Source organism: Dreissena polymorpha, chromosome 1 (assembly GCF_020536995.1).
Source record: "Dreissena polymorpha isolate Duluth1 chromosome 1, UMN_Dpol_1.0, whole genome shotgun sequence".
In the NCBI taxonomy this organism is placed as follows: Eukaryota; Metazoa; Mollusca; class Bivalvia; order Myida; family Dreissenidae; genus Dreissena; species Dreissena polymorpha.
In genome coordinates this window covers 32,637,472-32,781,650 of record NC_068355.1, presented here as the reverse complement: position 1 = coordinate 32,781,650, position 144,179 = coordinate 32,637,472, and the positions used below count along the sequence as shown (strand labels likewise).

Below are 144,179 nucleotides of genomic sequence, written 5' to 3'. Positions count from 1 at the left end.
TTGATTTTTATGTTTAGAGTGATCTCCCGGCAATAGTAATTTACGCTGCAATTGCGCTGGATTTATGTTTTTGAATACTGGTTCTTCTTTTCGTAACGTGAACTATTTATAATGGCGGTGTATGCAAAACCGAAAACTAATCCTAAATCAGAGACGCACTAGCAATCGACTTAAGAAGAAATATAGATCCACAAAGACATTAACAGCTTGTTAAATTCAGTAGCAACATAGCCAAATGCACATAGTAAAACAAACAATGCCGTTAGAATTAGCATTCATACAAAAAGTCCAAAGGGTTAACTGCAGTTGTCAATAACACACACGCAGTAAAGATATATATGAAGTAAATATCAACTTATCAATATGACACAAGTATATGAAGTGCTTGTACAGCGAATGTAATTAGGCGAAATGCAACTACCATGTTACAGAATGCACATGGCAGTTGTTAAAATAAGAATGTCATTTAACATCATGCATGCACTGGCGAAAATCCCCTTCCATAAGAGCAGCCTGATACTATGCCCTGTTTCCAAACGCCATATACAAATCTTTATCCTTAACTGATGCCCACATATCAGCTGCTTTATGATACAAATGGTGTAGGTCTGAATATTGATAACATTTATCAGTAGCTCTTGTTATTTGATTGAACCACAGATGTGCAAATTATTTACTATGCTTATAACTGCTAAATGCATGTCTTTGAATAATATAGCAATATGCAGGAGAATGCTGCACCTTTTATAGCAACTAAAATGCTGCTATAATTTGGACCAAACATAATGTTTAAGCCAGTTCAATAAGAAAAAGAGAAAATTCACTCTTATATCGAGATATCACATATATTGACATATGATGCTCACAAATTTGTATGCAGGTATATACAAGTACTTCTTGGCATGAAGGTGGGGGAGGAAACACTGCACAGCCATGAAGCATGTGGCTTGAATATTTTAGTCAACTTAAATTACTTTGCATAGCATTTTGTGGAGATTGATTCACACAGTGCTTTTTCACCGTTTTGGGAATGGGCACGGTTCCTTTGGATTGGGAAAATTAGCGGCATTTAGACTAAAGTTGGGAAAATAGTGTTGATGTTGTTTTGCTATAAAATGCTTCAACATTGAGGATACAAGTGTGTCCGTTATTATATTTACCTGCATGTTGATTAAATTGAAATCTAAAAAATATAAATTTTTTTTTGGAAACCTTTGATTATACGTTTTTCCATGTTGAATAAGTCAGATTACAGGACTCGATTTTAAAAACACTGACAAATTCACTCGGAATCTTTCCAAAACAACCACAGTTGTTGATTTGATAAACTTTGTTCATGGATCAGTGCAAATCCTTGATATACAGTATAATAAATAAGTGTAGGGTAATAATTAAAAGGTAGTAATATGTGCAATTCTCCTCATTGATATCTACACACCCATAACGTTTCATATTCAAATCTTATAGCCTATATGAGATATAGCCTTAACAAGAGCTGTGTTTGTGAAACACAATGCCCCTATTGCCCGGCTTTGAAGCCATATATTTGACATTTGACCTTAAAGGATGACGTTGACCTTTCACAACACAAAATGTGCAGCTCCGTGAGATACACGTGCATGCCTAATATCAAGTTGCCATCATCAAAATCGCAAAAGTTATGGCCAAGATTAAAGTTTTAGGACATACAATGACCGGCAGACATATACTATTATAGACAGACGCGTACATTGACAGACAGACAGACAGGTCAAAAACAATATGTCCCCGATCATTTGATCAGCGGCATAAACAGTTTCTTTGATTGGCATTTTTGTTTGAAGATCACCAAATTTTAGGGGATTATTTCTATATAAGTCTTTCAGTTAAAGATCCATGTTACAATAGCACATGTCAGAACAGAGGAGAGTGCACTGGTTCCGCAGCAAAGATAAGTATTTTTACGGATGGGTGGCTGGGACAATGCTGTGAGATAGGTATGCATTTGCAGAAACAAGTATTGCTTTTAATGGAATTAACCGCTTGATAGATTTTACTCAGATTGTTGTTAATTAATTTAAATGAGCCCCGCTATGTGAAAAGTGGGTTTAATGCATGTGCGTAAAGTGTCGTTCCAGATTAGCCTGTGCAGTCCCCAGAGGCTAATCAGGGACGAAACTTTCCGCCTTAACTAGATTTTTGCAAAGAAGATGCTCTCTGTAAACGAAACATATCATAACATGACAAGTTTCATCTCTGATTAGCCTGTGCAGACTGCAAAGGCTTATCAGGGTTACACTTTACGCACATGCATTAAAACCCTTTTTCGCAGAGAATGGCTCATTTAAGTAAATGTGAATAGTTTTATACTGAGTAAATTATTTATAAGTGAATTATTAAATAAAGCTATCGCAGATTAATGTGAAAATATGTATGACAAACAATATCAAGTTGCTATCTTCAATATTGCAAAAGTTATGACCAATATTATAGTTATGGGATGACAGAGTGACATAATGACAGAGTGACAGAATGACAGACAGACAGGTCATTAACAATATACCCCGATCATTCGATCCGGGGACATAACAACAACAAAGGGCAATAACTCTTAAAAAAGTGCAGGGTTATGGTTCTTGTGCATTGCACATCTTCCCATTAATTTCTACACAACCATGACGTTTCATGTTTAAATCTTGTAGCATATCTGAGATATAGTCCTGAAAAGTTATATCCCAAAACAACAAACACTTTTCACTATCAATAGACCATCTGTCTATAACCTTCCGTGTTAAGAAGAACACTCACTGTTCTCAAGCACTGGTTTAAGTGTGTGGTTATGATTTGGTATTAAAAACTTCCTTGTGCAGTATTTAGAGGTTGAATATTATATTACAAGAATGTAATTTGACCATACAAATTGTTCAATTAAAACTTCCAATAGCATTTGCATCGTCTGTGCTCTAAAATTCGAAATGGTGTTGTTAAGTCTGAGAAAACATCACACACTTAATAATGTAGTACAGTGACCCCGCGTTTATCCAGACACGTCTGTTCTGGTAGAAATTTTCTAATAAACAAATCTTCCGGATTATCGATCCAGTGCCGTTTCGAGAGTTAAATATTTACCTTATGACATAAACCTTATGTTTATGTACATTTACATACTTATTTCGCATCAAAAATGATATTTTCTTGTTACGCAGACATTAAATTTGTTGAAAACAATAATTGAAGTAGAGCTTTGTCACAGATGTGACGTATTCCCCCACGTGCCGCATTGACACAGACTATTTTGCATGTTGTCTTCACAAAACAAGAGAAACTAATTTATGGTGATTTTTAAGAATTATTATGCCATTATCATTTATAGCCATTTTGACCTTTGAACTCTTGAATTTTTTCACATGACACACAGTCCAATGACTGTGAACAAAATTAATGTACAGAGTCATTTTAAAATCTCACAATGAATGACATTATATAGTTATGGCACAGACAAGCTCATTTATGGCCATTTGTTACCTTTGAACTCAAAGTATGACCTACACCTTGGATATATCGACGTAATTCGTTCGCTTGACACACCGTCCAATGATGGTGAACAAAAGAGCCAAATGATTTTAAAAACTCACAATAAACGACATAGTTATGGACCCAACAAGCTCATTTATGGCTATTTTTTACCTTTGAACTCAAAGTGTGACCTTGACCTTGGAGATATCAACGTAATTCTTTTGCGCGACACACCATACAATAATGGTGATAAAATGTGCCAAATGATTTTAAATTCTCAAAATGAACAACATAGTTATAGCAAGGACAAGCTCATTTATTGCCATATTTGACCTTTGAACTTTAAGTGTGACCTTGACCTTGGAGATATCGACGTAATTCTATGGCGCAACACACCGTCCAATGATGGTGAACAAATGTGTCAAATGATTTTAAAATCTCACAATGAATGACATAAGAGTTATGGCCCGGACAAGCATTTTACCTTTGAACTCCAAGTGTGACCTTGACCTTTGAGATATCAACATACTTTTTTCACACGCCACAAGTACCAAGTCATTTTAAAATCTAACGATAAATAACATAGTTATGGTCCGGACAAACTTTCAGTTTAAAACACAATAAGTGACCCCGTGACCTAGTTTTTTATCTGGCATGACCCATATTCAAACTTGACCTTCACATCATCTAGATACAACTTCTGACCAAGTTTGGTGAAGATCAGATGAAATTTCAGGACAGACCGACAGACTGACCGACAGACGGACAGACCGACAAAGTGACTCCTATATAGCCCCCATTACCAATGGTAATTGGCGTATAATAAAATGTTTGTAAAACAATATATACTAAAACATGTAACTGAAATTGTACATGTACAAGGGTGTTGAAGGCAAATGACAATAAAATATAAAACTGCGAAATGATTAAAATAGCGACACGTAATGTTCGATGCGTTTTAAACGGATTGCTTAAATAATCCTAGCAAAACTTTTCACGCAAGATGACTGTCCGATTGTAATCAGCGTCTTAATTGGTCGCGTGTTCAGCTCATTAAAGACCTTTACGAACATCATTGTATCATTTAAGATGCATTGTGTAATGCCGACATCGATCTACGTTTTAAGTCTGAGTCGAATCATGTTTAGTCACGCCTTTTAGCTTTAGCGCCTAAACACAATAATATTTCACGCCTCTGTGGGCGCCCTTTTGTTTAAACAATGGGATAGCAATTAAGCCTAAAACGACAATACTTCAAGCCTCGGTGATTGCGTTTTTGTTTATACGGCGGGTGGGCCATTAAGCCCCAATGTTGGGAAGCATCCCTATTAACAAGACATAATAACAGCTAAATACACAGATCAGTGTCGTGAAGTCCCAAGATTCCGGACTTAACGGGGCAAAATACTGCATAATAAATCCGTTCCCCTTGACTTTCGTCCGCATCACGAGATTTCCGGACTATTGAGATCCGGATAAACGCGGGGTCACTGTATTTATATTGATGCAAATGTGGAAAGTGAAAGTAAAAGCACAACAATGATGATATTTAACAAAATAGATTCATTAAATTGATTCTACAATACTCTTAATTAAGTGTTCTCACAGTCCTTATCATAAAAGAAAAACAAGAATATAAGTAAAACTTATCAATGCTCCCCAATAATGCGCTAAGTTAATATATGGGTTTATTTTAGGAATGAGTTCCAGAAAAAGGCAATATATGTGCAAATCAATGAGCCAGAACAATTAGTTATATCTGCATTGAGAAAAATTGTAAAGGAAAAACCTGACAATATGCACAAGTCCACCCTAACAGGACACTGTGATCAGTTTCACCATATAGGGATCATGATCAAGTTTCTGAGATATTTGGAGTATAACTTTTTTAAAGAAAACATTATGCACAAATTATACATATCAGAATTATAAACAAGACCTGTCAGATGACAGCTCTACTATTAGAGTGCTTGACAGTATAACATAAGCCATCATGGAGAAATTGTTTATATCCAATCATTTATAATGGAAGATCTTTCAAAAATAAAAAAAGGAAAAAAAAAAATTGGGGGGGGGGGGTAGGGGGGGGTGAGAGGGGGGTATAATGTGGGGTGTGGTCATTTATTAGACGATCTTTCAAAATTTAAAAAAGTAAAAAAAAAAAGAAATTATTTTGGCGAGGGGGGTAGGGGGGTTGAGAAGGGGGTTTAATGTGGGTGGGGTGTGGTCATTTATAAATCTTTCAAAAATAAAAAAAGGAACAAAAATTGGGGTGGGGGGAAGGTGAGGGGAGGAAGGCAGGGATTCTGGGTTGGGGTGTGGGGTATTGTTTGGGTGGAATCCATTGTGGTATTCAGGTAAGTGTTGTTTTGTCAAAGTATTAATAAAATCTGATCATAAATAAAGAAGTTATGGCAATTAATTTAAGCAAAATGTTTAATTATCTAAGTATAAAAGGGGCCATAATTCTGTAAAAATGCTTGAAACAGTTGTCTGCTCTTGTTTATATGTTGGGGTCATGTTGGTAAACAAGTATGCAAAATGCAATATGTCAAGGGACATAGGAAATATTTTGGGTAGTACGCAAACTTTAACATTTTCACGCAAACGCCAATGCAAACGCTAACGCCGATGCTGGGGTGAGTAGGATAGCTCCACTATATATATTTCATATATAATAGTCGAGCTAAAAAACATTAACAATACAAACAAGGGACACGCACAGAAATCAGGTATTCCAATTTTAATGAATTTTTCAATCAATGTTATAATATATTAAATCATATAAATAATATTTTAATAATCTATCAGATTAATTGAGTGTCTGTATTATTGGCTGATGTTTTAAGCAATTATATTTGTTCATTTTATGCATTATAAATATATATGTATATTCAACATGTACAATTTTAAAAACTTTCGGACCAGCATAACTTTTCATTTGGGAAGCAGTACTGAGTAGCAAGCATAAAAGAGTCGGGAATCAGTACTGAGATGTAAGCTGGCAAGCAGTAATGAGTAGTAGCATGAACGAGACACATTGGAAAACCATGAGAATTTCGGGAATCAGTACAGAGTAGTAAGCATGAAAGAGCAGAGAATCAGTACTGAGTAGTAAGCATGAACGAACCACACTGGAAAACCATGAGAATATCGGGAATCAGTATCGAGTAGTTAGAATGAAAGAGCCACTATGGAAAACCATGAGAATATCGGAAATCAGTATTGAGTAGTAAGCTTGAAAGAGCCGGGAATCAGAACTGAGTAGTAAACATGGAAGAGCCGGGAAATAGTGCTGAGTAGTAAGCAGGGAATCAGTACTGAGTAGTAAGCAGGAAATCAGTACTGAGTAGTAAGCAGGAAATCAGTACTGAGTACTAAGCTTGAAAGAGCCGGGAATCAGTAATGAGTAGTAAGCATGAAAGAGCTGGGAATCAGTACTGAGTAGTAAGCATGAAAGACCCCGGAATCAGTACTGAATAATAAGCAGGAAAGAGCCGGGAATCAGTACTGAGTAATACGCATGAAAGAGCCGGGAATCAGTACTGAGTAATAAGCAGGAAAGAGCCCGGAATCAGTACTGAGTAGTAAGCAGGGAATCAATACTGATTAGTGAGCATTCAAATAACCACAATGGAAAGCCATGAGAATATCTGGATGCAGTACTGAGTAGTGAGCATGAAAGAACAGGGAATCAGTACTGAGTGTAAGCATGAAAGAGCCGGGAATCAGTACTGAGTAATAAGCAGGAAAGAGCCCGGAATCAGTGCTGAGTAGTTAGCAGAGAATCAGTACTGAGTAGTAAGCAGGGAATCAGTACTGATTAGTGATCATGAAATAAACACAATGGAAAGCCATGAGAATATCGGGAAGCAGTACTGAGTAGTGAGCATGAAAGAACAGGGAATCAGTACTGAGTAGTAAGCAGGAAAGAGCCACAATGGAAAACCATGACAATATATTGGTATGCCATGGTTGAAGACAAGACCATCAAGGGGTAAATTGGGTAAACATGTTACTTCTAGAATGCACTTTTTTTTTCATTTGACGCAGCAATCTAGTTTTTGGACCTAGTTTTGTAATAGACATATTTTTTATTTAGACCAATGTTCTGACAAAGTTTCGTGAATATTTGAAATAAATATCATCTATAGTGTTTTAACAGTGTAATTTTTGATAACGGGCAATGCATGTTTAACAATGGGAATAAATGTCATCACAAAATCACTACGTAAGCACATTGTGCTAATGTTAGCTAAGAAGAAAACAAGCTAGGTACATCTGTATTAGAATTGACAGAGCACTGTGAACAGGGTTTTTATTCAACAAGTTTGTAAATAGGCTGGGGTCCTTGGCGTTGCAAGGCTTTTGACTGAAACTGGTTTTTCGAATTTATTTTTTTCTGCTTACATTAACTATAAACTTGAGTATAAAAGTGTTTCAGCATAATAATACAATAATGTACACATTGTATATTCTGAAAACAAAGTTGTTGACCGAACTGGGGCTTTCATTCCATAAAAGCAAAATACTTTTTCTAGTGCATACTCACAATGGGGGTATTGTTCTATTCTGTGTATGCTTCCGACATCACTTAGTTTTGATTGAACACTTCTCACTATCAACAGACCAGCTGTCACTTTTCTTCCTTGTTATTGAAGAAGAACACTCATGTTTTTCGAGTAGCGGTTAAAGTGTGCTGACATGACTAAGTATTAAAATCTTCCTTTCGCAGTATGTAGATGGTGTGTATGTAGAGAGTGAATATTAAATTCTTACAATTGTAATGCTATCATAGCAAATTCAATTAAAAGCTTCTATATATTTGACAAGTTCAGTGTTTTAAACTTCAAATTGTTATTGATAAGTCAATGTTAACTTCATAATGTAGTATTCCTGTTTCAGGGAATAATCTAGAATTTACTATCTATGGGTCCCTGAACTCGCAGATTTCAGACCAATGAGTCCCAGGCCAAAATTAATGAGTCCACCTTGAAAAAGAATGGATCCCAAATTTTGAAAGATACCAAGAAGTGAAGAAAATATGTCTAAATCACACTAGCTCAATAATTATACTTGCATTACACTTTTAATTATCTCAAAAACTTGTTGAAACCTAAAAAAACAAATTCAGAGTTATCACTATCTTGTTTGCCTTCAAATAGGCTTTAACATTATCTGTTACATGAATGTAACCTGTTACAACATTTCAACTTGATTCAAATCGATGATAATATTATTGTTAACATCCGAATTGCAAGCTTGATAATATTATTGTTTACTTCCGAATTGCGAGCCGTTGACCTACCGTTATTAAAGTGTAGATTTGTTTATTTTGGATTTAGCTTCAACACCTTATTTCGGAGGCATTTTTTCTGTATTATTTATGACTAAGTTACACAAAGTTAAAACAGGTTTTTATCAGGGGACTCTAGAAAATATCATAACACATTCTATTTAAAAGATCGATTTTAATTGGTTTGTATTATACAGCAGCGGCTCAACTAGAGCCAATCAAAAGACTTGTAGGAGTCTTCAAGCCTCATTCGGTTAAACTCAGCCTTCATTGCTACACTCTTGACTCGTACATAAGATGGTTTGTACTTATCGTGATTTGCGTATGCGTTAACAGATACAGTTCAGCAATGCGTCCGAGTGGACGCACATATTTCAAAACAATGCGTCTATTTCGAAATTTGTGCGTCATAGACGTGGGACGCACATGTAGATTATTCCCTGCTGTTTTATGCTAAGTTACTATTGATGAATATATTAAAATATATTTATATTAAATGTAATTTCCATGTCAGTCAGCAATTTAGAATTTTATCAAATAATATATTTAGTTTAAAAGTACTACATGTTGTGTATAGATGATTGCTTCCGAATGTAGTTACCCTTTACCACTTTGATGCACATTTTGACTCATTTGAAGTCCCTTGGAAAGTTTAATTTAATACAATATCTTTCTTACTAGTTTTAAGTGTAAAGGCTTCATTTCCAACCATGAGCCACTGATGAGCAGCAAACAGCATAAAACCTAAGCATACGAGTTACTCGCAGGATGTTCTGGTTTTATGATGGTTGCAAAAGCCATTTCCACTTTGCTTCTTCTGCAGGGAAAGGGTTAGCCAAGAACATTACAAAAACATAACCAATCGGAATTATAATTACAGAACAAGTTCATTGTTGATTATTATACCAGAAAAATAAATGATATAGTATACTATCAATAACATAATGGTGTCAGCATATTTTAAATATATTACGTCAATACATGGTATATAAAACTGTATCCACAAGGGCTCTTTTATTTCAAAGGGCATGATATTAAGACACTTTATTTAGGTTTAAACAAGATATGTGTTTGTCAGAAACACAATGTCCCCATTTGCACCGCTTTGAATCTATATATTTGACCTTTGACCTTGAAGGATAACCTTGACCTTTCACCGATCAAAATGTGCAGCTCCATGAGATACACATGCATGCCAAATATCAACTTGCTATCTTCAATATTGCAAAAGTATTCATAAAATGAGCGATTTGGGCCCATATATTTGACATCTGACCTTGAAGGATGACCTTGACCTTTCACCACTCAAAATTTGCAGCTCCATGAGATACACATGCATGCCAAATATCAAGTTGCTATCTTGAATATTGAAAAAGTTATTGCAAATGTTAAAGTTGGAGCAAACAAACAAGCACAAAAACAAACCAACAGACAGGGCAAAAACAATATGTCCCCCATTATAGTGGTGGGGACATAAAAATATATTATCAAGATCTCTGATGTACCTTGCCATAGAGGTTACATTTACTCCTCTTTTGTTTTAAATGCAATCCTCTTTTACTATCTTGTTCCCACGACATAATAACTTGATGGAACGAGTTAGCTATGTCGTGGGAATGACTTACTGAGTCGAGAAAAAGCGAGAAATAAAGAGGGATGCAAAACTAAATACATGAGTGATGCAATGAAACAAGAAAAGTGCATTAAATAAAGGAGGATTGCATAAAACAATACACTGCACTCCTCTTTTATTTCGTTTTGCACTCCTCTGTTTTCTATCTCGATTTTTTCCCTATACTAAGTAAGCTGTTCCCATGACATAGCTAACTTGTCACATTCTCACAAAAATAAGTCGATCCCTTCCATCGGTTAGCTGACAAGCCAATAACCACATTAGCTAAAACTATTTTTAGAGGACCAAAATGCAAGATGCAAGGAATATACTAAAGCAAAGAATATTGTGTGAACCTCTTTTTGTGACCAGCTTATACAACTACATTCAAATTTAAACCGCTGAGTAGAGAATATGCATTTACAACATAAGACATAAATTTACAAAACCTTAGTGACAAGCTGTTCAGAATATAACATGTATAAGTAGTATTTGGTCTATCTAAGTGTTTAAAAGGAAGTGGACCATGGAGTGCGGAATGTAATCTAGACTCCAGGATCATAACTATCATTAAGGATGTTAGTCAACATAAAAAATAATAAACCAATTGGCTTTGCATGTTGAGGGCGCTGATATTGCATAGTATGTTGATATTTATAAAATCTACATAAACCATGTGACCCTTAACCCTTCAGACCAAGTTTCATTTGACTAAAACAAAATATAGCATTTATAGTGTCTATAAGTTTTTCTAAGAATTTAAATGGTAACCTAAGTTTTAATACACTTCACTTAGAATTGACCGTTGTTGTGATATTGTGATGATACAAATTCGGACAGGATTTCAGTGAATCATAAGGGTAGCTTCTACAGTTTCAACAATTTTTGCGTAACCTTTAACCTGTTGACTAGGTGTTTTATATCAATTGACCCAAAGTTTACCTCGACCTAAATATTGTTCAGATAAACTTTTTTATTTCTATAGTGAAATTATGTGCATGAATTCGCTTGGAATATCTTTTATTTGGCCTTATCTAATGACAGAGTTTGCTTTACTAGATCTATACTGTAACTGTGATCTACTTTTAGTCATTGTTTTCACCTAATTGGGAACGGGTCCTGTACACATGCCATTGGGAATTTTTCGCGTCATGAAATCATCAAATTGGGAAAAAAACGAGTCGCGAAATCTTCCAATTGGGAAAAATCAAGTTTTGAAGTGTACCAATTGAATAATGGTATTTTAATGAATTTGCCTACACCATCTTTAACTTGTCCCACTGTTTCCGGTGTTTCATGAGCACCATTGCTCGCTGCATAGACTTTGTCATCAACAGTCTCAAGTATCATAGGTCTTGTACAAATAGCTTCGTCATGTTCGTCGTCAATCTGCATTTGGCTACTGTCATCTTGGACATTTTTTGTTGCAGTTTGGGTGTGGAGTTGTCATGAAAACACATTTATTTATGCAAAATCAAAATACTTGTAGAAATTGTAAAATTATGTTTCTATGCATAGATATAGTACACTATTATCATATTTTCTTTGGCTGGGCACTTGTTTGTTCAAAAAATAAAATCATATATCATATGAGCAACATTATTCTGACAGGTTAACTGTATCGTCAATACTTTAGACAAACATTAAAATGTTGTCTCTGTTACAGTACAGCCAAAGCGGAACAAACGTATTTCGCGATCCACGGCGGCAAGGCGAAACGAGTCGAAGCCGCGTCAGTATGCGGCGGCAAGTCGCATTTCGCCGCGAAACTTCGCATCTGTCCGCCGAGGCAGGCCGTGATCCGCGACATGATGCCGAGTCGATGCGCATCATGAAATAAAAAATCTTTTTAAAATTATTAGTTATATGTAGTTAACAAATTTTGAAAGAACAATTATAATAATAATTAAAATCATAATAAATTTATTGTGCGCGGATTGTATTAGCATATACATGTAAGCATACTTAATGTGTCTGGCCAATTAAGTTTGTTTCCCGCCCGTAGTGTATGTATTTCACAGATAAACAAGGTCACGTAATACGCAAGTCAAGAGGCAACACACCGGCCTCCTCCTCTAGCAGTGCACCCGGTGTACAGTTTAGGGCTCTCAGAGCTATCCTTAGGGCCTTGTGTTGAATGGCATCAACCATTTTTAGGGCGTTTGGCGTTGCACATGCATAGATTTGGGCTCCATAATCTAGCTTTGGACGTATAAGGGACTTGTAGAGTGTTAAGAGGCTATTTTTATCTGATCCGAAACCTGTGCCTCTTAACATTCTCATTAAAAATTCAGTCTGGAGGAGGATCTATGGTACATTGTTCTTTAGTGGTTCAATACTGAGTCGAGAATGAACACTCCAACAACTAGTTAATAACAATCAGTGTTCTCCGTAACAAGGAAGATTTTAGGCGGGCTAGTCTATTAATAATGACAAATTTTAAACTGAAACTGAAAGACACACTCAATTAACAATGCTTTCATTGTAACTTCTTACTTGGAAAAGTATTTTTAGTATTACTAAGCATTGGTTCAAGAGGTTTGTATTTAGAAGATTCAATCCGCACTCTTATTATGCAATTTCAAACAAGCCCCACAATAAACTTTGCAAACAAATTGTAATTGACGGACATGTATATGTTAACATAAAATATATCAATGTGCTATGTTTTCTCCTAGATCATCTATGACAGTATAGTACTTGCATATAACTGCATATACAATTGTTATCATTTATGTCAATGGTTTTCATACCTAGATACAATAAATAATGTCCCTTTTGCCTTATAATAATGTCTTGAGCAAACGTTTTAGTTCAAATTGAAGTCATAAGTAAATTTTAATGAGTTAAAAATTTTACTGCAATTAACATTATAATTTCACCATTGGTAATAGGGCCTATATAGGAGTCACTTTGTCTGTCTGTCTTTCTGTCGGTCTGTCTGTCTGTCCAGAAATTTTGTCTGGACCATAACTATGTCATTTATTGTTAGATTTTAAAATGACTTGGTACATTTGCATAAAATCTACTTTTGTTTACATGGAAGGCAGATTGTTTGCGTGAAATCTACTAATGTTGACATTGAAGACAGATGCAAACAGCATAAACGTGCAAAGAATATGAACATGAGCGCAATTATATCTGCCATCAATCTTCTTGCTGCATACAAGTATGGTAAGAAATCTTGGCAAAAACATCTGGATAAGACAGCTTCAGTAAAACAAGAGGGTCAACATTCATCCTTGTTGACTGTGAGTACTTAGTGGATTTCTAGGAATAGCAGTTAATAAAAATTGCATCCATTTTCTGAATAAGTGGCTCTTGACTGACTTCATAGAAATACATGTTGAATGATATTAAGCACAAATCTTTCCCCATCACTGCCATGTCATGATAAAGATTCATAATTATGTATATTGGGCACTTATTATACATATTTCCATGTGAGCTGGTAGGGTGTTGGTAGTGAGATTATGTCTAAAGCTGGACTTTTAAAACACATGATGAGACAGCAAACTTTTCACAAGAAACAGCTTGTAAGATACGATGTATAGATCAGTATTGTACAGTCAGTACTTGGTCCCTAGCCTTAAAAAATACACAGATTTGGATACAATGTCAATTGTATAAGTTAATGTTAACAACTAGACATATAGCATGTGCATTGTGACCAGAGTGTTACTTTTTTATCAAAGATGTTGGTGTTGTAGAATTTTATTTTAAAGCAGAACCACAAACATTGATAGGATGCAATGTGTTCACATGAGATAGGTTATTTTGGTTAACAGTGCAAATAAAATAAAGTACCAACTTGTCATGATATAAGATTAGCAATGGTAAGCATCATTAAACTCAATTCCTGATTGTTTTAATCCAGGCAAAGGCCTTACTGGCCTTGGAGGTATACAAGAAAGAACACAAGAGCGCAAATGGTTCTGTGGCATTCATCTAAAACTTCATGTAACAAAAAAAAAATTAGCAGGTGGTTTTCGCAAGGTTTTATCAAAAACTTGTAAAGAAATTTACCCAGCACCTTAAAGCCATGATTTTGAGGAAAAAAAAATAAATATGAGTAACAAGAGTCAGTGCATTATCATCATTTTCTTCATCTTCATTATCATTATCACAATTGTCAAATAATAATCATAATATCTGTATAAATTTCATAATAATCGTCATCATCACCATCACCATCATGTCAATCATCACAATCATCATCACCATCATCATCAACATCATCATCACCATCATCACCATAATCATCACCACCACCATCATCACCATCATCATCATCATCATCATCATCATCATCATCATCATCATCATCATCATCATCATCATCATCATCACCATCACCATTATGACAATCATCACAATCATCATCACCATCACCATCATCATCACCATCATGACAATCATCACCATCATGAAAATCATCACAATCATCATCACCATCATCATCATCATCATCACCATCATCACCATCATCATCATCATCATCATCATCATCATCATCATCATCATCACCACCACCATCACAATCATCATCATCATCATCACCATTATGACAATCATCACAATCATCATCACAATCATCGTCATCATCACCATCATCATCACCACCACCACCATCACCATCACCATCAACATCATCATCATCATCATCAACATCATCGTCATTGTCATAGTCATCATCATCATCATCATCATCATCATCATCATCATCATCATCATCATCATCATCATCATCATCGTCATCATCGACTCCACCACCACCACCATCACCATCGTCGTTATCATCATCAGCAGCAGCAGAAGCATCATCATCATCATCCTCTTCCTCCTCCTCCTCATCATCATCTTCAACATCATCAACATCATTATCATCATCACCATCATCACCATCATCATCACCACCACCACCACCACCACCACCATCACCATCATCATAATCATTATCATTATCATCATTATCATCCTTCTCAACATTCTCATCATCATCATCTACATCATCATCTTCATCATTAGCTATGACATGCTTTTTTGTCATAAACAGAAAAATACATGTAATATATTATATAATGTATATAAATGATGGGAAGATTAAATATTGTCATTTACAATAGACATTTGTTGTACACCATATAACACTTGCCTGTGTTATATGTTCCCACGGAAATATACTGTTTTAATTTATTGAACATGCTGAGACCAATTCGTGTCAATTATTATCTGTCTTTTTTTTAACACAGACCAACTCCACACAACTCCACAAAACCTTTTTTTGTAATATTATTTATAATTATTATTTATTTTAAAAAATGTACACATGTTCTTAAATCGAGGGCTGAGCGGAAGACTGTTGTAACTTATATTAAATAAAGAAGGAGATACTGCAGTTTTCCGTTCAGCCCTCGAAATATCATTTATTGTGAAATCCAAATGTTTATATATATCATTACCCCAAAAGAATAAATAAATGTTTTACTGTAAAATCTTAGTATTGAGCATCGGTTTACAGGCTTTTAAGTCTTCTATTTTGATATGACAGAAGTGGTTGCATTTAATTATTAAAGATCTATATGCCTGATCTGAAAATTTTTTTTACTTGAAATAAGAATTTTATTAGCAATGAGCATTATTTTTTGTTTTATACTGCTGTATAGAATGAGAGCGTTTTGTTTCTCATAGATGGTGACTAATTCCCCAGAAGTGGTTGTCACACTCTCCTCATTATTGCTTGTTATTAAACGTTACAATAATCTGACTTGGTCAGTTGCATCACAGTTAGACCCCAAAGAAGTGCTTGTTAAGTTTGAGGTCAATGTCAAATTAAAAATGAAGTCCAGTATATAGGATATCCTAGCAATTGTCAAAATACAATGCCCTTGCATGAAACAAAGCTCTTCATAATCATAATTGATGCAAGATCAAATATATCATTGATGGTTACTCTCAAACAGACAGACAAAAAACAATGACTGGACAGCAATTTTAAATAAAACTTAAGGCAATACAAGGAGCTTGAATAATGACAATCATAACTAGAGCTTTGTCACAGGCGTGACGAATACCCCCACATGACGCATTGAAACAGAATATTTTGCATGTTGTCTTAACAAAAAAAGCGAACACCATGCTCAATGTTTAAAACGCACTAAGTGACCCCGTGACCTAGTTTTTGACCCAGCATTGCCCATGTTTGAACTTGATCTACACATCATCTACATACAACTTCTGGCTAAGTGTGGTGAAGATCAGATGATAACTACTTGAATTAGAGGGCAGACACCATGCTCAATGTTTAAAACGCACTAAGTGAACCTGTGACCCCAGTTTTTGACCCGGCATGACCCATATTCGAACTTGACCTAGACATCACCTAGATATAACATCTGACCAAGTTTGGTGAAGATCGGATGAAAACAACTTTAATCAGAGAGCGGACACTTAATACGGAGCAAACGACCCACTGACCGACAGACAAGCTCAACTTTGTTTGGTGGGGCATAATTAACCAAAAACTAGGCCAGAGTGAAAAATCTAAGTACAAAATGAGGTTAATTTCAAGGAGAAACTAAAGATGGGTAAATTTGGTGTAACCAAAATTTAGACTTTCTGAAGTTCCAAAGTTGGTCAATGTCAAAGTCAAGATAAAGCAGGTGATTTTAGTTTATTAAGAGTGTTCATAGAAACCATCCATGTCAGCGTTTAAGCATTGTAGAAAGCGAAAATGTCGTTAGATGGAATGCATAAATTTTAGTTAACCCTTTCCCACTTGAAGCAATGTAAAAATGGCTATGTGAAAACAGCATAAAACAGAACAGCCTGTGAGTAACTCGCAGGCTGTTCAGGTTTTATGCTGTTTGCTGCTAATCAGTATTTAAGAGTTTGAAATGAAGCCTTTTAAACTTGCATCTAGTAAGATAGGTCTTTATTTAAATTTAGCTTTCTGAGGGAATACAAATGCGTCAAAATACGTATCTAAGTGGTAAAGGGATAAACAACAACAACAACAACATTTATTCAGCAATAAAGCTTATACAAGCTCTTAGCCAATATAAGCTCTAAGCCTAAAAGAGATTGGACTCTGCAGCCTACAAGAGATTGGATTCTGCAGCCTACAAGAGATTGGCCTCTGCAGCCTACAAGAGATTGGACTCTGCATTAGTCTAAACCAAAAGTAGGTAAGCGTCAACAGCAATGTGCAGTAAGGTTGATATGGGTGTGTTGGTAGTGTTCAAGTACAAAATCCATGCAAGTAAGAAAGATATGTGTTCACCGTGTAGAGATGGAAGGATGGGTCAATCAATATGTACCTCCCAAATCAGTCAATGCAGGGGCATACACAATATTTTTGGTCTTCTCATAAATATATTAATTTTAGTACTAGACACATTTTGCTGTCACTTATTATTATTATTGTGATCAACGGAAATAACCACTGGTGAGGAGAGTCAAGCAGATCTGGTAAACGGAAAGGCATGCTTAAATGTTGACTGTGGAGAATAGATAGCTAAGTATTACAATCATGTACATCCTAGTTCATGCATACAACTACAACCAAATTAAACACCATAAAGAGTAAACCACTTTACAGTCATATATGATAATTGCTAAAAATGGTTCTTTTTATTCATAGCTTAGGGTTAATACAAACAGTGCGAATTATTATCAGAAAACACAAGTGGGACAGCCACATTCATGCTTACAAGAAAAGCCTAGCAAGGCAACATTAAGGTTATACAATTATCTACAACATAACATGTCTGCGCAATTTAATACAATTACCTTAAGGATGTTTATTATTGGTTGTTTATATTAATTTTGTATGAGAGGAAGTTTTGCCTAACTGCTCCCAGTTTTTTTTTCACCATTTTGGGAATTGGGCCGGGTCCCTTTGGATTGGGAAAATTCGCGGCGTTTTGACTAAAATTGGGAAATTAGTGTTGTCATTGTTTTGCTAACAAATGCTTCAAATTTGAGCATACAAGTGAGTCCAGTATTATATTTACTAAGGTTGATCTTATATATGGATGGGAGATAAACAAAATTTTAATATCTACAAAAAAAAAACAAAAAAAAATTTTGGGGGGGGGGGGGGAGAAACCTTCCGTTGGGAATTTTTAGCTCCCATTTGGGAAAAATATATACTTTTTTCCATTGGGAATGGGTCCAGTTACCGGACCTGATTTTTATTGAAAAACAACACTGGCTCCAGATGTATGTTTTTGTTGTTAAAAACCAATAAATACAGTCGAAATGTAATGAAGTAGTTTTTGGATAATTAACATGTATTAACTTACAAAAATGAGGTCTATGCCCTGATATATTGTAACCTTTTGGCTCTTGAGCAATATATCATAGGGAACATATAACGCTGCCATTTGAAAAACTCAGATATCAACAAGAACAGCAAATGAACGCAAAATCAATTGCATACATTACTGTAATCAAAGCGCTGAAAGCACTGTACGTGTTCGCTGTTGTAAAATGTCGTCCTTGATTAGCTTGTGCGCATTGCACAGGCTAATTAGTATGCACAGGCTAATCTTATTTGGCATGCATTAAGCCCCGTTTTCCCTGAAAGCAGCCAATATGTACAGATTTCAATGATAAACACCAGACTGGCCAATCTCGTTGTACAAGCTGTAAAACACTATGAGTCATATAAACCCCTCTGCAGTGTACCAATACACAGCTGTTCATCACATTCACATGTATGTTGAGGCAGGCACGAACGACAACTCTGCTAGGAGAATGGCAGGTGTTGTCTGCTAAAACAGGCAGTGGGGTTGTCTCCCATACCGTACCTAAGCCTTCTAGCCACATACTGATTTGCAAAATATGGTCTGTAACATAAGTGTAAGCTTAAACTAATTTCTTTGTCAAGGGATGGATCGCCATGATTTAGTTGTATTATGCAGCGAACACAATGACCTGATTGTTGTTTTATGCAGTGAACACGTTGGTCTCATTAACATGTATTTGTATTATGCGGCGAACATGTTTACATTATTTAGTTGTATTATGCAGCGAACACAAGACCTGATTGTTGTTTTATGCGGTGAACACGTTGATCTCATTTACATGTATTTGTATTGTGCGGCGAACATGTTTACATTATTTAGTTGTATTATGCAGCGAACACAAGACCTGATTGTTGTTTTATGCAGCGCCCACACATCAATTTACGTAGATCATTTCTAAGGGGTTAAACAATGTATGATCATCATCATGCTTCTTAGTGTATAACTAGGGCTGCAACAATATACCGGTATATCGGTATATCGGTATATATCGCAATACGCATTCCGCATATTGTATTGCGATATGATTTTCATCACACCGGTACGAAAATTTTACAAAAATTCATTCACATTTCGTCCAGAAAAGCCATCCGAAATAATGATAAAAAGGTAAACAAAACAAAGCAGTGTAAATTATTTTTTATGTAAAAAAAGCATTCTAAAAAGTGTATTATACGGAGTAGCGTTGTTACATGGGAGCATTCATTCGATGCTTTTGAACAGATTATCGTTGAATTAATTGCGCACAGCTGTAAATGTTTCGTTCGATTCTGATTTGAGCATTATTTGTAATCCGAATTTCGGAAATACGCTTCCAAATTTGAATGCTAACGCGACAATAAAAAATTATAGCGTCAAATAAAAAGTGCTTTATCCTTGTCTCAATAAAAAGCGCACGAAAATTATACAGACATGTAGAACGTCGCATGGAAAGTATGGGTGTATTTTGTGTTGCATAAAAACGGGAACATCACGTCAGCTGAATTACGCGTGTTCAGTGGGAAAAACACCCCGGTTGGACGTTATTTCATCACATCTTTAAATAGTAACAATTGCAAAAATGTATTTGATACTTAAGAAAATTTGCAAATGTTTGTGTTTCTTATTATTCTTGAGAACATTTATAGTAAATATTTACCAGAATTTGCTTTGAAATTGGAATTTATGGGATTATTGGGTAATTGGCAAGTTATAATTTTGGTACAAGTTAGCAATATATTGCGATATATTGCAATACGGGTTTTTGAACTGACAATATATTGCAATACGGTTTTTGGCGTATTGTTGCAGCACTATGTATAACAGTCCTGCAAATCCCTCTTAGAGTAATATTTACCTCTACCTCTAATCTTGATTAACATCACAGGCCTCAGGGTGTTATATTTTACTACACAATTGTACCACACAGGTTTTTTTATTAAAAAGAAGCAGTCTAGACCACAAAAGCCAATAAGATTATAAGAAACATACAAATATTGCTACATTTATGAATATAATCAGTCAATATGTTGGGGTCCAATGGTATAGCAAGAGGGTATATACAAAATCAAATAAAATTCGGCGACAAAATTTGCTTTAATTTCCTTTGTTAAAATTATAAAGTAGTTTACTTAAGTTCAAATACATGTAGTTCATCAGAATGTGATTCAAACAGAAGAAAGGGAGAACAAACATAAATGTATGTTTCTCTCCTACCAGTTGATAATTTACAAATTATAATAAGTTTAAACTAAGTGAGAAATTTGAGTTGTAACCTATGTTACTATTTTTTTTTATAACAGGCAATGGGTATATTAAATATTCTAGTCTGATCGGGATATATGTTATTCCAACATCATGGCATATTTACATTATTCAGGGATTGGTTGCAATATTTTACAATTGGTAGCATGAACCAATGATTTTTAAAACATAAGTTATTGATTACAAATGATTGCAGGACTCCTATTAAGGGTTTCAGAATGCATTTTCTGTTTGTTTAAATGAATTACTCCGCGTTTTTGTTAATGATTTTTATTTCGGCACAAGGGATTGCAAACTTTTAAATAATGCTATTGGATTCTTATCCAAAAACTGGTACTATGAGATTACTGGATAAAATGCTCACATTCTAAAAAACATTTATAGTTCTGATGTTTATTCTTGAAAATGTTTCTTCTTCACTAACAATAAATGCCACTTTTGCTCAGAAAGAACATATACTGATGCTTAAGTTGTTTTTTTTTGTTTTTAATTTCAATCAGCATAAAGCCTATTTTCAAGTGCATTGTGTATTCAGCAACAATGCAGAGTTCATTGACTTTTTATACTGAATAAAAACATGTTTAAGAAAAGTAAAACATTTCATTAAACACTCCATGTCTAAACAACAAAATAAAGGCAAAGTAATTGACATATCATGTACTTCCTAATAGTTACATGACAATCCTAGGATGGCACCCTAGCAACCCAGTGATTAGTTCCTATGTTCCAATCAATCTGTTATGTCATTATTTTTTAGGAAAACATTTTATGTTTGTAATATTTTTTTCATAAATTAATAATGTTTAAGACTAATAAATAACAAGATGTGTTTGTGAAACACAATGTCCCCCTATATGACGTTTGACCTTGAAGGATGACCTTGACCTTGTGAAGGATGACCTTGACCTTTCACCACTCAAAATATGCAGCTCCATGGAGATACACATGCATGCCAAATATCAAGTTGCTATCTTCAATATTGCAAAAGTATTCATAAAATAAGTGATTTTGGCCACATATATTTGACCTCTGACCTTGAAGGATGACCTTGACCTTTCACCACTCAAAATGTGCAGCTCCATGAGATGCACACGCATGCCAAATATCAAGTTGCTATCTTCAATATTGCATAAGTATTCATAAAATAAGCGATTTTGGCCACATATATTTGACCTCTGACCTTGAAGGATGACCTTGACCTTTCACCACTCAAAATGTGCAGCTCAATGAGATACACATGCATGCCAAATATCAAGTTGCTATCTTCAATATTGCAAAAGTGTTCATAAAATGACAGCTAAAACACGGTATTGGTGCTCATAGTAGTCTCACTCACCTAAAAAATTGAAATTGTAGATACAGCATTTCCTTGGTGTAATTTTTAAAGCTCAAGGTATCCCCTACTCAAATCAAGTTGAATTTTATTTGATCATGCATGCATTATTTTTTTATCTAACATTTTCATCCTATGGAATAATACAAGTTACAGACACTACACTAGTCATATAACATGCAAGAAAAACATAGCAGAACTTCAAAACTTCAGATATTTTTACTTTAACATCAACTACAGGTTATAAACTGTTGAAATAAAGCAAAAAACCAAAAGTGATTACTATCTTTAAAAAAAAATCAAAGCATTAATTAATCAGGTATCAGACCAAAAGAGAACCAAGCAAGAAACTTTTCTATAACTTTTATGATAGACCCACATGATAGCTAATTAGGCATTTGTCTGAAACCAGGAAGTATATTCAAACAAAATAAATCGAAACAATTGGTTTGAAAAAGCATAAGTTTTCATAAAAGGTAGAATTGCATGCTCATAAGTTTGGTTACAGACACTACCAAAATATATGATTCCAAAAAACAGTTGCAGAATGGCATAAAGCATTAAACAATGCACTATAAAAGCAAGTTTACATAAAAACAGTGACTTGAACATTATATCAAATGATTTTTGATCTGTTAGAATTTTAGTTAAAACACATTTTTTGTGTACATGATCTGAGTTGGTTACAGACACTACACATGTGGTAACAATAGCTGTCCAGGAGACGTGTAGCTTGACAGTTCTCAGTGCTGGGCACATACAAGTCAAAGAAGACTAATCTGACATTATGAGTTTGGCATCTCATATGAATTGGCACACCTGTATTAATTAATATAATCTAGAATTTCATTATGCAGCAATAAGCATTACCAAATAATGTGCGGAAAACTTTCCAAACATTTCAGTGTAAACAAGAAATATCTTTAAAAAAGATATACGGCGTTGATTGTGGTCGATGTTTATGAACGATCAAAAGTTATCTCTATGAGATAAAAAGTAGCGGATGCCTTTTTTCTGCGCAGTTCTTAGCTACATCACAAGCAAATCAATTACGGGGTGTTGCGCCAGATTTCGTGGTTTATTTTGCTTTATGTGATATTATTACTCAGATATCTATATTTACAGAATAGAAAAAACACAAGAAACATGAAAATAAACGAGTGCATATAGGTCAGCCGGCAATACTCAAATCTTATTTAATTGCATAATTATAGTATAGTGAATTATTGTGCTCATGCTTAATAAACTGGTCTAAATGGATAAATATTTCTAATTAATTTTATCAAAATTGGTCCTTATCATGCAAATGTTGAAAACATATTAAAAATCGATGATTGACATACCACAATAATATCGCCGAATATCTTTATTTAGTATCTTTCTGATCAAAACAGACTTCAAGTGCACAAAGTTTACGAGACGGCGTTTATATAAAGATTTCTGCAACTGACCGCAAACTGACCTTGATACCTTGCGGATTGGAATGCAATGCATTAAAGTTAGGTAACAATTCTGCTGCTGAAACGACGGCTTGTTTACGCCAACTGTACACGACCAAGGCAACAGCTGTGCCTAAAATATTTATATATCGACAAAGCGACTAAACGAACTATTTACTCCATCAGACAAAATTAGCATAGATTCCAATTTTTTCCTTCAATGAAAAGATCGCAACCCCTTCTGCGAACTCCGGTGATGAACTGTATATAAACTCTGACTTTCACACACTGGCCGCGAATTGACCCGAAACCTCGCGGGTTGAAATGCAATGCAAGTAAGTACTAAATATGAGAATATAGCCTTTAGTATAAACGCTTTTGCGCTGGTAATTCTCTGAAAATAAAAGGTGAACGCACAAACTGTATTTATGTCGAAAATTGATTGTAAAACTGTTCTATCTATTGAGCCTTTTCATAAGAGATAAAATTGTTTCATGCAGTAAAACAGTGTTACAAAGACGCGGATATGTTTCCAATGTTCTGGTGTTATACTCAAATCAGCCAATGGAATAAATGAAGTGTATTCATTCGTACCTAGCCGCGGTAAATTTTATTTGAATATTATTGGACACTTACAAAGGTCAAGTCAGGGTGAAAAGCTGGCTTAATACAGCTTACGCCGAAAAAAAAAATGTAATTTTGCAAGCAGCAAACCAGTGATGTATTTATAACCCTGTGTTACTCTAGCTATCAAGATAATCACAGAGAAGTTTAAAAGCCGGATCTCACTTGCTTGATTTTGCGGTGGTAAAATATTAACCAACATTAACTAGAAGCCTGGGTTTAACTGCCAGTGATTTGCTGCTAGTGCAGTGTTTATAAATAGAAACACGTGTTTAAGCAGACAGCAATTGGTATACTGATGAATCTGCATTTGGTATACTGATGAATCTTTATTTACATGTAAACTTGATTTGAGTCATTCGCTAGCTACTGGCTGAGAGAAGTTCATAAACTTTCAAGTGGGCGGTGCTTAGCATTTACAGGGAAATTTCAAGCAGACAACAAAAAACTTTTTCTGTAAGTCAATAACTATATGACTTTCAACCACCAAATTACACTTAAATATTGTTTGTATACTTAAGCATATGTATGTCAAATTGCATTGGAAAATATTAAATACAAACTTAAATATTATGAAAATAATCATTTTTGTTTTCTGCTGTTTACACACCAGTGTACAACTGAAAAGAAGACATTTTGTGAGTTTGTGGTCCTTTTATACTGCTCCTCTGGTGTTTAAGCTTTAAGTAATGTTTGCACTGAATTTGAATTTGCGAAGTCCACTTTCAATAATATCTCTGGATCTTGTGCGCTATAAACAAGATGACAGCTATTGATTCCTGTAAACAGTCATCTCTTCCAGGCCAAATTTGCTTAACTTACAAAATAAATGTATTTCAATCTGATTTCTATTCCAAAGCACACACTAAAATGTCCTTTGATTCCATTCTTTTGCTCTAGCCTAGCAGCTACGAAGGCATCATAGTTGTATTTTAGCTTCTCATATTTTCGTTTGTTCTCCCAATGCTTAACCTTCATGCAGCCAAACCTTGTCTTATTTTTTATTTTATGCTCTTCGGTGGTTTATAGAGAAATATCAGTGAATTAAAACTGATCATTTCACTGTTTCAAACAGTGAAAATTATCAGTGAAAATTATCAATAATTTTCACTGTTTCCTGTGAAATGACGTCATTGTTTTACGAAATGACGTCATTATCGCAGCGAAATTCTTTAGTTAAACTCTTTAAAAATGTATATAAACTGTAAAACAAAAAGCATAAAATAAAAAGAAAATTTGTTGGATTCGGTGGAATATCGATTTTAATTCACCCGTGATCATAGAAAAAATATATTTTCACTCGTGGCTGCAACACTCGCGAAAATATTATTTTATATGATCACTCGTGAATTAAAATCGATAATCCACCGAATCCAACAAATGTCCTCTATATCTTTTCTTTTTTGCTTTATTTATCTTTGCTTCCTGAAACAAGAACGGAAACAAAATTCATTTTCCTTTCTTCAAAGTTTCTGCTACTAATTAAAGTATAAGAATGTAAATTTATATACATGTAGTGTAAAGCATACAGTGCGCATGTCTTCATTGATCCATTCATACGCAAAGGAAATGATTAAATGCAGCCATTTGGATCAAAGTAAAAAACAGAAGTTACTTCAGACATGGTTAAAACTCATCACTTTAGCTTTAAAAATGATTTCATATGCTCTTTGATAGCATGAACAATAATAAGTTAAATGTGTAGGCATTGTAGAGTCTGTAACTATATGACCATCAAAACAAACTGTTTGATATTGTGTCTGATCTCAGTAAATTCTCAAATGGTTTTGTTTGGATTTACTGTTCTCATGATATTTAATGCAAAAAACTGTTTCCAATTGCATATTCTAGAAGATAATTGAAAAAATGCCAGTTTATAGAAAGCTTCACTATGAAGACAATTTATTTACATCATTATGATAAATATTTAAATTTCAGACAGAAAATGTCTAAATAATGCACCTTAGACATCAGCAATGTAATAAAAAATGCAATTTTGTTTCATTTTACTCACATATAACAAAAAAGGTTTAAGGCTTACAGAAGGAAGTTAGTGGTTACAGACACTATGAATTTTAGCGTAGCATAATCAAAATGGTAGATACATACCTGAGTCATTACAAGAGGTTTGCTCTTGTCTTCTCTCCATAATTAAAGGGTTGTATCATCGTAAAGAACACAGACATATTTAGATAAATCATTTTAGAAAAAGACAAGATGTGTTTGTGAAACACAATGTCCCCCTATATGATGTTTGACCTTGTAGGATGACCTTGACCTTGTGAAGGATGACCTTGACCTTGACCTTTCACCACTCAAAATGTGCAGCTGCATGAGATACACATGCATGCCAAATATCAAGTTGCTATCTTCAATATTGCAAAAGTATTCATAAAATAAGCGATTTGGGCCACATCTATTTGACCTCTGACCTTGAAGGATGACCTTGACCTTTCACCACTTAAAATGTGCAGCTCCATGAGATGCACATGCATGCCAAATATCAAGTTGCTATCTTCAATATTGCAAAAGTATTCATAAAATAAGCGATTTGGGCCACATATATTTGACCTCTGACCTTGAAGGATGACCTTGACCTTGACCTTTCACCACTCAAAATGTGCAGCTCCATGAGATACACATGCATGCCAAATATCAAGTTGCTATTTTCAATATTAAAAAAGTATTCATAAAATGAGTGATTTTGGCCACATATATTTGACCTCTGACCTTGAAGGATGACCTTGACCTTGACCTTTCACCACTCAAAATGTGCAGCTCCATGAGATACACATGCATGCCAAATATGAAGTTGCTATCTTCAAAATAGCAAAAGTTATTGCAAAATGTTAAAGTTGGCGCAAACAGACAGACCAACAGACAGACCAACAGACAAAACAACAGACAGGGCAAAAACAATATGTCCCCCACTACTATAGTGGGGGACATAAAAATCAGGTTAAATTGTTCCTAAATAAATTGTTCATAAAATAATTCCACAAGAATGCTTACAATATTTCATCCCAAGAGGTCTAGCTTTACCTTTTTTTGCACATTAATCTATTGCACAATGAATGATGTTACATTCCAACATAAAAGATGGAAGTTTCTCATGAGTAAAACAAAATATTTATGAGAAATAGAACAGGGATTTTTTCCTTCATTTTTTACACATTTTTGTAGTGTCTGTAACTTTTTTTATTGAGTTGCTGTTTTTTAATGGTACAATACAGCACCACCAATTTTGGCCAACTTGGACATCACATGGATACACATGAGCAAATGTATGATTTATACTTTTCCATAATGAAACAACAAAATTATTGCCATATAAACTTGTAAAGGTTACAGACACAACAAAATTTAGAAATGGAAAGTTTGACAAAGAACAAGCTCTCATTCGAATATCTTTGCTAGAAATATGATTTAAATGGTTTAACTACTTATTATAATATACAGTCAAGTTCTAGATGTCAATAAAAGTTATAATTAATATCATTTTGTACACAATGTTGGCATATAACATGAGATTAGTGTTTGAATTTCAGTGTTGAAACAAAACTTCTACTGACGGTATTTTGCTTATAAAATCCATAATATTTTACCGATTTCTTTAATTCAAGAAGCAACATTTGCAGGATAGAATTCTGAATAAAACCAGACCAATAAATGCACAATTTCAGTATGATATTTCGAGAATTCTCTATTTTATATTCAAGCTTTTTTCAAGTGAGACTGCATAACGCTCAAAAATGGCCATTTTTAGAGCTTGTTTCCATGCATATCTCAAGAATGGGTAACACAAATCTCTTGAAATTTTCAGGAAAGTAAGAGAGGTATATGCCAGGCTTACCAATCTTAAATATTGGTTCTTATCGTGTTTACTTTTTCTTTTTCATGCATATAACATGAAAATTCCCTTATGAGCACCAATACCGTGTTTTAGCCGTGAGCGATTTTGGCCACATATATTTGACCCGTGACCTTGAAGGATGACCTTGACCTTAAACTTTCACCACTCAAAATGTGCAACTTCATGAGATACACATGCATGCCAAATATGAAGTTCCTATCTTCAATATAACAAAAGTTATTGCAAAATGTTAAAGTTGGCGCATACAGACCAACAGACCAACAGACAGAGCAAAAACAATATGTCCCCCACTACTATAGTGGGGGACATAAAAACGTACTGATTTAAAGTGAATATTCTAAAAATTATTGGCATTTTATTTTACGTGTAGCAAATTTAACTAAATCTTAAACAAATGCCTTTTTTCCAAACTATATATAATATTAATATTTTGTTAACAAAAAAATAAATTATGTGATAGCATTTTTAAATACAAAGAAATAACTCAAGATTTATCAGATACATGAATGTGACATAATGTCCAAAATAAGTGGGTGGTCGAAGTTATAGGAATTTATGGAACTATCGAAAAAAGAATAACATGAAATATGTAGGGCCTGGGGGTTCAAATATTGTATGCACTAAATTTGTGGCGTCTTTTTAAGCAATTATATAAAGACTTCCTGACCAAAATCAAGGTAATATTACTTTTAAATCATTAACGTATTCGCATACACCAAGAAAGTTGTAGAATATTTGAAGGAAAACATACGCATTTATACGAAAACTTGTGATGTGAAATGTCCAATGGTTACGAAAATTACCGAAAAACAGCATGTCGCGGTTTACAAAAAACAAATGACTGCACCCAAATATTTTAATGTTACTGACTACAACGGGTTGATACATGTATGATTTTGCTTCTCATTTAATAAAGTGACAATATCAAGGCAGACACACTTGAAATATGAAGGATATTCTGTCCTTTGGCCTATGTCTATCAATACAGTGTATATAAATACTATCGGCAACTTCCGAAACCAATCGGAAAATGTTGACAGACACAAAATGTTTTCAAAATTATTTTTTCTGCAAATATTCTACCACATAATGACATTTCTTGTGTATACCAATAAATAAATGATTTTTAAGCAATAGCACGTTGATTTCAATCAGGAACACCGTCTATGACCGTGAAAACTAATATTCCAATCTTTTTGGTTTACAATTTTTGTCAGATAAGTGTTTCGACTTTCTAGAGTGGGTGATTTCAGACTGTTTAATCCAACTAGAAAAGAGCTCTTAAAGTTAGTTAGTCTCATGTAAAGTGACGTAATAAAGAACCACTTTTGGTAAACAACCCAAATGTGACCTCCCTTGTTGGATCATGCTACATTTGATAATGGAGTGACATATACGAGTAATGCCAGTCCAAGGGAGATAACTCAAAATTAAATTTTTTACCAAACTTGTCTGTTTTTCCAGAAATTATTACTTAATTTCACTTCATGGAATTGTAGAAGTTCTTAATGTCTTTATTAAACTGAAATTCATACTGAATATACTTTTAGACATGAACTAAAGTCATGATGTTTGAGGTAAATATATGGAATTTATGAAATACTCATTCAAAATAATTTGACCACATTAATACTGGTGATAAATAACAGGCTTGATAATGAATTGCTTAGAACAACTTGCTTTTATCTGGAATTAATAAATAATTGTCTTAAACTTCAATGTTCAACACAAATTTCCAACACACAGTATCAAATATGGATTTCTTCTCTATTGGGAAAAGACTGCAAAGACATGTACATATTTTCCTGTGGTTTAAAGGCTCCATAAAGGTGACAAATCCAATTATTATGCATATCAACTGGTCTGATTTTTACTGGATTTCAGTTACTCTTGCATAAAAACTGCTAATAAAACAGCTTAGGTACAACGTTGTCAAGAATTATGGAAGATAAACCCATTTCATAATTGGAAGAAATGTTTACATTTTTACAACTAACGTGATGTGTAGCCTCAGAGCGATGACATATGCTAAAAATAGCCGAAAGAAAATTCAATTTTAATTATATTTTAAACAATTTTTAACCAGCAATAAGTAATTTATTAGATCACTACAAACGTTTTAACCATTTAGAAGAGACCTACTTTGTGGGTGATACCCGAAAACGTTAAAAATCATTGTTATATTTTTGGTGACCTGAGTCACTTTCACTTTCTCTTTTCCGAGTAAATAGCGATGTAAATAAACGGATTGTTTGTAAACACAATTGACTTGGAGGACACTTTATTTTTAGCTCAAAACAAGTTGTATTGCTCATTTTTTATTGTAATGTCCAATAGCATATATATATTGTTTTTTGATAACCTTTATAAACAAGGGCTGTTTGTAAAACATGCATGCCCCCCATATGGGCTGTCCATTGTAGTGGCAGCCATTGTGTGAGTACGATTTTTGTCACTGTGACCTTGACCTTTGACCTAGTGACCTGAAAATCAATAGGGGTCATCTGCGAGTCACGATCAATGTACCTATGAAGTGTCATGATCCTAGGCAAAAGCGTTCTTGAGTTATCATCCGAAAATCATTTTACTTTTTCGGGTCACTGTGACCTTGACCTTTGACCTTGTGACCTCAAAATCAATAGGGGTCATCTGCGAGTCATGATCAATCTACCTATGAAGTTTCATGATCCTAGGCGTATGCGTTCTTGAGTTATCATCCGAAAACCATTTTACTATTTCAGGTCACCGTGACCTTGACCTTTGACCTAGTGACCTCAAAAACAATAGGGGTCATCTGCAAGTCATGATCAATCTACCCATGAAGTTTCATTATCCTAGTAGGCGTATGCGTTCTTGAGTTATCATCCAGAAACCATTTTACTATTTCGGGTCACCGTGACCTTGACCTTTGACCTAGTGACCTCAAAATTAATAGGGGTCATCTGCGAGTCATGATCAATCTACCCATGAAGTTTCATGATCCTAGGTGTATGCGTTCTTGAGTTATCATCCGGAAACCATTTTAATATTTCGGGTCACTGTGACCTTGACCTTAAACCTAGTGACCTCAAAATCAATAGGGGTCATCTGCGAGTCATGATCAATCTACCCATGAAGTTTCATGATCCTAAGCGTATGCGTTCTTGAGTTATCATCCGGAAACCATTTTACTATTTCCGGTCACCGTGACCTTGACCTTTGACCTAGTGACCTCAAAATCAATAGGGGTCATCTGCGAGTCATGATCAATGTACCTATAAAGTTTCATGATTCTAGCCCCAAGCGTTCTTGAGTTATCATACGACAACCACCTGGTGGACGGACCGACCGACCGACCTACCGACCGACCGACCGACCGACATGAGCAAAGCAATATACCCCCTCTTCTTCGAAGGGGGGCATAATAAACAAGGGCTGTTTGTAAAACATGCATGCCCCCCATATGGGCTCTCAGTCGTAGTGACAGCCATTGTGTGAATATGTTTTTTGTCACAGTGACCTTGACCTTTGACCTAGTGACCTGAAAATCAATAGGGGTCATCTTCGAGTCATGATCATTGTACCTATGAAGTTTCATGATCCTAGCCATAAGCGTTCTTGAGTTATCATCAGGAAGCCATTTTACTATTTCAGGTCACCATGACCTTGACCTTTGAACTAGTGACCTGAAAATCAATAGGGGTTATCTGCCAGTCATGATTTATGTACCTTTGAAGTTTCATGATCCTAGCCATAAGCGTTCTTGAGTTATCATCAGGAAGCCATTTTACTATTTCAGGTCACCATGACCTTGACCTTTGAACTAGTGACCTGAAAATCAATAGGGGTTATCTGCCAGTCATGATTTATGTACCTTTGAAGTTTCATGATCATAGGCATAAGCGTTTTTCAGTTATCATCCGGAAACCATTTCACTATTTCGGATCACCGTGACCTTGACCTTTGACCTAGTGACCTGAAAATCAATAGGGGTCATCTGCCAGTCATGATCAATGTACCTATGAAGCTTCATGATCCTAGCCATAAGAGTTCTTGAGTTATCATCCGGAAACCATTTTACTATTTTGGGTCACCGTGACCTTGACCTTTGACCTAGTGACCTGAAAATCAATGGAAGTCATTTGCGAGTCATGATCAATGTACCTATGAAGTTTCATGATCCTAGGCATAAGCGTTCTTGAGTTATCATCCGGAAACCATTTTACTATTTGGGATCACGGTGACCTTGACCTTTGACCTAGTGACCTGAAAATCAATAGGGGTCATCTGCAAGTCATGATCAATCTACCTATCAAGTTTCATGATCCTAGGCCCAAGCGTTCTTGAGTTATCATCTGACAACCACCTGGTGGACGGACCGACAGACCGACCGACAGACCGACCGACTGACATGAGCAAAGCAATATACCCCCTCTTCTTCGAAGGGGGGCTTAAATATGAAAAAAATATTTAAAAATCGGTAAATAATTACGGATCTTCACCTTTATAGAGCCTTTAAAGGAAGCTGTCAAGAGCCAAAAGTGGTACTTGAAATGACAGGCAACACACATTTGACAGCAGACAATGACTTATCACAATATCCCATACCTTAGAACTTAAACCACAGTTCAGCACGCAATCTGTGATTCAGCTGCATGCCACTGAGGCTGTGGCTGTTATTGAAATATAGTTAAACTTACCTGACAAGACTTGGCTTGTAATTCTTGACTTGACAACTATCCCAGCCGCAGTCAATTCCACCTCAACAAGTTGGAGGTCAGTACAGGTCCAGTGGCTGACTTGAGTTCAATTCCTGCTGCTCACTAAACAACTATTCCAACTTAAGTCACTTCCACAAAGACATGATGGAGGTACGTACATGTCTAGTGTCTTGCTTAAGTTCTGTTACCATTACTCTCTAGACAACTATTCCAACCAGTCAGTGTCACCTTGACAATTTGGACCTTGTCAGTAGATTTCCAGGTTCTGATTTCAATTCAATTATTAATTCTGCTGCTCAATAGAAACTATAACAACTACACTCACTTCCACATGGACAGGAATCGAGGTAACTAGATGTCCTGTGTCTTGCTAGAATTCCATTTATTCTCAATACCCACAGAACATCTTTCACTGGCTGATCAATCTGTCTTCCATACATCAACTGTGAATATACAAAAACAAAAATAAATGAAATAATGCATCTGATTTTTGTAAGTAAAATTATTTGTAAAGAAATCCATTTTGTTCTCTACGTACTAAGTAGACCTACTGTTAGGGCAAAAAAGTGCACCTAAAAGATAAGCAGGCTTTTGCAAAAATTCATACCTGTATCTATTTATATTCTTTATTACTGTGAAACCATTATTATTCGTCAGACATTAATTTTCGTCTTTTTCGTCCTTTGACCGATGGACGAATTCAAGATCCTAACGAACAATCATGTCACATATTTGAAACAAATAAGACTGAATTACCTTAGGCATGAGGCATTTAAATCCAGCGTAATCCACGCATATACACAGGGCTCGAAATTAGCACTCGCACACTCGCAAAATGCGAGTAAAAAAAGATTTTTTGCAAGTAAAGAAATAGTGAAAAAAAAACGAGTTATATTGCTAAATGCGTTCGACGGCGTGAACACTAAAGCGTAGGTCAATGTTTTGAACGTCAGCATACCCATATGCGGAAGCGCGCACCTTGTTTGTAGACTGGTATACTTATAGTACAGATACCCGGATGGTATTGATACAAAGAACATGGAACAGTCTACTATTCACACTCAAGTTAAATCCGGTTTTGACACAAAGGGGTGTACATTATACAGTGTACTGACAACTGACATTTCCTGTAAAACACGAATGCAATAAGGCTGTATCGAATGCGTCGACTTCGTTTAGGTAGAATAGTGTTGATTAGCGCTAATTGTTAACAACTTTATTACCCATTGTGTGTATTGTGTTTTTCAGGGGTGTTGCCGATTATACAGCCAACAAGCGGCGAATCCGGATTAAAGACAATACTATTAAACGCAATTAAAATATGACGATGTGTGATCAACACCTGACTGAAATATATTCTGCGCTTTTATTACAAATTAATAAAGAACATATTGATTTGTGTTTGGTTGTTTGGTTTTAACTGCATCTACTATTTTTGTACATATACATAAAAACCCATACCTTTGGTTTTTTTATAACTCGTAAACGGTTATTCAGTCCCACTTATCTGCTAATCATAACAAAGAACGTGTCAATGACATAAAATAATAAGGGACAGTTACTATCACCTGAAATAACAGACTTGTTAATTGGCATATGCCAAACAAGGCCCACCTCCTGCAAGTGACTACCAAGTGTCACCCCTCTTTTCCCAGCACGATTTTTTCGCAACCGCGTATTACATGTATTACAAACATTACAAACAAAAATCATGAATCATTTGAAATCATGAATCATAGAATAAAACAAGAGCTGTCAGAGGACAGCGCGCTCGACTATTCGAGTGCTTGACATTATAACGTAAGCCATCATGGGGAAATGGTTCATATTCAATAATTTATTAGACAATATTTCAAAAAAAAAAAAGGAAAAAAAAAATTTTTTTGGGGGGGTAGGGGGGGTTGAGAGGGGGGTATAATGTGGGGTGTGGTCATTCATTATTAGACAATCTTTCAAAAATAAAAAAAGGAAAAAAAAAATTGGGGGGGGGGGGGGGGGGGTAGGGGGGGTGAGAGAAGGGGGATATAATGTGGGGTGGGGTCATTAATTAGATGATCTTTCAAAAATAAAAAAAGGAAAAAAAAATGTTTGGGGTGGGGGGGTGGGGGGGTGGGGGGATGGGGGGGGTGGGGGGGGTGGGGGGGCAGGGATTCTGGGTTGGGGCGTGGGGTATTGTTTGGGTGGTATCCATTGTGGTATTCAGGTAAGTGTTGTTTTGTCAAAGTATTAATAAAATCTGATCATAAATAAAGAAGTTATGGCAATTTAAGCAAAATGTTCAATTATCTAAGTATAAAATCGACCATAATTCTGTCAAAATGCTTGATACAGTTGTCTGCTCTTGTTTATAGGTTGCGGTCATGTTGGTAAACAAGTATGCAACATATGAAAGCAATATGTCAAAGGACAATGAAAATATTTGGGGTAGAATGCAAACTTTAACATTTGCTGCATATTCTAAGTAGAAAAGGGGCCATAATCATTACAAAGTGCTTGATAGAGTTGTCTGCTCTTGTTTATAGGTTGGGGTCATGTTGGTAAAGAAGTGCAAAATATGAAAGCAATATGTCAAGGGACATTGAAAGTATTTGGGTAATACGCAAACTTTAACATTTGTACGCCCACGCAAACGCCAACGCAAACGCCAACGCAAACGCCAACGACAACGCCGATGCCGGGGTGAGTAGGATAGCTCCACTATATATATTTCATATATAATAGTCGAGCTAAAAAATGTTCCAAATCGTATTGTGTTGAGTGTTTTTTTTTCCAAATGTTTGAATAGCTCAATTAAATAAGATTTAAATTAATGGACACCAATTGTTGAAGACATTACTAGGTGAACTAGATTTTGACCACAATTGACTCTAATTCAGACATAGCCTTTATAATGACAAGATGAACATTCTGGACCAAGTTTCAATAAGATTGAACATTTAACAAGCAAATTAGTTGAATTTATATCCCCGCCAATATGCTTCTGGACACAAAAGTGTTATATTTGACACTAAAAAAGCATTTTTTCAAGATACAAAGAGCCTTAACTCCCTTATTATTAGATGATTTACAATGCATCATCGTGCATCATCCTCTTATTGATATACATACCCATACCAAGTTTCAATGAAATCCGTCAAAGCACTTCCAAGATATGGCTCTGGACACACAAAAAAAGCATTTTTTCAAGATACAAAGGGCCATAACTCCGTTATTAACAGATTGTTTACAATGCCATTTGGCATGCATCATGATGTGCGTCAAATGCTGTTGCAATCTATTTGCACATAACAGAGTAATGGCATTTTTTTACTTGAAAATAAGCACAATTTTCAGGGTTTTTTTTTGCCTGATTTTATAGCCGAAATTCGGCTATGTTCCCAATCCCAAAAAGTATACTTTTTTCCCAAAATGTGGCAAAAAATTCCCAATTGCCAAAAAAAAAATATATTTTTATTTTTTTTATTTTTTTTTTGAAAGAAGTCTTATGTGTATTTTATCTCAATTTTAATTCAATTACATCTAACAAAGTATTATATGATTTTTTTTCTTTTAATTTGAATGAATTTATTTTCCCAATTTCATGAAAATGCGGATAAAATTCCCAATTCCAAAGCCATGGGCTATCTTTCCAAAAAGTGGAAAAAAAACCTGATTTTGTGTTTGGAGCGAAATCTTGGAACTGCTTGTGCAGATTTCATTCAAACTGTACATATTGATAAGAGGATGGAAAAGGTGAAATTGTCACTCAAACAATTGGTCAATAATGGAGTTATGGCCACTTTTTACATATACAAATACATGTTTATATTGGTATTTCAACTGCTTTTTGGATTTCATTGAACCTTTATTTAAGTGTATCAATGTATGAATCTAAAGCAGTAGTTGTTTATAGAATTTGGCGTTGCAAGCAAGTGTGATATCAATTTAACAAATGTGCTTGTTTATTTACATTTTTATCCAAGAATAACAACAAAATCAATAACATAATGAACACAAATTATACTACTCTATATTCATGAAACAAAAATATGATTGATTCAAGTTAGAATCAACAGTTGACTTTTTTCAACAATTTTCCACATTAAAATTCAATTTTTTTGTATTATCAGTATTCAAGACTATTAATCACTAAAACCAAAATCCTCACTTTTAAATCATATGATGTGTCAATCTCCACGCAGAGTTGTCGTTCCTTGCTCTCACATACAATTCTGCATAAGGCTCAGCACACCATTTTGTCTACCAAATAGCTAAAACTGAACAAACGCATACAATGTATATTTGAGTGGATATTTAAGATCGCATGCATTTAATTAAGAAAAATGACTTTTAAATGTACGATAAATCGTGCAAAAACTTGTGAGTTTTCATGCAGCTCTTTGAAACTATTTTATTGCCCATTTACACAGATGTAATCATTCCACGCACTTCACAAATGTAAACAATTGTACATATTTTTTATTGAGTGACGTTAGGCATTGCTTCGACGTTTTTATGTATGTTGGTTTCTTAACATAAAAAAACATATCAATTTTATAATAATTAATTAAGACTGATATAAGATATCATGGTATGAGATGGTTTTCTTTAATGCAGTTAATGCAATGTAACTGTCGTGCAAGAGATTGTTTAGTATACTGTAACCTCAATGATGAACGCTTGGAATGATCATGACATGAATGAGACGCTTTCAAAACAATAGTCCGTTCTGAGCCCAACACAGAGGTGAATGTAATGTGACCGTCGTGCAAGAGATCGATGATGTGTGCCTATAATAATATGCTGTGTGCTTGCCAAAGTATGCTGTTTGTTTGTGATGGTATGCTGTGTGTTTGTGATGGACTATGCTGTGTGTTTGTAGTGTTTTATACAGGAAGGAAAAAGGGCGTGGTGCAAAATTTCAAAAAAGGGCACTTTAGCGCGCGACATCCATAAAAAGGGCACACATATATCTGTATAGTGACTTAATAACAAGCTTTGTTACACACAAACATTGTATGTATAGTTTTGAGATTTATTGTTGAATAATTAAACCAACAAAATCCAGAATGTATATTTTATTATGTGTTTTATATTTTCATGTAGTAAAAAAAAACAATATTAAACACCATACAGGCCCGTACCCAGGCCATGGGCCCAGGGGCCCGGGCCCCCCCAGCTGGCTGTCGAACTATGATTTTTTTTAATAATCGGCCCACTGCAATTTTTTCTCTCGTGCAAGGGCCCACTGTACACTTTCCCTCAAAACAAAAGAGCTGCTATGTTTTATTGTCCCTGATAAACAAGGGGATTAACGCTCGCCAATCAAGATAAGCCTCTAGGCAATGTTTTCTTATCGCCTTGTACACACATCCCCGATCAGTCCCCCAATGTGATCATGAATGCTTCATCTATGGATAGTTGATATAACATGCATTTTGATACGTGCAGCGAATGGAAGCAACTGCTACAGGAGTTCGTAGACTATGGTCTGATAATTGCCGACGCAAGTTATTTTCCTTCTTTGAGAAGGCCCTAGACGTATTTTTCCATTCTAAAAGTTTAAAAAAAAATTGAAACATTTTATTGGGAGTTTTTAGGTCCCAATATATACTTTTTGCATTGAGAATAGGGCCCTGCATTTGAACCGGAACAAAAACACTGACAAAGGTATTAAACTTAGTATTTATAATTTTTGAAAGGAAATCACTGAAAAAGACTACGATGAGATAGTTAACATGTTTGTTTAAAAGAAAAACAGATTCATAAATTTGCCGAGCAATAGATAACAATTTGGCAGAATTCAGTATTTAATATAATTGAGTACCGATAATTGAGTAATATCAACCTACCGGTATTAATGGCTCATTCGTAAATAATGAAAATTGAAACAACAAATCGATCTCATTATATAAGTTAACCTGATCCAGTGTAGAAAAATACTGTATAATTAAATTATCTCTTTCCTTGAATTTGTTTGAAAACAGTAAACTATGTAAAATTGATTATTTAAGACATTCATTATTTCCCCCAAAAATTATGCGTTTCGCGCATTTTTTCCCTCAAAAATGGCAAGGTCTTACCAAAAAAATCAGATTAAAAAAACCCTTTGATGTTATTGATTTGTGAAAAAAATGGTGGAAGCAATACGAGAGTTGATGTGGATAATCGTCAGTTTAAACCTGTAAGTTTCGGAAATCTAAAGCTTTTAATATTGTTGTGAAGTCACACCAATGTTTAAAGCTTGGGACTTCCGAACTGTGCTGATTTACTTGTTATATTCCATTAATTCATATCACAAAATACGTTTTTTATAAGCATTAAAATTCACTTTGCAAAGTGCCAAATTAAAAAAGTATATATATAGGGAGGGGGGACCCCTCCCAAACCCTCCCCGGTTGGGCCCCCCCAGTAAAAAAATCCTGGGTACGGCCCTGCCATAGGATATATATCTTATACAAACTATAGCTTTTCAAAGAAGTCTTAGAATACTGTTAAATGAGTTACCCTCTTAAACAATTATTTGTATTTAAAACGTTACACACATTGCACAAACAAATCCTTTATATGCATCTTAAATGGAGATTCACAAACACTAACACTTTGTTGAATAGTCAGAAAGTTCTGCGTAATGTCATTGTTTTCATGACCACGTGTTGTATTGTGTACATTTTATTTCGCAAAAAGTGTAACTAGGAACGGCGCCGTACTGTCTTTTGTTCATTGTCAGTTAATTCAATACACGTTAATTGGTCTCCGATATAAACTTGTTTTGCTTACAAAGCAATTTGCATCAATTTCTAATTTACGTTTCGTCTAAAGTGGAATGCCAAAATCGGAAAGCGTACGTTGCGACATTCTAAACACGAATGATAAGTGGTACAAGTTCAATATTTTTGTAAAATTCATATCTGTGTTTGCCAATTAACATATTTTGACAAGTTGCAAACGGGTCATAATGTTCTTAATTGAACCAATGGTGCAGGCCTACTACTGTTACAACAATTAACAACTTTTGGCCAAACAGGGTCCAAGACGGGGTATCAACTTCTTTGCCTTCATTCACACGTTATTGTAATCAAAACATCGTGACAATAAACAAGCACGTGCTCCAATTAAGCGCGGTCTGCCTAACCGTGAACAGCAAACGTGTTAAGATTGTCGTCTGCTACAATTCATCAACACACATCTACTGTGAGCCTGCGCAAATTGTATTGGATAGGAGGCGGAGCGTTATTTTAATCGACAGCTTTAATATGAGCCTGCGCCAATTGTATTGAATAGGAGGCGGAGCGTTATTTTAATCGACAGCTTTAATATGTCACGGGTTGCTATTTTCGGCGTATGGCCAATTTTCAGGAAGTACAGTGGACGTCATGGGGTTTTGTAATCGGTGTATGGAAACAATTATCGGGCGTTATATACGGCCGTACGCCGCTTAGTGCAAGCCCTGTTTTAAATTAATTTTTATTAACTTAAAACTGTTTTGCATTAAATTAAAATCAAATCAATATTTTACAGATACAACTGGTGTGTTTTTTTTAATTTAATTACGCGTAAAAATACATGTTTTGATATAACTGAATAAACAGCTGCGCCATGAGCGCATGATACGCCCGTCGTTCGCCAATGAAGTAGTAAGGTAATAAATAACCCTTTTTTTTTTTTTGAAATTTTGACGAACAAAGTCCCATAACTCTGGAACGACAATTCAGAATTCCGTCAAAAACGAAAGGGGATCAGGGTTTATCAATATTAAGATTGTGTTGAAATTTGAAAAAAATCCATCGAAGGATATTTGAGCTACAGTAGGACATTCAATGAAATCACGAAATTTTGACGAACAAAGTCCCATAACTCTGGAACGACAATTCAGAATTCCGTCAAAAACGAAAGGGGATCAGGGTTTATCAATATTAAGATTGTGTAAAAATTTGAAGAAAATCTGTCAAAGGATATTTGACGTAGCGTACGACATTAACAGACGGACGGACGGACGGACGCGGGGTATACCATAATACGTCCCGTCATAGACGGGCGTATAATTATGCATGAAATGCACAATTTCCACGGGAATAACATCGAGGTTTTCATCAAGTCTCCTATGTAACTGTGCACGATTGTATCTGGACCGATTGGTGTTACAAAGCCACTGAAATTATCGTTTGATATTGACACATGGTTATTCACGCATGACGTATTCACAACCGCGCGAATCTTCGCTGATAAAAGTTGGCTTAGAAGCTTGGTTAAGAGGCAATTAAGATGTTATCAAAAAAGTCGCGCACGGTGGAAAACAGGGCGGCGGCCTTTGAAAAGGGCAGCGTGGCGCTGATTTGCTTTGAAAGGGGCAGCGAGGCGCTTCAAAAAAGCTGCGTGGCGCCGCGCCACGCTAAAACGGCCTGGATAAAACACTAGTTTGTTTTAGTATGCTGTGTGTTTGTGATGATATAGTGGGCTTAGCGCAAAACTGTCGTCATTTGGCAAAAGGTCGTATCTGAAAATGAAATTATTTTCATTGCAAAACGGTCATATCTGCAGTTGCAACCGTTTTGCACTGAAAATGAATATAAACATTATAGTGTAATGGTACCAGTACCTAGCATGTCAAACTGTGACCATGGTACCAGTACATACAGACTGAGACAATGCTGTGATTTTTGTAACACATTGGGAAAAGTATCGGTACCAGCCCAATTCGGAAAATTGTGCGAGAAAAAACCAGAAATTGAGAAAATTAGTGTTTTTGATGTTTTTGCTCCCAAATACTTAAAATTGATAATTAAATTTTGTCAAGTTGTCAATATTATATTAACTTAGGTTCAAGCCATAGAGCTGCATAGGAAAACTAATTAAAAGTTGCATTGTTTTTTTAGTTTTCTTCATTTGGGAATTTTTTTGACAGCCATTGGGAAATTTTTAGTTTTTTCCTAATTGGAAAAATGCCATTTTCCGGTACTTTATATGAAATGAAAAATATCGCTGCAATTGTACCAGTATGTAGTAAGTCAGACTGTGAAAATGGTATCGGTATGTATTATGTTAGACGGTGACAATAATACCAGTACGTAGCATGTTAGACTGTGACAATGGTAAAAGTGGATAGCATGTCAGACTGTGACAATGGTACTAGAACGTAGCATGTCAGACTGTGACAATGGTTCCAGTACCTAGCAGTTCAGACAGTGACAATAGTTCTAGTAAGTAGCAGTTCAGACTGAGACAATTATACCAGTGCATAGCATGTCAGAAATTTACTATTAAATCAGTAAGTAGCATGTCAGACTGTGACAATTATACCAGTACGTAGCATGTCAGACTGTGACAATTATACCAGTATGTAGCATGTCCAATGGTGACAATGCATGGTACAAGTGCTTAGTATCTGGGACTGTGATAATGGTACCAGTACATGGCATGTCAGACTGTGACGATGATACCAGAACGTAGCATGTCAGACTGTTACAATTATACCAATATGTACTATGTCAGACTGTGACAAGTATACCAGTACGTAGAATATTAGACTGTTACAATTATACCAGTATGTAGCATGTGAGCAGGGCTCGGCCGTGAGGGCGACGTGTGCGACATCTTCGCCCGGAACATAATAATGTCGCCCTTAAATTACATGAAGGAGAAGTTGACTTCGCCTTCTTTTTTTACAACATCGACGTTTTTTTCTCTCAACTTTTTCATCTAAAAATTCTCTATTTGCACATGTGCATAAAGTCACCGATGACGCTTGTTATGTTATCAGTTTATTATCACAGCAAAAGATCGACTGCTGTGAAAGCTTATCCAGGCAACTAGCATACATGGGCATGCACTCCAAGCAATAACGGTTTAGATCAAAAGATCATAGCGAGTGTCATGTCGCCGACAGTTTGGATAGTTCTCTGTTCTGCAAACCCAATTAGTACACGCCTTGCACGCAGAGTTAAGCGGTACATTAACATCGATAGGTACCAATGAGAACGTGCGCATTGTATATACATATGCAATAGTTTACCTAAGTGATGAAATGACGTCGTTATAGACATGTATTTACGCTCAAAAAAGTTTACACGCGCAACACATTCCCAACAGTAAATATGAATACGATTTATTCTAGTATGTTCTACTGTTTACTTGTTTCGTATTTGAAAACTGTTAAACACTAATTATCCAGTCGATGTACAATTTATTTTGTCAGACATTAATTCATAACCATATAAACGAAAACTAACAACCCACCTGTGCAAACTGTAGTGCTAATTTCCATAATTTTATCTACCGTATCCATACGTGAATGACTTTATTTTATATCCCGCAACCTCTTTACGCGTGCTGTAAGTTGTCTAATGATTACGTGATAATTGATTCACGGCCGTTAATCACGCGCGCCACCTCTTTTTTGAGATGCATTAATAAATGAGCCAATGCAACTTCCGAGGTGGCGCTCAGGCCCGGATGTTTTGAAATTTAACGGATAAGTTAACAGGGTGATTAGGTTTAATATGATTTTCAAGACATTTCGCAGTATTTTAACAAATCGACCAATGTAGTGCGATTCAGCGATTATAAATTCATCTAAAAATGTACAGAAACATTCAATCACAACCCATTTGGAAACGTGAGGACCATTATAAGTTGTGGCATGGTAGAATTCGTAAATGCAAATTGATGTCTTTTGCCTGTGTGACGAGCAAATTCCCTGCCAATTAAATCGCTCATTACATAAAACGATTGCTTTGAACCTGTAAAAGTTAGTGCGTGCACAAAAACGTCGGCTTCTAGCCGATCTAATAGATAAATTTACATTTGTCAAAAAGAGATGGAGCCAATGCCAAGGAGGTGGCGCTCAGATTAGGAGGTGGCGCCAATGCACATTTATAGCTAATTTGAAGTGAAATATTTTATGCTATGGTTTCTCAAAGACCTATACATTACGTAATCTATATATCTTTGGGTTTCTATTACGCTTACAGAATTTACATTATTTTTGTAAGTTGACTACTTCAGCACATTTGAGTCGCGTGCGTTTTAATTAGAAAAAGTAGTTTTCTAATGATGTATTGATGGATTTAAACGATCGTCTTTGTAAAATAACAACATTTAACATGATTTATACAAATATGTTAACGGAAAAAGACCGAGCTATCTTCATTTTTTGGAGTTAATAGTTGGGAAAAACAACATAACTGAGCCTAATTAAGATTTGTTGACCTTGGTCTTTTAGTAAATTAAGCATTTGGATTAACGGCCACAAATCATAGTTTCAAGAAGAAGTGTTATCTTATACTTATTTCGTGAACTTTCATACTGTAAACAAATATTGATGTCGATGAATTATTTTGATAATATTAAGTTATTGGTTTTATTGAGTATTACAAATTGTTGGTATACACCGTACAATATTTTTCATTCATGTTGGTGACTTCTTAATTGAGTTGATCACTTATATATTTAAAAAAACACATTATATTTATTACATATTGTGTTTATGTTCTGTAAAGATTTGGGCCTTCGTATGTTCGTTGAAAAGTAAATTTAATATAACACATATCATTATCCATCAAATCTACGTGATGTGATAATGTCAATTCGATACGACTGTTAATTGATAACATCCTGCATTGGCGTCACCTCCTATCATTAGCGCCACCTCCTAAGCATTGGCTCCATCTCTTTTGGAAAACTGCAAAATTATCTACTACGTCGGCAAGAAGCCAATATTTTTGTGCATGCAGCATCTAATGTGTGTTGTACGCAATCGTTTGATGCCGTTGGCGATTTAATTTGGTGGATATTTTCTCGTCACACATGAAAAACTCATCGGAATGCTTTTTAAACTCCACCATGCCACAGCTTATAAAGGTTCTCACGTTTTTAAATGGGTTGAGAATGCACGTGTCTGAACATTTTTAGACGACTCAATCTTCGCTGAATCGCACTACATTGCCCGATTTTAAAAATACTGCGAAATATGTTGTACAAACATATAAAACATTATCACCCTGTAAAGTTGTCCATGAAATTTCAAAACATCCGGGCCTGAGCGCCACCTCGGAAGTTGCATTGGCTCATTTATTAATGCATCGCAAAAAAGAGGTGGCGCGCGTGATTAACGGCCGTGTGATTGACCATTCGATAATTACATGTTTTTGGCAGACGGCACAGTTAAAGAAAGTCGGAAAAATTATTAAAGAAAAACAAAATTGATCAAAGGTCTATTAATTACGTAGATCTACTACTGTAAAAGTCCAGTGAGTTTTGTCAGTTTGTTAATCCACCGATAATTACGAGTAACACCCATCTTATATAAACTGGAATCACAGTTCATTCTTATACTAACAAGTCCTAATACTACACAATAGACATTGAGAAAACACACAATCATTAGATATAAATTATCCGAGTAGAATAAAATTGCTACGTCACGACTCATGACCTTCGACATTGCACATGGCAGATTTATTGTAACATTAAACCCGCGTTCAATTCAAAGCTGGTGATTCAAATATCAAGTAGACTAATGGTGATTCAATAATGATGAAAGCATTAACTGGATTTAACAAACATGTACATGTAATAAGGTTTGTTAAACCAGATAACAACAAGGAAAATTTGGATTATTAAATGAAACAGGTAAGGCATTCTCAAGTGTACATATTTCGGATATGTATACAATTCGGATAAACAGTAATAGATATACTATATGTAATCTATAGGTCTTTGGTCCCATGCATTAAGATTGTGTTTTGTTAAGACTCGTTTTTACCACAATTTGGTGATTTCATGATGCGAAGAATTCCCAATGGCATTGGTACCCGTCCTGTTCCCAATTGGGTGAAAAAAATCACTGACTTATTATCATGTATTGATACATTATGATGTAAATAGGGTTTGGATTGTCATTGCATTATTAAAGTACTGTTTATTTTTATGATGCACATGGAAATCACAAGTTTTATTTGTATGAATTGATTTATGTGACTTAATATGTAAGGATTTATTGAATTTGAAAATAGTATTTGTTTGTCATTGATGATGATACTAAGGCTTGGTGTAATGAGGGGTATAAAACAAGCAAAGATTTTATTAAACGCCGAACAGATATCACTTCTCCTTCTAGTGGCCTCACTTCTCCATTATTTCAGCTCAGGGAGAAGTCACTTCTCCCTCAAGTTTGAACCTAGGCTGAGCCCTGGTGAGACTGTGACAATAGTACCACTACGTATCTTGTCAGACTGTGACAATTATACCAGTAGGTAGTATGTCAGACTGTGACAATGGTACCACTATGTAGCATGTCAGACTGTGACAATTATACTAGTATGTGGCATGTCGGGCTGTAACAATGGCACCAGTATGTAGCATGTCAGACTGTGACAATGGTACCGGTATGTATTATGTTAAACTGTGACAATCGTGCCAGTATGTAGCATGTCAGACTATGACAATTTTTACCAGTATGTAACATGTGAGAATGTGACAATTGTACCAGTACGTAGCATGTGAGACTGTGACAATGGTACCAGTAAGTTATTAAACATGTGAGACTGTGACAATGGTACCAGTATGTAACATGTCAGACTGTGACAATTTAACCAATTTGTAGCATGTGCGACTATGACAATTTAACCAATTTGTAGCATGTGCGACTGTGACAATGGTACCAGTATGTAGCATGTGAGACTGTGACAATTATACCAGTGCGTAGCATCTGAGACTTTGACAATGGTACCAGTATGTAGCATGTCAGACTGTGACAAACAATTACACAAGTATGTGGCATGTCAGACTGTGACAATGGTACCAGTATGTAGCCTGTCAGACTGTTACAATTATACAAATATGTGGAATCTCAGACTATGACAATGGTACCACTACGTACCTTGTCAGACTGTGACAATGGTACCGGTATGTATTATGTCAGACTGTGACAATGGTACCGGTATGTATTATGTTAGACTGTGACAATGGTACCACTACATGGCATGTCAGACTGTGACAATGATACCAGTACGTAGCATGTCAGACTGTGACAATGGTACCAGTATGTGGCATGTCAGACTGTGACAATGGTACCAGTATGTGGCATGTCAGACTCTGACAATGGTACCAGTACCTAGCATGTCAGACTGTTACAATTATTTCATTATGTAGCATGTCAGATGGTGACAATTATACCAGTATGTAGCATGTCAGACTGTGACAATGGTACCAGTATGTAGCATGTCAGACTATTACAATTATACAAGTATGTGGCATGTCAGACTGTGACAATGGTACCAGTATGTAGCATGTCAGACTGTTACAATTATACAATTATGTGGCATGTCAGACTGTGACAATGGTACCTGTATGTATTATGTTAGACAGTGACAATGGTACCACTATGTGGCATGTCAGACAGTGACAATGATACCAGTACGTAGCATGTCAGACTGTGACAATGGTACCTGTATGTATTATGTTAGACTGTGACAATGGTACCACTACGTGGCATGTCAGACTGTGACAAAGGTACCAGTACCTAGCATATCAGACTGTTACAATTATTCCAGTATGTAGCATGTCAGATGGTGACAATTATACAATTATGTGGCATGTCAGACTGTGACAATGGTACCTGTATGTATTATGTTAGACAGTGACAATGGTACCACTATGTGGCATGTCAGACAGTGACAATGATACCAGTACATAGCATGTCAGACTGTGACAATGGTACCACTACGTGGCATGTCAGACTGTGACAAAGGTACCAGTACCTAGCATATCAGACTGTGACAATTATTCCAGTATGTAGCATGTCAGATGGTGACAATTATACCAGTATGTAGCATGTCAGATTGTGGCAATAGTACAGTATATAGAATGTCAAACAGAGACAATGGTACCAGTATGTATCATGTCAAACTGAGACAATTGTACCAGTACATAGCATGTCCGACTGAGACAATGGTACTAGTTTGAAGCTGGTCAGATGATGACACAGGTAGCAGTGCGTAGAATGTCAGACTGAGACAATTATAATAATGATGCTCAAAAGGTAGAGAATTATATTTGAATAGTTTGTATTTGAATTCAAAAAGAGTGTTCTAGGCCTGCTTATAATAACAAAGTTCATTATTTTTTTATTAAAATAAGCTGATATGATAAACTTGTTTTGACTTTAACTCTGTTTAATTATAATAATTACAAAACAAATATTAAATGATTTAAGAAAGATGTAAAGATATGATGATAACTTTTTTCTTTTTTTGTATTGGTCTTCTACTTAATAATTCTGTACAGACTCCCAGTCACTGATTTATGATCATTTTTCTGTTTCTGGTATGTCTTAACCCTAAAGGTTTAAGTAATTACATTTTTTTTCAAATAAACTGATAATACTTTAAAGTTATTGATTAAAAAACAAGCACAATACAATAAATGTCATGTCCCCCAGGCAATCCAACTTGAATTCAAATACATATAAAATGTAGTATTTTCTTCCATCATTAAAACAAAAGATTTCAATAAACACATATTTCAACTATTCCAAATAAAAGTCGTCATATTAAGACATATGAACAGAAAAAATCTGATCTGATTTTCAGATACGACCTTTTTGCATAAAAAATATAATCAAACATTACAAGATTTTAAGCGCAAAACAGTCGTATCTTGATATTTAACAAATATCTCTGACTACAATAATGCCAATAGAGGTATATTGTGTGAACTTTAAATAAATGTACAATACCTACATTTATGCAAATTAATTTTCTATAACCGTAAATCTACGAATATAATACGCACTTTTTTACCTGCCGATTTTTTTTTAAGTAGGGGGTGCGTATAATATACGAGTTTAGAGCAGAACAAAATTGTTCATGTGCAAATTTTCAACTTTATCGCTGTTATTCGCTTCGCGGCAGCCATTTTGAACTACACCATTACATCAAAGGGGTGCAACAGGGCTCGCGCTGTCGTTCCCCATTTGAGTCATTTGCGAAAATATTGAGAATTTGGCTCAATAACAATCTTATTTGTGAAAATGCGAAAATCTAGTAAAATTTCATTGAAAACATCCGCCATTTATATCGGACTGGTTTTCTATATTTGTCTCTTTGTTTTAATGAAAGTGTTTTCGCAATTCGAACAATAAACGAAACCCGGTCTGTACCCGATATTGAGACATCGCTTGACCTTATTGTTCTTGAAGTGCGTATGGTAGCTGGCCAATCAACAATGAGCTCGCTTACAAATGAAATGACGTTGTCGAATGAAACGTGAGAATGGGAGGAGCTATCGGATACTATTGGGTTATTCAAGCGCAGACACTGTATACTTTGAGTACACAGTTAATATCATCGTCTGCCTACAAAATAGCGACTGGACGCTAAGTCGTATAAAGAGATTAGCAAATGAAAAAAAACAACTGACAAGTCCCATTAATAAATATTTCTTAGCTGACCACTAGTTATCTTTGTACCGCATATTTACCATATCTGAAGTAAAGAGTGGTAATTAAATAATTAGTTTTATGGTGCTAATAGAGTCTATTACACCTGTCTGCCGATTGCCGAATTAAGTTGAAAGGTGATAATTAATTAATTTGTTTTTTACTCCCAAACTAGCCTCAATGACAGCAGCATATTTTAATTAAAGAGATCATGAAAAACACAAGCTGTTTAATTGTATTTTAAGTTATATTAAAGTATCGAGTTTGTAACACTTCGGAAAGGTAATTTAGACAACTATAAAAACGGAAGTAACCATTTTATCTTCTTATTACTTTATTATTATTATAATTATTATCGTCCCGAATATTGTCAAAATGAATAAAATGTGAAAACAAAAAACAGCGTCTCTGCTTCATTCTTTTGCAATTATGACTGCTTGACTTGGATGTCAGACAGGGGCCCGTGTGTTATCAGTAACAATCAATGGTAATATAAACAATAGACAGAGATATTTATTATACAACTGTCATAACAACAGCACTATAACACATCTCGATCAATATACCGGGGTATTACTGTGAAACAGATAGTTGTCAACACCAAATTGATTGCTATTTTAACAACACAAAAATATATTGACACATTTTTCGGAAATGGCCGATTTCGGACACTGATTTTTTAAGTGCATATTTTACTCGGATTTTCAATTTTTACCGATTAATTATGACCAAACTAGGGGGCACGTATTATGCACGAGGGCGTATTATATTCGTGGATTTACGGTACTGATAAAAATGAATAAAATATTATTATTTTTTATCGTACTGAAAAGTTTACAAAAAGTAAGTTACGACCGTTTTGCGCTAAGCCCACGATATGCTGTGTGTTTGTTTTGGTATGCTGTGAGTTTGTGATGGTATGCTGTGTGTTTGTGATGGCATGATGTGTGTTTGTGATGGATTGCTGTGTGTCTGTGATGGTAATGCTGTGTGTTTGTGATGGTATGCTGTGTGTTTATGATGGTATGCTATGTGTTTGAGATTTTCATCTTGAAACAAGCGAAACAACAGTCCTTGCTAAAAGAAGTGTAAACAATATTGGTCCTGACTAAAAGAAATGTAAACACTATTGGGTCTGACTAAATAAAATGTAAACTAGAAATGGCGCGGCAGAGGCCGACGCGTATCCCCATGCCGCATGTTTGACCCAGGGGCGCCCCAGGGGCGCCCCAGGGATGGTAATGGGGGCCATGCATAGTTGAGATTGACTGTATTGTCATAAGAGATGTTCAGTATCAATTTGAAGTAAATCGGTGTAGACATGAAGAAGTAAATGGAAAATAACCTAAAACAAGAGTTGTGTTTGTCAAAAACACAATGCCCCCTAATACGCTGCTTTTAATTTTTTTATTTAATTATTTTTTTGACCTTTGACCTTGAAGGATGACCTTGACCTTTCACCACTCAAAATGTAAAGCTCCATGAGATACACATGCATGCCAAATATCAAGTTGCTATCATCAATATTGCAAAAGTTATGACCAAGGTTAGACAAACAGACAAGCAGGCAGGCAGGCAGGCAGGCAGGCAGGCAGGCAGGCAGGCAGGCTGGCAGGCAGGCAGGCAGGCAGGCAGGCAGGCAGGCAGGCAGGCAGGCAGGCAGGCAGGCAGGCAGGCAGGCAGGCAGGCAGGCAGGCAGGCAGGCAGGCAGACCAAAAACAATAAACCTGATCATTTGATACTGGGGCATACAAATGAGTGAAAATCTCTGGCCCAGCCCCACCCCAACCCCATAACTTTTTACCCAGGGGTCAGATCAAAATTCCAAATAGTGCACTGTGGCACATATGCTTATAGCTACCATGTGTGTAAGTTTCAAGGTTCTAGTACTCTTAGTGTAGGAGGAGATAGTGGCCAGGACGGACGGACGGACGGCGGAGATAACCACATAATAGATTTCAAAATCTAAACGTGGACCCTAGGTTCAAGGTCAAGGTCAAAGGGGTCAAACATTTTATGTGCATGGAAAGGTTCAGATACATATGCCTACAAATATGAAAGCAATATCTGAAGGAACACAGACGTTATGAGCTTTTTTTGAATCCCGGTCGTAGATTTCGAAACCTGAACGCGGACCCCCAAGTTAAAAAATTTCATGCGCATGTAAAGGTGTTGTCGAGATAACATGCGTACCAAATATGAAAGCAATATCTGAAGGGACACAGTAGATATGAGCCTTTTTCGAATCGTGGTCGCAGATTTGGGAACCTGAACGCTGACCTCAAGTTCAAGGTCAAGGTCACAGGGGTCAAAAATTGTATGCGCATGGAAAGGTGTTTTCCAGATACACATGCATACCTAATATGAAAGCAATATCTAAAGGGACACAGTAGTTATGAGCCTTTTTCGAATCGCAGTTGCAGATTTCGAAACCTGAACGCTGACCTCAAGTTCAAAGTAAAAGTCACAGGGGTAACAAATTATATGCGCATGGAAAGGTGTTGTCTAGATACATATGCATACCAAATATCCAATTTTTCGAATCGCTGTCCCAGGAAAACCTCTGAACTGGCCCCACCAGGGTCAGATCAAAACAGAAATAGCTCACCGTCGCATATATGCTCATAGCTACAATGTGTGTAAGTTTCAAGGTTCTAAGGCTAATAGTGTAGGAGGAGATAGTGGCCAGGATGGACAGACAGACGGTGAAAATAATAATCCCCACTTTTTCTCCAAAAAGTGTGGGGATAACAATATTGGATAACCATATGATATTGATAAAATAATGAAGCATTTGTTACAAAAATTTGTAATTATTTTCCTCAACAATCTGGAAAATACGTTGAGCAGCATTTATATTTTGCTTTTAAATACTAAAGTCTGCATGGCTCCGTGGTAGCACATTAGCTTTGGCTTCAAGAGGTCCCTGCTTCAAATTCATGGTAATCTTAATCAATTTCTTGCTTTTATAATTAGTTAAGAATATTTAAAACGTTATTATAGATTTGTTGGTCAACAATGACATGTTTCAAAAATACAAAACGTGAAATTCAACGTGAACTGTGAACAATTCCCTTTAAGAAATGAAAATAGCACATAAAATGACCCATTAAAAAAGTGTGGGCGCAATAATAAGGGCTTGTGTCTTCCATGGCCAAGTATTATTAACGTTAATATGTTTACCCAATTTTGAGGTTTTTTTTCAACTTTTGACATGAGTGCAAAAAAACTTGCTTAAATTGATGTTCATTTAATGTTTTTAGCTTTGATTCTTACTCAACCATGAATTGGAGCAACAATATTTGAGTTAGCCTTCTACCTGTCAAAAGTTCTTAAGTAAAGCTCAAGGTTCCAATATATTAAATCATAATGTATCCCTCCATGGTAGACAGAAGTGCTTATTTCTAACCAGTTTCTTAGTTCTGCTATGTTTAAAGTGCCATTTAGCATTTGCAACCAAACCTTTTTAGTTTTTGTGATTATTACCTTTAAGTCTTTCCTATAATATTATGTGTGCTAGATGTGTTGCGGCAGTTTATTTAACCGAGAATATATTAATAGCAACACCGATGATGCTATTATCACAACTCAATAATTTTGTTATCAGTATCGTCAGAAATGACCGAGTTGGTTCATAATTCAATTGTCAGTGGTTCGATCCCAGGTGGGGTTAATTTTTTTTATTTTTTTTTCTTTAATTTCATTCTTGTTTTGTACTGGAGCTTTTTAGTCATTTCGTTTAAATTTATCAATTTAAAGCATTTAATCACAAACTTCAAAACAAGCCAAAATCTGTGAACAAGTCCATGTTAGTTGTTAATGATAAAGGTCGAGTTTGATACTGTATGGTATTATGTTTGTGATTAAATATTGTTTTTTATTACTGTCTTTTGGTAAGCTGTTGTGATCCAAGTTAAGATTGTAAACAATTTCTAATGTTTATGCATATTTCTTACAATCTTAGATAGTATGTACTGGTACTTGGGTTTTGCCTAATTGATGTATTTTTTTTAAATTTGACATACACGGTAGGGATAGTTAAAACAAAAAATCTCGGTTAAAAGTGCGGTGACCCCCTTTTTTTATTTGTGTTTTATGATGACAACATGTAAATGAACATATTTGAGCAGTTTTGCAGAATTCTGTTTGACAGAAATTTTTTTAAATTACATTTTGGTGTTAAAAATAGTAGTAAAAAATTTATGTTTTTTGGGGTGACATAAAAATTAACAAAATATTTTTTTTTTTAATATAACTTGTGTTCTCTGTTTTTTTGGCATGGTGTTGTTTAATTAAATGGTATTTTATGTATCTCAGCTTATATAACATCTATATGTTGTCTATTTCATAGGTTATTAATTGGTTTGAGGCAATTAGAGATTTTCCATTTTAAATGAAAAAGTACATGTTATAAAATGGTGAATAAAATCAAAACAAGGCCGCTGACCCTATATTTTTATTTCATTTTTCATATAGTATTTGTATATAGTACTTGAATATAAATTTTGAACAAAATCTATTTGGTGGAAAAAAATCAGCAAAACTGCAGCAACACCCCTTAAGTACCAGGGACCTATACAAACAAAGGGATGTGACACTTCAATGAACCGATGAACAAGCTAAGGCATTGTTACGCAAAACGGAAACGAGACTTGCGACCCAACGAGACTTGGCTCGACGAGGCAAATTTTCACAGCCGCCATTTTGTTTGACCGAGACCGTGACAAAGCGATCATGTCAGACTAAGATTACAAATTAACCAAGTGTTGCCAACAAAGAAGTATTAATTGCAAAGGTTTGTTGAATTTGAGACATCTTATTCTTTTATTTGTTTTCAACTATGCTTTATATTAACTAATAAAACCAACGTGGGTAGTTTCACCAAATCATGCGTATCATTGTTTACACTTCCATAATCAGATAAACATGTCGTGGCTTTTTTCAAAAGGCTTGGTCAAATAAAGCTCTATACTATTCATGTTGGTATTTTTACAAACTTTACATTTCAATGCGTGTGGTGCACATTTTATTTGCATTATTTGCAAATTCATGATTTTGAATGAGCACAAAGACAATACAATTTTAGTGATTTTTTTTTATTTGTTACCACTATCAGTTTGATCATCATATGTCGTGGCTCTTTTCGAAAGGCTCAGTCAATACTAGCCCTATATTTATCATTTTGGTATCTTTACAAACATTACATATCAATGCATTGTGTGGTGCAAATTTAATTTGCATTATTTGAAAAGGCATAATTTTGTATTAGCTCAAAGATTATACAATTTAAGTCATTTTTTTATTTTGTAATCACTATCAATTTGATCAAATATGTCACAGCTTTTTTCGAAAGGCTCAGTCAATACTAGCCCTATATTAATCTTATAGGTATCTTTACAAACATTACATTTCAATCCATTGTGTGGTGCAAATTTCATTTGCATTATTTGCAAAATCATAATTTTGTATAAGCTCAAAAACAATACAATTTTAGTCATTGTTTTATTTTATAAGGCCAGAGTTTTTTAATAAAAAGATTTTTGGATTTTTTTTCTAAAAGTGTTGGGTAGGAGGACAGAAAAAAAAAAAAAAAGATGGGTGACCAAATATGCACTCATTTAAAATATGTTATGGTATGAAGTTCTTTTTACTACCGGTAAGCAACCAGTGAACCACAGTGATTTTTTTTTCAAACATGTTGATGTGCAAAATGATTATAATCAGACTGTAGGTCTTGATGTGCAGTTTTTAAATTAGTTTGAATTTTAAAAATATCTGAACTGTATATACATTAGTTCAAAAGTTATGCAATCTTTTCACTTGTCTATAGTAAACTTTTTGGTGATTTTTTGATGTTTTTTTTTTCACAAGAAATCCATATGCTGCATTAAAAATACTTTATCTCCACAAACAACCAATAAGCTATTGAGGTTTAAAAGAAACATTTATAGTTTATTGTCCAGTAAAAATCAATACGGCAGACAAATACAAATAGCATAATAAAACGCTTTTCAGGGGTTTCACTGGCCCAAAAAAAGTTGTCGCCACTTTATCGCCGTGTGAAAACCGCCCGTAATTCACACTTAATCAATAAGGACAATCATTTAAGGAACCTTACTCATTCATGAATAATGGCATTTACTATATTTTTTATTACCCTGAGAAGTATGTTAATACATAAATAACAATAAGTACCTTCATAAGTCTTAATATTAAAAGCTTTATTTTTATATAACAAACATTTTTTCCACTTGATAAACCAGATAACCAACATAATATAATAACGTTAACAATATAAATGTAACAGTATGCTGCATAAATGTTTCAGAATTACAAATATATATCATCTGAAAGGAAAAATAAATCAAACATCAGAAAATAAAGCATCTCAATTCAAATTGTTAAACAGTTTATACATTTGGTCATTTGGACATGATATACATCAACTTCTGTTTATTATCAAATTTCACAAATTCTAAAACAACACCTTTTGTTAAAAGGTTTTCTGTTAGTTGTGGTGGTTGATTTCCAGGTTCAATTATTAAAAAAGAATATTTTTTCACATCTTTTTCTTGACAGAAAGACCCAGGATAATTGCCACCATCCATTCTTGTTGTCTGAAATAACACAAAACATGTTTGTACAAACTATATACAACAAATTAACACATAAATGTCACTATCTTAATATATGTCGGAATTTTAACATATCCGAAATATAGTACATCGAGTGAAGGACCTACTTTTGATTTCAGAAATAGTTGGTATCTTAATTAAAATATATCGTTCACAGAACATTTTTAAAATGGAACTGTTAAACACAAATGCCTGTTGAAACAAGTTAACATGTGTTTTTGTTATGGTATTGATTAAAGAAATAGCATCCCTAATAATCGTTATAATTATTGATCTTCGTAACAGTTTATCCCAGGATAACATAATTGATAGTTCAATGTCATAAAGGAGCTGTTAATCAGATAATAACCTCCATAAACTTGACTATTTTATTTCGACATTCATGGTTTGAAATCGTTTAAGAAACTGTTGATTTTGCGATTTTTGAACTTTTGGTACCAACCAGTTCGGAACAAAACCAAAGTTTCGTACCCATTGAAAATAACGAAAAAACACATATTATATGCACAAATTCGTCACTACAACTACATTAAACAACACATAAAATTTTATTCTCTAAAATATGACCGTATTTGTGCATAAAATATGGAATGTTTAAAGTTGATAGGCGTAAATGGGTTTCGCATTTCGAGCACCTGTTAAATTAAAATCTTCTTTTCTTATTGCTTTCATAATATTTTTTAGTCATTTTAATACTATCAATTTTATAAAATTGTAAAGAAATAATAAAATATTTACTTACAAATCGATTCCATTCAGGATTTTATTTGATGGTTGCATAATTATTGGGAAATTAGCAGACTTTGCTGATGAAAGCGTTGTTATAGCGTTCATCAACTTCTTGCACAAACAATGATGGCGTAGCTGTTGGTAAATTCCAGCACATGTACACGATGAAGGAGGTTCGCGTATTAATGTGGCTAATTAAAACTGGTTTTATTATGACGATTTATAACTCATTTGAACTTTTTCTAAAATCCGACAAGCGTTTCGTGTTTTAAAGCCACCTTTTGGCATCCGAAAAAAAAAGATTTTAAATATATTTTTTTGGTTTCGTCAAAAATTGGAGTTGGCGGGTCCGAAAATCATTTTATTAAAAAACTCTGGCCTAACCACTATAAATTTGATCAACATATGTCGCAGCATTTTTGTAAAGGCTCAGTCAATACTAGCCCTATATTAATTATGTTGGTATCTTTACAAACGTTACATTTAAATCCATGGTGTGGTGCAAATTTAATTTGCATTTTTTTTTACAAATTTCTAATTTTTTATTAGCTCAAAAACTACATTTTTTTGTCGTTTTTTTACTTTGTAACCACTATCAATTTGATCAACATATGTCGCAGCTTTTTTCGAAAGGATCAGTCAATTCTAGCCCTACATTATTCATAATGTTAATTTTTCCTGTGTATAATTGTGTACGGTTCAATGAGCATATTTATTTTTTGTGTAAAGAGCTGTCATATTGCTTTCATTTATATACTTATATTGCTATACTTATGTTTTTAATTCATTTTTTTTTTCTTCGGTGCGCTGAAAAGAAGCAAAAGAGGGTCTCTTGCTCTTTAGAAGGAAAGTTTGAACCCGTGAAGGAAAATGCAATGATGCCAGAGAAACTTAGGCGTACAAACCCAGGTCATTTCCACATTAAGAACTTTTAATGGTTGAAAAACATTGTGGACTTTAAATAGTGCTGACATACATGGGTGATCACAGCTATGCCAAGGATACTGATACTGATTCAACACGGAAATTTGATTCCTTTCTTTTCCTGAGACGTACCTTGACCATCCCAGCACTAAGATGATGTTACTATATTCATGTCTACTATATTCATGTCTACTAGATAAAGCAGTGGCGACAACAAACTTCACAAACCTTCAGACTTGCCGAAGACAAAAGAAAAATCAATCTGAATTAGTTTTAAATATTAAATTTATTTAATTTAACTGTTGCATTTTTTCATAAATGAACACATTCCAGCAGTGAATATCTCTGCTTAACTCAAACGTAACTGTTAGATATTTGATCATGTTAATGAAAATTGTGTTCCCAGAACTCATTATAAATATAAATTTTCAAACTTGTTTAAACAAGATAATTTGGTATTTAATTTTAATTTTTGTGTTTTGCTTTAGGCTTTCAATAAATCTTCTGCATCACCATGTCAGGAGGAACCTCAGTCTTTTGTTGTTGTTGGTTTTATTATTTAGTTCTATTTCAGATTGCAAATAGTTACTTGTGCAAAATCTTTTCAAACGTGTTTTTTTTCACATGCTCAGTTCATGCTATTGAGTTTTTAAAGTATTTTCTTTAACTGAATGTTCATTACATTTAGTTACATGAATGTATTGTTACACATACTCTTAAAATTAAATAATACCAAGATTACCTATCATGCATGTACTAATGTGTCTGTTTCAGTGTTTTACTGATTTATACTGAGAAATAAAAACGTTAACGACTTTTATGAATTGCCTTGCCTTCAAATTCTGCTGATTTTTGTTCAATACTTGAACACGAAATCACGAAAAAGACTTTCAGTACTACTATGGGTATCATGTAAAAAAAAATTGAGTCCAACAGAATAATATAATGGCATGCGAACCTTCATTGTCTCGGATGATAAAGAACAATTATACATTTTAAATTGTAAGCAATTGATAATGTTGATATTTTTCACACAGCAGTAACAGTAACATTTTTAATTAATTAAAAGACCGGTCTTTGCTACATGCACATTTCTCCTTTAAAGCCCAATACTCTTTAAGTTCCATACAGACAGGGTCTTATGTTGAAGCATTACGGCTATATTCCCTGTCTGCAAGTGTTCAACATTGTGCCACATATACTAATACACACTAGTTACAATACAAAATATATATACCCTAAAACTAAATTACAATTACCAATTACATTTTTTTTTCTGTTATATTTATATATAATTGCATGTTTACATGCAAATCTGCTTTCTCTTATCAGAGCTAATAAATCAGGCTCTTCTTTCTCAATTATTTAATGTTCCTAAATTCTTATATCTTCCCATCACTAAGAGTTCTTTGTATAGCATATAACTCCAACAACAACTTCCCATCCATCCATAGATTTATTACATAGTGTTAAACCACTTTGTGATCTGTAAAATTTTAATTATTAATAATTATTTCCTATTCTACCGTAATTACTCTATGTTTTCGGACACTCTAAGTTTTCAGACACCCCCTTTTTTAGCAAAAATAATTATTTTTCGTGACTCTTTATTTTCGGACACACGAGTTTCCGCCCGTTATTTATGTCTCTAAGTTTTCGGACAGTATATTTTACAGCGCTATTTTACCAAATTTTGAATTTTTTTCGATATATAATGACACTTCGATCATGGGGTTTTACAACCAGATTAACATCATAAAACATTGCGGGTGCATGCCTGAGGGCAATGGACCATTACATTTGCGTTATTGGGTAAATAACCTTGTAAACCGGTATTAAACAATGGTTTCGCCCGATAGTATAAGCGTTATGACAATTACCAGGGGTAGGGGGAATTAACAGTTCAATTATCTACCGCAATGGTATTCCCCCTTCTCAGTAAAATAACTGTGACAAATACTAAATGTTTCAAATTGTGATGCACCCTATTACAAGTTTTACGAACAATGGAAGGTGTTACACAACAACTATCGGAAATGAACAAACAAAGAATTCATAGTTTGCTTTTTATTGCGTTAATTACAGGTTCATACAAGCGTGTATCGGTACATCACATGCTCATTTTTGAACTCGTTGGTCAAAGTACAACCTTGAAGTAACTTTCTGTCAAATAAATTAAGCATTTACAATTATTTAAAATGCAGTGCAAACATGTATAACTGTAATTTATACTATACGGAATGGTATTTTACAAGCGCGTGCTATTACCGGTAGTCGTAGATACAATTGACGCTATTTTCGGACACTTCCATTTTCGACTCTAAGTTTTCGGACACCTGTATTTTGTTAATATTTTTTGTATCTAAGTTTTTGGACACGAAAATTTTTTATTATTTTTAAGTGTCTGAAAACATAGAGTTATTACGGTATACATATTACATATCTGTGTAATCCTTTTCTTTCAAAGAAACATAAAATTAAAGAATAATTATGTTAATTTCAACAATCAAATCACAGATCACAAAGTTTACAAGACTCCAACAACCCCATTTCAGTATATCTGAACAATGGGTCTAGTAAAGATGATGCACATATAACAGTATGTGTTTTCACCATCCTTACTTATTAAAATTGGGCTATTCTCTCTCTTTCTCTTTAATTTTAAAGCATAAAACAGCAATAGCATAATAGTAATATTAATAATAATAACAATAAATCAACATCAACATAGTAGTATAAATGGATGTAATTATTCCTTCTTGTTTCATACATTTCCTAATGAAATTCGGCTTTGTTAATATTTTAAAAGTGCAAAAGAGCAGACGCAAACATTATGATTGGTTATCTCTGTCACGTCCGTGCAAGAGCAGACGCCATGTCAAGGTCGTTCTTTGTGTGAAATTTTCACCCCAAAACGGATTGACCTACTTGCATTTGCGCGGACGTGACAATGATAACCAATCAGAGCCATGCTTTTAAATACTGTCAACCAATGAAAACACCGCTTTCTAACAGCTTCAGGCAAGACATTGCTTATTAGTTTTATTGAGTACTGCGTTTTTAACGCTTTTTGAATAAGTAAAGTATAGATATTTTTAAACCAATAGATTTTTATTGAAGCATCGCATCAACACTGCAATGTGTTGTTGTATTATAAATGGTACAGCCCAATAAAATCGGGGCTGACCATATGATACCCGTTATCAGCTTCTTAAACATAGAGTTTTATGTTAAGCAGTGTGCTCAAGCAATGGTTTCTAACCGAAGTCCCGAGCGTAAACAACCCCATAATGTATGTACATGCACATATGTGCGATATACAATGGCAATTGAAACCCTTAAAAACAAATGGTATTGTTACTCGTCAACGCATCTGGTAATTGGGTTCCGTGTAGCATACTGCGTGTTAACATTACTAATTCTTTATTTACAAGACAAACAAGACAAAATTGAACGAATATGTATTTGTTTATTAAACAACAAAAGTCGAATATTGCGAAACAACTATCATCATAAATGAGCGAAATCGCTCGCAATCGAATGAATCGATCTGCTTTCCTTCAACTACATGAAGGTCAGTCTGGCTGCACAGGTTCTGAGCGACTCTGTTGGTAAATATTAAAATGACATGCGAAACTTTGCTGCGTCGGAGGTTAAAAGAACAATTATACATTTTGAGTTGTTTGCACTTAACATGTCTTGATTATGTTGCTATTTTAAACAAAACATGGTAACATTTTAATTATATTAAAAGACCGGTCTTTTGTACATGCACATACCTGCAATAAACAATGGAAATTTAACCCTGGTGAAACAATGGGCAATTAATATTCATCAAAGGGTCAAATAATGGGGTCACCGTTTGACATACTGCGTAATAATTAGACTAATTAATGATTGAGTTTGTGATCAACAACGCAACAATTGAACTAATAGGTACTTGTTTATTTAACATAATATAATTTGAATCCGAAAAAACGTAACCCGCTTAATAAGCGAAATCCCTCGCATTATTGCTACAAGGGGACCAAACGATTGATACTATCAAATCACGCGCACCGGTTTATTTCGCGTGCTGTAACGGGATATCGCGAGGTTGCTAATCCCTTTGTTTGTATAGGTCCCTGTAAGTACTGTGCTTTTGTTGAAATCTCACTGCAATAACCTGGTGGTGTTTGCGTTCGGGTAAATGAGATTTTCTTAGAAGTTGCAAGACATATATTTTTTATTCCAATGTCCAAAATAAGCCATGTTCATATTTAAATTAAAACTAGGCTTGCACAATCTAAAATAAAGCAAAGAAGGGAAAAATGCTATAACATTTGGCGGTTTCATTATGGGTCTCTATGGCAGCATTGGCATTTGATTTAGTGTAAAATAACCTCAAATATAAATTAAACGTATACGAAGCCGTCAGTTAATTGAACGCGTATTTGTGTACCGAATCAACCCACTAGTAGTTTTATCAATTAGAAAAGTAAGAGAATGTTACCTTTTGATCTGGAAACTGTTTATTTGATTGTTAGATTGGTAGACAATTTCCCGCAAAATGTTATAAATTAACCTCCTTTTGAAGAACGTCGCTTACATCTTTAACAAGTAATAAAATTTAAGTCGAGACGGCAAGTTGAGTCGGTCTCAACTGAAATGAGATTTGAAGGGATCTTTTCACAGATTTTGGCATGTATTTAAGTTCATCATTAAATGCTTTATATTGATCAATTTAAACATTGGATCTAAAAAGCTGCAATAAAAAACAAGAATAAAATTTAAAAAAAGAAAAAGTAACCCTCAACAGGGCTCGAAACACTGTCACTAGGAGTAAAAGTCTATGGCTTAGACCACTCGGCCATCCGTGCTCATAAAATGAATGATGTATTTTATACTTCATATAGCAATCCTCGTAGTGTCACACAATATAACGACAACAACAGAACTACCCAAATAAGTAAATCGTTTCGCGTTGCAACGCTTTTATTATTTTCAGGTTTGTAAATCGTCAAAAGATGCAAATAATGGATTTTTAGAGCATTTTAAATGTTCAGTATTACCGTTTCCTCACAAATATCATAACTACAATGAATATTTGCGTATCTGAAACCATTTTTTTTTAATTTTTCAAATTACCAAAACGTGAAAAGGCCCCCTTGATATTATAATACATGTATAGGTATGTTTAATTAAATGGTGACTGAAAAAATTGCGAACCGTCTGTTCTTTTTTCTGGTTAGATTTTATAACACCACATTTGTCGTGTATTTACATCGTTGCTACTCACGTTCGGTGATACCTGCTATTCATCTTGAAATCGGTGTATGTTGAATTTTGCCTCGCTCTGGAAAATATGGTATTGATTCAAGTGCGTAAAGCGACGTCCCAGATTAGCCTGTGCAGTCGGTCTGTGATTAGCCTGTGCGGGATTATCTAGAACGAAACTTTACGCACATGCATTAAGCCCCGTTTACCCACAGCGCGGCGCAATTTTAATGGCCTTTTTCAAAAAAGTTTGGGACGTGCGGAATACGCAACATACCGATTAAAGGCAGCGGTATTATGATGTAAGTACTCTAAAGGATATATGCTTCAAATACACAACTACTAGTAAACCAAATCGTTATTTATTGTCCGATTTTCTATGTGGTTTGTTGGCATGTTGCTCGGTTAACATTTTCTTTTTTAAAGCTTATGTTTAGTGTGTTTACGAGCTGGTGCTTTATGTAAACCGATTCTTAACATACACACAAATAAAATATTAAAAAAAACTGGAAAACTGGGCTTCATGCTTCCAGTATCGTCCCGTGTTATTACGTGCGGGCTTCCGTTTAATGGAATTTTTCGTTTAATGAAGTCTCTTTTGAGCAAACATCCAATTTAGGAGGAAATTCAGAACGAGGCTCAAATATACCCATAATCGACTCTGTCTTATAAAAACATAACGGCTAATATGAGGTGCAATTTAATATTTAGCCCACAACACAACGTCACTTATGATGAATACTTTCCTAAAATAACGTACACGTGAGATATTGTTTTAATTCGTATTGAATTCCTGAAATAACATCATCATTTAGGTTTATTTGAAATGATTAAATCTTTTCAAAAATTCAACGTGCATGTTTTGTGTAAATGTAATTTAAATGAGTTGTTAGAATAATAAGAATTATTATTTTATATTGCTTAATATTACATTGTTATAATTTGAATTTATTTGTGTTTAGACAATCGTCTACGTCTACGCATTCGTCATCGTATGTATAAGAATAAATAAGGTAAACAACGATCATTTGTGGACGAAAAGAAATCAGCACAAACATAAATATATACCAAAAATGACGTAATACATGTAAATTTGTCAAAAGAAGAATCAGACTTTGTTACACTTTGGGACTTTTCTAACGCATCACTTTTCAAACTTGAATATCTCAGTTATGAGTAAAGACATTTATTTAAAATTTTACATACGATCATTTGACTACACGATAAAATCATTCTTTCGTGACGATTGGACGCTTTAGCACGTGGGCTAGGTGTGGTTCTATTTTTGCACGTGGAAATGTTGAAACGCGATTTAATTCTATTTGTATTTCAATTTAATTATTTTAGGAGGATTCTTATATAAGGAAAACATAAAATTAATTTACAAAACAATATACCGGTAGCTCGAATTAATATTTATGAGCGCAATCGCGCACTTTGTATTTTACAGACTACCTTTCCCACTTGCTAAAGCGTCTGATCGTCACGGATGAATGATTTTATCGTTAGCTTGCACATATTGTAGTCAAACGATCACATGTGCAATTTTAAATAAATATATTTACTCATTACTGAGCTATGCTAGTTTTAAAAAGTATTGCGTTAGAAAAATCACCAATTGTTGTAAATGGCGATATACATGTTATTCCGATTTAATTTCAATTTCATAATTCTAGGTACGTTTTTACACAAGGAAAACATAACAGTAATGAAAGAAAAACAATATGGCTCGTATGAATCTCAGGAGTGAAACTGTTCAATCGGCATGTTGCAAGCCGTTCAGTTATTAAGACGTGTAAGTTTATGCGTTTTACTTTTCACATTGTTATTATTTAACGTTGTACGAGTTTGCGAATTTGATTTTTGATATGACGTTTTTAATTTGTTAAGTTTTTTTTTTCGATTTCAATTACATTTTCAGGAATTATCAGATATGTGTAGAATTATCCATGGCCTAAATTTCAACACAAGCCGTTCAAAAATAAGGGAGCTAAAGTGATATGATAAAGTGGTGTATTAGAAAAGTCTAAAAGTGTACTCGAAGGTTTCGATAGAAACATGTTGCCTTGTGTGTGTTTTTTTCCCTGAATTTATACATATATGACCATCGCTGTAGGAAAACGGCGCTTAATGCATGTGCGTAAAGTGTTGTCCGAGATAAGACTGTCAGCACTGTCTTATCAGACACAACACCACCCGCTTAAACTGGATTTTCCTTTTTAAACGAAAACTTGCATAACAGCGGAAATAGTCGTCCCTGATTAGCCTGTGAAGTCCACATCTGGGATTACACTATATGCAGCATATTCATTAGTCCCCATTTTCCAAGTGTGCGCCTAATTTTTTCACTAAGCTCGATTTTGTTCACATAAAAAAGTCTGTACTTCATTGTAAATCAAAAAATAACATATGAATGTCAGAATAGATCGTCATCGCAAAGTATTGTTACGTTACACAATGATATAATGTGGACACGGAAGTTCGCACAGGCTAAGCAGGGAAACCGCTTTCCGCCTTACCTGGTTTTTATCATATTTCAGCAGTCAGTCAGTCCTTCCCAATACCAGAAGTTACTCGCTCTTGGTTTCCGGCCCAGTACCCTCTTGCTGGACCCGGACTGCGTGTATGATGTCACCTGCCACCGCGCCTATAGTACGCATGCACCACGATCCCGGAAGGAGAGCCCACAGAAACCGGACGCACCTAGCGGGATCGCGGCACGGGGCGCTGTTGATCCTCAGATGTAAGTATCACGTGTCATAAGTAAATGATTGATGTTCGCTATACATCTTTCACACGGTATTCATTTGGGTGTTTGTTTATCGTTTGTTCGCTCTCAGGTGCCAGCCTGTATGTTTAGATTACTTTTCTATCCATCGGGTGCTATATAGGAAATAGCACTGCACAAAAACAATCTTCCCTTTTTCCCATCCCCGATGAAATTGTACAATGCTCGTTCTGTTCTGTTCTGTTCTTAATGCATTCGCCTTAAGTGTCATTCCAGATTTACCTGTACAGTTCGCACAGGCTAAGCAGGGAAACCGCTTTCCGCCTTACCTGGATTTTCGTAAAGATGACGCTTCCTATTACACAAATTTCCACTAAAGCGGATTGGATTTGCTAAAAACAAAAAACAACAACAACCGAAAAATTCTAATCCGTTCTACAGGCCAATTAACATATATTCTATAAAATTTATATTTAATGAAATTTTTGAAAATAAAATTAACAATTGTATGTATACTCGTCAAACAAAATAGATTCAATGCTTTAATTAAATCAGTTCCAAATGAATAGCAAATGTATCAGATAGTAATTACCTTAAACAAGCGTTATTATATGCAACATGGCGACCCTGTCAACGATGACGCCTTGTTATTTCAATAATAATTAATGATAAACTCATGTTAAAAGTCGTTTTTTGAACACTTTTTAAGTAACTTTACCTATTAAAGGAAATGCATAAGATTATTTTTCACTTTAATACAACGCAAGTATTTGAAATTAACGCAGTGTTTTTTGTCACGCGTTTCCATGTAATATGTTTGCCTCATTTTGATAAATGTCCGCCCCTTCAAATTGTATGATCGTTTTCTTTTTAATAATTTAGCTACGTAACTATACTGAATAAAATTTTCTTTGAAGAAAAACCTCAACATGCCATTAAGGCAGGATTATCGATAATATAGTGGCCATTTTTCAAAATATTGACATAAATATGAACATTATTAATATTAAAAAAAATAGCCGACAACGATCAATTAAGCGTTAGAATTCCCGTGTGCGAGTTACTATATTCGCCGTTTTCGGGGTACATTTAAGTATACTTAAGCGTACCCGGGGTACAGTTAAGTAGTACCCGAGTCGACAAAGACCAATCGAGCATAAGTGACACAAATCATAAAATGTATTACAATTGCAAAGACGCACCTTGATTTAATTATATCCTTCATAATGAGTAAATAATAATTGTATAATTATAAACTACATTTGTACTAGCCACGGATCGTATATTGACAGGAGTTGAATCGAGTATTTGACCCTTACTGTAGTAAATTAAATTGTATGCAAAAACTAACTATCCGATTTTATTGGTTCAAACGTTATCTTGTTGCTTATTAATTCCTCTTTCAAAAAAACAAAACAAATTTTAGTATATTTCCGTTGTTATTAATGGATTTAAAGCGCGTTAAACACAAAAAATAAACATTTTATGTTTTACCCCCGCGCGTTCAACCGTGTCGTAACTTAGTCACGTGACTGGTAGCTATCGATTAGCGCACATCAAAGCGCCGACGTTATACATTTGGATGTACCCATATATCACTAGAAAGCCTACATTTCGTAGCTTTCATATATAAATATATATATATATAAAGTTTTTTTTTCTGATTTGGGCAGCGAGTTATAACTTTAACTTTTGCAAATAAGGAATGAAGGCGTACGAAAGTAGCGCGCGATCCTAACGCTCCGAACGTTTGGAGTTATATAATCTAGGTTGACATGTTCTTTCTTTATACCGATTTGTAGCGTTTATATCTGGAGTTCAGTTAAAAAATGTCATCTTGCGTAAGACCATTAAATTCTGTATACGATAGAAATAACTGCAATAACCACTGTTGCTGCTGCTAGTATTACTTCTAATAATAATTATGAGGAAAATTAAATAAAGAATGCTTTTACTACAACACCCAGTATATACTACTATTACTGCGTCTACCGCTATTGCTGCTGTTACTGCTATGACTACTACCCCTACTACAACCACTACTTATAAAATCACGAACAGGTGCAGTACCTAAAACCACGGACTCTAGATTACACGGATAAGAAACAGGACCGTTACGCCAAATATTTTGTGTCTAAGTCACGTGACCGTGTCGTAACTATCGATCTTTTATCGAAGCGCCGAGGTTATAAATTTGATGTACCCACTCACGTATTTTGTTAAATTATAGTTTCATTTCTAGACCGATTTTGACAATTTATATATCATTAGAAAGCTTACGTAACGTAGTTTTCAGATATATAAATATATATTAAGTTTTTCCTCTGATTTCGGCAGCCCGGCGAGTTATAACTTTATCTTTTGCAAATATCATACCGTTTTGGAGTTTTAGAATCTAGATTTACGATTGACATGTTCGTACTTAATACCGATTTGTAGCGTTTATATTTGGAGTTCAGTTTTAAAAATAACATCTTGCTTAGGAGAATAGAATTATGTTTATGATAGAGAAAAAAATGGTATAAAAATGAAAACAAGTAAGGAATGAAGGCGGAAAAAAGTAGCGCGCGGTCCTAACGAACCGAACTGATGCTAAGGTCTTGGCGATTATGCTTTTGTTTAGATACCGGCCATTGAATTTCCTTTGCCATTATTATGATATTTTTTATGAAATATATTGAAATATTTTGTTCTAGAGACATATCAATAAAGCTAAGTATTAATGAAGCTTAATAAATTAACGATTTCAGCTCTTGATTATAACACAGAAAGGGTGTTAATTTTATGATGAAACAGCGTATATAGCGGACCCTCTTGATATTTTCGGCTTTGCATACTTCAAATATAATGGGTGTCAAAACATTCATCGTTTGTTGTTTATTATCAAAAAGGTAATTATGTAAAATTATATGAAATGTTATTAACCATAAATTATCAATTAATTAAAATTATTGAAAGATTCTTGAAAATCACGGTCAACGGTCTATGCATGTATATTGAAATATCTTTATAAGTTAACAGAGTTATAAATATATAGAATTCTAAATTAAAACTCTGTATTATTTGTATTATTCGGAAAGATTATTTAACCCCGTTGTGGTCAAATGAGAATGCTGTTTTTAATTATGTTGTTCCGTACACTACCATACACTCTTTATAGGACTACGAAATGACGGAGTTTTTTACCGGTACCCGCTAAATACGTTAAATGTTAATTATTAGATTGTTTAAATGTTTAAAATGTACATGTATAGGTATTAAGCACTTATAATTATTATGAATTAGCTGGCTGGCATCTATACAGTATTTAGTTTATGGCAATCTGTATGGGCAGATGACTATAAATGTTTTCAATACGCTACATATCTTATAAACGCAAACTTGAGAATTTGGCGTTACATTACTCCAATAAATGACCACTAATACCACAAGAAGACATGGAGGTATCATAAAAAGTGTAAACTGACCAGAAATTGCCACCTGTGGTTAGGGACCAATATACAAGTATAGGTCCCTGCTGTGGCGTATGACACCATAGTGTTATTAAGTATTGGTCGGCACAGTATCTGATCATAACGAGATAATTGGTTTGTGCTGAACACAGGGGCAATAAAACCACAGATCTATCAATAAACAAGATTATTGAGATATCTTTTATTGAACACCGCGATAAAAATGCTCAAACCATGGACTCTAGATTACACGGATAAGAAACATGGCAACATTCTCAGAATCATCGCTGCTATATGTGTAATCACCTAACAATTCGTCTAAAAATAATTTATATATTTGAGTTGAAGACGATGTACTGTTGTATAAGTCTGAACAAACTATCTGTCTGCCTGTCTAAATCTAAGCCGTCATCGTCCCGGTTAAAAAAATCTGATTTTGAATAGTTGGACATGATGCCCTGATGTCAAAATACGAAATGACCCGCGTAACACCGACCGTGATTTTCAAGAATCTTTAATAAATGGATAATTTAAGGTAAATAACATTTCAAATAATTATACATAATTACCTTGTTGATAATAAACAGCAAACGATGAATGTTTTTGACACCCATTTTATTTCAAGTATGCATGTAAAGCCGAATAATATCGAGAGGGTCCGCTATATACGCTGTTTCATCATAAATTTAACACCCTTTCTGTGTTATAAACAAGAGATGAAATCGTTAATTGATTAAGATTCATTTATAATAAGCTTTATTGATATGTTTCGTGAACAAAATACTACAATATATTCCACAAAAATATAATAATATGGCAAAGGAAATTCAATGGCCGGTTTCTAAACAAAAGCATAATCGCCAAGACCGTAGCATCAGTTCAGTGCGTTAGGAACGCGCGCTACTTTTTCCCGCCTTCATTCCTTAATTACTTTCGTTTTTAAACATTTTTTTTCTATCGTATACAGAATTCTATTCTCCTAAGCAAGATGTAATTTTTAAAGCTGAACTCTTAATATAAACGCTACAAATTGGTATTAAGTACAAACATGTCAACCGTAAATCTAGATTCTAAAATTCCAAAACGGCGTGATATTTGCAAAAGTTAAAGTTATAACTCGCCGGGCTGTCGAAATCAGAAGAAAAACTTAATATATATTTATATATCTGTTTACTACGTAACGTAAGCTTTCTAATGATATATAATTTGTCAAAATCAGCCGAGAAATGGAACTATAATTTAACAAAAGACGTGAGTGGGTACATCAAAATGTATAACCTCGGCGCTTCGCTGTACGCTGATTGTAAAAGATCGATAGCCACAACACGTTAATTAAAACGCGCGGTGGTAAAACATAAAATGTGTATTTCTTGTGTTTAACTCGCTATAAATCCATTAATAACAACGGGAATATACTAAAAGTTATATTTTTTCGAAAGAGGAATTTATAAGCAACACGATAACGTACAAACCAATAAAATCGGATGAATAGTTTTTGCATAAGATTGAATTTACTACAGTAAGGGTCAAATACTCGATTCATCTCCTGTCAATATACACTCCGTGCTAAAACAGACTCAACTCAACGTTCCGGTGCGAAGTATCCAGTTCGATCCCCTCGATATCCGGTCATCGCGACCAGGTGTCGAATCCCGCTGGGTCGTCGAATTTCGTACTACAGCGGATATGTCAAAAGCTATACAGTCGGGACTTCTGGTGGACACGAACCGGCTGGTGTTTTACCAGCACGATGGCGTCACTAAACGCGAAACCGCGGCCTATAGAAACTACATAGAAGTTGTTAACACCCATGCCGTGATAGCGGCGTCTGCTGATAACGCAGTGCGCGGGAAACTTAAACGCGCAGTTTCCAGCGGTCGATTTCACTCAAGACGTTTAAGATATTATGAAGATAACTAAATGGAAGTGACTTTTTGAAACTATGTGACTATGTCGTTATGTTAATTAAGGTTGTTTGGGATATGTACGCTAGCATGTACCAACAGTGACTCGATTAGTACACATTCAAGTGGAATACTTACATAAACGCCATTTAAATTCAAACATCCACATTCATTTATGACAAAAATACGCTCCCCTTTTGTTGTCGAAGTTTTTGTTTGTTTTGAATACTTAGGAATAGAATACATGTATTGATAATACTAACTTTTAGCATATTGAATCATTTCCCACTTCAAACACAAAGTTATATCATGTATATAGACAGAACAAATATTTATCAGCTTTGTTGTCAAGACATTTTAGTTTAAAGCCCTCCCCGTCAGACAAATTGTGTGGACAAATTTGTGGACGGACCTACGAACTGACAGACAGACATGATGATGGACAGAGGGTTAGCCTACGGCCACCTATATCAGAACACATCTCTGAACACACAGTCGTGTGTTGTTTTTTTGGATCCATACAAACAAAACAATTTATTTGATTTTGTAACAATATATACAATGAACAAATATGACATGACACACATATAATATTTATACTATAAAAACAGCATATTAAGTATATCTGCAAAACGAGATTTTCGTACCAAATATATATTTATAACTTATTATGTACCATAATATCTTTCCCTATACCAATTTTGTTTACACCCTATACAAAAAACAATATGTGAGTTAAGAGTCCAGCTCTATACCATAAGCCATACATACTAATGTTTTTACACCCTATACAAATAACAATATATGATTTAAGAATCTAGCTCTATACCATAAGCCATACATACCAATGTTTTTACACCCTATACAAATAACAATATATGATTTAAGAATCTAGCTCTATACCATAAGTCATACATACCAATGTTTTTACACCCTATACAAATAACAATATATGATTTAAAATCCCAGCTCTATACCATAAGCCATACATACCAATGTTTTTACACCCTATACAAATAACAATATATGATTTAAGAGCCCAGCTCTATACCATAAGCCATACATACCAATGTTTTTACACCCTATACAAATAACAATATATGATTTAAGAGCACAGCTCTATACCATAAGCCATACATACCAATGTTTTTACACCCTATACAAATAACAATATATGATTTAAGAGCCCAGCTCTGGAATAACGGGTCTAAATGCATGTGTGAAAAGTGTCGTCCCAGATGAGCCTGGACAGTATGCATGTGTGAAAAGTGTCGTCCCAGATTAGCCTGGGCAGTATGCATGTGTGAAAAGTGTCGTCCCAGATGAGCCTGGGCAGTATGCACCCGCTTGTCAGGGATGACTCTTTCCACTTCAATTGTATCAAAAATTAACCCGGAAAGTATCACCCATGATAAGCCAAATGCAGACTGCACAGGCTAATCTGGCACTACACTTTACGCACATGCACAAATCCCAGTTTTTCCCAGAGCCAGGCTCAAATAAACAATTCAAACTTATCCCTCAACATTGTTTCATTCATAAAATCTTACATTTAAACAAACACAAATAATAACAGACATACTGATAAGGAAAGAACACTAGCTGTGGTTATTTGATACAAGTAAAATTCTTTGGTTGCTCACTTGTAAAGATTCCCACATAAAAGGCAAAAGATACAAAACACTTGTAGATGGCGAGTTATGCAATTCATCATGAAAGAAAGTTACAGCGGTAAAGAATCCCCCGAGAAAGGCAATAGATACAAAACACTTGTTGGAAATTGTGAGTTATGCAATTCATGATGAAAGAAAGTTACCACATATACTTTAACGGAATGGAGATAGTGGGCATAATACACATATTGATACAGGAAAGTTGATTTATTTACCTATTTAAAAAGAGCTAAATTGCTAAATATGTGATTTATCAATTGACTTAAAATAACACACCAAGCAACAAGGGCTGTTTGTAAAACATGCATGTCCCCATATGGGCTGTCAGTTGTAGTGGCAGCCATTGTGTGAATACGTTTTTTGTCACTGTGACCTTGACTTTGACCTAGTAACCTGAAAATCAAGAGGGGTCATCTGCCAGTCATGATCAATGAACCTATGAAGTTTCATGATCCTAGGCCTTATTATTCTTGAGTTATCATCAGGAAACCATTTTACTGTTTTGAGTCACTGTGACCTTGACCGTTGACCTAGTAACATGAAAATTAATAGGGGTCATCTGCTAGTCATGATCAATGTACCTATGAAGATTCATGGTCCTAGGCGTAAGCATTCTTCAGTTATCATGCGGAAACCATTTTACTATTTCGAGTCACTGTGACCTTGACCTTTGACCTATTGACCTGAAAATAAATAGGAGTTATCTGCGAGTCATGATCAATGTACATATGAAGTTTCATAATCCTAGGCATAGGCATTCTTGAGTTATCATCCGGAAACCATTTTACCGTTTCGAGTCACTGTGACCTTGACCTTTGACCTAGTGACCTGAACATCAATAGGGGACATCTGCCAGTCATGATCAATGTACCTATGAAGTTTCATGATCCTATGCGTATGCATTCTTGAGTTATTATCCGGAAACCATTTTACTATTTTGAGTCACTGTGACCTTGACCTTTGACCTAGTGACCTGAAAATCTATTAGGGGACATCTGCCAGTCATGATCAATCTCCCTATGAAGTTTTAGGATCCTAGGCCTTAGCATGCTTGAGTTATCATCCGGAAAACATTTTAATATTTCGAGTCACTGTGACCTTGACCTTTGACATAGTGACCTGAAAATCAATAGGCGTCATCTGCCAGTCAGGGTCAATGTACCTATGAAGTTTCATGGTCCAAGGCCTAAGCGTTCTTGAGTTATCATCCGGAAACCCTCTGGTGGACGGACCGACCGAACGACCGACATGTGCAAAACAGTATACCCCCTCTTCTTCGAAGGGGGGCATAATAATCTATAGAAAAATATATGGATGAAAATAATCATTATACATGCATCACACATGGCTAGAATAATTTGTATTTTGTAAAAACACTACTGAATAGTGGCAAGGTGTAGCATTTGATAATATCTACTGTTATCACTCCTAACACAATCGTTGTTAAAGCACAAACAATGTATATGTGTGTTTCAATTACTCAAAATGCTTTATAAAATATTCATTGTTGGCAAAATGTTGTGCTTTATGACATAATGGGAAATAACAACAAAGCCAAACCAACGATTTTCTTTACATATCTAACTAGCTTTATTAGTAAATAGCAGAAGCATTAAAATGCCATCAACTGTTTAGTTATAAATATATTAACCTTGCTCTTGAAGAAAAGGCGTAATAATGTGTGTGTTAAGCATCTTCCCAGATTAGCCTAAGCAGTCTGCACAGGCTTATGGGGGACGACACTTTCCTCAAAACCAACCAATTTTCATTTTATTAACTTTTTCCCACAGCGTGATTGCCTTTTAATATTTAACTCTTTTGACATTTTCGCGAATAATAACGCCATCACGCCCAAAAAGTGACGTCATTTCACTGTAAAAAGGTTACAAGTATGGAACATGTTCACTGTTATTTTTCAGTATCAGTTGTAATGCATCGATGTTTCCATAGAAACCACAGGATAGCACACAATAAAGTTGTTTCTTTGTTAATAAACAACGAAATACTTTTTTCTTCAAACATAAAGATGAGCGACAATTTATCTAGTTGCATTTAATTTATGTGTAGCACATTCTGATTATTATATGGTAGTATTTAACAGTTAAAGTACATGACAAAAGTGTCGTCATAAATTATAACCACACAGTTATAACCACTTTGCTGTGAAATAATAAACCAGAATAACTTCGTGTTCTATTTGAATGATACAAATCAGACGTTAAAGTTTTCGGTTGAAACGCGCAGGAGAAAAATGCTCTAGGCAGACTAGTATTATTATTCCGCATAAAATGGATTTTGGCTAGCAATAGACTTACATTAAATAACATAACATAACATAACATTTATTAGGCCTAATGTAAAATACCATTAATGCGGAAATCGTCGTCCCTGGTAAGCCTTTTCGGATAACACAGGCTTATCTGGGACGAAAATTTACGCACATTCGTTAATTCCCGTTTTTCACTGATGGAAGCTCATTCATAATTTGTCTTTTTTACAGTGCAAAAATACTCAAGTAATATTTTAATTTTGTTAAATATTTGTATATTTAATTTTCTGTTTTACTGATATTACTAATATACTCGCTTAATCGCGAATTCATGATCTCATAAAAAGACCGCCAGAGAAATATCTTCTAATTGAATGCATACTCATGGGTGGAAGACCGCCAGAGAAATATATTCAAATGGAATAAATACACATGGGAGGATGACCGCCAGAGAAATATCTTCCAATGGAATGAATACACATGGGAGGATGACCGCCAGAGAAATATCTTCCAATGGAATGAATACACGTGGGAGGAAGATCGCTAGAGAAATATCTTCATATGGAATGAATACACGTGGGAGGAAGACCGCCAGAGAAATATCTTCCAATGGAAAGAATACACGTGGGAGGAAGACCGCCAGAGAAATATCTTCCAATGGAATGAATACACATGGGAGGAAGACCGCCAGAGAAATATCTTCCATTGGAATGAATACACATGGGAGGATGACCGCCAAAGAAATATCTTCCAATGGAATGAATACACATGGGAGGAGGACCGCCAGAGAAATATCTTCCAATGGAATGAATACACGTGGGAGGAAGACCGCCAGAGAAATATCTTCATATGGAATGAATACACGTGGGAGGAAGACCGCCAGAGAAATATCTTCCAATGGAATGAATACACGTGGGAGGAAGACCGCCAGAGAAATATCTTCCAATGGAATGAATACACATGGGAGGAGGACCGCCAGAGAAATATCTTCCAATGGAATGAATACACGTGGGAGGAAGACCGCCAGAGAAATATCTTCATATGGAATGAATACAAGTGGGAGGAAGACCGCCAGAGAAATATCTTCCAATGGAATGAATACACGTGGGAGGAAGACCGCCAGAGAAATATCTTCCAATGGAATGAATACACGTGGGAGGAAGACCGCCAGAAAAATATATTCCAATTGAATGAATATGGTTTGTTCGTGTTCAGTTTGTAAAATGTTTTGAGGTACACAATACAACTTTTAGAAAAATGGCATTTAATATGTTTACAATAACTGAACATGGACTTACAACACCATACTGTTTTGAACTAATTACAATAGCAATTACACAGATTAAATAAAATACTTCTGTCCCGGGATTCGAATCCGAGCCCAGTGAAAGCAAAAATAATGCGCTACCACTGATCCACGTGGGCTTTTATGTTCATTACCGAATTATAAACCGTATTTAAGAACTACACGCATTCTTTAAATAATTGTATAAACCGTATTTATGGACTCTACACACATTCTTTAAATAATCGAGTAAAAGCGTTACAAGCGATTTATTATTTTATTATTTTGCCGATTTCGAATCACGAGTATAAAAAACACTATATTAAACAGTTTTCTAACACATCAGTATTCTTTCGCTTGTTTAAATATGATGTATGTGTTCTTTTTTGAATCATGACAATACTTTTTTAATCGTCATTTTACAAAACCGTGAAAAAGGGCCATTACAATTAGATGTGAAAAAATATGTTTACATCTTACAAACACAAGACTAAAAGAAACATTTTAATTAAGTCTGATAGATAAAAAATAACGTAATTTGTATTCTAGTTAACTGACCAATAACAACATGCTTTTATTCTATATCGCACCATCAGGAAAAATATTGGCCAATTCAAAATGTACTTTAGCCATAATGTTTCGATCGGGTGACAGCATTTTTCATTCGTGGAAATTATTCTGTGTCTTTATTTGTGGACAAACATTGTTTTGAGTTCTCGAATAAGAAAAATTCGCTTCCGCTCACCTGACGAGAGCCCTAATTAACCTGACGGGTTTCCGGTTCGCTGCGTAGGCTGTAGCCATTAGTTTCCGGCAAGTAGATCCGCCGCCAATTTAATTTCTGGATAATCGATCTTAATTTTCTCAAGACGGTCGAGTTTAAATTGTGGCAAAAAATTGAAAGTTCTCAATCACGTTTTCCGTAATTATTGTCAGATATTTTTTATGGTTGCTGGTTGAAGCAAAGTCCATGATTATGTGAAAGAGGGCAAATTGACGCACATCAATCATGTACCACTAATTATGGTGTTGATATCAGTTTCCATGGAAACCTTTGTAAACCTCTGTCCTGGGTTGGAATTACGTTATCAGTCACAGATCACATTCGCGCGTTTCTAAACATTCGCGCGTTTCTAAAGAATGATAAAGGAATATCGAATAATGAAAACATATACAATTTGTTGAAATAATGTTTTCGAGGCAATTCACAATGCATAGAACATAGCGACGATTGATGGTCTTGGTCGTCACTCGTTCAAGAGCCAATGTTTGAGAGATTACATGGAATCGAAAGTGCGAAGTAATTGTTGGTGGGGGTGTTCGTGGTGGTGGGGTGGGGGCCGGTCGTGGTGGTGGGGAGTGGGGCGGTTGTGGTGGTTTTTGCTGTGGTGGTAAAATTGCTGCTGGAGGTTGTTGAGATAAGAACATGGGTTGATGGTTGTACTGGTGGTTGTGAAGGGTGGTGGTAGTGTTGGTGATAATGGTCACGGTGGTTTTTGGTGAAAGCTATGGACGTTGTTGTGATGGCTGTTGAGATGCGGTGGTGGTTGTGGGAGTGTGGTAGTTGTTGTGGTGATATCAGTAACGGGGGAGGTAATTGAGTTTGTGGCGGTTTCTCCTGTGGGCAGGTGGGGGTTGTGTGTATGATGGTTGTTGTGGTTATAGTGGTTATGCTATAGTGGTGGTGGCCGTGGTAGTGAAGTTGCGGTGTGTTGCTGGTGTTGAGCATGTGGACGTGATGGGCCGGTTGTGGTTGTGGTGGCAACTGGTGTTGGCGTCGGAGGTAGAGGTGCTGTTTTAGTGATGGTGGTGGAGGTGGTTGAGTCAAGGCCCCAAAAATGTGTTCAAATAACGGTGTTAAAAGGGCTTCAGACGAGTAAGGGTCGAGTTTTCAGTGTGCGTTCTTGATGTTTTATCTGGTTGTGTAATTGTTATTGTTAGTGAGTAATTTATGTTTGTAAAAAGCGAACATTTTATGTAAGGGAGGTTATCGTGGTGCGCTTACGAAGTTATTAATGCGAAGTGCTTTCCCTTGTTAATATGTATATAAAAATCTGCGCGCAACACAGGAAAACGAGACATTTGTGTACAAGCATGCACTATATATTTATATTTTTGCAAATTATGGTTTTGATCAATTATATGACGCTTTAATAGAACGTTGTACGCAAAATTGCATGTTTGTGTCGGAACCTCAAAACCATATTCCCGAAGGCAATGGCGGACAAGCGATGAGCGTCGAGTAAAAAAACAGCAAAACAGCATCACGCACAGAAAAAAAAAGAAAGTGTTTCTTTGGTACGGCATGCTTATCATAACCGGCCATTAATTCAAACCACCAACCCAAACATAAGGACCAAGTGATAGCTATATATGTCTCCAATCTTTTTGTCAAAACAAAAAAGACAAACTTTGATTTCACAAAAATTATAACAAATATAAGAGATAATATGTTTTCACTGAACATGGGCGTAAAAATGCTAAAACATTAATACAACGTGACTTAATGTATATAATTAATATTGGAAACTACATTCCCCGATGTTGGACCGATTTGACCCGCAGTGCGCCGGGAGAAACGGTCTAAATTTGGAAAATTTAGTGCTTGTCAAATGACGCTCTGGGAAAACGGCGTTTAATGCATGTGCGTAAATTGTCGTCCAAGATAAGTCTGTGCAGTCTGCACAGTTTAACCACAGACGGCCTTTCTGGATTTTCGTTTAGAAGATAGTTCCTTTAAAGGAAAAAAATCCATAAAGGTGGACTGAACGGACATGCATTAAACCCAGTTTTCACAGAGAGAGGCTTATCAAGTATTTTTACTTTCTGAGTTATGTGAATCCAGTCAATACTTTCTGAGATATGTGAATCCAGTGAATACTTTCTGAGATATGTGAATCCAGTCAATACTTTCTGAGATATGTGAATCCAGTCAATACTTTCTGAGATATGTGAATCCAGTCAATACTTTCTGAGATATGTGAATCCAGTCAATACTTTCTGAGATATGTGAATCCAGTCAATACTTTCAGAGTTATGTGAATCCAGTCAATACTTTCTGAGTTATGTGAATCCAGTCAATACTTTCTGAGTTATGTGAATCCAGTCAATACTTTCTGAGATATGTGAATCCAGTCAATACTTTCAGAGTTATGTGAATCCAGTCAATACTTTCTGAGTTATGTGAATCCAGTCAATACTTTCTGAGATATGTGAATCCAGTCAATACTTTCTGAGATATGTGAATCCAGTCAATACTTTCTGAGATATGTGAATCCAGTCAATACTTTCAGAGTTATGTGAATCCAGTCAATACTTTCTGAGTTATGTGAATCCAGTCAATACTTTCTGAGTTATGTGAATCCAGTCAATACTTTATGAGTTATGTGAATCCAGTCAATACGTTCTGAGTTATGTTCCGAACAAGAAGCGGGAGACTCTGACAGGAAACGATGCGATTACTTTATGCCTTCTTTCGGCTGAATTAAAATGGAAATTTTTCAAGTGCGAATTGTAAGCTCTAATTTTGGAACAATACATATGAGCCGTGCTCTGTGAACAAGGGCTTGAATGGATGTGCGTAAAGTGTCGTCCCAGATAATGCTGTCCGCACATGCTAATTAGGGACGCCACTTTCTGCTTTAATTGTATTTTCAGTTTCAAGAGTCTCTTCTAAACAAAAATCCAGTTTAGGCGGGAAGTGTAGTCCCTGCTAAGGCTATGTGGACTACACAGGCTAATCTGGGATGACACTTTAAGCACAATTATTAAACTCCTTTTTTACAGAGCACGGCCCATATCTTTTTAGATTGGGATTGGAACCGAATAATTTATGTATATGATAAGGCATAAAATATGCGCTTGATGTAAAGTTTTCCAGTTTAGGTTTATTATATATATATATATATATATATATATATATATATATATATATATATATATATATATATATATATATATATTTATATATATATATATATATATCAAAACCGGACGTGTTTGTGTTGTCCGCGTCATTAGAAATAATGACGTCATTTCCTGTCAAGAAAGATGGCTATGACGCCATCGTGCCAAAGCATCTCGCTACTGTATTCATTTTCGTCTGAAATTTTCGTATAAATTGATTTATACCTGTGATAAAATATTTACCACATGACCAACAACATAAAGTAAACTATCTCTTTAAAATTAGTTTTTATTGAGATCAGGATTTAAGAAATTACGCCGTATTGCCGCTCTTTATGTCAAACTGTCGTTGTGCCTCTTTTATTAAATAAAAAAAATCCTATTTAATTTTACAACGTGTAGACCATAATGTTAGAACATAATATCTATATAACTCACAATTCGCCCTGGTGCTCTCAAATTATATAATTAAGCTTAGATCTGGGAAAACTCGGTTTCATGCATGTGCGTTAACTGTCGTCCCAGATAAGCCTTTGCAGTCACCCATACCAGGGACGACACTTCCTGCGTTTATAGTATTTTTTGTTGACAATAAGTATTTTCTTATCTTAACTCAAATCAAGTTACGATGGAAAGTGACGTCCCTGATGGTTTGCGCACTTGCATTAAGACCCTTTTTCCCAGAGCCTGCTTGATTTAATATAGAAAAATATCATAAAGGTGGAAAGTATCGCCCAACATTAGGATGTGCGGACTGCACAGGCTAATCTCTGTGACGACTTATTACGCACATGCGTTTAAGGGGCCTTTTCACAGAATTTGGCAAGTATTGAAGTTTGTCATTAAATGCTTTACATTGATAAAAATGTTAACATTTGATCTAAAAAGCTCCTGTAAAAAAACAACAAGAATACAATTAAAAAAAGGAAAAAGTTACCTTCATCTGAACCACTGAACCCTGGAGTAAGTCTATCGCTTAGACCATTTGGCCATCCGTGCTGATACAATAAGTGATTTATTTTATGCTTTATATAAGCAATCCTCGTAGTGTCCCAAAACTAACGACAACAACAGAACTCTCCAAATCATTTAATAGTTTCGCGTTGCAACGCTTTATAATTTTGCAGATGTTTAAATTGTCAAAAGATGCATGTAACGGAAATTTTAGAGCATGGTTAATGTTCAGTATTACTGTTCCCTCACAATATGATAACTACAATGAAAATTTGCGAATCTGAATATTTTGTTTTAATATTGTCAATTTACCGACATGTGAACAGGTCCCTTTAAGCCCTGTTTACCCGGAGCGAGACTCATACATGTATATTAACCCATTTATGCCTAGCGTCTAGAAAAAAGGCTTGACAAACAGCGTAGACCCAGATGAGACGCCGCATGATGAGGCGCCTCATCACGGTCTGCGCTGTTTGCTTAAAGGAATTTCTGTAAGCAATATTCTAAATATGAAAATAAATATACATCCCTAATTTTGGAAATACACGGATCCAATTTAGAAGGATGGGAGAGTCCATAAATGGCTTAAAGTCCCTGCCCATTTAGACTTTAAACAAACTTTCAGAAATCGCTTCTAATGGACATACCGTTTTCAATACATTAAAACATGTGCTGATCAAACAACAAGATGGCGTGAAGGCACAAATTCGCTTACCTCACAAAGACATAAAGGAACTGACCTGTTCTTTGCAGCCCAAGATAGCATTAGAACAAATGTTGTGACCAAGTATCATGTAAAGTTAACTATAAATATAACTTTTAGAGTGCTAACAAGTTTTTTGCCATATACGGAAAAATGCCCCGGACCCTTGCGGTCATGTTTTTCAAACAACCGGAACCATTTAGAGTGTTAACAAGGCAAATGTTGACGCTGCACAATGCACGCCGGACTTAAGACGATCGCAAAAGCTCATCATAAGCACATTGTGCCCAGGTGAGCTAAAAAAGGCTCGAAAATTACCAATTGCGAAGTTTGTAGTAAACTCTCTCAATAAGCATTTTTTCTGATGTTAATTTATATTTCTTGTTTCTATTCATGCGATAGATGATGACGCTTCTGGAATAGATCGAGTAAGTACACGGAGTTCGTACCCTGCGTATAAATGGATATATATTCGTTTTGCACGAAGTTCTTATAAACACGAACATAACTGAATGTACTACTTAAAAATGAAAAAATTTCAGTGACTAAGTGTCATATCCATCAATCGGAAATTATGTTTTTTTCGCATGGATTTTTTTATCGGTGTACATGTGTTTTAAAATACTGTTGATATGATACTGACACAACAGTACATAAGAACAGAAGTAACTATGCGTATGTCTAAATTTATATGTATCCAGCCGGTCTGTCTTTAATTTCTGTATCTTTGTCCAACTGTCCTTAAACATGTTCTTATATTTCGCAGTGACTCAGTGGGAATGGTGGCTGCCTAGCGTTCGTCATATCTCTCTCAAGGAAACAATATAGAAACTAAAAACAGCGGAGTGCTATTGGTCTTTGCGTTGATAATTGAAAAAGGAGATTTGGACAAAGTAACTACAACTCAGAAAAAAGTGTTGTGGTTTTGTTTATTTCCTTAACATGCTTTGGTTCCACATACAATATCTACTGAGGATATATCTTAAGGAACTGTCGTCATTCTGAATTTTAATCAACTTTTATATGAGCCGCGCTCTCGGAAAAAGGGAGGTAATGCATGTGCGTAAAGTGTCGTCCAGGATAAGCCCGTGCAATCCTAACATTCACCCGGTTATCGCCAACGACACTTTCAGAAACTTGATTTCGCAAAAAAAGATACTTCTTGAAAACGAAAAATACATTAAAGAGATAACTGTCGTCCCAAATGAGCATGTGAGGACTGCCAATCTGGGACAACACTTAACCAACATGCATTAAGTCACATTTTCCCAGAATGCGGCTCAATGGGCTCAATGACCGACATAAAAGGACACGTATTAAGTGTTAAAACATGGTACTTTGAATGACCGACATAAAAGGACACGTATTAAGTGTTAAAACATGGTACTTTGAATGTTATACAAAATATAAAGTATTATACATAAATGTGTATGTACATTGAATAAAATGTCTAGAAAATCCACAAAAAATAATTCGACTGCACACGGTATTTTTTTTCAAAAAGAATAGGCATTTCGTCAACATGAAGTGAGTATATACAAATCTTATGATATGGGTTTCGTTAAAAATTACTATGCTTTTATTGTACTATATATGTATCACGACGTTAATTCTATTTCCAGTATTTCAAATTAAGTATATACTTCATCGCGAGAAGACCTTACCTATTTAAAATACCTTTCTAGATTAGAATAACATATTATTTTCTAAATCTAAATGTGTTAATTTTCATTTCAAGAAAAAGGATGTTAAGATTTTATTTTTCTGTGTTGGTACTCCTGACATAAATATCATGCAGTATTTTTCCGACGAAACAATTGATAGCATTTTAGTTAACAATGTGTCGTTTATTTGTTATTTAAAACCTAAGCTGTAGTACTTTAGTTGTCGACATTTACAAAACAGATTTATATGCGGAATATTATGCTAGTCAATTGTTCCAAGAGTTTGTATCAAACGAGTGACTTGTGTCATGACGTATCACACGAGATGCGAGCCTCGAGTGTGATGCGAAAAAGCACAAGCCACGAGACTGATACAGTCTTACTTGAGCCACCAGCGTAGTAACATCATTAAATAGTATAGCGCCTATAAGTATGTGTTATTCCTATGATTATTCACATGAGTGAAATAATACATTGAACACAAGTTTAATATCAACTACACATAACATCAAAACATAAAACAATTACTATGCATGAAATGAATACACTTTCTTCTGACTGTATCCTATCTTTCAAACTAAACAGAATATTCCTCTGACATCTGGGGAACAAATTAACTATTTAATATTGTTACAAAGTCTGCAATTTGAGACATTTCAACACTTTTTCTGCCAACTTTACTGTACACAATGCATTGCACATTAGCAAGTATATATATAAACAACATAACAAAAGGACATTTTGGCAGAGTTGTATCCTCAATAAATATGCCATTATCCTTAAAAAAGTAAACAAACTTCAAACAAAATGTTCATTAACGTGAACTTTCTGTATCATCTAAGAATTTAAAAAAGGTTACTCTATAAAATACTCTATATGTACAATTATTTATATAGATCCGAAACTACGTAATCTAGCAACAAATGTATACATGAGACGGCAAGGATTTGCAAACTGTGCATGATCGCCAAAAGGTCAAGTTTCAGTTACTGAAAAAAGACATTAATCGGATACATAAATTTCAAACATCAGGGAGACTCTGATTTCAGTATTCAAGCCCCCTCCCTTCACAAATTACTCTTAAATGGCCTGTGGAAAGCATTGAATTAGTAAAAAAAATCTCGTAAAACATGATGATTTTTAACACTTGCTCTGAATAATGCATGTTTGCAACATAATCTGACATATCTTATTTGCATCTTGGCCATTTTAATATTATAACATTTTATATTACATCCCCCCAAAAATACTTTGATGAGTGTAGCAAAATGTTTGCAACAATTATTTAATAGTGGATACTAAGTCAGGTGTTTTCACCTAAAAACTTAACAACATGTTATTGTAGTACAATCCAAATGCCATGAACCAGTTATTGTCTATTCAATCAATCTGGCGGGCAGTAATATGTCTTGGTCTCAATGACTAATATGAAGATTTTGTGCTAGCTTGATCAAGCAGCCACTTTGCATGAATGATTCAAATGTCAATGTTAAATGTTCAATAGGAAAACCATGCTTAATTCATGTGAGTAAAGTGCCGGGTAGAAAATGCAGTCCTTATCAGTGACAAAACTCTCTGCTTTTATGGAAATTGTGTTTAAATGTAGTCTTTTCCAAACGAGAAATCTAGTCAGGGCAAACAATATCGTCCCTGATTAGTCTTTGTGGACTGCCACTAAACACACATGCATTAAGCCATGCTATCTCATAGACAGGCCCTTGGCATAATACAAATAGAGGTTTGGCTTGATACACGTTCATGAACCCCTAACCCTTCATTGAAATACAAAAAGCACCATCCTGCGTTTCGTCTGTCACTCCCTAAGTGCAACAACATCCACTATAAATGACTTCAACTCTAGCTGACACAGGTATGACATGATTGATTTCACCGTGTTTTTCCTAACTTGTCTTATAGCTAAATCCTATTCACTTTCCTCACTGTCCATCCTCAACAAACTTCTAGTCAGCATTTCTTCTGTTCTGCTTAAGGTTGCGGCCTTGAAAACTGTTGGTGTGCCTGAGGTTGTTTTTTTTGTTTGGGCAGGTTTGATATCCACCATAATTGTTCCTCGCTAAGATTTCCTGCTCCGAAAGATGGGTTCAGGGTTTGTTCTTGAACAATCCGAATTTTGTACGTAACCTCGTGATGTTGCTGGGGTGCCAAACATTTTGGGCTCACTTTGCGGCAAACCGGACTGCCCCTTATAAGAGTTTATGCTACTGCCTTTTGGTTAAGGGTTTGGCCTTTTGCATTTCCCTGCTGTGCTAAATGTTTTGGGTAAACTAGCAAGTTTTCTGCGGGTAGTTGCTTTGTTGGTTTTGGTAGCTCTACTGGAGATCGAGTACATTCCCATGGGACCAGAGTGGACACCGGGGACTGAATTGAAGACAAGGACGCCCCCAGATAATCCGACAGAGAGTACTGTCCCTCCTGAGCAGTTCTGAACGAGAAAAATTGTTTCAGGACCTCCCAAACTGTCTCGCAATTCAAGTCCCTGTCTTGGTTCAAGTCCTAGTTAACGCCCCTGTGGTTACGTGGCATGGTTGAAGACGGAGGGGTCTGACTTCTGGGTGGGGTGGACACGGGGCAAGGTAGCAAGCCGCGGCTTGGTATCTTAGTGTTTTTCGGTATCTCCATCATGGCCCAGTCAGCTGGAAAGTGGTTGTGTTTCAGATATTGGATCTGAAATGAATTATTAACATTAAATTCTAACTCTAAGTCATTAAAAACCTATGACCAGACAAGGGCAAGTATACATTTTTACACAATTATGCAATTAAAAAAAAATTTGTACTAATATAAAAGAAATTATGAAGCTTTCCGGTAACATTTGCAGCAATCTGATGCAAGGCAGATAATGAGTACGGGGAAAAGTGCCAGCATTGCCACATGGTTGAATCAAAAAGCAGGATTCTACTTAATTGATTGAAATCCAGGTAAGCATCATTTTAGATCTGACTTCTTCCATTAAGGATTTATAATTTCATAAATAATGAATTTCAATGTATTTATTTATAAAATAGTAATTGTTTTGCTTGATATTTTACTGTAATAATTCTTATTTACAAAAGTGAAAGGTTATGGTTCTTGTGCAAGCATATTTAATCATTGATATCTTTGAAACCATGAAGTTTCATGTTGAAATCTTGTATCATATCTGAGATATAGCCATGAAAAGTAACATCATATAAAAACAACAAAAGGCAATAACTCTTATATAAGACAATGTTGTGTTATGGTTCTTGTGCAAGTTACTTCTCTTCATCTATACAACCATAAAGTTTTATGTTAAGATCTTATATATTTTCTTAGATATAGCCCTAAACGGTTTGTGACAAAATGACATACAGACAATGCCAAATCTAGATCACTCCGGACGTGGCTGGGTATAAAAAGGGGCATACATCATGTCACTTTCACAGAAGGATGATACACATGTGAATCAGTCAATTGTTGACGAATAATTGATTGGAAATGATTTTTACACTTATTGTGACAGTGACCTTGACCTTTGACATAGTGACCCCAATTTCAAAGGGGTCATCTACTGCCCAAGTCCAATCTGCATATGATGTATCAAGCCAATGGGTCAATTGGTTCACGAGTTATTGATCAGAAACGATTTTGACACTTATTCAGACAGTGATCTTGACCTTTGACCAAGTAACCCCAATTTATGTAGAGGTCATCTACAGTCCAACACCAAATCACATGTGAAGTATCAAGTCAATCGGTCCGTTCGTTGATGAGTTATTGATCATAAATGATTTTCACACTTATTGCAACAGTGACCTTGACGTTTGACCGCGTGACGCCAATTTCAATAGGGTTCATCTACTGTGTAAGGACAAGACACGTGAAGTTTAGAGCCAATCTGTCAAACCATTGACGAGTTTTTGATCGGAAATGAACTGGTCTACCGACAGACCGCCCGACATCCAGCAAAACAATATACCCCCTCTTTTTTGAAAGAGGGCATAATAATGCTTAATTATTGTTCATATAGTAAAGTAGGTAGTAACAACTTCCATTCTTGCAATAACAATCAATTTTATTGGAACTAAGCGAACAGACAAAACTCTCCTGTCAAACATCCCCATATCGCCGTGTCCTTGAACCTGAGCTTGACCCCCAAGCTATTACTGGGATGACAACAAGACGGGTCAGCATATTTTGACTCCATTGATTCAACACAGGTTGTTAGCATGTGACTATAATATTAATTAGTTAAAACATCATTTTGAATGATAAATAATCAAATTATAACAAAAAAATAATTTTCTGAAAAAAAAGTTCAATATCAAAAATATATATAACAACGTAATTAACTTAAAATCACCCAAAACCGGTCGCTTTGAGCAACCAGAACATCATTAATTACCGGGTATGCAGCGATTTTCACAAACTTGGTCTTGTTCAATGCAGAAATGAATTTCCTTTCTGGAAAGGTACATATCTTGCAAGATTTTTACAAACGCTGGGTCAACGTTTAAGAAACATCACGATTCGCAACACGCGTTACCTACTCATTGTCAATCGGACCCGATCTCAGACTGAAATCTTTACGTAGTGAAAAAAAATCCCTGCAAAGTTCACGGACCTCGGTACCATAATTTAACAAGAGCACCGCCTTGCAGGTGAAGACCGCTCATCTATTTTTCTTTTTAAAGGTGAAGGGGCCTATATCAATTCCAATCACAAAGGAGGGAGGGGTAGAGTGGAGAGGGGTGCATAGTATGGGTGTGTGGTCATTTATTACATTATCTTCCAAAAATGCAATAAAAATGCAAAAAAAACTTTATTTATTTTGGGGGGGGGGGTATTTTTGTTTGTGTAGGATGGTTGGACGGTATTTAAAAAATAAAATAATAAAAATAACTAAAAAAAATTTTTTTTTGGAGGGGGGGCAGGTGGGGGGGGGGGGGGTAAAGTGTGAGGGTGTGGTGGCCATTTATTAGATGATCTTTAAAAAATTGAGGGGGGATTTTGGGGGGGGATTTGGAGGGGGGCGTGGGGGATGGTTTGGGTGGAGTCTATATTGGTATGTCAGGTAAGAGTTGTTTTGTCAAAGTATCAATCAAATCTAATCATATATAAAGAAGTTATGGCAATTTTAGCAAAATTTAATAATTTGACCTTGAGAGTCAAGGTCATTCAAAGGTCAAGGTAAAATTCAACTTGCTAGGTACAGTACCCTCATGATAGCATAAAAAGTATTTGAAGTTTGAAAGCAATAGCCTTGCTACTTAAGAAGTAAAGTGGATCTAAACACAAAATTTTACCATATATTCAAAGTTACTAAGTCTAAAAAGGACCATAATTCCGTAAAAATGACAACCAGAGTTATGCAACTTGTCCTTTACTGTTCCCTTATGATAGTTTGCGAGTGTTCCAAGTATGAAAGCAATATCTGATAATGATACTTTAGGGGTAAAGTGGACCAAAACACAAAACTTAACCAAATGTACAATTTTCTAAGTATAAACGGCCCATAATTATGTCAAAATGCCAGTCAGAGTTACATAACTTTGCCTGCACAGTCCCCTTATGATAGTTAATAAGTGTTGCAAGTATGAAAGCAATAGCTTTAATACTTTAGGAATAAAGTGGACCTAAACAGAAAACTTAACCAAATTTTCAATTTTCTAAGTAAAAAAAGGGCACATTATTCTGTCAAAATGCCTGTCAGAGTTACATAACTTTGCCTGAACAATCCCCTTATGGTAGTTAGTAAGTGTTGCAAGTATGAAAGCAGTAGCTTTGATACTTAAGGAATAAAATGGACCTAAACACAAAAAAATCAATTTTCTTAGTATAAAAAGGGCACATAATTCTGTCAAAATGCATGCCAGAGTTATTTTACTTTGCCTGCCCAGTCCCCTCATGATAGTAAGTAAGTGTACCAAGTTTGAATGCAATAGCATTGATACTTTATGAGAAAAGTGGACCTAAACACAAAACTTAACCGCACGTCAACGCCAAGGTGATGACAATAGCTCATTTTTTTTCATTTTTGTAAAACATGCATGCCCCCCATATGGGCTCTCCGTTGTAGTAACAGCCATTGTGTGAATATGTTTTTTGTCACTGTGACCTTGACCTTTGACCTAGTGACCTGAAAATCAATAGGGGTCATCTGCCAGTCATGATCAATGTACCTTTGAAGTTTTATGATCTTAGCAATAAGCGCTGTTGAGTTATCATCCGGAAACCATTTAACTATTTCGGGTCACCTTGACCTTTGACCTAGTGACCGGAAAATCAATAGGAGTCATCTGTCAGCCATTATCAATCTACCTACGAAGTTTCATGATCCTAGGCATAAGCGTTCTTGAGTTATCATCCGGAAACCATTTTACTATTTCGGGTCACTTTGACCTTGACCTTTGACCTAGTGACCTGAAAATCAATAGGGGTCATCTGCGAGTCATGATCAATCTACCTATCAAGTTTCATGATCCTAGCCCTAAGCGTTATTGAGTTATCATAGTTATTGAGTTATCATACAGAACCATTTTACTATTTCGGGTCACTGTGACCTTGACCTTTGACCTAGTGACCTGAAAATCAATAGGGGTCATCTGCGAGTCATGGTCAATCAACCTATTAAGTTTCATGATCCTAGGCCTAAGCGTTCTTGAGTTATCATCCGGAAACCATTTTACTATTTTGGGTCACCGTGACCTTGACCTTTGACCTAGTGACCTCAAAATCAATAGGGGTCATCTGCGAGTCATGATCAATGTACCTATGAAGGTTCATGATCCTAGGCCCAAGTGTTCTTGAGTTATCATCCGGAAACCACCTGGTGGACAGACCGGCCGACAGACCGACCGACAGACCGACATGTGCAAAGCAATATACCCCCTCTTCTTCGAAGGGGGGCATAAAAATAGATGAGCTAGTAAAATGTACGAAAAAACAATCTTACAGTTCTTTATATTAGATTATGCATCAAAACTAACTGCCCAGCGCCATGTTAAACCATTGTTTACATACGTTTTAACTGGCTGACATTATAAACACACAAGTGATTTCAATGGTCCATTGTGGAGGTGTGTCTTTACACCTTGCGATTTCATTCATTAAACGGGTCCGATCGACAATGAGTAGCTCACGCGAGTTGTGTATCCTGTTATTTCTTAAAATTTGAGACACATGCTAACCACCTGTGATTCCACACTGTATGGCGGGTTGACCTGCTGTTAACCAGGGAGTCGCATGGCAAGATGAGAAGCGCATCAAGGCAACTATCCTGGATATAAACTCTGCTTAGTGAATATGAGGTACCATGTTCATTACCTACTCGATGAAGCCATGGCCTAGTATGTATGGTGTCCACGCAGGGGCAAAGGGGTAAAGAGTTAGATCTTCATCATAGGAGTGTTTTTAGATCTACTCAAGATACACACAAAGTACTGGTTCTACCCAGAAAACGGACTCAAGACCCTCAGGCTTTCGATGCAATGAAGCTTGAATAAATATACTTTTAATTAATATATTGAAATATATTGTGAAACAAACACATGTTCCAATTTAAACCTTAAAATCATAACAAAATACAATTCTTATATGTACATTTTGACATCACAATCAACGCTTTATGTAAGTTTACATGATCCATACAAACGTAGGATAATACAAATGTAATATGCATACTTTGATATCACAAGGAATGATTCGTGGAAATTTGCAACATGCACGTGGGATATAAATATAAGGCTTGTTTTGGGAAAAGTGAGCTTAAAGCATGTGCTTAAAGTGTTGGCCTAAATTGTGCAGTCCAACCAGGGTAATCAGGGAGAACACTTTCCTTTTGAATGGTAGTTTTCGTTAAAAGAAAGTCTCTGGGACACCAGTTTATGCTCAAGCATAAGCCCAGTTTGGGCAGAACACAGCATATATAATCATTTTCCATACTGAGCAAAGGTTTCAATAAACTGCTGTCCATACATTTGAGATGGCTGATCCGCGTGATGTTGTTGTTCCTGTGCGGATGGCTTTGTTGTTTGGATACTGTGGGCTCGCTGAACGAATAAAGCTGATTTTGCAATGTCTGAAGCTGAACGCCACCAGACAATTATAGGTGACCGTTGTTATAGTGTGATATCCCCTGCTGTGAAAGGAAGATAGAGATAAAAATCAATTGAACTCCACGAAATATGAGTTTTCAGAGTTGTTTTAGGGACATTATCACAGTTTGATTAAATGGCAAGTTTAAAATTTAAACATGACTTAAAATAATATTTGTCCTTAAATGGATTATAATCAACTTTCATAACGGCTAAATAATACAACATTTGTACAAATTGTCCTCAATAATTTTGAAAATGCTATAAGCACTATTTTATTATATGATAGACTTGGTGAATGATTCTTGTTTGTGTTCTAAAGTGTGGAATATAAGCATGTTATCTGTGTTCTTCAAATTGATGACACAGTTGAAGGTAATATTCAATTGCTTAAGAGGTGTGGACAATGACTGTTCCACCAACTTATAACACAAACTGTTATGCAGACCAACAGAAAAAGCAACTGACAGCGACTTATTGTTCCCCTTTTGAACTATCGTGACCAAGGTATAATGATGTATTTTTTATTTATTTAACATTTATGCAAGGCCCCTAAATTGTTTGAGATAACTAAGTCCTCTATACAAATAGTAATGAAAAAGCAACAGTAGGCATCTGTGGTCTAAATGATTGTATTAAACCCTGCATCGTGCTAGAAACATGAATCTACAGCTAACCTGGGACCCCAGGTTGTTCCACTGCTGCTGGGAGAAGCCCCGGGACAACATAGTTAAGACCCCATGGGAATCTTGACGCCTTCCCAAGTGCTCACAAGGCATGGGCTGGGGGCGGCTATTGTTGGAGCGCTGATTGATACTGGGGTGATATTGGTCCTGGAATCCCTTTTCTCTGAAGGGTCACATTAATCGCAGTGCCACTGTTCATTCCGGAAAGGGCATCATGTTCATTGATAAGGTGTCCTGTAAAATCGAATATTAACACAGTGTAACTCAAGTTGCATCTGCTGGAAATCATTCTTATCATCACTAAAAGGTCTTTCATTAAAATTAAGACTTAGGACTTAAACAATACACAGCACTACACAGTTTAGTGTATGAAGTGTTGAAAAAATTACGCCTTATTGCATACATTCTGATGGCATTTATGCACAGACAAGGGACAATAGTTCAGACGGTTAACCCAGTTGTTCACTCAAAACAAGAAAGACAACAACCGTTTAAAAGACTGGGTTACATTGATCGTGAGTGCAATAGCAGAAAAGTTTAACTTGGTCAATTGTTTCTTAGTTAAAGAGTCATATTTTGGAAGTGCTACATGCATGCTGGCTGGTTACTAAACTGGTTCAGGATATTATGACCACAAACATTATCAACAACTGTCATGATGATCCAAGCTAAACTTTTGTTCTTAAGACAGCAGGCATTATAGTTGACACCAGCAGTCCACTTGCAGCCGCTAAAAGTTTTTCTATAAAATAAAAAACTGTTATGCGTTATTGTTTCTGGTTTTGTTTTTGTTGAATGGCCCCATGTAATACTTTCTGCAAACATTAAAGCCATTTTGGCAAAGGCAAATGAAAGCAACTAGTGCTAAAGTTGGCGCATAAACAATCATGTCGAATTGCAACTAGTAAATGGAATAGTACCACAGTTACGAAAATTAATGAAACTTGCGTTAATTTGTAGATGTAGTTGGTTCATCAAGGTCCATGGACATAATCAGAATACTGCATTGACCATGCAGAAAACGCAGTTGTAAACCCCTGAATTTCAACTTAATTGCGAGTTTTACATTGGTACAACACTATTCTGAGTGCATATCTGCAAAAAATGCATAGTAGTATCATAAATATATATACTAGAGGCCATGTGTACAATTAAAAATTGGGTGTGCGTTATACATGGTTTCTGGTTATACATGGTTAAGTACAGTACATGACAATCTATTAAATTATCATAATTAAATCAATAATCAAACATATTCAACAAAGGTGAGTCGCAAAATTAGTTTTCGTAAGTCTCATACATTTTAAGGTCGTTGTCCATAAAACTGTTGATTGCTTAATTGTGAACACTGTTGTTGCTTCTGCTGATGTTGCTATTGAAGCTGAAGCATCAATGTTTGCATGTCCTGCTGTTGTAACCTATCTTTCTCTCTCTCAACTTTAGCTTATGTTGTTTTAAGAGAAATGATGGACCTTTGAAAATCAAATAAACATCATATGTGTTTAATGTACACTTAAAAAATATATTCCTTAAGTGTAACATTATTCCTTGAAATGTATCTGCATTTTCTTTAGTTGAAATCAATTTAAATGATTTATAATTGAAAATCATCTAATAGGTCTGTATTTACATGGAATCATTAGTAGAATAATGCCTGCAGATAAGCTTGTGTTTACAATAGACATACATATGGCCAAGGTGATTCCAATATACTCCCTCTTTAATTTGTTACTGGGTAATAATGAACATACCAACAGGCACACATTCATATGAGAAGTAACAAACATAATGTCCAATGTAATTCCAATACAACGCCCTTTTATTTGCTGGATTTCCGCCCAAAAACAGAAAAAACTATGCCTCCACCTTGTATGATTAAAACTGGTTTGATGTAAACTGTTAGATAAGGTATTTATTCACCCACTTTGGCCAATTTAAAAACACACTTTTCATAGCTTTTCCCCACAAAGATCAGAAGAAGGTTTATAGAACTATATGAACCCTGTTCTGGGAATACATGCCTTTATGCATGTTCATGAAGTGTCATCCCAGATGAGTCCTCAGAGGATAAACAAGGACAACATGTGCATAAAGTGTCATCCCAGATGAGTCCACAGAGGATAAACAAGGACAACATGTGCATGAAGTGTCATCACAGATGAGTCCACAGAGGATAAACAAGGACAACATGTGCATAAAGTGTCATCTCAGATGAGTCCGCAGAGGATAAACAAGGACAACATGTGCATGAAGTGTCATCTCAGATGAGTCCGCAGAGGATAAACAAGGACAACATGTGCATGAAGTGTCATCTCAGATGAGTCCACAGAGGATAAACAAGGACAACATGTGCATAAAGTGTCATCTCAGATGAGTCCACAGAGGATAAACAAGGACAACATGTGCATGAAGTGTCAGCCCAGATGAGTCCACAGAGGATAAACAAGGACAACATGTGCATGAAGTGTCATCACAGATGAGTCCACAGAGGATAAACAAGGACAACATGTGCATAAAGTGTCATCCCAGATGAGTCTGCAGAGGATAAACAAGGACAACATGTGCATGAAGTGTCATCCCAGATGAGTCCACAGAGGATAAACAAGGACAACACTTTCCTCATTTATGGATTTTTTGTTTAAATGAAGTGTCTTCTGCGCAGAAAACAAGTTAAAGCTAATTTGGGAAGACACTTTACACTCACATTCATTAAGCACTATTTTCCAAGACTCTGACTCAATGACTACTTGCATTTATTATTGTTGTTGCAGCTACTGGTGCTGCTGCAACCAAGCTATAGACAGAGTTGGAGCGAGTCCCGACACTGACGTCGCCACCCCAAACCCGGCAATGTCCAACAACAGCTCGTGCTGAATGGAGACAATGTAAGTTACATAAAATACACGAGATATAAAATGCTTATTTTTATTTTTTTTTTACACAATATTTTCCATTTTGATTTCCCACAATGATATCTATTTATGCGACACATGAAAACTTACATAGCACATGAACCTGTGTTGAACATATTGTCCCACAAAGACCATTTTGTATCTTATTAAATCTATATTACCAGACTACATCTAGCGTTGAAATTTTAGCTATTGCTTTAAGAAACACTGATTTTGTATGTGCTAACTTTACGTTTCGAAATATTGTATGAAATATTCGATGATTTTGAGTGTCTATTGGCTTTTAACAACTGCTCTTGGCGTTATGTTCAAATTATTCAAGATCATTACGGTAACTGACGTTAACAGACAAGTCACTCAACAACTGCTCTATGTGTAACTTAATAGATCAGATCATTACCACTCAAGTGACAGCATTACAAAATTATTTTGTGGTAGTTATGCAAGGGAATTTTTGTGTTATAAGTTAGTGAAAAATACTAAAACATTTGGTTTAGGGCTGAATTTCAGCCCAAAATGTATGGAAATATGTCTTGACCCTTTATAATTTAAACGTATATTAAATCAACTGTTATATGTATGTATTCACTCAGTTTGACCAATCTAAAAACACAAAATTCCCAATTAGTCACAGGTACTTTTCTCTAAAAAGGAAAAAGTTGAACTAATGTTACATGAAATAAATGTGAAACTCTAAACTCTTTAAAAACTGGACTTAATAAGCCTAAACTATAATGTCCCACATATGCCTGTGCAGTCTGTACATCTAATCAGTTATGACATTTTCTGCTTTTATGTGATTTTTAGTTTAAAGGTTTATTCACAAAGTGTTGTCTCTGATTTGCCTGAGCAAACTTCACATGCTTTTCTGGGTCAACACTATCCACATGCATTAAGCCCTGTTTTCCCAGAATGAGAAATACTACCTGTTGTTGTTAATGCTGCGGCTACCTTTAATGGGATACAGACAGAGATGGTGCAAGTCCAGATGCCAAAGTCCACAAACCCAAAACCGGGCATGTCAGTAAACAGCTGCTGCTAAATGGCGTCAATCACAGACTGCTCCTAGGGCGTAAGGTTCGCATTATTCGAGATCAACATATTGAGGTCAGTCACAGATACAGAAAGTCACTCAACGCCTGCTCTATCTGCTGTATCAGATCGTTTCCACTCGAGCAAGTCGTCTGGAACAAGTGTTTCATGCACAGCATTGAATTGTTGCTTTGCGACATCAAAGCTGAGACGGAAGTAAAAAAAATCACCAAGGCTCTGTGATTTTGAAGTGTTAATGTAGCCGCCTTGCTAGAGGATGTTCATTGGTGGCGTACTAGACTGACGCAAAATGTCTTCTGGCTGAATTTTTTTTAGCCAATTATTGTCTTTGTGCAAAAAGGGGTCAGGATTGTCATCAACATTGACTTCAATGATGTTCATCTTGTTCGCTTATAATGTTTGCTAAGAAGGAAAAGTTAACATTTGATACTATACAATTTTTAATGTGAGACGGTACAATTTTTAATTTGAGACAATCTAATTTTTAATGTGACACTATGTTAGAGTATACCATGTTAAACATGAGTCAAGCAACTTAAATGTGAAACTATACAACTTTAAATGTAAAACTTTTTCTAACTTTAAAGTTTAAATGTAAGATTACCAACTGTATGGCATATCATAGGAATCAATAGATATGAGTTTAAAACTGTCAGTGTATGAGTACTTGATCACAAATGTTGTTTCCTAGGGATTAGACAGAAATGCTGAAATACAGATGGACGTCTATGGTTACTTCAGTCTACGATACTCTATCTTGCTAACAGGGTTTTATAATTGTACGTGTTAATATTGCATATTCTGCTTAAAACTATTCACTGTACGTGATATTGAATCTATACTACCGTAATTAATCTAAGTTTTAAGAAAGTTTTGAAAAATAAAAATAAATGATTGTCGAAAAATGTTGATAACAAACATATTCCAAAACTGCAGGTGTCCAAAAATATAGAACCAAAAATGTGGCGAAAATTTAGAGAAACTTAAAATATTGCATGGACAATCAGATAATATAATGCAATATGTAAAGCGACCTATGTATTTACAACTTGATTGTTAAATACCACGCCAAAGCTATGCTACCTTAACCCTTAACCTAGAATGATATAGAACAAAAAGTAAAAACATTAAACATACTGCTTACTTCATACGATATCAGTTCAAAGGCTGTTGGGTGAACACATTTTTCATTAGGGGTATACACAGTTATTTACCAATTCATGAAAAATGTAAAAACGGTGCATAATGCATGTGACTTGTGTTGTCCCAGATTAGCATGTGCAGTCTGTACATCTAATCAGTTATGACATTTTATGCTTTTATGTGATTTTTAGTTTAAAAGTTTATTCCCAAAGTGTTGTCTCTGATTTGCCTGAGCAAACTTTACATGCTTTTCTGGAACAACACTATCCACATGCATTAAGCCCTGTTTTCACAGAGCTAGGCTGAAATACTACCTGTTGTTGTTAATGCTGTGGCTACCTTTAATGGGATGCAGACAGAGATGGTGCAAGTCCAGATGCCAAAGTCCACAAACCCAAAACCGGGCATGTCAGTAAACAGCTGCTGCTAAATGGCGTCAATCACAGACTGCTCCTTGGGCGTCAGGTTCACATTATTTCAGAAAAACATATCGAAGTCAGTCACATTTACAGAAAGATACTTAACGCCTGCTCTATCTGCTGTATAATGACAAATCTTTTCCACTTGAGCAACTCGTCTGGAACAAGTTGTCCATGTCCAGCATCGATAGTCGGACTCATCAAGGCTCTGCTGTGTGAAGCCAACATTGGAGAAGATGTGGGTGCTAGGCTGATGCAAGACGTCTTGCTACTTAATGTCTTGAGCGAGTTGTAGTATTTGTTGAAGAAGGGGGTGCGGATTGCCATCAACATTCACTTCAATGATGTTTGTCTTGTTGGCTAATACTGTTTGCTGAAAAGGAAAACTTAACATGTGAGATAAAACAACTTTAAATGTGAGACTGCATAACTTTTAAAGGGGCCGTCCAACAGATTGGTACATTGACATCATTAAAAAAAGTTGTTTCAGATTCGCAAATTTTTGTTTTTTATGATATTTTTGAGGAAATAGTAATACTGACAATTTATCATGCTTTTAAATTTCCATTAATTATTATGCATCTTTTGACAATTTGAAGACGAAGCGTCGTGCAATGCGAAACGGTTGAATAGTTTGGAAAGTTATGTTGTTGTAGTTATATTATGGGAAACTACGAGTATTGCTTATATAGGTAAAAATACATCCGCTCTAAGCATGAACATGGATGGTTGAGTGGTCTAGGCGGGAGACTTTTAACTCCAGGACTCCAGGGATCAGTTGTTCGAGCCCTGTGGAAGGTTATTTTTTTGTCCCCCACCACTATAGTGGAGGACATATTGGTTTTGCCCTGTCTGTTGATCCGTCTGTTGGTCTGTTGGTTTGCTCCAACTTTAACAGATGCATGTGTATCTCATGGAGCTGCACATTTTGAGTTGTAAAAGATCAAGGTCAAAGGTCAAATCTATGGGTCAAAATCACTCATTAAATGTCACTTTTGCAATATTGAAGCAAGCAACTTGATACTTGACATGCATGTGTATCTCATTGAGCTGCACATTTTGAGTGGTGAAAGGTCAAGGTCATCCTTCAAGGTCAATGGTCATATATATGGGGACATGTTTCCCTTTTTTAAAAGTTGTATTCTTGTGTTTTTTTTCTAGATATTTTTAGGTCAAATGTTTAAATTTATCAACATCAAGCCTTTAATGACATGCTTCATTCAATACATGCCAAAATCTGTTGGATGGCCCCTTTAATATGAGATTGAGCAATACAACTTTAAATGTGAAACTACACAACTTAAAATGTGAGACTGCACTTCTTTAAAAGTGAACATATACAACTTTACATTTGAAACTATACAACTTTAAATGTGTGACTATACAAATTAAAATGTTACACTGTACACCTTTAAAGGTGAAACCATACAACTTTAAATGTGAGACTATACAACATTACATGTGATACTTTTTTCAACTTTAAATGTGAGACTATACAGCTGTATAGAATATCTTAAGAAACAAATAGATGTGAGTTGAGTACTGTAAGTGTATGAGTACTTGATCACACACGTTTGGCTATGGATTAGACACAGATACAGAAATACAGATTGGCGTCTGTGGTGAATTCAGTGTACCACATTCTATCTTGCTACAGGGGACTTTTATACTTTTAATAGTCATTACTGCCTATTCTGGTTGAAACTATGCAATGTAAGTGATATTGAATAGATACTACATGCAGTTATACAGTGTATCTACATTATATGGCATCTTTTTGTCGGACACACCTTTGATTTAAAGTTTCACTTCTAGTGTTAAAATTGTGTGCATTAGGATATAAAAGCAATATAGCGCCATTGTTTCTCGCAAACATCTGGGCTCTGATTTAAATAATAATCAAATCCAATTTCAATCCAAAAGCTGCATTGAAAACATTGACTTCACTAAGGTACAATAGTAATGATTAGCGCTAATTGTTTACAACTGTATTATCCGTTGTGTGTTTTTCAGGGGTGTTGCAGGCAAACGGCCGATCTGGATCAAAGACAATAACGCTTTATGATCAACAACTGACTGATATACATTCTGAATTTTAATAACAAAGAAATAAAACAAGTATTAATGTGTGTTTGATTGTTTGTGTTTACCTACATTTACTATTATCTAATGTTTGTGTATCAATTCAAATTTGTTTAATTCATTGACATTATTGTCTGATATACATGTACATGTAGTTAAACATTCTGTCATAAATTGCCATAAATTATATTCAATTATAGGATATATATTAATATTAGATAAAAAGGTATGTTAACAGTTATTCAGTCCCACCAATCAGCTTAATTCATAACAATGAACTTGTTAATGGCATACAGTAAGGAAGGGCCAGTAACTACAGTGACCAATAACAAAAAAAAAAATTAACCTCATAATATAAGACTAGTTAATTTACTTTGCTAAACATGGTCTACCTCCTGCAAGTTACTCTCAAGGGTTTTCCCATTTTTCCCACCGCAATTTATCGCGGAAATGTACTACAAACCGGGTATTTACTGACACAATTTTGTTAATTTTGTTTAATCACAAATTAATAAATTGAAGTGCTGATGAAATAATCATTTTTCTTCAACACACAATTTCGAGCCGACAAAAATAAATGGTTTTCTCAGTTTTTGGGAAAGTAACAACATAAATGATTTTTATAACATCTATAACTTCAAGATAGTAATAACTTAGTGAAATAAGAATATTAGGCCAGTAATACTTCTAAAAAACTTAGACATGTGCTAGAACTAGGGGCTAGCTCTGTGAAAAGTGTCCTTTTTTATGGCAAACTGTATATTGGGAATTTTAGCCAGTAATTATGTTAAAATATAGACGTTTTGAGATTAGAAATGGGAATGAATTATCAGCCCTAATTTTCAAAATAAATAAAACTGTAAGGTCTCACCGGAGGCTGAAGAAGGCGAGATGACACGCTGGCCTCGCTGATATTGCTGAGGATTTAGTTTGAGTTCTACCTAATGTCGGGTTGAGAGTCAAAGGGCATACTGGACCACACAACATAACTGCTAGCCTCGCTGATATTGCTGTGGGCCGAGTTTGAGTTCTACCTTATGTCGGGTTGAGAGTCAAAGGGCATACTTGATCACACAACAAAACTGCTGTCATTTTTCAACGCTTTATCTAGTGTATATTCAATGCGAGGCCGTTTTGTCTTGGAGTGTGAAGTGCTCGTAACAAAACCTTAAGCACCTTGTGAACGATGATGGGCAGAATTTGCGCCTAAACCACAACCGATGTATTAATCATGTTATGAGTGTTCATAACAAAAGTTTTTTGTCAGCAACTGCGTCAAAAGCACGTTCGTTTTAAACATTTTGGACGCATTAGAGGACAAATCAGGATTGTCCATTATGGTTCTACTATTGAAATCAGAAGTAGCCCCCGTGGATAGCTTATGCTTCGAATTTTAACTCTTCAACTGTTTCTTGATTTTCTACCATTATTCGCTGTTGCTCTGTTAGTCCCACAAAGCATGTAACAAGTTATCCAACTTTTTATTTTTCAGCACTGGAGCTTAACAAACTACTCAGGCTCGAGTGCTTAACGATCGACACGGAGATGGCAGTTGTTGAGAACAGCTTGTGAAAACTCAACATGCTCAGACATTCCAGCAGAATGGTATTGTTCAATGAAGCCTTGAGGCAGGAGGTCAAAGGGGTGGAGCTATGGGTCATGGGAGGGGAAGGGTTGTCCTGTTGTTGAGAACAGCTTGTGAAAACTCAACATGCTCAGATATTCCAGCAGACCAGTATTGTTCAACGAAGCTTTGAGGCAGGAGGTCAAAGGGGTGGAGCTATGGGTCATGGGAGGGGAAGGGTTGTCCTGGACTGAGGCTCCTGGGGGTCCGACTGGTGCTGTTGCCACGTCAACTGGATAACAATGCTCATGCTCACCTGAAATCAACAGCACCATGGGTGATATGAAACATTAACAAAAAAGTTCATATAACACTCTATAAAACTATGCCTCTTTATTGAAAAGGATGTGAAGGTTTTCAACAGATACATTTCATTCTCATCAATTTTTAATCAGGCATTTCATTGGTTCCTTGCCCCAAAAAGCATGACAATTTATTCAATCAAACCATTTCGTATTAAAACATTAAAAGTGTTGGTCAATGTTATATTAACCTGTAAATTCATAATAAAGATTTTTTTCAGAACTTGAAGAGATGTAATTTTGTAAACCAATATGCAGCTCATTAATATTAATGATTGTTCTCTCAGATAAGCATGTCAAGTCCACATAAGCTAATCAGGTAGGACACTTTCCGACTAGACTGGAGTTTTATAAAAAGGACAATTCCTTTCAACAAAAAATACCTTTGAAGAGGAAAGTGTTGTCCCTATAAGTCTGTGCGCACTGCGCAGACGAATATGGAACAACAATTCGAGTACGTGCATTAAGCTCCATTTTCCCACAGCACGGCTCATTAATTATGTTTGCCAGTTCTGTCCTGCATAACAACACAAACATTATGGAAAATGTAATGTTTTCTAATGGTACTTATTCAATTAAGCTTTTAAAATGCCCCAAAGGTGTTTTATTGTAAATATATGTTTCAATAGAATCAAATTCAAAAGTAAATCAACAAACCGTGGCAGACATAATTAGAAGGCAACTAAAGGGCAACAACTCACTGCTTGTGCAGATCTACAGTTATATCCCTTGTTAGTGTCAGTTTCATAGACATACTAGCAACAAGGGCAACAACTCACTGCTTGTGCAGATCTACAGTTATATCCCTTGTTAGTGTCAGTTTCATAGACATACTAGCAACAAGGGCAACAACTCACTGCTTGTGCAGATCTACAGTTATATCCCTTGTTAGTGTCAGTTTCATAGACATACTAGCAACAAGGGCAACAACTCACTGCTTGTGCAGATCTACAGTTATATCCCTTGTTAGTGTCAGTTTCATAGACATACTAGCAACAAGGGCAACAACTCACTGCTTGTGCAGATCTACAGTTATATCCCTAGTAAGTGTCAGCTTCATAACATTAATAGCAACAAAGGGCAACAACTCATTGTTGGTGCAGATCAAAAGTTCTCTCCCTTGTTAATGTCAGCTAAATTAATAAAACAGTGACTTGAGGTAAACAACTCACTGCTGTTGCAAATCTTCAGTTCTCTCCCTTCCAAGTGTCAGCTAAAATGTCTTTCATGATGCGATCTTAAGACATGGATTTTTTGTTATGTTTGTGAATTTAATTTGCGTATCAGTAAATCCATGAAATGAACATTTATTAATGTCCCACAAATAAAAGCGATTTTAAAATTCATATATAACATTTTCTTCAAAAAGTGTTTGTAATGCTTTATTTTATTTATTTTTAATTTATATATATATATATATATATATATATATATATACATATATATTGTTTCTCAGTCAGGTGTATTCCTTAGTTTTAATACAATCTAAATATTAATTGCTGAATATTATAATTATGTAAAAAATTGCCATTCTACTAATCTGTGAACAAGTCCTAATACATGAATACATGTAGGTTCTCTTCATACATTTTTTATTGTACATGCATTATTGCATTTTTTTCAAATAAATTTCGACTTAAGAACTCGAGCCTTGTTCTGGGAAAATTGGGCTTAATTCATGTGCATAAAGTGTCGTCCCATATAAGCCTGTGCTGTCCTCACAGGCTAACCTGAGACGACAATTATCGCCTAGATTTGATTTTTATTTAGAAGAAATTTCCTTTAAACAAAAATTCCTCAAAAGCCGAAAATATTGTCCCTGAATTAATTTGAATGCATTAAGCCCCCTTTTCACAGAACGGTGCTTACTTTGAATCCCATTTTGAAATTCTCTGTTACTCAGGTTTGGAAAGCTCCGATCTGAAGAAGGGTTTGCGTTATGGATCCTCAAATAAAAGTCATTTTACCTTTTGTGAAATCATATCAGTATTGTCCAATTCATCTTTATTATTCTTAATAGGGAGGTACACAGTCAAATCATTGTTATTATTGGGACATTATTGTGTATTGATTGTAAGGCTTTACAGATCCACAAATTTAACACAAACACACTGACACAAATTCCCCATTTATTTGTCCAAAATGCAATCCACGCATTAACTACCGTGTCCACGAAAGTCTTTTCAACCAGACAAATATAAATGGTTTACAGTTTACAAACAATTAAAGAGGATACCTTATGTAAATTCATACTGTTCTTTTCCACCTTATCTGTTTTGCATTCTTAATACATAGGAAATAAACAAGCATGCCTTTTCCTTGTATATCTATGGGTAAGTGAAACGGACCCATACAAATAGTGTTTTTCTTGGAGTCCAATAATTAAGACACTTGTTTATATAATATTTTCGGCCATTAACACATGTAAATCCATGAAATGTTAAATTTTTATGGTATGTTTGTTTTAAGATTAAAGTTGTAAGTGATTGCTGTTTAATATTTGTTACATCAAATTGCAAATATTTAACGCATTCAAGTGATATTTAAGTTAATAATTTACTGAATCATTGTAAGATTTCAACATATACTAACTTCTATTATGCATTATGATTGCTTGTATAACCTCGATATTCGGGTTAAAAAACATCGGAGCCTTCTGTTTTGTTAGTGTCATAGTTACTAAATCCCATCGTAAGGGTGTTACAGCTCTATATTTGTCATTGCTTTATATATATTCCTTATAATATTTCCAAGAACATGGAAATTTGGAAACGCAATATAATTCTAAATTTATTGTAATTTCAGCATTAGGTGTTTACACCATGAAAACATGTTTAGACAATATTTTGCATGCAAAGCACAATATCCACGAGGATTACACCCTGTTGCCATCATCAGTCTCTTAAGTAACTTGCCACGATATTTTATCGTGGAGGTGTACATGGTAGGAACTGATTTAGTGTGGTTGGTATGACAATGCCTACAAACTGCAATAAACCACTGAAATCATCAATCGATATTGCACGGGGCATTCACGCTCAAATGATTCGCAGCCGGTCCCATCTTCAGTACCTTGGGGCCATAAAACGTACAATGTGTAACAAGAAATATCTTCAAAAAAGATATACGGCGTTGATTGTGGTTGGAGTTTATGAAAGGTAAAAAGTTCAATGAATGAGATCAAGGATAGCGAATGTCTTTTTGTGTGCAGTTCTTAGCTGCATAACAGGCAGTACGGGATGTTACGCGGAGTTTTTGTGGCTTATTTTACATTATTACATATTGCTGTTCATAAACCTATAGATACAAAACAGACAACCAAAAGAATAATGGAAGTGACATTAAAACATATGAGTCAACCGCCCATACGCGAAGTATCCGTACATATTTTAAATATTTATACGCGCATTCTTTGAACAAACCTGTTTTAGTGGTTTATCGGGCATTGGTATTTGATTCGAGTATTAACAGTATCGAGAATCGTCGCGCTCATGCTTAATACATTAGTCAATATGGTGGAATAATTCTTGTTAAATTAATTAAAAATAATATTTATCATGGTCCGGTCAGCACATAATGTAGTCGTGAAGACGCAGCGAAGACCTGTATATAAACTCTGACATTAACACACACTTACCGCGAACTGACAAAGGTGTAGAATCTACGCACAAATTATATTGAGGTGAAGAGTTGAGTGTGAAACTGTTCTATCTATCATGCCTTTTCATAAGAAATAAAATTGTTTCATGCTGAACACGTAGTAAAACAGTGTAAGAAAGACGCGGCCATGTTCATCCAATGTTCTGGCAGTATTCTCAAATCAGACTAAATTAAGTATATTCATTTGTGGGTAGCCGCAGGCATTTTTATGAATGTAACCTAAAGGTCACCTAAGGTCAAAAGTGATGTTAAACAGCTACGCCGAAAAAATCGGGTATTTGTTGATTTTTATAGTAACGAAAAACTGTTTGGCGAAGCTAATTTACTACAGCAAAAATATCAGTGAAAAAGAACGGCCACGACCGTTTCATAGTTTGAATGTTCCTCTATTACTACACGCACAGACATTGACAGGGAACCAAAATAAATAGTTTTGGAATTTTTTGTTTTTGTTCATGTGTTCAAGCAGAATGATTTGTGGCACATTTTTCGGATCTACAAAAGTTGGGACATTCTGATCTTGCCAAACAAATAAGGTAATCAACTGATTTTTTGTAAAAATTCAAAGATTTTAAAGGAGTCCAACGGACTCCCATGACGCAAAAACAAGGAGTCCGAGTCTCCTTTTAAGGTGTCTCGGACTCCCGGACTTCCGTTAGTGTCGAACGCTGACGACACATTAATTAATCTCACATTTGACAAGGTCTGTTTGTAAAACATGCATGCCCCCATATGGGCTGTCAGTTGCAGTGGCAGCCATCATGTGAATACATTTTTTGGCACTGTAACCTTTAACCTAGTGACCTGAAAATCAATAGGGGTCATCTGCAAGTCCTAATCAATGTACCTTTGAAAATTCATGATCTTAGGCATAGGCGTTCTTGAGTTACATGTATCATTCGGAAACCATTTTTCTAAGTTGAGTCACCGTGACCTTGACCTTTGACCTAATGACCTGAAAATCAATTGGTGTCATCTGTGAGTCATGATCAATGTACATATGATATTTCATGATCCAAGGCATAAGCGTTCTTGAGTTATCATCCAAAAACCATTTTACTATTTCGGGTCACCGTGACCTTGACCTTTGACCAAGTGACCTGAAAATCAATAGGGGTCATCTGCAAGTCATGATCAATGCACCTATGAAGTTTCATGATCCTAGGCATAAGCGTTCTTGAGTTATCCTCCGGAAACCGTTTAAATATTTCAAGTCACTGTGACCTTGACCTTTGACCTAGTGATCTAAAAGTCTATAGTGGTCATCTGCGAGTCATGATCAATGTACCTACAAAGTTATATGATCCTACTGTGTAAGCGTTCTTCAGTTATCATCCGGAAACCATTTTTCTAAGTTGAGTCACCGTGACCTTGACCTTTGACCAAGTGACCTGAAAATCAATAGGGGTCATCTGCAAGTCATGATCAATGTACCTATGAAGTTTCATGATCCTAGACCTAAGCGTTCTTGAGTTATCATCCGGAAACCATCTGGTGGACGGACGGACGTACGGACATATGTGCACAACAATATACCCCCTCTTCTTCGAAAGGGTGCATAAAAAGTGTAACCTTTCTGTAAATATTGCGAAAAGTATCAATATATTCTACTCGAAAGATTACTTAAACAATTTCATACTTTATAAATAACAGTATTCATCCATTTACATTTCTTACATGGCATGGTATTTATAGAAATGAAAGTCTAAAAATAGCCCCGTTGCTATGTACATGTGCATCTATGTACAAATATTAAATTTTCATTTGAAATGCTTTGTTTTTTCATGCAAAGTTTACAAGAACTAAAATTTAGGACCATAATGAAAAAAATGTTATGCCAACAACATAATATGCAAAAAATCTAATGTTCAAACAAAACCCCTCACAATGTGTAATCAGCTAAGAATATGTGTACATAAATTATTTGTATCTTTAACTACACACTAATGTTGTATTGTAACATCACACACTACTATGTTCGTATGCTAAACAACACATTGTCATTGAAATACTAATCACTAATTACAACAACTAATACATACATGTTCACACTATTCCACTCTGAACACCAGGATGTTGTCCCCATCCTGTCCCACAATGATGGATGATGTGGTGCTGCTGTAGCAGACTGACCATTGCCTCGACACTCCATCCTCCTTAGTAGCCAGCGTAGCCAGCTTACTCTCTCCCTCCCAGCCCACCTGTTGTACAGTGCTGGGATAGTGTCCACAGACCAGCACCTGGCCTGCAGGGGTCACATGTAGACCACGTGGGGCCCCTAGTGCTAGGTCTGTGTATGTAGCCAGGAGTGTGCCATCCCTGGCCAGGGTGAGAAGCTTGTGCTGCTGGTAGCTGGTGATGTACAGCCTGTCTCCTGTGGGACTCACAGCACACGTGTATACTGCAAAACAGAGTAACATCAAGATATTGAATTACTGTAAATGTTAAATAATCTTATTAAACATACTGCAGTGATATTGTATTACATATGTGTTGGTTGTTATAAATAGACAATAAACATATGTTAACATATGCATACATTTGAATTATTTAATAGTTATGTGTGGCAATAAATGTCAGTGTTATTGTGTAAAAGTGATATGTTGAAATGCGACTGGTGAGGTAGAAATGAAGTGTAACATACAATTGCAAAGATGGAAACAATTACACAGATGAAAATCATTACACAGTTCAACATTCATGTGCATATGAATGTTCATGGTTCAAACAGAAATCTCAAACCTAAATTCAAGCACTTTTCAAGGACTTTTCAAGGCCAAATTTTCATTTTCAAGGCCGAGAACCGTACGTTAGTTTCCTTTAAAAACTGCATTTTCAAACCAGATTAACATAGTAAATATCATTTTTTTATTTGCTCAAACACATTACACTTATTCCACAATAACTCATACATGTTATTTCTAGTTATTACAAAGAAATACAGGTTATCCATCCTTAACACAATGAGTGTCACATATGTACAGTACAGCCAACGCGGCTCAAACATAATCCGCGGCTACGCCACGGCCAGATTATTAGTACGCGGCCGCCGAATCGTGTGTTCACGCGGCGTATCGCCGTGGCAATCGGCATCGATCCGCGCAACGACGCAGAGTCTGTATTAACCTCACGTAATTTCGCGGAGTAAATCCGCCGCATACGTACGCGGCAGATCGAGTGAAAAGATATCCACCTACATGTACATACATGTATGTGAAGCGTAGAATTAATTACGCGCAACTGTTAATGTTTCGTTCGATTATCATTATTAAATTTGTAACCCGGAACACACTTCCGAATTTTAATGCTAACGCGACCTTTGGCAAATTCTAGCGTCAAATAAACAGTGCTAAAATATCCTTTGTTTCATAAAAAGCGCGCGAAAATTATGCAGACATGTATAACGTCGTTTGGAAAGTTTGGGTGTATTTTGTGTTGTATAAATACATGAACATCACGTCAAGCGTAAATCGCGTGTTCAGTTGAAAAAAAGCACCGATTAGAAGTTATTTCATCATCTCTATAAATAGTAACACATGCCAAAATGTATTTGATACTTAAGGAAATATTGAGAATGTTTGTGTATCGTAAATATTTACCAGCATTTGCTTTAAAACTGGAATATACAGAATTATCGGGTAATTAGTAGCGATATTAACTCTATAATATGAACAAAATAAAACGTGTTTACATACACATATTCAAACAATAGTTATAATAAGCTGATAATTAACAAAACAACAAATACGTCGTCACCGTCTTGATTATTGATGTGACTTCAAGCTGCTAATTTTCTTAGCTTAAATATAATAGCAAAATCAACATGCAATTAATTCATAAATCCACCATATGCTGGAGCCTTGACCACTTGTATGTGCGAAAACATAATTACGTGACAGTGTTTATGTGTGAAATACATACACTACGGGCGGGAAACAAACTTAATTGGCCAGACACATTAACTATGCTTTCATGTATATGCTAAGACAATCCGCGCACAATACATTTATTATGATTTTAATTATTATTATAATTGTTCTTTCAAAATTTGTTAACTACATGTAACTAAAAAAATTGAAGATTTTTTATTTCATGATGCGCATCGACTCGGCATCATGTCGCGGATCGCGGCATGCCTCGGCGGACAGATGCGAAGTTTCGCGGCGAAATGCGACTTGCCGCCGCATACTGACGCGGCTTCAACGACTGAAGCGGCATCGACTCGTTTCGCCTTGCCGCCGCGGATCGCGAAATACGTTTGTTCCGCATTGGCTGTACTGTATTTACATTTAAAAGTTATTACAAACAAACACATTGTCTCTTTCTATGCTCACATCAAACAGACTAGTTCATTACATTTGAACAGCAGTCAGTTACTATAACATTTTGTCTTTAACAGAATTTATTTCCTTTTCCAGTTCTTCCAGCTCTCTCCTCTTATTCAGTTAACCACCCTGGTTTGAAACGACACTTCCCCATCCCTGCGTTTTCACTCGCAAAAATTGATCACAATGGAGAACCTCTGACGTAGTACACATAATCTGTGACGTGTACACATAACGTTTCGTACTAAATAGTGTACGAAACTTATATTTCGTATTCAACTTTTTTTGCGCGAAGGAATTTATGATAAATTTTCATAATATTTCCCTTAAGAACGATTTAAGTAAAATAATTAAAGCGATGATAAAAGTAATTTTGAGCATAAATAAACATTTTCAAGGCTTTTTTACATGAAATAAGCACTTTTCAAGCACTTTTTCAAGGCCAACCTTTGTTCAAGGGCTTTTCAAGCCTTGGACTTGTTTTCAAGCACTTTTCAAGCCCTGTGCGAACCCTGATGTTACTATATGCAGCAATAATAGATTTCCAACCCTTGTACACATGTGATAACAATGTACTGACATACATGAAACTTACACAAGCCGACATACTTCATACATGTGCTGTGTTAAGACTTTAGTTACGTATGCAAAGTGTTTATAACAAGAACAATAATTTTTCAAACGAACAAAATATTGAGGCTTTTCTATCAACAAAAGCATGCAAGATGTTAAAATGAATAATAATAATTACATACATACAATGTACATTTGAAAACTTCTTAATATCCGTCTCCAGCAATTTAAAGTGTATCCATTTTATATGATCATAATTTATTTTTATTTACAAAACATATTGCATATGAACAGTAATTTGACAACCACAAAACTGAATGATAGGTCAGAAAGTGTGTCTTTGCCAGGAACTCAGTTTCTATTTATAGACACGTCATGTAGTGACAGTCAAAATACTGCATTACTCATATATATAAATCAATAACAGAGAACAACTTTCTTGCTGTTATAATAATTCATTGACACAAACACATTTTACAAATATGAAGTTTCACAATAATTTGTAATACATATTCCTGATGATATCAGGATGAAACCACCATGATTCTTACCTGTAATAGAAGCTGATGTATCTTCATACAGTCTGCAGACCAGTGTCCCACTCAGTGAGTACTTGTACAGGGCAGTAAAAGAGCAGATGAACAAGTCTCCCTCATGGTGAGCAATACCTGTACAGTCATGTTGTATCTGAAGCCTCCTGCCAGGAACTAGCTTGCTCTGGGTGACAGTAATAAACATGACCCCATGATCACCCAAAGCCACTGCAGCCTCACTGGGTGTGATGAGACACATGTCCCATAGCGTAACATTCACACCCCAGTGACTCACCACCTGGTACTGCTGGTTCAGCAGCTTGACTTTGTCATTCTGACAGTCTGCAATCAAGACTTGCCCATCTGGGAGAGCACATACCGCATTGATTGAGCATGTATCTGAATCCCTAAATATTCTCACTTTGTACTTAGACAAGTATTTCACAGAGAACAACTCGTCTGAAAAGTTCTCATTCATATATATCTCACACTGTTGTATTTTGTCCAGACATTTGTAATGGGCTATTAAATAGAGTTCTGGTTGATACTTCACTTTCTGCATGGCTTCATGGAGTGATAACAATTCACCATGATGTCTGATGCAGGTTTTGATCACACTGATGAGAGGAGCTTGTTTAAGTTTCAGCTCTTCTTTCTGTTCCTTAATAGAGCAATTTTCAAAATCTGTTAATAATAAATTTACTTTCTGACGAATTTCATCTAATGTATATTCCACGTTTTGAAATGTTTCATTCATGGAGGTGTCGTCACATTGGAATAAGAAAGATTGTATATTAAGTCGCATTGTCTTCACCTTGTTTCGCTCAATTTCAGCATAGGAGCCCTGCATAGATCTCCTGTTGTCCTCCCTATAACTCTGGAGCTTCTTTAATCTTGAAAGAGTTTTAGAAACTCTGACTGACAATTTCTTTACATCTGATGAATGCCTTTTGACTTCAGAGAAAACTTTAACCTGAGTGCACCGACTGAAAGGAAAAACAAGGATATCAGTAAAACTGATGGATGCTCCCAATGATGTTTTGTCGATATTTGGGTTGTGTGGACAAAAAGTGTTACCTTGAGAAAATCTATTATTAGCCTCGATGACCTTGACCTTGACACCAGTAACCTAAAACCTCATCAAAAGGTTGAGGTCCATGCAAGGTACCTACATGCCAAATATGTAAGAAATCTTAAAATATTGAAGGCGCTATGAGAAACTGTAAAAAATGTGACTGAAAAATCTATTATTAGCCTCTGTGACCTTGACTCAAGTGACCTCAAACCTCATGAAAAGGTAGAGGTCCATGCCAGGTACCTACATGCCAAATATATAAGAGATCAGTAAAATATTGAAGGCGCTATGAGAAACTGTAACAAAAGTGTGACGGAAGGAATTAAGGAAGGACAAACTGGCAACTATATGCTCCCCATATATATATATATATGGGGAGCATAACAACATTTCTATAATGAAATCTTCATAACAATCAAGATAATTGGAATACATTATTAATGTACCGCATGCTCATATCATAGGTATGGATACGTTACTTAAGATATACATGTACATACAAACACATTGCTATAGATATACTGGCATTCACATTTTTAAAGATCAAATCAATTACATTTCTTTATAAGAGTTCATTGGCTAAATATGCAAAGCTGCTAAAACTGCTTTTTAAATAAATAGGACATTGTTTATCTCAATTTTAATGCACAGAGATTTTTGTGTGTGTTCCAATCCATATCCACATTATGCTTTGAATTTCTGAAGCTAAATTTATCTAGATACTTCTTGAAAAAATGTTAAGCTCATTTTAATCAAGCGCTGTGTTTGCGAAATACAACAGCCCCTATTGCACTTTGGAGCCAAACTGCAGCTATTTAAGAGAAAATTGTTAAGTTCAAGGCCAGTAACTTGGTATAAGATCAATTGACCAGAACAAAACTCAAACTTGATGTTGGAAGACTCACACACAAAAAATAATGAATATATCGGAAAATTTATGGAAAACAATACTGGAAAAGTGTTATTTTAAAGAAAATTCTGAAGTCCAAGGCCATTACTTTGCCAAAAATTAATGGACCAGAACAAAAACTCGAACTCGATTTGTTAGTCATGTAGGTAGACCCACACACCAAAAAAAGGTCAATATTAAACACCAAAGTGTTTAGGAGAAAAATTCTGGAAAACTGTTATTCAAGAAAAAATTGAGAAAAGTGCAACTATGCCTGTATTAATGGACCAAAATGAAACATGATTTGAAATTCATGCAGATAAACTCACACACGACATAACAGGTGAATATCTTAGGTCTGTAACTTTACCAAAAATCAATGGACAGGAGCAAAACTTGATCTGTAAGTCATGCAGGTAGACGCACATACCAACAAGGGCTGTTTGTAAAAAATGCATGCCCCCCAAGTGGGCTGTCAGTTGTAGTGGCAGCCATTGTGAATAAGTAGAAACCATTATACTGCTTCGGGTCACTGTGACCTTGACCTTTGACCTAGTGACCTGACAATCAAAAGGGGTCATCTGCCAGTCATGATCAATGTACCTATGAAGTTTCATGATCCTAGGCCTAAGCATTCTTGAGTTATCATACAGAAACCGTTTTACTGTTAAGAGTCACTGTGACCTTGACCTTTGACCTAGTGACCTGAAAATCATTTGTGGTCATCTGCCAGTCATGATCAATGTACCTTTGAAGTTTCATGATCCTTGGCCTGAGTGTTCTTGAGTTATCATCTGGAAATCATTTAACTGTTTGGAGTCACTGTGACCTTTGACCTAGTGACCTGAAAATCAATAGCGGTCATCTGCCAGTCATGATCAATGTATCTATGAAGTTTCATGATCCCAGGCCTAAGCGTTCTTGAGTTATCATCTGGAAACCATTTTACTGTATTGAGTCACTGTGACCTTGACCTTTGACCTAGTGACCTGAAAATCATTTGGGGTCATCTGCCAGTCATGATTAATGTACCTATGAAGTTTCATGATCCCAGGCATAAGAGTTCTTGAGTTATCATCAGGAAACCATTTTACTGTTTCGAGTCACTTTGACCTTAAACTTTGACCAAGTGACCTGAAAATCAATAGAGGTCATCTGCCAGTGATGATCAATGTACCTATGAAGTTTCATGATCCTAGGCAAAAACGTTCTTGAGTTATCATCCGGAAACCATTTGGTGGACGGACCGACCGAAAGACGGACTGACCCACAGACAGACATGTGCAAAACAATATACCCCCTATTCTTTGAAGGGGGGCATAAAAATCAAGTAAATAATTCTGAAAGCATTTCGTAAAAACACAGGAAACAGAATAACATATGGACTGACAGACAGACGGTCGGACTACTATTTGTCACCCTACCTAATCATGATCATGAACACCTACGTTTGATCTTTGCCACAAAATGCGTTCTCAATTTGTAGGACATTTACTTCATGGACAGGTCATTTTCAAATATCATGACCAATGATTAAGTTTCAATTGGGACAAGCTGTAATACAACAAACTTTTACCTTTGACATTTGAGTTAGGGAGTCAGGTCAGTGTTTTTGGGGGGTAAAATAAGGGTCTATTATTCCCAATGTCAACAAGAGCTGTGTTTGTGAAGGTTACAATATACTAAATACTTTTGGTGTTCAATGCTATACCCTCAAAACAAAATCTTCATTTATTTGAAGACACAATTCTCTTTACGGGCACTTGCCATGACTTTATTTTTGAATATTTCTGTGTTCATGTGGTAGGGAAAATTAAACATTTTTGTATATTACAAATTCCCTGTTTTGCTTTTAGGTTGGAGACTACATAAGACTTTGACAGTTGGCAGTAAACCATCATCAACTGGTGAGATGCCGGTAAAAAGATGGCCATAAAACAGTGAGCGCTGATTAGCATTTCTTACATACTGGATGACCTATGATTTTTATTGTTTAAATCATTTCGGCTTGGAATGCTCTTTAAGAAAAGGTATGGTTATGGGGGTGTCTACGCGCAAAAGTTTGACTTTATTTTTTGTAAAAGTTATTGCTTTTACATTGAATTTGTGTAGGAAATCTTTTGGTATATTGTGACCTGAAACACAATGCCCTGTACGTCAATTTGAAGCTGTACAGCTGCTATATTGCAATTGAAAACATCATGACGAAGTTACGGTCCGTTGATATTTGACAAGGTAACAAGAAATGTCCAAGGTTCATTTATGATTACTTCGTCAAATATCAATGCACCAGATCAAAACATAGCCTGGATCTGAAAGTCATGCATGAAGACTCACACACTTAAAATCATGTAAGTATCTGAAAGAGTTTTGGAAAAAACCTGACGTGTTATTTTAGAGAAAATGGCTAAGTCAAAGGCCTGTAACTTTGCAAAAAGCAATTGACTGGACTGAACAATTTCCGGACTTGTTATTTTAGAGAAAATGTTTAAGTCCAATGCCTGTTTTTAATTTAAAATCAATAGACCAGAATGATGCTCAAATTTGATCTGTAAGTCATGGAGGTAGTAGACTCACACACCCAATAACAGGTAAATATTTTGCAAGCATTTCGAAAGTCCGGAAAACTGTTATTCTAGACAAATTGTTGATTCCAAGCCCCATAACTTTGCCAAAAATGAATGGACCGGAACAAAATCCAAACTTGATCTATAAGACATGCAGGGTAGGCTCACACACCATAAATCAGGTGAATACCTGACAGTATTTTGGAAACTGAATGCAAGACGGACATACAAACTGACAGACATGCAGTGCGATTGCTATATGCCACCCTACTGGGGATACAAAATGTGTATATATTTCCCAAATTGACTGCATTAAATTCCGAATGGATGGTTTCCAAAACAAAAAACATTGTTGTTGTTTTTTTTAATAAATTGCATTATTTAGTTTCCCAATGTATCTCTACCGGTTAAACCTGATTAAATATCATATTTAAAACACTTATTCTCAATTTTGAAGTGTTTTTATTTAAACAATAAAATAAACACACTTCCCATATTTAGACAAAACTCTGCCATGTATCCCAATTTAAAAGGCACTGACCCCATTTCCAAAATTGTAAAAGAACTGCAGGTCTTACACAAGGCACACAATCACCAAGGTATAGTACCAGAAAGGCCGTTTACCAAAAAGGCCTTCCCAAAAAGGCCGCACAAGTGAACCAAAAAGGCCGAATGGTATACCAGAAAAGGCCATACAATATTTTGTATTATCATTGAATAGTTATGCTGAATATAATCATCATATCTATTAAATAGTCATAACTTGTTTATTAGTCTACTTTAAAACTGTTAATTTTATAATCAAAGTAGGCAAAAATATCGCGAATTATTGCATACAGTATGAAGTGTTCGTTAGTCATAATTAATATTTTTCGTTGAGTAATAGATGTTTCAGTTTTTTAATTAAAAGCCGTTAATTTTGTATTCAAAGTCGGCATACTTATCGCCAATAAGCACGTAGGAAAAATCCGCTTAAGAATTTTTTTCTCTAAACTCTCTGTTTGCATCTAAAAATGTAACCAATGAGTAATGAAGGTGTAGTAAACTTACGTGGCGGCCAAAATAAGATCCAGAATTATTGAGAAATATATAACCCGTTCATGTGTCAAAGTTGTCTATAGTAGTTGCTTTGTTTCATTCATTATATTGGTAAGTATACCGGACTTTATTTTGCGTTTGAAATACAAGTAGTACCATACGATGGTTAATTACAATAGAAAGACCCTAAAAACAAGTAACATTGATGTGAAATCGTTATATTACAAGCATTCGGCAAGTTTTAAGCATCTAAATATCTAAATATCATTCCACGATGTAATCTACTTTCGCTTTCGAGTCAGGATCGGATTCATTCGGGTTGCGCTCATTTGCATAATTTATACAAGCCATTTTCTCATTCGCTAAGTTCCAGTTACCCAAAATTCATTTTGATTTCTCAGAATGATTATTCATGAGAGCTACGTCATGCTTCCGACGCTTACCGTATCCAATTTTGTGTTCGCCCATAAATGTTCGGATATTTCACGGGAGATATAAATGGAATTATTTGTGGCGACAAAAAATAAAAACGAGCATTTTGTATCTCGTTAAATCAATTATACCAGACAACATCTAACGTTGAAATTTTGCATTTTGCTAAAAGGAACATTGATTTTTTATGGGTTAGCTTTATTTAACGAAATATTCGATTTTTTTTAGTGTGATTGTTACTTTAAGGCCTTTTTGGTTCATTTTTTGGCCTTTTTGGTATGCTTTGGGGCCTTTTTGGTAAGGCCTTTTTGGTATGCGGCCTTTTTTGGTTTTCGGCCTTTCTGGACCTAAACCATCACCAATTGGTGAAATCTAGAGCAAGAGATGTATAATTTCTTGAATCGATGCAGTTACTTTTAAGACTAGCTATATTATGTCAAAATTTGCGTTGTGTCTTTAACATAAGACCTTGCTATTTGAGCTTGGGAAACAAATCAAGCAATTGATACACATTCGGATTATTCCCCACATGGTAAATGTTTGTGGTATTACGTTGTTAAATTCATGATTAAAGATAAAGTTACAGTCCAGAAAATCTCAGACAGATGTAGACAGCATACACACACTTAACATACACAAATGCCACTCAACCATTGTAACAGCTATGTCAAGCTTCCTGTAATCGTGTTAAAATAAAGGATACTACTTATTGTGACAGCTGTCTATGAAATATTTTTTACAGTCTTGAAAATAGTAATGTTTAAAAACAAAATCACTCGTATCAGTTTTCTGGAAAACATACATGCAAAGTAATTGTAAAGACGTCCTGAAAATGACCTGAAAATATTTGTATTAATAGGAGTTCAATCACAACAGAAGATAGTGTTTTTTTAGAAGCCACAATAAGAAAACGACAGAAAATGTCTCTAGGTAGCAAAAAGCTACCACAGTCATTTGCTACAGCATGATTATTATTAAGAATATAATCACTATGACTGAATTTTGCTAGTAACTATTGCTGAATATGGTAGAATTATTGGCATTAAAATATACACAACAATTTAAGAAGGTAATAAAAATGTATTTGAAATACCTGTGGTCAAGGTCAACACATTTAGAGCAGCACAGCTTGACTGTGGTCCTGGCAGAACTTTGTTAATTTATCATGTATGTGAATATCGCATGTTAAAAGATAATTCTCCATTTTCTTAGAAAGTGGCCACTTCATTATTTTATCCCTTCCATAAGGAGATTGTTTATTGAACCACAGACCATGCTTACTGTGAGAGTGAATACATTCTCCACAGAAAAATGTAATGCATTTTTTACAGTAAAATTGCATTTATTTGGGTATTATGCTCTTCACAGATTGAACAGCAATATTCTTTATCCAAAACATGTTCCTCAGCACCAGAAGACACAGGAAATGTTGTGATGTTTAATGATGAGATTTTAACAAACTTTAATTAAATTGAAATGTAACGTCAGAGTATGGCTATTAAACAAAGTTTATTTTTAAGAAAAACAGTTTCAATTTTGTTTTGTAAGTCAAACAACAAAGAATTAGATCTGAACACAAACCAAGCTAAGCTTCAAAGGACATTCATTGGTCTGATAACAGTGTCTGATAACAGTGAACACATTAAGGATATCAACTGTCAAGTTACTATTGGCTCACATGACAGTCAGATTACTTTCAGCATTGGTAGGCAGTGAATAAGGTTGGTAACTATGCATTAGATTACATTAAACCTGATTGTTACACAGACCCAATGCCGTTGTTATACATATTCCATTCCCACCTCTGATCCTTTTTATACCTTGTTTAGATGTATCAATTTAGTTATTTTAATACCAAGGCTGACTAGGACAGTCTGGCCTGTAAATTGTGACAGTCTTTCGCCATGATGTCTGTTCTCTATACATGGTCAAGAAATGAAATGCTCAACAGACACACCAACACATCGACAGATCATTTGATCGGAGAGGGATAGGGGCCCAGGAAGACACCAATATATGCAAAGCATTATACTTTTGTCAAACGTTTAATTTCTCAAGGCCATAATCTCTAAAATGAATGTTTGAGGGCGGAATTTCATTTTATACCGCTTAGTAATTTTTGTAGTATTCTATATACAAAAATAAGCATGCAAACAAATTTATAATGAGCAAATACTTTTGCAATGTGAAAAACTACCCTCTTTTAAAAAAGTCTTGAGCTCTGAAAAGAAGTTGAGTCTTTATTGGCATATCATTGAAACAGGCACTGTACATGATGATCAAACCAAATGATCAACAGCATGAAACTAGTATGATCAACATGATCAAAATTGTTCATCATCCATGTTGTATAAAATGGCTGTAAAACTTCACTTCACTTAAAACATTGACTGGCTAGAAATTTAAATCAAAGCGCTGAAGGCACTGAAGTTGTTCGCTGTTGTATAATCTTAGATGCAACTTAGTTTTCAAAATTATGTTATAGCTTTTTATTTTGCAAGTTTGAAATGAACACACCCCATTCAAATTTATAAAGAGTGTGTCTTAAAGCACAGGTTGAGATAAAAAGTTTTCTTCAAATCATTAATAAAAAAGATAATTGAAGCTTCATTTTGGGAAAACAGGGCTTAATGCATTTGCATTAATTGTCATCCCAGTACCAGAGACTCTCTTTAAACGAAAAACACCATAAAATCAAAAAGTGTCGTCATTGATTACCTTGTGCGCATTGCACAGGCTAATCAGTGTGCACAGAGCTCCAGATAAGGTTTTGTGAAATTCTTAACGTTACTACCAGATTTTCAAAAAGAATTCTTAACTCTGAAATGTTATTCTTACCGTTACTACTAAGTTTTGGAAAATAATTCTTAACTTTTCTAAATGACTTAAAAATAAATAATAATGGTTATTTTCATGCAAAATATAAAAATAAACATACAAGCAACTTTATTTATACGAGTTCAACAGTGTCTATTCAGTATTATACAATTTTATTTTTCAAATACCTTCATAGGCCCAAACTGTGCTTAGATTGCATGCCTTCGATGAATTTTTACATATTTCACAATTAAAAAGGGTCTCCCCTTCAATCTTTTCAACGATTAGCCACGGGAATTGTCCCTTCCACTCGTTCAATGTTTTTTTTTGTTTAAGTTTCGACCTGTCGTGTTGCGTTTTTTATAGTTTTTCCGACTGTGTCGGCAACTGAACATACAACATTGTATAAGATCTTTTTTATAATGTATTTCTTAACATTCAACTTCAGCTAACTTTGCGTACAATATGTTAAAAGCGTGTTTTGCACAGTTTGCAGTTTTTTAGGACGCTCTCTGGGCGCCGCCATTGTTTTTTGACAGATAGACTGTACACGCCGTTTTTATTTGAAAAAAAAGCGCTTTGTTAAACAAACCCGATAACCATTCTATATAAGCACCGAACAGATACTTTATACCCGAAAAGAACTCAATAAAAATCGATACGAACCGATGTAAACATAATATTCGTAACTTGATTTTGTAATTCTTAATGGTACGACAAGATTTTAAAATAAATACGTAACATACTTGAAAATAATTCGTAATTACGAAAATACGACCCTTATCTGGAGCTCTGGTGCACAGGCTAATCTTATTTGACATGCTTTAAGCCCTGTTTTCCCTGAAAGCAGCCAATATGTACAGAAATCAATGATAAATACTAGACTGGCCAATGTCGTCTTACAAGCTGATAAACACTATTGATTAAATACACCCACTGCTGTAGTAGAGCAGACGCTCCTAGCATTCTTCGTTGGCATAAATTTACTGCAGGTAGTACAGACAGGCAGTGGTTATCGTTACTAGCGTTACTAGCGTAATAGACTAAAGCAGACTGACAAAAATGCCTCTCTACCTTAGTCGTGAGCTTACGCTCACAACTAAAAATAAACCAACATGACTCATGAGATATAAAAGGCGAATCACTTGACAAGCATACTCCGGTCTTGTTTACAGTTTTCTAATTCAAAGTTTACTTCATTTTTTGACAGACACTCAGGCTGTGCCACAAGAATTATGTGTTTTTTTTTTAATGCGTATGTACTAACAAACTTCTAAATGCATATGTTTTGCCAGTTAATCATTTGATTATGTTTGGAAAGAAAATTTACAAATGATTTACATAAACCTGTAAAACATTTGTTTTCATATGCTAGATTGTTTTCCGTTTGAAAGTATCTTCATTCAATGCCAATTTGGAGTTCAATGCTGTACATAGGTGTACACAATATTGCTTAATAATTAACCCATTTGTTAGTTTTAGCAATGGAATTTCATAACTACTTCCGCAGTGATCTTTTGGACGCTTCCTTATCAGCCCTTTTTGATGGTGTGTCATATCTTCCAGTTTTTAATCTTACTTCCAAAAAAGGTCACTATCTTGAACAAATTATATATAATAACTGACTTTGAGCTCTGTTCTACGAAGAAAAATATGCTTTCTTATATGGTGTGAATTGTTTCCATTATATATATTCATTGATAGTAATCGTTGAAAACTGGAAGGAGTTTGCACTTCACAAGTTGCAGAATTCCACAAAAAGTATGGGATGCGGCAGGTTTAAATAGCTTAAGCACATTCTTGCAGGGAGAACTCAGTTTGTGTACTTATTAAATTTTGATAAAGCTTTTAATTTGAAGTAATTTACATCAGCAAACACACAACCTTTGAAATATCAGGCCACACTCACTAGAAGCAGTGACAATGACAAAGGTAACAGTACCCACGGAGTGTATATTGACAGGAGATGAATCGAGTATTTGACCCTTACTTTAGTAAATTCAATCTTATGCAAAAACTATTCATCCGATTTTATTGGTTTATACGTTATCTTGTTGCTTATTAATTCCTCTTTCAAAAAATATAACTTTTAGTATATTCCTGTTGTTATTAATGGATTTATAGCGAGTTAAACACAAGAAATACAAATTTTATGTTTTACCACCGCGCGTTTTAACGTGTCGTGGCTATCGATCTTTTACGATTAGCGTACAGCGAAGCGCCGAGGTTATACATTTTGATGTACCCACTCACGTCTTTTGTTAAATTATAGTTTCATTTCTCGGCCGATTTTGACAAATTATATATCATTAGAAAGCTTACGTTACGCAGTAAACAGATATATCAATATATATTAAGTTTTTCTTCTGATTTCGACAGCCCGGCGAGTTATAACTTTAACTTTTGCAAATATCATACCGTTTTGGAGTTTTAGAATCTAGATTTACGGTTGACATGTTCGTACTTAATACCAATTTGTAGCGTTTATATTTGGAGTTCAGTTTTAAAAATTACATCTTGCTTAGGAGAAAAGAATTCTGTATACGATAGAAAAAAATTTTGTTTAAAAACCAAAGTAATTAAGGAATGAAGGCGGGAAAATGTAGCGCGCGTTCCTAACGCACTAAACTGATGCTACGGTCTTGGCGATTATGCTTTTGTTTAGAAATCGGCCATTGAATTTCTTTTGCCATCTTATTATATTTTTTATGGAATATATTGTAGTATTTTGTTCACGAAACATATCAATAAAGCTTATCATAAATGAATCTTAATAAATTAACGATTTCAGCTCTTGTTTATAACACAGAAAGGTTGTAAAATTTATGATGAAACAGCGTATATAGCGGACCCTCTCGATATTATTCGGCTTTGCATGCATACTTGAAATAAAATGGGTGGCAAAAACATTCATCGTTTGCTGTTTATTATCAACAAGGTAATTATGTATAATTATTTGAAATGTTATTTACCTTAAATTATCAATTTATTAAAGATTCTTGAAAATCACGGTCCGTGTTACGCGGGTCATTTCGTATTTTGACATCAGGGCATCATGTCCAACTATTGAAAATCAGATTTTTTCACCGGGACGATGACGGCTTGGATTTAGACAGGCAGACAGATAGTTTATTCAGACTGAAACAACAGTACATCGTCTTCAACTCAAATATATAAATTATTTTTAGACGAATTGTTAGGTGATTACACATATAGCAGTGATGATTCTGAGAATGTTGCCATGTTTCTTATCCGTGTATTCTAGAGTCCATGGTTTGAGCATTTTTATCGCGGTGTTCAAAAAAAGATATCTCAATAATCTTGTTTATTGATAGATCTGTGGTTTTATTGTCCCTGTGTTAAGCACAAACCAATTATCTCGTTATGATCAGATACTGTGCCGACCAATACTAAATAACACTATGGTGTCATACGCCACAGCAGGGACCTATACTTGTATATTGGTCCCTAACCACAGGTGGCAATGTCTGGTCAGATTACACTTTTTATGATACCTCCATGTCTTCTCGTGGTATTAGTGGTCATTTCTTGGAGTAATGTAACGCCCAATACTCAATTTTGCGTTTATGAGATATGTAGCGTATTGAAAACATTTATAGTCATCTGCCCATACAGATTGCCGTAAACTAAATACTGTATAGATGTCAGCCAGCTAAATCACAATAATTATAAGTGCTTAATACCTATACATGTACATTTTAAACATTTAAAAAATCTAATACTTAACATTTAACGTATTTAGCGGGTACCGGTAAAAAAACTCCGTCATTTCGTAGTCCTATAAAGAGTGTATGAATAATCTTTCCGAAAAATACAAATAATACAGTGTTTTAATTTAGAATTCTATATATTTATAACTCTGTTAACTTATAAAGATATTTCAATATACATGCATAGACAGTTGACCGTGATTTTCAAGAATCTTTAAATAATTTTAATTAATTTATAATTTATGGTTAATAACCTTTCATATAATTTTACATAATTACCTTTTTGATAATAAACAACAAACGATGAATGTTTTGACACCCATTATATTTGAAGTATGCAAAGCCGAAAAATATCAAGAGGGTCCGCTATACATTTGTATACGCTGTTTCATCATAAAATTAACACCCTTTCTGTGTTATAATCAAGAGCTGAAATCGTAAATTTATTAAGCTTCATTAATACTTAGCTTTATGGATATGTCTCTAGAACAAAATATTTCAATATATTTCATAAAAAATATAATAATCATGGCAAAGGAAATTCAATGGCCGGTATCTAAACAAAAGCATAATCGCCAAGACCGTAGCATCAGTTCAGAGCGTTAGGAACGCGCGCTACATTTTCCCGCCTTCATTCCTTAATTACTTTAGTTTTTAAACAATTTTTTTTTCTATCGTATACAGAATTCTATTCTCCTAAGCAAGATGTTATTTTTAAAACTGAACTCCAAATATAAACGCTACAAATCGGTATAAAGTACGAACATGTCAACCGTAAATCTAGATTCTAAAACTCCAAAACGGTATGTTATTTGCAAAAGTTAAAGTTATAACTCGCCGGGCTGCCGAAATCGGAAGAAAAACTCAATATATAATGATATATCTGAAAACTACGTTACGTTAGCTTTCTAATGATATATAATTTGTCAAAATCGGCCTAGAAATGAAACTATAATTTAACAAAATACGTGAGTGAGTACATCAAATTTATAACCTCGGCGCTTCGATAAAAGATCGATAGTTACGACACGGTCACGTGACTTAGACACGACAAGATATTTGGCGTAACGGTCCCGTTTCTTATCCGTGTAATCTAGAATCCGTGCAGTACCAAAGGCAGCAACAACAGAGCAGGAAGCATGGTCATAATTAGCGTCAGAAGCAACATCAGAAATTGTATAAACAATGTGCAGCAATAATCGACAGCAGCAGCAGCGTCAACAACAATGGTATCATCAGCAGAAAAACTGACAACAAGGTGTCAATATAATTATAAACTGTAGCAGTATTAGGACAACTTCCATTACCAGCAGCAGCAAAAGAAGTAGCAACAGTAAACTGTTTCTGTATAACTGCAACCATCATCATTGACAGCAGCACTTGCAAAACAGGTAATGGCTTTGCCATAACATAGGATTGGCACTTACAATAGCGAAAGCAGTAGTTTAATGATATCACTTAATTTAAAAAAGTAACAACGAGAGCCAGAAAAAGGAAAAGAAAAATGACCATGCCAAGAAACTAACAATTCACCAATTAATTAGGTTAATAAAGTTTGAAGCATGTCTTCCATCATAACTTCCGGTATCAAACCGGATCGAAACCATTTTTCTACTTTAAATCAAAATTACATTTAACCAACTGGTCCACAATGCTATCCCACCCTGGGTCTTCATGTAAACTACTTAGACACAGAATTAAGGCCTAATAATTCCAGCCAAACTTAAGTTATCCAGTGCAAATAACTTTTTTTTAGTAACAGTGTACTTCACCCCACTGTCCCCAAATGCAATCATTATGTGACCTACCTTAACACATAATTTCAGCACAATATATCCATCCTATCTAAAGTTATTCAGTGCAACACTGACCTTGGCCAAACGGCCCCAAAGAAAACCTAATAAAAAGAGCTGTTGCGCGCAAACATATTTAAAGACCTTGTTTGGTCACCTCAAATGAATTTCAACTTGTGTCTTACTTTACTGACTTTTCTCTAAGTAACACAGGGGTATCATCATGTTCGGGCTCGTCAAAGTTATTGGACTTTGTAAGTGATTGCGTTAAAAACAACTGAACCAATGTGTAGTTTTATTTCAATATATGTAGACATACAGACTGAACCAATGTGTAGTTTTATTTCAATATCTGTAGACATACAGATATAAAGTTGTTGCACACAATTTCCAGACTTGTCTTAGAATGAAATGGGATTAAATTTGCTTAATTACTGGTCAGAGTTATTAGCCTTTGTCAGAGCCCACAAATGATAACACAAAAGACATGCGTGAAGTTTCAAATTGAGGGTCAGAGTTATAGAATTTGTAATTGATCTTACATAGTGAACTCAAACACATGTAAAATTCACTAATTAAAACCAATTATTAAAACCTAAATCTAATAACACTATTTTTGATACAATAATTGTTTGCCATTGATCAAAAATCAAAACAGAAATCTATGCAGTGGGACTTTTTAAACTTAACACTTTTTTTTGGCCAAAAGCTGGTTATCTTTACTGGTTACCTTACATCAATTTATCAGGCAATGTTTAAACAAGTTTAGCTTTGGCAAACAAAATTAGTCATGACAAGATCATGCAACTTTGAAAAATGTTACTAAATATGAAAGCAATGCAATCTGCTTGTCAAGAAAACCGACCACACACACTGTTTTATCAATTTCAATTGGAAAATTAATCTGATCCATATTTCAATTCAATGCTGTGTCATCCTTGGCTGTGATTTGGCACATCCACCTTTAAATATACACTGTAACTCCAATATAACGCGCTCCGTTATAACGCTGAATCCAATATAACGCGGAGGGTGCTTGGATCCCATTTTTTTCTCCAACATTCCATTTGATTTCTGATTCAAATCCGTATTATGCAACTTCAAGTATTTTCAGACAATTCAAAGATGGCGGCAATCACATGTTGATTGCTTTATTCAACCGTCCGTTGAACCGATTATAATCGCCTCGAGGTTAAACAACACCGACAGCTAATTGGTGTTAATCTGTTGTGTAATGTCAATAAAGGTGTGAAAAACTCGCGTGTCAGTGTTTATTACATGTATTTTCTCATCAGAGCGGTTCAGTGCGATAATTTCCAAAAGTTAAGTGCAAGCGGGATAGTTATACAATTAAAGTAATTCAAAACGATTCAAACATTCTTACTTTGATATGGTTGCAGTTTGACTATATTAAATGAGCGGCTGTGAAATATACTGCCTACTGTTTAAAACAACTTTTTCTGTCATTTCATTATCATTCTAGTATTATGTCATTTAATCTTTCAGTTCGTGTATAAGAAATTAAATAATGCATACGATTTATTTACACGCGAACGCAGTGTACCGGTAATTGTTAACAGAGTTTCACTTTCATTTTCGCGCGATATCAGAAAGTCCCCGGGAAACACGTTTTTTGAATGCGTATGACGCAATAAAACAATTTTTTGTACATGAGTCGTATTGCATTCAATCTAAATTTAAAGTCGCTCGTCCAATGAAAGCTCTGCCCCATAATGCACTGTACTCTTAACACTTCTGAAAATGGCATATATGCGTACGGTTGTGTTTACGAATTTCTTAAACATATATCGTAATTAATGTTCAAGATTATTATTTTTTAAGTGATGTTGCTATTTTATTGGATTATCGGATAAATGTGCACATAAGAAAAGCGGTATGTATACTGTTATCGATACGATTCGTTTTTTGCATTTGCGTCAACACAGCATGGCAATATACATGACCTATATTATAGGCTATTCTATACCTGTTGTTTTTATAGCGCCCTGCAGAAAATGAGCTCAAAACCTATAACGCGGATCCGTTATACTGCTGTTTCGCGGCTTGGACCCCATTGACCGCGCTATATTGGAGTTACAGTGTATATAGGTCTTGGTCTTGGTGAAATTTGCATCCAAACATGACGGATAGTAAGGCTGCTATATGCCCCCTGCCCCCCCCCATTTACGGAGGCAAAATCAACTTTCATCTTATTTTTTTTTGTAAAAAAACGTAACAATTTCCAAAAGTTAGTTTAAAACAGATATTTGCCCCATTCCTGAACTATTGAAAACAACAACTGATATTACAATATGATTACAGCTGCATTGCTTATCAGGCATTCAGCGTGCACTATGTTTGTACAGCAGTGCGCCTGAAAAGACCATGGTAAACTTGAGAATATTGGAATAAACTTCTTCTTGTTTCATCTCAACTATTATGTGTTTGATGGAAAAACACTTCCATATTGCATAACAGACTTCATTTTAGTTTCTATTGCATCTTTTTATATTTTTCAAATCATTGACAAGGCATTCAAAATATCAACAGTAATTATTCATTATTGAACCTTTTTACGAAGTTCCCCAGAATTGTGTAACTACCACTAAGAAGAGCCTTTATCAAGGGAGACAACTGTCACAAGAAGTGTGACTCACTTCAGGCTCTTGGAAGAAATAGTACTTGGCATTTTTCAGCTGGTATTTAATGTACATCTTTACAACCTGTTCATTTCTTTTAAATATTCTTAAATTATTTCATTGACATCTTTGTCTCATTCCTGCCAATGTTTGGCTTACAATCTATACAATTTTTTAAAATCAGATTTATATTGATGCTTATGTTTGTATTTTAGGCAGCGTTTTTTCCAATTTGGGGGAGGTGGCAAGTCCCTTTTGATGGAAAAATTTATGAGGAATGTAGGGGAATTACATTTTTTGATAAGAACAATAACATAATTCTATTCTACTTTGTAATAAAATATTCATTTAATTTACCATACAGGGGCATTTGACAATTAAACTGTGATCACCTATTTTTTAGTTTTGAGCATTAGCTCACGACTAAATTTTCAGAGCATGTTTTGCAAATCAGTATGTGCTCTTAGAAGCCTTAGCTACGCAAAGAACCTTAACTCATTATGCTAGGAACGATTACAGCTGCATGTCTGCACTGCAGACGACAAATGTTTAAGAGTGTCTGCTCTACTCCTGCAGTGAGTGTATTTACCAGCTTGTAAGACGACATTGGCCAGTCTAGTGTTTATCATTGGAATCTGCTTTCAGGGAAAATGGGGCTTAATGCATGTCAAATAAGACAGGGGTGTCAATTGTCCCAAATTTGAAATCCGGAAAATTAAGCCGAGAGTCTGAGGCCTTAGGATAAAGGGAAGAGAGGCCCCCCCCCCCCGAGCCCTAGCTTATTGTTCTTTTTTTATAGTCTTTCTAGGTGCAATTTCTGGTGAGTACAATGCGAAATATTATAAACCAAACCATCCGTAACACCGCATGTGTATTTGTCATTCTAAACAAATGATATTAAGAACTTCAAAATTAAATTAAAATCGACAAACCATACTGTATCCGAAAACGACTGTCCGAAAACATGTCCCAATACATCATTTGCAAATGAAATAAAATATGCATATCGTTTGACTGCAAAAAATGAAAACCAGTAACCAGTAACCTAGCAAATACGCAGTCAATATATAATTTGATTAACATATTGTTTTAAAATATGATATTGCAGTGCTTTACTTTGTTACTGCTCATGTCAGTGCCAGCCGCTTATCAGATATCAATAAATTAAATCGGTACCAAGCGCAAATGTCCGAAATGCCGACGATGCTTTAACAATATTCGTTCTGAAATGATCCCGCACTAAAAGAATTTTGTCCCTACCCCCACCCCCCTTAAACAAACTCATCGAATTTACATTCACCTCAAAATCAACCCTGGACGAATTTACATTCACCTCAAAATCAACCCTGGACGGCTCAAATCCGGATTTCCGGAATAATCCGGAAAATTGACACCCCTGTAAGAGTAGCCTGTGCACACTGATTAGCCTGTGCAATGTGCACAAGCTAATCAAGGACGACAACAGCGAACAACTTCAGTGCCTTCAGCGCTTTCATTTTATTCTATTTGTTTCCTTTTTGTGTAAAGGTAGCTACGTTAGCGTTACCGATTGCTGAAATTGCCATTGGTGATTACAATTCCTGGCTGGCGATTAAAATTATCATTTCCATGAAATTGGCTATTGAAAAAAATAGACCCCATGCTTAAAAAATGCACACTCTAAATGCCTGTTTTCAGGCCGTATAAATCAGTATTCTTATAAATCGCCAGAAACATTACTAATATTACACAGATAACACCCTTACCGGAAAGGCCCCAGGGGATAATGACGACCGCCTAGGTAAATAATCCACATGGCTAATGTCTTAATTGGGCACGCTTTACACTGCAACCAGACTTTTCGAACATTTGGGTTACTTGGCGATTTACGTGATAACAGAATCACTGAAGAGTGCCGTGTAATGATCTATGCTATAGATGTTACGATTCAACGTCATCGAATCGACCAGTACGGAATTGTCATTTAATCAGATGGGCGGAGTAATGGCATTGACATAGCAACTATAAACTAATTTCCCAAGAAACAACGAATTTGATTGGCTAAAAAAGTAGACAAGAGTAACTTCCCTGTATGGTAGCTATGTGACTTGAAAGACTGATTTAGAAAGTGAGTTGCAGATTTCGGGAAAAATGGATGCTGTGAAGGAAATGGAAAGTGGAAGCCACAGAAATTAACACAATTCTTTAGAAAAGATATCGGACATAATAATGTAAACTCACAAAATGACCAAATGTTAGGTTTGTGATCCGAGGACGTCTAGTATAGTGCAGACTTGAATGCAGAATCGGAAACGTCTACCTGTCAAGTCTAACGGTTTCGCCATAAGTCTCACGGTTTTAGATATCCAATGACGGTCTAATGCTGACTAAGTAATTTCTCAAGCATTTCTTCAAAAACAAAAAAAAATGAAAAAAAGTAATGTTTGGATTTCATAAAATGTTGTATTATTACTCCGAGACGCCGCGCTGTTTTAGTGGGACTGTTTTAGTGGTTTCAAATCAAAATACAACATGTACAGAAAACTGTTTAACGGTGTTAATGTATCATTATCACTTCGCCACCGGTGTCTATGTAAACAAAAAAAAATCGGCTGCAAAATGTCAGCAAGTGGCTCACAAGCGAAGAAAAATTTTCAAGCAAAAAATGGGCTAATTTCAGACAAAAATAGTCTTAATTTTGCTCAGGAAATAGCCCCAAAACGCTAGAGGTAGAAAAGCCCTTCATATGTGGAATGTTATGAAGAAAGATGAAATCTATTTTTTAGAATAAATAGGATTATACGCTTATACCGTAAAACGGTGTGTATAACGCGCATTTATGTATAACGCGCATCTACTTTTTAAAGCTAAAAAATCGGGAAAAAAAGTTTTTGAAGCAAAAAAATCGGGGGAAAAATTCCGTACCGCAGGCTAACTGAAAATCGTTATATTTACATTGCCGATCTTACTTATTCTTTTATTGCTTCAATTATAAATTATTTTTAAAACGATAACGATACAACTAGTTGGTGTTTTCTTTAAAATCATATTATGCGTAAAAATAAATGTTTGGATTTAAATGAATTATGCATGAAATGCACACTTTCCACGAGGATACCATCAAGGTTTTCATCATATGTCTCCGAAGTAAGGCCAGAGTTTTTTAATAAATAGATTTTCGGACCCGCCGACTCCTATTTTTGACGAAACCAAAAAAAAAAAAAAATTATATAATTTCAATCTCGGATTTTTTTTCGGGTGCCAAAAGCCGGGTTTTAGACACAAAACGCGTGTCGGGTTTTAGAGAAGTAATTTATTTAAAGCGTTTACCGATATCGCGTGTAAATGTATCATAAGCGCTTCTGTAACATCGATCATTTTTACTGAAAACATGCAAAATGGTGGCGAGACCACAAATTAATGCCTTTATACTGGTTTGGACTTATTATTTACCAGGATGCTAAAACAACAAAACAATTTATCAAAGCCACTAGTGACCAATCAATTGGCGATGTTGTGCGCAAACATGTTAATGAACACGACGAAATCGCTTCACTTGAAGCGTCTAAGACAATGATTGACACAGATAAGGTTAAGTGTGACCCATCTATGCCAGTGAATGTTTTGGTCGAGAGCGACTTGAAATGCATACATGCTATTTTAAAGTACCAAACCACACAGGATCGTAGTATTATAAAAGAAAATGCATTTGATGTCCTAATGGCGATGAGGAGGAATTACTGCTACCTTCCATCTGCCAGGTAAACCATTTGTAAATTATTTAAGAAATTTTACAATTTAATATATGCAATATATTCATTATTTGGCAAACCTGTCATTGCAATTAGCAGGCTGACCAAAAATAATGATTTTATTTATTTTTTATATTAACCCTTTCAGTGTGAGAACCAAATTTTGAAGGCCTTTGCAAACAGTTTGGATCCAGATGAGACGCCACAGAACGTGGCGTCTCATCAGGATCAAAACTGTTTGCTATTCTGATAGTATTCTTTGAAAAAATCGAAGAAAATGCTATTAAATTGTAGCAATTCAGCAGAAGCCATTTTAGCAGACCACAAATTTCCAAGCATGCAAAGGGTTAATTACTGATTAATTGATAAAACACAAACCATTATTATGCCCCCCTTCGAAGAAGAGGGGGTATATTGTTTTGCACATGTCATTCCGTTGTTCCGTCTGTCGGTCCGTCCACCAAATGGTTTCCGGATGATAACTCAAGAACGCTTAGGCCTAGGATCATGAAACTTCATGGGTACATTGATTATGACTGACAGATGACGCCTAAAAGATTTTGCAGGTCACTAGGTCAAAGGTCGAGGTCACGTTTGGGGGGGCATATGTCTCCGACCGCTGGATTTAATAAATCCAGATAATCTTGTTCAGTTATAATGTAAATATTTACTGCAGATTAAGAGCTCGTTACAGAGACATATACTGTGTACTCTATGATGCTTTTTCAATATATTGTTTCTTTGCATATGTGTGCAAAATTTCCCCATTGGCCTATTAAAATTGTTTTGTACTTGTGTCATGATCATGACTATGTTAACCATTGTTTGGTAATAACATTGTAAGATGATGATAATAATAATTCCATGCTATGCTGTGTGTCATGTTTTCTGCGTATTTTTATAAGTTGATAGTATTCATTATAATTTAGTTTCATACTGCATATATTGTTAAAAAAAATGTGTTATTCTATCTCTACATAATTCCTCTTTGCTATAAGATTGTAGTGGGAAACTTGTTCAGCTTTGTGTTTTACAATTTTAAATATTAAACCATCACAAGCTTAATCTTGTTAATTTTGTAACTAATAGATTTTGGTTTGTATTTTCTTTTAATACTCGAGCAACACTTGGCGTGTTTCATTTTTGAATTACATGTAAAAGATGTTGTTTTAATAGAGGAATATTAAAGTGCCTAGGCAGTGACATGGGGGATTGGATTACAGATTAAGATTTTTTAATTTGAAGATTGACTTTGCCAGAGTTTTTTTTAATTCAGATGTTCATTTTGTCTCAAAAGGAATTACTTGCAAAAGACATATTTGCGTGTTTGTGCATTTTCATTTGTAACAGAAACTGTTTCGGATAAAAGAAAATTATGCAACTATAATTATATTCGTATGAAATGCAGGTCTGTTAATAAATGTGTTTATTGCTAAATATTTGTATGAGAATGTTTAGAACATAATAAATTTCATTGACATTTATTATTTTGGTCACGAAATATACTTCATACCATAACATTTTTAGCATAGTGCATTTTTGGTCACCATCTTTTTTTTTTTTTTTTTTTTTTTTTTTTCCGTCCTCCTACTGGACATGTTTTGGAAAAAAATCCGAAAATCTTTTTATTAAAAAACTCTGGCCTAACTGTCCACGATTTTATCGTGGAGTACACATAACGGATGGATTAGTTATAACTAAGAAACTGACATTATTGATTGGTATTGTCACCTGGTTATTCATGCATGACTAATTCACAACCGCGCGTTTTATTTACAATGCCGATATCATGCGTTCTTTTCGAGTGTCTAAAATTGACAGGAGACTTTAACGACTCAAACTTCTCAACACCATCACGACATTACCGGCGATAAACAAACAATGGAGGTGTGAAGCCGTTTGCTGGTTCGCATGTTTTGATAATAGCCCAGCTACACAAAACTTGACAGGTGACGCAAATTGCTCAATAATCACATCCTCAATCTTGACAAGACGTATGAAAACGTGTAAACAAACACAGCATCAATTTTATTTACACATTTGAAAAGCAAGAAAAATAATCTTAAATATATCGGGAAATACCTTGCCGACATACTATTGTGAATCGACAAGTGCCCCCAAATAAATTGTGTAACCCTAGTACAGTAGGGTATAATATTGTGGGATAAGTAAACAATAACATTTAAATAAAAATGGCATCCTCGTTTTTCATTCTCTTCTTCAAATTTATTTGATTTCAATGCTCTGTACGTACCTGAAAAAGATAGAAAATATATATGTTAACTTTATAATGTTTGTTCATCTTATTCAGATCGTCAATATAACACTATTATTAACATAGTTACAGTTAAAACACCGGAAAACAGAATGATGCGAATTACCGCTACTGGGTAACTGACAGCGAAAAAATGTCTTGGCATGGCTGTAGTTGTGCATAACGCGCATCAAGTTTTTAAAATGAAATTTTGGGGTAAAAAAGTGCGCCTTATACACAACTTTTTACGGTATTCTACTTGTAAATGCAATTCTTTGTAACGAAGGCTAACATATAGTGAGCAAATACTTAGTTTATAACAAGAGCTGCGTTTGTGAATTACAATGCCCCCTACTTCACTTCACAACTAAAGAGCAACACAGCAGAGAATCCTAATTGAAAACATCATTACGAAGTTGCGGTCCATTGATATTTGACAAAGTTATAGGCCTTTGACAGTACCCCTGTATGATGAGACTGAAAGTTTTGGAAATAAATCCGGAAGTGTTATTTTAAAGAAAATTTCTTATTCCAAGGCCCGTAAATTCGTCCAATTGGACCGGAATAAAACTCAAACTTGATCTGTAAGTCAAGTTAGTAGACTCACACACCAAAATCAGGTTAATTTCTGCAAGCGTTTAGGAACAAGAGGGCCATGATAGCCCTGTATTGCTCCACTGCTGAAAAAAAGGCTGAAACAAATATTCTTGGCATGTGCAAATACTTAAATATAGGCCCTATTTAAGCACATGTACACTTTTGTGACCCCCTGGGCTGGGTCAAATTTAACCCCAGGGGCATAATTTGAGCAAACTTTGTAGAAGACTACTATATCTCACTACATACAAAATGTGGTAGCCCTAGGTCCTAGAGTTAAGGACAAGAATATTTTAAAAGTTTTCACAAATAATAGGGATGGAATCGAATACCTATATCGGTATTCGAATATTTGCAAATCTATTCAATTGAATATTCGAATATTTGCATAAAACGGCTGGATTGATTTAACTTCTAAGACTCAGTTTCGTATCCAATAGGGATATTAAAAATAAATTTACACAGAAATACAATTGAATATACAATTGTTGTATTGAGAAATAAAAAGAAAATGTAGCTTAATTGTAGAAAAAGCCTATTTAGGCGAAATATATCAGAAAAGAGTGAAACTTGTTCTGTGTTAACTTCAATTGTTTTGTAAGTTATATCCGTTTGCTGAATACAAGGCAGTTTATTAACATTGCTATTGAATAATTTTATCCCTGTTGGCTAATAATATTATCAATACTGTAATTGGGCACAAATAGAAGGAAAAATATCAGGTCATTGAATTTTGTTTTTATTTGAAATTTTAAAGTAACGATAGCATGAATGTTTATTTAAATAAACATATCAATAAGGCATGCAAAGCACACCAAACATTAAAGAATAAGAAAAGGTTTATTAGATGTCACCACATACATAATTTGGTAGCCCTTGGCCCAATGGTTATGGACAAGAGAATTTTTAAATTTTTCGCAAAATAGGCCCCATATAAGCGTATGTTCAGTTTTGTGACCCCTGGGCAGGGTCAAATTTGACCCAAGGGACATAATTTGAACAAACTTGGTAGAGAACTATAAGATGTCACAACATACCAAATTTGGTAGCCCTATGCCTTATGGTTAAGGACAAAGGATTTTTAAAGTTTTCACAAAATAGGCACTATATAAGCATATAAATGATTTTGTGGCCCCAGGGCAGGGTCAAATTTGACCCCTGGGGCATAATTTGAATGAACTAAGTAGAGGACTCATATGTTACTACATTCAAAATTGTCTAGCCCTAGGCCTAAACGTTATGGACAAGATTTTTTTTAAAGTTTTCACAAAATAGGCATTATATAAGCATATGTTCAATTTTGTGACCCCGGGGCAGGGTCAAATTTGACCCTAGGGATAAAATTTGAACAAATATGGAGAGGACTATTAAAGTCAGTATATACCAAATTTGATAGCCCTAGGCCAGATGGTTATGGACAGAAAGATTTTGAAGTTTTCACAAAATGGGCCTTATATAAGCATATGTTAAATTTTGTGACCCCCCAGTGCAGGGTCAAATTTGACCCCAGGGGCATAATTTGTACAAACTTGGTAGAGAACTATAAGATGTCACTACATACCAAATTTGGTAGCCCTAGGCCCAATGTTTAAGGACAATAAGATTTTTAAAGTTTTCACAAAATAGGCTACATATAAGCGTATGTTCAATTTTGTGACCCCCAGGGCAGGGTCAAATTTGACCCAAGGGGCATAATTTGAACAAACTTGGTAGAGGACTATAAGATGCCACTACATACCAAATGTGGTAGCCCTAGGCTTAATGGTTATGGACAGAAAGATTTTTAAATTTTTAACAAAATAAGCACTTTATAAGCATATAATCAATTTTGTGACCCCTGGGGCAGTTTCAAATTATACCTAGTGGCTTAATTTGAACAAACTAAGAAGAGAACTATTACATGTCACTGCATAACAAATTTGGTAGCCTTATGCCATACGGTTATGGACAGAAAGATTTTTTTAAGTTTTCATACAATAGGCCTTATATAAGCATATGTTCAATTTTGTGTCCCTCGGAGCAGGGTCAAACTAGACCCCAGGGGCATAATTTGAACAAACTTGGTAGAGGACTATAAGATGTCACTACATACCAAATTTGGTAGCCCTAGGCCCAATGGTTATGGACAAAGGTTATTTTTAAAGTTTTCACAAAATAAGCACTTTATAAGCATATATTTAATTTTGTGACCCGCGGGCTGGTTTCAAATTTTACCCCAGGAGCATTATTTTAACAAACTAAGAAGAGAACTATTTCATGTCACTTCATACCAAATTTGGTAGCCCTAGGCCATGCGTTATGGACAGAAAGAGTTTTAAAGTTTTCCCACAATAGGCCTTATAAAAGCATATGTTCAATTTTTTTACCCTCAGGGCAGGGTCAAACTTGACCCCAGGAGCATAATTTGAACAAACTTGGTAAAGAGCTATTAGATGTCACTACATACCAAATTGGGTAGCCCTAGGCCCAATGGTTATGGACAAATGATTTTTAAAGTTTTCACAAAATAAGCCCTTTATAAGATTTTTCAATTTTGTGACCCCCGGGGCAGTTTTAAATTTGACCCCAGGGGCATAATTTGAACAAACTAAGAAGAGAACTATTACATGTCACTACATACCAAATTTGGTAGCCCTATGCCATACAGTTATGAACACAGATTTTTAAAGTTTTCCCACAATAGGCCTTATATAAGCATATGTTCAATTTTGTGACCCTCGGGGAAGGGTCAAACTTGACCCCAGGGACATAATTTGAACAAACTTGATAGAGGACTATAAGATGCCACTACATACCAAATTTGGTAGCCCTAGGCCCAATGGTTATGGACGGGAAAATTTGTACAGTTTTCACAAAATAGACCCTATATAAGCATATGTTCAATTTTGTGACTCCAGGGGCAGGCTCAAATTTGACCCCAGGGGAATAATTTGAACAAATTTGGTAGAGGACTATTAGATGTCTCTACGTTCCAAATTTGATAGCCCTAGGCCCAATGGTTATGGACGACAAGATTTTGAAAGTTTTCACAAAATAGGCCTTATATAAGCAAATTTTCAATTTTGTTACCCCCAGGGGCAGGGTAAAATTTGACCCCAGGGGCATAATTTGAACAAATTTGAAAGAGGTTGACCCCAGGAACATTCCTGAGAAACACAGGACCATGACATAACCCCCCCTGGCCTTTGGCCAGTGGAGCTAAAAATGTCTGGAAAACTGTATTCAAGAGAAAAGTCCATGGCCTGAAATGTTGCCAAATATCAGTGGACCTGAAGGAAACTCTCACTTGATATAAAAGTCATTTAAGTAAATAAAATCACACACTTAAAAGTCATGTAAAGATCTGAAAAACGGTTATTAGGGTGAACATTTCCAAGGCCCAAGGCTCAAAACTTTGCCAAAACTCAATGGACCAGAACGAAACTCAAACTTCATCTGTAAGTCATGTAGGTAGACTCGTATATAAAAAATCAGCTAAATATCTTAAAACATTTTGTAAAAAACCTCTGGAAAACAATTATTATAGTGAACATTTGTAAGTCCAAACCCATAACTTTGCCAAAAATCAATGGACTGGAATGAAACTCTGGTATGAAACACTGCATCTGTAAGTCATGTAGGTAGACTCACACACCAAATATCTAATCTTTATCTGAAAGTGTTTAGGAATAGGAACAAACAAGAGGGCTTGAAAGGCCCAAAGTCGCTCACCTGAGATAAAAAGAAATGACCTGTTCTTTGCAGCCCAAGATATCAATGGAATAAATGTTCTAACCAAGTTTCATGAAGAATGAACAACAAATGGCCGCCTGGCGGCCATGTTTTTTTAACAGACCTGAACCAATTTTGAACTCTTCCAAAATATGTTCAAATTTCATGAAGATTGGGCAAAAAATGTGTTTTCTAGACTGTTCACATGTTTTCACTATATACATTAAGAAAACTGCCCCACCCCCTGGCGGCCATGTATTTTCACTGATCACTTCCATTTTCAAACTCGTCCGAGACATCCACATAACTAATGTTTTGACAAAATTTCATGAGAATAGCAGTGTTTTTTTTGGATGAAATATTCCGCGTTATACGGCCCCATTCCCCCATCTCTAGAGTATATATTTTTCCCCCAAATATTTGAAAAATCCCCTCTCAGATGTGTAATTCAATTTTAATCAATACCTCATTTAAATACGTCTTTTGTTACGAATTTATTTACTATAATTTTCCTGAACTGCTGAATCCGCGTGTTTACTTTCTATAAGCCTTTACAACTTTACCGCAAACCGTACGTAGTTCACTATCACGACGTTCACTTTACGACATCTACCGCAAACCCTACCTATTCCACCATGTCGCACAACAGCAAAAGCTATTGGAAAAAAAAATTGACAACAAATCTGTTTTAACTTAAAACAAGAGGGCCAAGATGGCCCTGAATCGCTCACCTGACTAACCTTGCCACATCAACTTAAATTCTATCAGACCCATATACAATTCCAAGCCAGATTTAATTAATTAATACATTCTGACAAAATTCCATAAAGACATGATGAAAACTGTGACCTCTAGGTCTGTTTTTCAAGATTAACAAGAGATGTGTTTGTCAAAAACACAATGCCCCTTATAGCGCCGCTTTGAAGCCATATATTTGACCTTGACCTTTCACCACTCAAAATGTGCAGCTCCATGAGTTACAAGCAACCCCTGTTAAATTTTAAAATTTGTCATACATTAGTTTTATTAATTTAGCTAGATAGATATTCCAAAAAGCTTTCCAAAACAGTTTGAATTGTTAAAATATCCCCACCTGAAGAGAAGTTATGACAATTTTTGTCACGGAAATTTTATCAATTTATTGGAAAATATTGGTACTTATAACAACATAGTAAATGCGTTAAATCGAAGCACCTTCACCTTATGTTATTACTGAAGTAATTGACATAACTTTTGTTCAAAAGGAGATTTTTATTACTATAATCATCATGTGTGCATAACAAAAATAAACAGTTTACAACAAACCATTTATAGAAGTACATACATCATAACTCAAGCACATGTTCATAAAATAAGCATATGATCAATTTACATTACATGAGCACATGATATCCTGAACATACATTTTAGCAGAAGGCCATAATCCACATTATGTGTGCATAACAAACAAAAAACAGTACAACAAAACATTTATATATATACACACATCATAACTCAAGCACATGTTCATAAAATAAGCACATGATAAATTTACATTACATGAGAACATGATATCCTGAACATACATTTTAGCAGAAGGCCATAATCCGCCTCAACTTCAATCCAGCCCAAATCTTGAAAGCACGTTTGAAATCAAACTTATCCATTGGTGGGCTGTCTATGGACAAAATCAACAAGTTCTCCAAGTTTTCAATTTTAATAGAATTTCTGAGGGATGTTGAATGTCAATTCCTTTTCTACCAATCAAATTAACTACATTCTCATATATGCTCTCTGCATTTGCTCTTTGAAGTTCAGCCACACCTAAAAAGCAAGTATGTGGCAAAGCCATTCCAAACACATCAGTTTTCAAAAGTCTAACATAGGTCTCTAAATTTTGCTTCACTGAAATGCCTGTACTCTCATCGATCATGATACTGTACTTGCATGATGTCTGTATCTTCTGGAGAAGATCACTCCTCAGAACGTCTGCCATACAGTTTTGAAATTCCGACACACTGGAGCCGTGTTCATATGACGTGTGGCTGTCAACTCGAAGGTCATTGAGCTGGGTTGCACCCTGAAAATATATTAATACAAATTTGCATCCTGAAAATATAATTTATGATTTCAAGTATATTTTGCTCAACATTTGTAGCAAACATAAACAAAATCAAATTTTATCAATCAATTTAAAACAAATAAAACTTGTTTTGAAGATGTTTTATTTATTTTTTTACCTGCAAGACACACAATCTGTTCAGGTCTGGAACCAGAGATGATGCGAGAGTATGTTGTGCAGCAAAGTACACATCCGTCATAGCAGACACTACAGCCGCTTCACTTTGAGATATTGCTGCAGCCTGCGCATTTGTCATTGATGTTTTCAGACTTCAAGCTCGTGAGGCCTCTTTGCGATCTGAAATAAACAAAATTAAATATGCTAAATTTCAAAACAAAAAGCTCATTTTGAAAAGTGTCAATATATATTAATTATGAACATAACAAAATATTTTTGGTATTTTTAATATATTATTAAAAATATAAAAATTGTTCATGTAAATTCATTTTAATATTGATTATCATTTTTTTTTTATTACCTTTTGATTTTTCGTGTTTTGAAATGTTGTCTTTTTTCAACATACTACACCCAAAGTGAATGAATTTGTTTTTGAAACTGTATGCATATATTTTGCAATACATTGTTTTTGATTTTGCATTTTAGTCTAACCACTTGAATTCCGAAAGCCAAACATATTTGAATGATCTATTATCAAATTTGATTTTTTTTAGACCGTGTTATTAGATTCGTCAGAGTCCAAAGGACGCTTATTGCCTATGGTCGCCATAATGGCAGTCGCAATTTCCGACACTTTCGCCAAAAATGTCAAGGGTTTTATACCCGTTCATCTATTGTCATTCACAATTAAAACACATTTAGCCTTTAATCATTACAAACATTATGAACTTATCAAAATTAATATCAATTATCAACTTCTTTACTTACGTTCATTGTGTGACTAAGTTGATAATTCGCTAACGGCTTTTACTCAAATTGATTGAAATTGGCAGCAATCTTTAATCTTTAATCAGATGTAATTGTTTATTTAAGCGGATAAGATGTACGATTACACCATTGCTTTGTTTTCACACCAGTCATTTTCCTTTGTCTTGATGACAGGTTCTGACAGGTGTAAATGCCGACTGCGTATCAATTTTTCGGGTCAATAACACAGCGATGTATTGAAGCACAGTCTACAGCTGAAAGAGTTTATTATCTTGGACCGCATTTGTCAGGTAAAAAATCGTTTGCCAAATGTTTTAGCCAAACGATTATTTTATTCGCTTAATTTGCTAAATTTTCCCAATTGGCCAATCTGGCGAACCACAGCGGGAGCCCTGTAACGATTCAAAATCACTTATTATCAGGATAAACATTCTGACCATATTTCATTAAGATCAGATGAAAACTATGACCTCTAATGTCTACACAAGGTTATTCTATTATTTGACCTAATGACCTAGTTTTTGACCCCAGATGACCAAAATACAATCCCAACCCAGATTTCATCAAGATAAACATTCTGACCAAAGTTCATAAAGATTGGATGACAACTGTGACCTCTGTTGTCTACACAAGGTTTCTATTATTTGACCTAGTTTTTGACCCCAGATGACCCAAATACAATCCCAACCCAGATTTCATCAAGATAAACATTCTGACCAAATTTCATAAAGATTGGATGAAAACTATGATCTCTACTGTCTACACAAACAAATTGTTGACAGACACACACATGCACGCACAATGGATGCCGGACATCACATGGTCACATAAGCTCTTCGTGACAGGTGAGCTAAAAAGAGATGCCAAAGGATGTTCTACGAATCTCAGAACCTTCGGAAATTACTCCCTTTAGTAACCCTGAACAGACAGTGCCATGGACGGACTCGGACGATTTTACACAGCAAAATGTAACATTAACTGAGTCAGCATCGTCAACGTCTTCCCTGGAAGTAATGCCAGGGCTGTCAATGACGAAATTGGCAACTGAATGCTCGGAGCCAAGTAAAAAACATGCCCAATATTGCATATGTTTATATAAAGAAGACAAAATAACAAATACAATCTCATTTATTTGTTAAAACACTGACTTATTTAAGCATGATAAATTCCCAATGTTTTCCAAAAAAGAGCCGTTTCAACGAAGCAAAAATTCCCAAAATGGACAATTTTGTCGATAAAAAATTCCTAATTTGGTCAGACTCCTTTTCCCAAAATAGGCAGAAAACCCTCTAGGCAGAGGAAACCTTGAGACATACATTTTGAAAAAAGTTTCATTAAGAATGGGCATAATATGTAACATCACAATGTTTTAATATAACCATGTAAGAGAAACTGCTCAGCTCCCTGGAGGCCATGTTTTTTTTAAACAGCCTGTTACCGCTTTCAAACTCGACCGAGATTTCATTGGGAAACATTTTCTGACCAATTTGCATGACGATTATAAATAAATGTGCCCTTTACTAAGTTAAAATTGCAAGTTGTAGACAAACAGCGCACAACAGACAAAAGGGGATCATAAAAGCTCACCATGAGATTTGTTATGTGAAGGTGAGGTAAACATGTACATTATGTACAATAACTCAACATATTTATCTTAGAAATTACAGACTGGTATTCAGTGGCATGAAAGCTGCCATTTTAAGAAGAAAAATCATCCCAATAGATGTTATGCTAGAAACAAGTATAACAAGATGCGTTTGTAAAACACAATGTCCCCCTATATGATGTTTGACCTTGAAGGATGACCTTGACCTTGTGAAGGATGACCTTGACCTTTCACCACTCAAAATGTGCAGCTCCACGAGATACACATGCATGCCAAATATCAAGTTGCTATCTTTAATATTGCAAAAGAATTCATAAAATAAGCGATTTGGGCCACATATATTTGACCTCTGACCTTGAAGAATGACCTTGAACTTTCATCACTCAAAATGTGCAGCTCCATGAGATGCACATGCATGCCAAATATCAAGTTGCTATCTTCAATATTGCAAAAGTATTTATAAAATAAGCGATTTGGGCCACATATATTTGACCTCTGACCTTGAAGGATGACCTTGACCTTTCACCACTCAAAATGTGCAGCTCCATGAGATACACATGCATGCCAAATATCAAGTTGCTATCTTCAATATTGCAAAAGTATTCATAAAATGAGCGATTTTGGCCACATATATTTTACCTCTGACCTTGAAGGATGACCTTGACCTTGACCTTTCACCACTCAAAATGTGCAGCTTCATGAGATACATATGCATGCCAAATATGAAGTTGCTATCTTCAATATAGCAAAAGTTATTGCAAAATGTTAAAGTTGGCGCAAACAGACAGACAGACCAACGGACCAACAGACCAACAGACAGACAGGGCAAAAACAATATGTCCCCCACTACTATAGTGGGGGACATAAAAATGAAGTGCAAAGAAAGTAGTTATTACCTTATTACTTACATATATACATGTGTAAATGTATCAATGTACAGTCAAACCTGAATTCAGCGGTCAGTCAAGGGAAATTACCAAAGTGACTGTTGTCCACAGGTGACCAATGAATTCGGATCACAATTTTAAGATGGTTGGTCAGTTGGTAGTATTGCTACGTCGTTACCCCACCCAGTCGTTTGCATTTACTTAAATTGAATAATACAGAACAATATCTTAAAAATTTATTTAATTTCATTTTGTTAAACTAAATAATTGACTATATCAACGCTAGTATACTTGTTAACTCCTGCATCTCATTCATTCAGTAAATAAAGTTTGTCACGTGCCTTTGACGTCAAGTCCGTACAAGTCTAAAAAGCGGATTAGCTGTCATAAATTGAAAGTACGGTCTAACTGTACCGTTCTCATTCAAAGAAAAAATTTGCAAAAATTGTGTTAAAATTTATTCGTTCGCAAACACAACAATTATCACTCGCAACAATAAAAACAATTCACTCCAGGCTAAAAAACTCGCTAATCTTCTTTTGAATTCTATAACACATGACCCGGTGTGCAAAGAATTCGTCTTCGAAATTTCATGCAATTTCATGATGTAGTCA

General features: G+C 35.2%; 1 protein-coding gene and 2 long non-coding RNA genes across 4 annotated transcripts; all 3 read right to left on the bottom strand.

Annotated features, from left to right (window-relative positions):
- Nucleotides 1-14,682: 14,682 nt before the first annotated feature.
- On the bottom strand, nt 14,683-15,309 carry LOC127875988 (prostatic spermine-binding protein-like; the record flags this gene model as incomplete). Its single annotated transcript, XM_052420792.1, has 1 exon — nt 14,683-15,309. A coding segment is annotated over one exon (627 nt), but the record flags the coding sequence as incomplete, so codon positions are not given.
- Nucleotides 15,310-26,564: 11,255 nt separating this feature from the next.
- Nucleotides 26,565-143,544, bottom strand: LOC127876019 (uncharacterized). Its single transcript, XR_008047603.1, has 3 exons — nt 143,198-143,544; nt 26,804-27,101; nt 26,565-26,657 (listed from the first exon to the last, which is right to left on the bottom strand). It is a non-coding gene; the product is annotated as an uncharacterized LOC127876019 (long non-coding RNA).
- Nucleotides 82,673-107,551, bottom strand: LOC127876024 (uncharacterized). 2 transcript variants are annotated; one of them, XR_008047604.1, is made up of 8 exons: nt 107,424-107,551; nt 100,667-101,675; nt 96,025-98,086; nt 93,487-95,056; nt 92,178-92,420; nt 91,382-91,544; nt 90,598-90,683; nt 82,673-86,110 (listed from the first exon to the last, which is right to left on the bottom strand). It is a non-coding gene; the product is annotated as an uncharacterized LOC127876024 (long non-coding RNA). The 2 variants fall into 2 exon arrangements; XR_008047605.1 differs by lacking the exons at nt 90,598-90,683; nt 107,424-107,551 and adding an exon at nt 103,591-103,655.
- Nucleotides 143,545-144,179: the final 635 nt, after the last annotated feature.